Here is a 144,179-nt window from a genome sequence, read left to right as displayed (position 1 = left end):
AATAAAGTCCTGCAGTGAATGATTCTTCAGTTCCTTTGAAATTTCTTTTGAAAGAGTGAGAAGTCCTCAAAAATCACAATACTCATAAAATGGTTGAGGGGGAAAAAATCCTTTATTCTTTCCTCTAGACTTCAGTGACACTATGAAGTTTCACATAATTTGCAGACTGCATCTCATAAAATACTGGCAAAATTTATTCAATTCAAATTAAATAGATGTAGCACAGAGTAATCTTTCTCTATTAAATATGTCACTTTTTGCAATTGTTTCTTAATATCCCTCACAGCTTCCATCTAAGATTAGCACTTTCTTTGCTGCCACAGTTTCACTAACCTACTGAATTATTCACTGAAGCATAACCTTCAGATATCAGGTTAGAAAGACCTTGATTATGGCAGGAAGTGAACTGTATAAACCATTTTTCTTTAAAAGAAAATTTCTCAGTATAGAAAAGTCTAAAATGAGATAAGTATTAAATGTGTGTAAAAATTAACTTCATAATTGATAGGAATTTAGTCAACTGTGACATTCCTGTATTTTGTTTATAATAATGTACAATAACATTCCAGATACCATTTAATAGTGTAAAACCACGTGCATTTTTATGGTGCTTATTTAAACTTAAAGTACAAGCCAGGATACCCATGCTGGTTTCACTTCTAAAGTAGAGCTGTGGAATCTCTTGCTCAGATTTAACATACTGGACAAAGAATATTTACATCCAATTCCTGATTTTGTCCCATTTGCTGAAAATTACTTTTAAGGGTCTCTCAGCTCCGGAAACCATGGTGACAGAGTGGAAGGCTTCCCTACAGCAAAGCGCTGTTATTGACCATTACTTTGTGCCAATCCACTGCTGAAAGGTCATTTGAACACCTACCAAGGAGACAACAGCTTCGGGAACGCTTTCTTTGCGAGTGTTGAAATACAGACTCACCACTCACTTGTCTGCTTCTCATGACCTGTCCGATGGCACCCAGGAGCTGAAAAGTAATTGTGAAGTTTAACAGGCTTTTAGAGGTAGTATGATAGCAAAATGTCAGGGCAAACAACATTCTACAAATTATTCTGCTAGTCAAGCGTACAAATTTTCATAATGACTTGACCTAGAATAGGAACAAAATGTGTTTTCCTAACGTGGGTGATAACTGCATAATTATGCAACTGATTCTACTAATATTATCAGCCTTATGTTACTTTCCCAGATGTTAGAGAAATGGCACAGAAGGAGAACACAGGTGGTAAGATTGTGGGATGTTGCATATTAGTGCAGTTCACAACAGAATTTTCTGTCTAGATTTGTTGACCATAGTTTGAAGAACTATAATATAAAACATGCTGCACAAGGATTTAACGCTTCACATGTAGCAGGGGCTTCAGCAAAACAAATTTTGTGCTGTGCTGTGAAGTGTTCAGTTCCTAAGAGGTGTTTAAACCTCTTGCTTCCTGATCTCTGTCTCTCTTTCTCCTAGTGACGTTTGTGGTTTGTAGGGTTTTGCAAACAGGTGAAGGTGTCACTTTTGAGCAGCTAAATTTACATTTAAGTGATTATGTGAATTCACAAGTCAGACATCATTTTAAAAGACTTACAAGTATTGCAAAGGAAACTGTTGGTTTAATGAAATTCTAAAAAATTATATATGTATATTGTGTATATTGCTCTTCAAGAGACCTTACACAACAAGAAGTGTTTAAAAGCAGTGTGGGAAAAAAAATGGGTTCATGTTGTAGGTGTAGAGATTTTTTTCTTTATGTTTAGTATACATTAGGCATACATACATCATAAAGACAAATGCCATCATGTATCTTGTATACATTTAATGTAATAATTCAACTCTGTGTTTATTCTGTGTTTATTAGAGAATTATGCCTTTGACAAAAAGATCTGCAGCTGTGACATTTGAATTGCAGACCAAAGAAACGTGAAAGAATTAAACTTTCTATACGGGAAAGAGGCTAGAATTTTTATTTAAGGAAACTGATCATTTTGGACTTAGAAATATATGTAGGAAGTGACTGTGGGCATGACTTAGTGTATACTGTTCATTTCAGTTTAACTGCATCCACTGAAACTGCCTGGGAATTGCATCGAGAGGGTTTACAATTCTTTAGTTCCGGCATTTTTACCTTTTAGTAATGTTTGCTAGAAATCTTGTCAGGCTTAAAATAATTGGAAGCACCTACAATATCAGCACTGAAAATGGAAGTTGTAAAAGACAGAAAAGATTGTGGTAGTGGTTCCTCCAATAAAATAGACAAAATGAATGCTATTATGTGCCTGCAGATTGCATGATAATCTGAAACCCTGATTAAAAGGAAAGCTATTAAATTGATTTTCAACTTTTTTTTTCTCTTTTCCCAATTAATTGATCTGCCATCAGGCTACAAGAAAGGTTCTGTAATCTGAAGCAAGCCACAGTTTGATTTTTACCTTCCCTATGTTTTGAAGAAGAAGCTGTCTGTTCACACGTAGAAACTTTGCCTTTATTGGAGTGATAGGAGAACCCATAATACAGCAAAACCCAAAAATATGCTTGCTCTATTGTTTCTGAAGTGGCTTTATTAATTTCTGATTCTGCGTATGCACTTTTACAGAATGCTTTAGAGTTGGAATCAATAGAAAAAAGTCTGGTGAAAAATGGAAAAGTATCACATCAAAACTTGCTTTTCATGTCAGGACTTTGTGTAATTGATTCAAGCGTGGACTTCGAATGTTACACTTTCTTCAGATTTGTAGTCATTTGGAAGGTTAATAGCTGACATATGTGACTGTGGTTGCCAATGGCAATCCCTGTGATTTGGGTTGGGTTCAAACAGCCATTCAACCCCACTTGTCCCACTCCTTAACTCCTAAAGCTAGCCATGCAGATTGTTTTGGGGGATGACATTTTACATGTGTGTCTATCAGTCTTTTCTGTATGTATTTATCTAAACATTTATATTTATTCCATCACCACATTACTCAAGTGTGAATGAATCTTGGCTGACAAGTTAACTGTAAGGAATGGAAAAGGAGTATTACCTTTCCCATTTAACAGTGAGAGAGCTAAGATTTTAAGACTTACAGAAAGTTTCAAAGAAAATAAGTATCACTACTGGATATTGCTGTTGAAGTGTCTGAGCCTTTACCTACCTTTACCTTTTTTTCTCACGTCCATACAGAAACCTGTCTGAGTCATATGCTCCTTTGGATTGCTACCAGGGATATACTGGTTCTTGGAAGCAGCTTTGGGATTCTTAGCTTTATGTACAAAGGAATTCATACAAAATGAATTTTAGGCATATATGTGTGTGCCTGTATGTGCATATTTGTAATTCTTGGAATCATTAAATATTCACTGTCATCAGGTATGTATATACAGATATTTTTGGGGATAAACTGCATATACTATTTGATGATAGCCAAGCTACTTTGAGATCTAGCTGTAGTTACACTGTGGAAATGGAAGCTGTTCCAACAAAGGTCTGTTTTTTTTCTCCTTGAACAGCATAGATATATTCTGCAGTCACAGTGGGATTGGAAAGGAACTTGCGAAGCCATACTCCAAGGCAGGTGAACTGCATCTAGGGAGATCTAAAATATTATCCAGATGACATGAAATGGAAATGCTTTTTCAGATATTGCTGGGCAGCTTGGACAAGAAAAAGAAACCCCTGAATCACGCTTTGAGTTCACACTTAGTCCAGTCTTGGACTTAAGATCTATAGTGACCCCTTTCCCTCATGCCTACACTGCTTCTCCAAAGCTTAATTCTGTTGCTATGCTGTGCATTAGAGGGGAAGAAACAAATGTGAGACTTCATGCAAATCTGTTGACGGTAGTTTTCAAATCTTCTATCATGTTCTGTAGGGGACAACACACAGTCATTGCTAGACTACTTGAAACAGGTGCTGTTGTTCTGACTCATGTATTTATCCAGCACACTTTCATACATTTCCTTTTGATGGCTCATGCTTTCTGAGGCACATTCCTGAAAGTGCACAGTTAAGCCTGTTGGACAATCACATGCAAAAGCAATTCTTAGAAGTAATGAAGAATATAGAAAAATAGTTATAAATACAATCTGCTGTTATATGTCAAGACTTCCTCTCCTTAGTCCCCAGAGATCTGTTCAGTATAAGGATGATAAAATAGCTGAACAGAGACAGAGTCTAGATGCCCTCTTAAGAGTCCAGTGTGTAGGTGTTCCGGCAAAGGGGCTTCTGGTAAGCATCTCTAAGTTGTGAAATTGTTCAGAACCAGATAAAGGTAAATTGCAGATGTATTGGGGCTTTTGTGCAAGTAGATGTGCATGTTTCTAACGTAAACTGCTGTATTATTATTCTCAATGTAGCTTGAGGGGGTCAATAAGGAACCCCAGCTACTTTCACAGCCCAATGTATACCCAAACAGCACCCATTAAGAGTGTTAGTCTCTCCCTTCTCTTACAAAGCATAAGGTGTGAAGCGAACCCTCTGCTGTCAGGTATGAGCTGCTACTAGCATCCATCTCCTGCTTCCTCCCACCGCGTACTATCATGACTAATATACCTGCATTGCAGTTAGTTCTCCTGTTAGCAAGCTAAGAGGGCCCAACTTCAGATCAGGCAGCTGCTGTAAATATATTTGGTTGAGTTGTGCTGAAAGAAAAGCGGTGAAACTGTATCTCAGACACATGAAATGGAGATGATCATGAAAGAGTGGTGGAAAAAAAAGGTCTCAAGAACACTGAGGAGAGCTTAAAAAAAAAAGAAAATATTAGAATAATACATGTGGGAATAGATTTAAAGATTGCAAAAAAACCCACAACAGATGGAGGGAGATTCAATATTTACAAATGGGAGTGAAAAATTAATTTGGAAGGAAAACACAACAAAGGGGCTATGGAGAGGCAACTCGTAGGAAAGGAGGAAGGAGGGGGAGAGTAGGAAAAAGGACTGAGGGAAGAACAAAAGAAAGAACAAAGAAAAGAACAAAACCCTTCTCACTCTGCAGTTATTGTATTTTGGCGATAAATATTTGCAGGTGGTTACAGTAGTTATTTCCCCACTTCTCCTCCCCTTTTCCCTTTTAGAATCAGCTCACAAATCAGTAGAATCTCCAAAACAGATGAAACTCTGAAAAAAGTGAGTTCTGTGTCTAAAAGCACAGCAGTCACTCCACAACATCCACATCACCGTAATGATGTTTTCCTCTTTTTCAGAGTGCTGCAAGGCACATGGAACTGACCCATCCTCATATCACACTACCCTTGAAGCAGCCTCTCTCTTTTACAAACAAACATAATGGAAACAAGTTTATCTTTGAACTTCATTGACGGATCCTGGGCTTGTGCTCTTTGTGTGTTAATGTTTTCAGTTACACTTGGCATTTTTTTAGCATGTTTAGGCTTTTACTATTTCTGTCCATATTAGTAGTAACATACAAGTGTGAAATGTTTCTGGAAACTTGCCCCATTTCCGTCACTGGTGGAACTCTCAGTGCCCACAGGATGGTCCCGCTTCCCTCTTTCTCTGTCTGCTGGGGGCATTGTGGCTGTGAATCTCTTTCTCTTTTTGCTGTGCAGCTTCTGAAGGAAATCAGAAAATGTTTACAAGTGTGGCTGTAGCATATTTCTATAATTTTTCTGATAATCTTTGCTTGTGCTTGCGCTGCATTCTGTGTATGGTGGTAGCAGTTTCACCTGCCCACTTTCATGTGTCATTAATTGTCACTGTGCTACCACGTCTGTGTAGACACGTCTTTACCGAGTGCTGCTCCGACATCGTGTCTGGGCCTTGTAAATCCTGGCAACAATGCTACACACACTGCAGAGGCTTTGTGACAAAATATAGAAATGACAATTAATGATGCCTGAATTTGGGAAAGGGAGGAGAAACACACTTTGGTTGTGCGGAAAGATGTATTTAGAGGCTTTAGAGCACGAGACAACATTTTACAATTCAGGCTACAGTTTTAAAGCCTGATAGAGAAACCCTTTCGTCTGGCAGAGCTCAAAGCATGCATTAGTATCCACCATTTGCAGAGCCTCCGTACTTCAGCGAGGGCTAATTTTCTTCTGGTGGGAATGTCACTGGATGATTGAGGAATTATCACTTTGAAAAGAACCTTAATCGCGTGATCAGTCTATAAATTAGATTTTACTCAGTGCAAGCTGGGGTGGTGGGACTGGCCCCCTTGACTTCAGGGGAACCACTCACTTCAATAAGGTTTTACACGGTCTGGACTTTGGATTTAAGAACAAATATTTTATTTTCTGCCAAATATACAATAGGAATTAATTGCAATATATTATTCTGAGCTTTGCAAATGCTAAAAATACATGCTCATTTAATGTGCAAGATTTTTGTTTATAATGGGCATTAAACAGAGAGAATGTCAGTGTAAGAAGAGGTGGACTTAATGGGTTAAAAACTGTGTAAATGTTACTCTAGTTAAATTACAGCTTGTTGTTCAGATGAATACTCTCCACTTCTCATATAGCTTTAAATTATGGACAAATGCTTGCAATTGTGAACTACCTACATTGTGGCTGCCTGTTCCCAGGCTTCATCAACCCTAGCTGTCCAATGGGATTACTGTAAGCTTTCACGGCAGTCTGCCAGCCACTGATCAGAAATTCATATCCCTGGATGTTAGATTGCTCTCTTTATTCCATCCTTGTGATGGCTGTGATTGCTGTCATGGTGTTAGGTTAGAAATTAGCATTTTGTGGCCCAAATTTTGCCATCCAGAACATAATCAGAAAAAAGGGGGGGGGGGGATCAAAGAATAGTAATTTCATCTGTCAAAGAAAGGAAATGCAGTGTTACCATGATACAGATGTCTATGAAACTTAGGTCAGGAAATGTTGTGGTATTTATGGTCCTATTTGGTGAATGCTTAGGCAGGTGGTGTTTTTCTGTTACTACAGACCTCTGTTCATAGATTAATGCTTTTGCTCTGATAAAAATAAATAAATCAATAAATAAGTAGATAAGATGCATCGGTAAAACTCTAGGTGGGCTTCAGAAACTCTTAAATTAAAAAAAAAAAAAACAAACAAGGATCTCTAGCAGATACTTTCAAGGACATGCTGAATTAATCACAAGAGGCTGGTTAGCAGGAGGTCAGAGAAAGACTTCTTACCATCATTTTGGGTCATATGTCTAGAGGCGATGGCAGTATGTATGTGCTGTATTGTAATATCCCCTTTCTAGTTTTCTTGTCTCAGTCAGAAAAGCCTGAACACATATTGCATGGGGCTCTTGAAAGAAAAGAGACACTGGCAAAAATCAGTAGTTAGGAGTTTTTTCCTGTTCATTAAAAGTAAGTCATATCTGACTGGCTAATAAAAATATGTCATTGTTTTTTGTCAGGTTCGTACTATATTCAGCATATTGTATCGTCATATATTGTATCCCTTGCATTTTATTTTCTAAATGTGTTATATCTGGTGATTAAAAGGTGGGGATTAAACAGCCCAATAGTAGTCACTGATAGATTTAATGAACATTTATTATTGCTCTAAACAAAGATTTTTCTCTTAATCTATTTCAAAACAATTCATCAGGGTTTATTACAGAAAATTATGGAAAACGACTGTTTAAAATTTAGTGTAGAGATATGGTTAGGTCCTTAAAGGTAGCTTGTTATTCTTTTTAGGCAACTCACACACATGCTAATTTTTTCTGTCATTAGCACTGAACAAGCTGGAAGGATTCTGACATGCGAGGTGCACAGATTCTGCTAGGAGCCTTGATTTTTATCCACCCAAGCTTATCCGTCATCTTTAATCATGCAAAAAGCAGGATTACTTAATCATTTCATTTTATTGAAAAGAAAAAGAAAGATTTACATTAAAATGATGACATGCAAGAAAAAAATAAATTGAAAATGATTATAAAGAAAATGTAACATAGAGACTAAAGCTCCATTGGTTCTGTGATGCTCATTTAAAGCAATGATCTAGTAAAGTCAAGGTATAAAAGTAATGATGATGTTAGCTGTTGAAGTATAACCATCTCTACAGTTTTAATGTATATTCTGACATGAGGTGTGTAGCTTAATATTGCAGATAGCTAAGGAAGATACTTTTTTTCACCCATGTTGTATTTATTTCTTGCATTAAGTTGCACATTTGTTTGAAATAAGTATTTTAGCACACAGATGTTATGAGGCAAGGCATACTAGCATTTTCACGATCATTTCAGTATACATGTGCCTGCCTGTTTATCTCCCTATATAGGACAGGCAAAATTATACTGATTTTTAGCCTAGCTATGAAAAGTACTGGTTTACTGCAAGTGTGAAATTTATGTTGGAGATAAAATTAACAAGTTATTCGTGAGTGCCTTCTGTATCTTTTGGATTTTAGATATTGCATTGTATGCCCTACCTTTTCTAGTCTTCCTACACTTAATTTAATATATTCTTTCTTTTTTCTGTTGTTATTTTTAAGCATTTTGAATATTCTTTTAAGTTAATATAATTTTTGCCGATATAACCTTTATGTCCAGCTGTATCAGAATTTAGGTAGTAAAAGAGGTGGGGAAAAATACACCTGCAAACTTTTGATGTCACAAAGCATTTGTTCAGGAAACATTGCAGTTTCTAATAGAAAGTTAGTTGAAGGAGATAATGAGGACATATTTTTGTATGTGAATATATACAAGTGGTATATTTCATCAAGGAAAATTTATTAAAAGCACCAGACTTTTAGGTCTGATATTTACATAAAATGGTGCATTAAACAAGTAATTACATTACAAATCAATGTTTACCAATTAGATAATTAATAATTCATTCTACTGTACTGAGTGAATTTAAGGTTGAATACTCTGGTGCCAAATTGTTTTGAGTACATAAACATTTAATGAGATCTGAAAATTTTCCAACTTTTTCCTTTAATATAGAAATTTCTAGGTGTTGAATATTTGTTTTCTTTAAAGGAGTAATAAAAGAGAAAACAAAGTACATTTTTTTTCAGTTTTACCCCAGTACAAAAATCTTTTGTTGCTGTTGGAGCTGAGAGTGTAGAAATAAGAAATAAACCAGAAAAGATAAAAAAATAGGTGTACAGATGTCTATTTGTATTCAGTTATTCCCTTTCTGACATTACCTCTGGATACTGCTTGGCTGTGATAGCTGACTGTTTTGAGAGGTAACCTTCTAGTAGGAGGTAAATGGTTAAAAATGTCTTAGGGTAAAATTGTATGAGTGGGGAAAAGATTGGAAGTCCCTAACTGCAAAACCAAGTTTTGTTTCTATGTTGTTTCTGATTTTTGTTTTAGAAAGGATGTAGTTATTATTATAGAAAAAAAAATTGAGTCCATGAGAAATTTAACCTTCATATAGATTCCATCTGTTAGTATAAAACCTCCCTGAAACTCTCTCTACTACTTCATTTAGTTAAAAAAACCCAATCAACCAAACAACAAAAACAAGCAGAAAAAAAACCCAACAAAACAACCAACAAAAACCCCCAAATCAACTCACTTTTATTTTTTGAAATATTTTCTATTTTTGCTCTTCTTAAGAGAAGAGCATCTACCTTACAATTTCACAAATGTTAGAAGTACAACTGGACTCATAGTGAGATTTTAATACAGGCCAAATGTCACGCATTGTGCATAGTGACTCTGAACATTTTTGGGCACAAGAAAAATGGATTTGTAGTTTTTCTTATAATAATAGAAGAGAATATAAGGGATTTTATACAATATACAGTTACTTCCCAGTAGTGAAGTAGTAAAATCAACTTATTTTACACATGCAGACTGAATAATACACTGAGGATAGAAAAGAGCCTTTCAACAATAAATTGTCTTCCAAACTAAATAATCTTTCTATATTACTGTAAATTAATCTAGACAGTAGGTATAGTTTATATAACAGGTGTTACGTTATCTTCCTGATTGATTCATATTACTTTCCTTACTTAGTATAATTAAGTATATTTTTCTCAATTTTTATCTTTAAAAAGTAGAAGTAATTTTCTTTCTCTCACTTTTTTCCCCAAGCTGACAAAGGTTATTCTTATGGCATGATTCTTGATCAGATGTGGAATTAGTGATCTTTTGATGGTTGTCCTGAAAACAGAACTATTTACTAGAAAGAATTAGGTCTGATCTTAAAATTACTTATTTTCATGCTTTTAAAGACATGTCCCTAAAAGACCTGCAGATGCATGTTTACAGTTTGAATACTTGCCTATCCACTTGAAAAATGTTAGCAAGAATTATGTTACTTTGTATTATATAAAATAATTTTATTTAACCAATAAATTGAATTTTGTAATATTTGTCATGTTATAGCCTGAAGAATCTTCCTTTTGTTAATTTTCTGGGTGGATTTTGTGTTTGAAATTATTTTTTTTTAGCATTTTCTAGAAACTTAATTTCAGCAATATTGAAAGTTTCTTAAGTTTTTCATTAATTCCTGATAAACAGTAGCCATAGTACTGAAGGCAGATACTTATTATTTGTTATATGAAAGAAAATAAAAGTCTCACTCGCTTATTAGAAATAATGAAAGCATAATAGTCAAAACAAGCAACGACGAGTGACAAAAACCTACAGCAGATTTTAGTAACTATGACCTTTAAGCAATAGGTGGCAGTGTTACCTAAATACTCTTTGCTTTGAATTGGGAAAGAATGGAAGTACTTAAGAAGGAAGAGGACATTTGTTTTACTTGTACATAATTGCAGATTTGTACAAACAAATTTCACATCATTAGGGATTTTTCGAAAGGTTTTCCTAAAAAAAATTAAATTCAGTATCCATTATCACTTAAATGACCCACATTTTGTGTTTTGTGATTTATTAGTTAAAACATGATATTGGAATCTAAAATATTCAACCTGTGTCTGAAGAACAAGAACATTTTCCTATGACATCCTGTATTTGAAAATGTCTTTCATCTTAACTTCGTTACATATTTTAAGTGATAAACAACAAGCACAGTTTTAGAAAATATATTACAGAATATACTTTTCTGGTTTATTATAAATTTAAGACTTAGTTAATAAAGCTCATAGCACATAGTACTTCTGCAGAGGTTACAGAATAAACTTCATGAATTCTTTTAATATATACAGCATGATATCACAGAATAGACCTGTACTAATCTACAAATACTGTTTCTCTCTTTATGTACAAGTAGACACTCCTTTCCACACCTTCTGAAAAGCCTGCAATAACAAAACAAACAAGAAAATGGCATTGCATAGCAAAATTGATGCTTTAATATACATTTCTAAGCTGAGTATGTCAATATGCCTATTCACTTCAGTATAAAATTCTTCGCAAAATGCAATATCGCACGTTACAATAAAAACAATTAGTTTAAGTCATTTCTGTCTTCTGAGTGTTACTTATGTATATCTCATCATATAGTAATTAAAACACATACTGACCAATGCAGCAGCCATATTCCATAACATATGTTCTACCTCTAGGATACAGCTTTCATACAGTAGCAGTTCCAAGAGATGTGTTCATCACTCTGTGATAGAAACACTATGCAGTACTTTTTTGCAGTTTGAAGTGTGGCGGGGGGGGGGGAGAGAAGAGGGCTTGTACAGTATGTAGTGTTAGTTTGATAATTATATCTTAACTATTTACTATGTTGCATCTATCAATTTTTAATCTAAAATTAGGATGTTGCTTCTAAGGAGGAGAAAGGTAAATGATAATCACGCTAGTGAAAGAAGATAGTGATGGATAGAAGCAATGATGAAATGTGTCTGATAGGGTAGTTTTCTTCTGTACCACCATTTCGTTGCTGCTCTGGGATTACAGCAAAATGGTGGCTACTTATATTTTATGGAAAATGTAAATTTTATGGTAACCTTCCTATAGATTCCAAATTGCTTTTCCCCTCCACCCCTATTATATTGCTTTGTTAGAATGAGTGCGTGGTTTGCCTTCTGAATCTCTCAGTACTACAGGAAAGGGAAATGCTCAGTTGCAAAATTCTGCATCAACATTATAGAATTTACTTACATATGATTAAACCAAAGTGTAATCAAACTGTGTTCTTTTATAATTACAGATAAGATACTAAACAGTCATAGGTAAATAAATAAGATTTGGAGTGTATTCTTGTTTTGCACAGAACAGACTTACTGTAACTGAGGCAAACATTTGTGATGCCTTTTTGGTTTTTTAGGTAAAACTTAGTCTGTATTATCAAACAATGTTAATAAGTGGTAGATCTTAAGAAGGAGAAAAGAGATAAAGTCCTAAGGCTTTACTTTCTAGCCTCACTGTTTTTGTGTTCCCAATAGTTGACATGGCATGGAGTGACTAAACTGTCTTGTAAAAGATCCCCTTATCTACCTTCTTGGGCAGAGGTAAGGTACTGAAACAGTACCTTACTGAAACAGCTTTTTGTTTTTGTCACAGTTTTCAGAAGGATGTTACTTGTACTAATATGATTTTTCCCAAGTATCTAATTCTTAGAAATGAAAATAATTAGAAAACATGACTATAAATATGATTTTTTTAACTGCATCTGTTAAAATAGAGAGAATGAAGAAAAACAGGAAGTGAAGGGAAGTGAACAGAACCAAATTAAGAAAATGCAGATATGGAGGAATATTATAATAATGGATTTTCCTTAAATTCTGAAGGGAAGACAGTTTATAGAATGCTTTCTTTCTTCAATTACTCTATTACAGTTAAATTGTATTATTAAAATGTGGGGTATTTTTAAGATGTAATTTTATCTTTCTCCAAAGAGATTAGATAGATATTTAAAATTAAATGCATACAATATTATCTACAATTTCCTTGTCCAATTTTATGATGTTCTTGTTGTAAATTAGCTCAGTTCTGAAGTTGTGAGACTTTAAATAGTAGAAAAATAATCAAATATTTTAAAAAGTCAGTCTCCAGAGTCTTATTGCACCATTTGTTTATCTGATGGATATAAGTGAAGTGATAATATATTGAATTTAAAGCATGCTTTAATAGAGTACATACACTGATACTACTTATTTTTAAGGAAGCAGGTTGTTCAAGGAGTAAATTCTTCCTTAGAATGTTTGTATATCCTATTGAATTTGTCGTTGTAATGAAATGCCAAAATAATTTGGCATTTTATATATATACATCCATATAAAACATGCTCTATTTCTGGACATACTGGTTACCTATAAGCAGAAGGGATGAATGGTTATCAAAGTATATTTGGATGTGCACGAACACACTATTCTTATTAGCATGTCATGGCACCTAGAGACAGAAGAGGTACTATGCTTCAAGTGTATCTTTAGCTTCCACTTCACCCTCCACACTTTTTTACACACCTGAATCAGTTGATATCCCTCAGTGTAAGTGGTGAGTCACAGCATTATGTAAAAACAACATTGCTCTGAATCATTTCTGAAAAGTGCTTAAATTTAAACCTCAATATTAATTTTTTTTGGAATTATTTTGCCCTGAAATGCTCAGACATACTTGAATAGAGATTTTAAATGTAAAAATGGTAATGATTTACGTCTTTTTATGATGCAATCATAAGCTTTTAGTTGCAATATGACTATTTGTTTTGTTACTCCTGTTTCTTATTTATAACCCAAAAGCTGGCAACATTGCTAGGGAGGATCAGGTAAGGAAGTCATTCTATTTTATGCCAAACAAAAAAAATACACTGATCTCAAACTACATGACCTTATTTAAAGTTGGATTTATTTTTTTCTTTTGTAATTTATTTATTTTAGCTGTGTATTTACATGCAAAGCTTAGATTACTTTGAAGTTTTATACTAAATGAAATAATGCCCAGGAAGGTCTAAAAATCCATTTCTTAATTTTACATGTTTAAAGAGAACTGATGTGCACCATGTTTTTATTTTAATAAAAAACCCTGGAAATCTAAGCCCCCCTCTATCAATCAATGTATTAATCTTTTAGCAATATTAATCACACTATAAAACATAATTTTACATGGTTAAATATGCTATTTAAAACTTCTAAACAGTAGCATCAATATTTGTGTAATGTACTATAAGTATTTCTGTTTTATAGAGGAATTCTGTAGTCATTTGTTTTTAAAGTTCTCTGCTTTATGCATATTTTGATTCTTAAAAATAAAGGACAAATATATGATAAGCACAAGTTTTAATACAAGCACCTGCACTTACATAATAAGAAAAAAACATGTTCAAACCCCACCAAATTCATAATGTGCTCATAGCAAGCCCATACAACAGCAAAAGTAAACTGAAACTTATATAATTCTACAATGTCTTAGCTGTGCAGGTTAACATTGGTTTAGTCCGAGTTTGTCAGACTTGCTGTTGTGATTTCTGTTTTCACTGTAGATCAGACTGAAATCAGCTATGTGTCAGAAGATGTGGTTAAAAAAAATAACTAGATGCAAGGGTTTATGGCATGTTGTAAATTTGGGGGTAAAGATAGGTCTTTACATTTAAAGAAAATAAAAGATATATTTAAAATCCTGAATGAAGTATACACTGTTCATATATTATGACAATGTTTTAAAAAATCGTTGCAATGCTTTCACATGTAATGATGCTATAATCAAATCTGTTGATTATTTTATTTCTTTGTTTCAAAACATATGATAATTGTAAATATACAGAAACTATTCAGAGGATTTGTATTTTCTAGTTTCAATCACACATTCAATTAAATTGTTCTATGGAGTAATAAATAAGTTACCTGTTGTATTAATGCAGATATTGAATAACTTTAAGTTTTATGCTATCCAAAAAGGCCCAACACCAAGAGAACAGTTTCATCCTTTTTATTGAACAAGTATTGCAATTGGTATGGGATATCTTGCTTTATGTCTGCAGACTTGCTGTTCATCTAAAAAAATCAGTGTTTTTTCAGTAGGTTTAAAACAATTGTAAAATAATATTAAACCCCACAAACACATTTCTGTTTCCTCTATTACTTCTCTTGAATAAACACAATGTCTTACGTAATGTCTTGCAAAACAGAGTTTAGAAGGATGTTAATTTTGATTCTGAATTTTCAGAAATTATTGCATTTTGATATGACTGTGATATCTCTGTATAAGAGCATTTTGGCTTTTCTGCTTTATTTTACTCTTACAAATGATTGATTAAAAAAATTGCAACTTAGGTTATTGTTATGCAGCATTTTTAGTGTAAATAATTTTTTGTTCTCCTAATGTCAGTGAAGGAACAAATTATTACTAGATAACTCAACTATAACTAATCATTCAGACCAACAAAATGAATGTCAAGTAAAAAGAAAAAAACCCCACAAAATAAAACCCCAACACTTCTGCTTCCTTTTTTTTTTCCCGCTCATCTTCTGATGCTGGCAAAGATAAAAGCTGTGCAATTACATCTCAGCAGTGAGGATGCTGAATTTCACTAGATTTGTCAATCAGAAAGCTCAATTTACTTGCTCACTTTCATAAAATTTAGAAGCTGGGGACAGAATGGTAACCAAGTCTCCTGTGTCTACAGGTGCAAAATTATTTCCAGCCTGTATATTTACTTGGAAATGTTTTGCCCAGTTATTTTAAAATTGGCTAACAGTGGGCCACTCCTTGCTCTCTGGGGAGATTTTTCTATTGGTTAACTTACAGTCAGGTTTTGCTTTTTCCCCTACTGATATATTCCCTTTATTAATTTCCTCCCATTACTCCTAGTTATACCTCCTTTTACTATGTTAAATAATTCCTTTTATGCTAAATAATTCCTTTTTTCCATTTTTGAGTTATCACTGTGTAACATTGCTGTTCTCCTTTTTATGGAAACTGTCTCAAATTGGCAAGATCTAAAATATGCTGAGTTAAATCTGCTATAAAAGACTTTATTGACAATTACTATAACTTAAACACAGTCCTGCTTTAATAAGCCCAGCTAAAACTGAAGTTCGAATATTTTTTGTTAGCTGAAGCAAGAAATCTATTAAAAGGGCCCTCTATTTTGAACTGTTTTGTAGTGATGTAATGGGGCCAAAATGATTAGGCATAGTTTAGATAGCCAAAATCCTCTGGGTCAAATTACGCTGTCTGCTGAGAAGAACAACAGGGTTGAAAAAAACACAGATGCTGGACAAATGTTTCTGGTAAGAGGAGGAAAACTCTTACAAGACTGTCTCCTTTTCCCAAGGTTGAAGCTAATTTCGGTTGTTTCTCCTTCCCTCTCTGCATTTTCCTGAAGGCTAGAGACTACCTAGTGCTAAAACCCCTGGATACTCCCTCCCAAAACACTGCCTTCTCCTCATGCCTGAGGCAATCAGGACTTGGTGCTGCAAATTTGGCCTTATTCTGATCCCAGCTAGAGAAGAGCTGGGCAGGTTCATTAACTGCATGTGCCTGCGATGCAGCATGTTGGTGCAGGGCCCCTCTGCACCATCACCCTCATGTCCAGAGTCCTATAAAGGACTCTGAATGACTGAGTCATTGATAAGGGAACATGCTTCACAGTGAGTAGTATCTACAGACAATTTCTGATATGCTTTGATCAAACTTCATACATGGGCTGGCCCAGCTAGGGACAGGGGCAGCAATTCCAGGCTGGAAGCCACCATGAGGGGAAGTGATGAGGTAGGGTGAATGCATGAAAGCTCCTAGATTTTCAAAGAGGGTAACAGGCTCCCCTGTAAATCTCATGGTATGTTGGGAAAATTTGGAAGGTACACATAGATAAACCATGTCTAGTTTTCTAAACTCTCCTCTATCTCAGCTTCCTTTCCCTGGAGAGACCCCTAAATTTAGTTAGAGAGACTTTTACACCAGCAGCCTGACAAGGATTGAAAACCACTGCAATAATGCGCTGATGCATGCTACCACCATGGTTACAGTGAGAAGGTTTGCTGCTCTTTGACACTGTGCATATGACATTAGTAACTCTCCATTTGCATCAAGGCTTTTTTTGCAAAATAGCGAGCAGATTCTTCCCTGGCAGAAGCTAATAGAAACTGAGGGCTCATTTATAAACCAGACGTGTTTTAAGATACCTGTGTATGTTTAAACGGGGACTTGGGTTTTTTCCACTTCAGCTGGTTATCTTTGTAAAACTTTGATTTCTGCATCTGAAAGGACTGGGCCCTCCAATGTGCGCTGATAATTTTCTTTATTCTATTTAACTCTCTAAATGAATGTGAATTTGTACAAAGATTTCAGTGTTGTAGCTACGGCTGTCTTTATTACATTATATTTGCTGGTCAGCATATTGGTTCTGATAAAAATTAAGGTTACTGAGATACATATTATTTTGCAGTTTAAAGCTGGTTTTGGAATGTTTTGTCTAGTCTTGCAATATGATTGCTTACTGAGAATACCTAAAAAGTGACAGATAACGCAGGCAAAAATCCTACAAGTACTTGTAAATATTTTGTTTCACAATAACATTTAAAACCTTCATTTTTTTTTTATCTTGGTATAATATGTTTTAAACAATTCTGCAATCCCTTGGAGCATGTAAAAGTGCTCCATGTAAACAGGTCTCTCTGCCCTTGTTCTTTAGACTGTAGTGAGGCTGCTGAAAGATTTGAGTGATGGTGCAATGCTTTAAATTAAATATAGATTTGGGGTTCTGAGCCTGCTGAGTTGAGTGCTGTAAACACTGAAGGACCAATCAAAACAAACAGAAGTGACACAAGTGATCTTCATTGAATCATTTGGCATTTCTCTTGACTTGTTTAGAGACAAATGCTTTTGTTTCCTTTGGTGCAATATTGCTTCTAGATCTACTCTGAATTTTCATTTACAGAGAGTACATCACAAGATAAATAGTATGCTTTTACCTTAAGCAGCTAGTTAGAAAAATGCAGAGCATAAAGCAAGGGAGCTGTGGCATTTGGAGGCTCTGTTTTCCTGATGAGATGAATTGTGTTTCATTCCTGATCAAATGTTCTCTCTTTTTACAATATTCTAACTCCATCATGTGCTGTTTATGAGTAAAATTCCCAGCTTGAAATCGCTATGGCTGAGAAGTAAGAAGTATAATGTACACGTGTGCATGTGCATGTGTGTGTGTGCATATGTGTGTGTGTTCATTAACATTTGAGGTAGCAGGTGCTGAGAGCTCTTTTTCCTTGGTGTGAATATATTTTGCATCAGTGGAAGGCACTGAGACATCTTATGCTGCAATCTTTTCTGAGAGCAGCTTAACATTCTCTTTAGTGCTTCTCTAGAAGGGGATTGTGCAAGCCAAGGCTCTTCTCCAGTGCTAACATCTCCAGAATTAGACTCTAGGTTAGACTTGAGTTTGAAAGTTAAATGGTTGTGCAAGGATATGGGTTTTTTAGTTCTGTCATTAAAGAGCAGGAAGGCATAGAGGAGCAACCTGTGGAAGCATATTTATTTATCCTTTTTTCCTTGCTCTGTACAAGAGCTTGATCTTTCTAGTGGTGAGTTGATCTGGTTGTCCTCATTTTGGTCCTTTTAAAAGCCTTTTGCATATGCAGTCGTGTTCACTATTAAAAATGTGACTAACTATGGAGAATTTTCTCTTTTAACTGCAGCAGAAAAAATATACTCCTTTGTCATATAGGGAGACTGAGGGAGGTAAAACAAAGATTAGACTATTTCAACACCAATCACTTACTTATGTAGTATAGAACATCATCACAGAGAAACAAGGAAATAATCAACAACCCATGCAGAGAGAGGAGAGAGCAGAATGAGATGTTAAAAATAAACAAAACAAGTCGCTGATGAGAGCTAAGCTTAATACAAAATGCATCTTTCCTCTTTGAAGGGCAAAATCACACACCCAGAATGTCTCATACTGGCTGAGAAAAGAAAGACTAGTTAGTGGCCAAGAACACCCTGATGTTCTGTGCTACAAATTGAAAGTGAAGGTTACTTTATTGTAGACTTTATCTTAAAGCAGTAAAACGGGTAGCTGCAGCTACAACTGAAAGTATTGATTTTGTAATTTCAGCAAATTAAGAACAAGACAGGAAACCTATTAAACCTTTCCACTGATTGCCAGGGCACTTTTTGGTGATGCTGGTGCTGACATTAAAATTGCATGTGCTGTCTCTTTAAAGCCAAACATATACATTTTACAGAAGATAGTGCCAGCTAACATGCTGAAAAAGGATCTTTATAAATCTGTGTAATTTCACATTTCAGATGTGAAACTTTTGAAGCTTGATGACATGAATGTCAAGCAGTACATCTAAAATTTTCATAAATTATGGTTCATGTTAGATGTGCTTTCATTACATTTTAATAAATTAAAATTTTCACAAAGCCAGAAGATTTTTTATAATAATAGCAAAGATGGTAACGCTAGTAATAGCATTATCTGTCAGAACATTATGAGTAATGATTATGTAAAAATCTATGTAACAAAGGCTAAGAGAAGAAATGATCAAATTATATTCTTCTGTATCTTGTATAAAACAAGTTATTTTATTATGGTAGCAAAAAAAACAATTTCTCTTAAAGCAATATTTAAATTACTTTTAAAAATCAGTGTAATTCAATTCATGTGAATTACAATAGTTAAGATCACTTGTTTCATAAAGGATTGTTTTAAAACTTTGCTTTAATATTACTGAGTATAAATTAAAATGTTGTGTCTTTTACAAATGTAATATGTCTAATAGCTCTTAAGAAGAAAATTTTTCATTAAAACAGGGCAGGGCAAGGGAAATTATACCTGAATCCACTTGAGAAACTTATAAAGACGTAAATTTCCAATTTATCCAATTCATAAATATTTTGTTTCATCTGAGCTGGTCTTTGGCATCATTTCACTGTGTAAACAAGCATGGGTTTTATTCACACAAGTCTAATTTACAGGCAAGCCATTATCTACATTTACTGTAGTAGCCAGCAGTTTGTGATGTCGCCGTAACAGAAATGCACAGTGATAGAGGAGGCGGTGGGAATGTTAACTTAAAAAGAGATTGGATTTGTAACAACAAAGGTGTTCTTAAAAAGTGTGGGGGAGCACTGCTGAGAGACGGAGAGCCAAAAGTCTCCACCAGAATGGTCTTCAGGAACTTGTAGCGGGTGTCTACACCTAAACATGTGAATGAGAATGTGCAGATTATGATACCAGGGAAGCCACAAAATAGTGTATGAAAATAAGGTATCAGGTGTATCTAAAGATAAAGGTGAGGAAAGGTGAAGTGGATTTATTAGTCAGAAAAATCTGAAATAAGTAGGAGGGAAAACTAAGAGGAGTGCAGAGCTTCAAACGAATGAATTAATTCTTTTTTCTCTGCTGAAGGAGAAAGGCACATGGAGAATGCTGGAGAACTGTAACCACCCAACCAAAAACATCAGAAGCTGGGGTGGTAACAGTGACTCTTTGCAGCACCTCTCTTCAGTTTACCAGGAATGCACACACATGCCTGACTGTATAAACCTATATATTTTCCCTTTGTTTTTACAGCAGGCTATTGATGCCTGCCAAATCAGATACTGCAGGTTGCATATTACGAGTATATGCAGATAACACCTATAACTTCACAAAAACATTGGTGCTTTATTGCACTGAAGAGGCAGAAAATGAAAGAGACATCCATCTCCCCCATGCTTCATGATCCGGGGCTTCGCTGAGTCTGGAGCAATGACTATGAAGAGGAGAAAGATGCAATAACAGTAACTACAGGTGCACACAGAAGTTATTCACAGGGACATAAATACTTACAGGTGGCCACCAGAATAACCACTCCCAGATGGTTGTGATTTTTAGGGACAGAGGCAAAAGGTGGGTTTTTAAGAAGGAATTTAAACAGGTAAAGATCAGTAACTAACTCCTTGAGAGATGATACTTTATTTGATGTAGGATGGTTTCAATAACCTAAGAAGCTTTAACTTATGTTGCTGGAGTTCCTTCTGGCCATTTGACAATGCTGAGATTTTATTAAAACTACCGTGAGTTTGAGTATTTTCCTGAATTTTTTTCTTTCAAGGGACTTTCTTCCTTCTAAATGTTGATATTTCACTTGTCCATCACAGATACTTGCTACCTGCCACTCTCCTGTAGATCCATAATTTTGCCAGAGTTGTGATTGGTGGTATTTCCACTTGAATTTTATCAGAGGAGTTTCAATTTGTTTTGCAATTTTTGTTGTTCCAGATTCATCAGAACTTTTAATTGTATTTAGTTTTTAATGGAATGTTATAGATAAAAACTGGAACATAGACATGTATATGTTTTACTTATTCATGTGTGTACTTAAGTATATAAAAATAAATATATACCAAAATCTCCCACCTATTGGTTTCAGGAAGGTGGAAGAACAAAGAATGACTAGGTGGCAGAAGATGAACATAAGATATTCAAGGCCTTCCTCTGCTTGATATAAAGTGATGATTAGAACATCAGTTTTCTATATCCAGGGAGAAGACCTAAAATTTAAACTGAAATAATGCCTAGTAAGCTTTTTTGTGCAACACAAGAGACGGATGGAGGCATAAACAAGAAGAACCAGTAGCCAAGTAAAGCGTGACAGTTGCTGGAATATTGTACAAAACCCATAATTTAAAGTTGTGTGTACATCTCCCATAATCCTGGAAAGTGCCCTCATTAAAAGCTTTTTTATGATATTCTGCAGAACTTGCTTTCCATATGAAACACTTAGAGAATCTGGCTTATGACCCAAGACATAATGGAAAAAAACCTATTAAATATCCCAAAATACTGCAGTGTAGGAGAATCATGTCCTGCACACCTTTACACTGAGAGGATTACGAGGGTTTTTGACACAAGTGAACCTGTGGTCAAGAATGCACATATGCACACTGAAGAACACTGATCTTTATTAAAATTTGATTTTTGCCTTGAAGCCTGTCCAGAAGCACAGAAAGAGAACTGTCCAAAGGCCACTTGAAATTGAATCAACAAGTGACAAAAAGTTTGGCAGACAAATATTGATTCTGTAGAAGGTAATTGAGGATACCACTGCCTCCATTTCTTAGTGCATTGTAAATGAGAAGAACTAAATTCTTTTGCATGGTCAAGATAAGGTTATGCACCATTGCTAGAATTGTGAATTAGTTGGAAAATATGTCTACTGATGTCGAGATATTAACATGAAACTTTCAAGGGCTAATTTTCAGTAGACATACAGTGAAAATAAACTTGTATTTGAGGGTTAAGGAAGTCAATAAAGATTAAGCTAATAAGATCTTTGATACAGGACTGTGCTAAATGAAATAGTTGGAAACATTGGATACGCTTGTAATAAATGGCGTCATTTTAAACTTGGGTCTAAATGAAGTGTCTGCCTGAATTCCACAGAAATAGTGTAAAAATAGTATAAGAAAAATAAATTCCTAAAAGTGTATACTGAAGAGAAATAAAGAATTTAAACCATCTGAAATAAATTGCTGAACTGACTAAATCACCATTCTTGAATGATGTCCCCAAGTAGGTGAACACAGATCTATACAAAACATAATATCAGTAAATAGATTTTGCACTAGAATTAGTGGTATTTTTAGTAGAAATTGAAATAGAATGTAATTACAAATGGTGATGAGGAAAATAGGAAAAGAGAAAAAATATTTTCTCACAATTTATTTTCTTCTGCGTTCAGTGTACAATATTCACATATAGTAAATACACAAGGTGCATGCTTGTTGGAGTACACACAGGATTTTTATTTTAGAAGTTCTGATTTTCCTTGGTTTCTTCTTTCACCTAGGTAAGCAAACTGATAAGAAACAAGTGTTCCTTTGCGAAGAATTGACTTTTTCATTGAGAAATCATTGAGTGCTAAATACTCTTTGATGACCTGAAAAATGTTTCTAAGGATAACAGAAGGGAGAAATCTTTTGAAGTTTAAAGGCAATATTTTTTTTTCTTCCATTGTTTTCAAACAAGGAAAGAGGGAGAGAGATGAGTGAGAAGAGGGAAAACGTGTTTTCAGTTTATGGAATTCAGTGGTGTGTGCAATTCATAAAGAAATTTTGTTTTTATTTCCTTTGTTCCCTCAAGTTTTCCTTATTGTTTAATCAATGTTTCTACTGGGAAAAATATATTAAAGGCATGATTTTGTCTCATGATTGTGAGTCACAAAAATGTGGTTAAAGATAGAAATGGTAAATTATTGTCTTGAATCAAACTTGGAAATAGTCAAGAAAATATCAGATGTTTTCCAGAAATAATTAAGTGAAAATCAATAGCTCTGTTTGTCAGTTCCTTACTACTTTTTGTTTTTTTAACTTTTCTCTTAGAAGAAGGAAGTGGGTTGAATTTTGGTTTTGATTAAATCTCAGAACGTTTGTGTTTTTTTCTGAACTTACTGAAATTATTCCCTCTCTAGGTTTTTTTTTTTGGTTTGTTGTTGTTGTTGTTTTAACAGGGACAAGGTACTTTCTTAATCTACTTTCCTTTGTTATTAATACAAATCAATTAACATTTATGGAGGAAAAATGGCAAGAGTGGTGTTTCTCAATGGTTTTGCCCACTGTTCTATACAGTACCATTTGCACCTCTTTTCCTGCCAAGTACTCTTTCATACGCCATAAGTAGGATTGTGTTCACTGTTTCCGGTGGCTCTTTCTCTGCCCATGCCCCTCTTTTCTGTTTGTAAAATGCTTTCCAGATTGGGAAATATTGAGTCTATTGGTCAAAACACAACTGAGTGTGTACGCTCAGCAGGAATAATAAGTTTTCCATCTTCTGTTAATTAAGAGGACTTCCCTCCTAAGCTACCACTCTTCCAACTTGAGTGCCTGCTAGAATCACTTCTGGATCCTCCACTGGTCCTCCACTCTGATTCCAGTTTTCCCAGTAAATGCCTCTCAGAAGAGGAGGATCATCTTTCCCCACAGCCCCCACTTTTTCCATATTGAATGTGAAAGCCGAATGTGGCTTCATCCATCTCTGCTATATTCCCATTTCCTACTGAAATTAAAATCATCCCATAATTCAGGAGGAAAGATATTAGAACATTCTCCGTGCTTACTCTGACACCGTCCTTACCTTTGAGGGTCATCTTTTGCAGTGACACCTAAATGTGGAGCTACAGTAAACTGTAGAAATGGAAATGTTTTGTATTGTGATAGGGGAAATGGAATTCGTTTTATAATTCTTTTCTTAGGTTTTTGTTTTCCCTTTTCAAAAAGCCCCCTTTTCAGCATACTTTTAAAATGTGTTGTGTTGAAACAAATTGTTTGGTAACATTCCCCTGGAATGTGATGGAAAAGTGATATTCCTTCTATCTCTTCAGGGCATTTGCAACTGTAATGCATATTTACATTTTTTCCCCTGTTTTGCTTAATCAAATTAGGTTTTCTTGACTTCTTTGTTTCAGGAGTCACCTAAATGTGCTAGATAATTCAGTGGAAAAATGTGGCTTAAACATATTATTTGTTGAGCTCAACATCACACAGGGAAGAGGCTTAGATATTTTTGTATCATGCTTGCTTTGATTTCTTTGTTAGGATGACCAGAATTTGGATTAGAGTTGCAGCCTCAGCATCTCCGGAGAAAAGATTGTACTTACACTTCTGAATCTGAGGTATGATACCTTAACTGCTTTTTCACATGCTAAATGGATGATGATTAAACTAAGACAAGGCAATATTTGACGAATATGAAAGCAATTTTTTATAGTGAAGAATAGTTTCTAAGGGGAAATAATAGCAGCCTGCAGCTTCTGGGACACCTAAAACTGGTATGTTCATAGTCCCAAGAGGCTTATTCTTGCTATCTACTGTATACAGCTAGAGGATAAAGTAAGTCTTATATGCTTCCTTGAAACTTCATATTTTTTTCCAAAATCAGGAACAAAACCTTACCTATCTACTAAAAAAGATTGTCCAATGAGAAAAGGTGACCAATAGATAGCCAGGTTTACTATCCAGGCTGACTCTTGCAGTGTGTTCCTTTGGGGAAATCTCTCTCCAAGTGGAAAAACTTTGTTCTTATTAACAATATGGATGCAATTGGCTTCATCCCTTAGCCAGAGGAACCTGAGCTCAAACGTGAACACTGCTACCAAAGTCAAACATATGAACAGCCTAAGGTGGTCTGTAATATTTTGTGGCAGGAAAAAGAAGGTTTGAAGAGATTTTTTTTTTCCTTTTCTGCCTTAAGCAAATGAGTATTCACACATACACACAAAATTACACATTGCAAGTTCTTATTATGTGTCTTATCTTTCACACCACTAAAATACATGGATTTTTAATTTTGAAACATGACTACAAATGTGACAGCAAGAAAATTACTTTTTAAATATGAAACCAGAGTTTCATATTTTCAGAAGAAGGATATGAAGGTTAGAAACATGTTTCAACTGTAAATCCATCTATTTCTTCCGGAAATTATTTGGGCAAACTGAGAAGAGATGGTTTGAAGGATCTGCCAGTGAAGGAGGCAATATCTAAGCAGCAAGGGTGTTCTTCTAAAAAGAGCAGGCAATTTAATCACCTTTTTAATGAATTTAATAACTAAGCATTAGAGTAGATTGCTGAGGAAGATCATGGCATCTCCATTGTTGTTTTTAAAGAAAGGAATATTAGAAAAATATCCATCAAGATTGGCTCAGATGAGGCCTTGATATACAGGGTTGGAGTGTTGATTTATGAGCATTTTTTTCTGGCTCAATTTCACCTCCTCTGAAAGAACAAGTAGCTTTTTTAAGAGATGGTTCTGAGAGAATGGCAAACTTCCATGGTCACTTCAGTAAGTACTGGCAATGACAGAAGCAAATGAGTGTTGTCAGACACCTAAAAAATCAATGAGACTAAAACTGGGGACTGTGGTTTGCAAACCCAACAGTGTTCTGTTGAATGGAAGATGGACATGGTTGGACTGTGAGGCTGAAGAAAGATAGGCCTCAGAAAGGATCTTTCTTGGAGAGGGGCATTTTACAAGAGCATACAGTTATAGGACAAGGAGCAATGGATTTAAGCTGAAAGAGGGAGATTTTGATTAGATATTAGGAAGAAAATCTTTACCATGAGGGTGGTGAGACACTGGAACAGATTGCCCAGAATTGTGGATACCCCATTCCTGGAAGTGTTTGAGACCAGGCTGGCTGGTGCTCTGAACAACCTGGTCTAGTTGCACAGGGTATATGCCTGCTGCCTTCCAGCTACCAAGGTGCTGCTGGTGCCTGAACTCTATGCACGTGCTCTGCTCTAGCTCCTCGCCAGAGCTCTCTTGAGCCCTGTCCAGGACTTAGGCCAAACAGTTTCACACACCACCAGAGGACAAGAGCAATCATCCTGGTGGTCCCCAGAAGTGACTATCTCCGTCACTAACAGGGAGCAAGATGCAACAGTGTTGAGACTTTTCCTAACCTGGCTCTTCACCGCAGACATGAAAGGTGCCTCCCTTTTCTCACTGAAAACAATTCCCACAGTCTGTGACAGAGATGCAGGTGCAAACTGTGAGCGGGTCTACTCATAGACTTTTGACAGGTGCCCTCAAATTTTCTTTTGGTTTCTTTGAGTCTAGAAGAACAGCACTTTACACTAGACTTTAATTTCAGTGAACCTGCTGGCTGGGTTTAACAGGAGGAGGGCTTCCCTCACCCTCTTGGAAGCTGAGCAAAGACAGTATTTAGGGAAAAGAGGTGAAGAGACGAAGCACCTGAAGGACCATCAGACTGTCAATCTGGAACACAGAGCTGCTCATCACATGCATCTCTGCTGGTTTAGAGATGCCTCATACTGCATCTATTAAAAAAGGTAATAATCCGGGAATGACCATTCACAACTTAAATATACCTGCTGGAATGGGATGCAAAGTGTTCTCTACCCTTTTCGTATTTGTTATAGAACAGACATTGGATTTCTACTGGTTCAGAGCTGCAAACCTTTAGTGAACCACTTAAAGTGCATGAGGATGAGTGGTTTCCCTTTGGCATAGAGAACCAACCTTTCCTGAAGAGCTGGGAGAGGCAAGATAATTGGGAGAGAAAATGGGGTAGTACCTTGTACTTAAGTGCACTGTGTCCTATGGAATATAGGGCACATGAGCAATATCTTTCCTGAAACCAAAGATGCATATTTAGCGCACTGGATTCACATTTTTGTTCTCTGCACAAACAAAGGTGATACTACTGGAATTCTGATTAAGTCTAATGAGGGAAAGTGTAATGTATTCATTCCTTCCACTCTGGCTTCTTGAACAGATTAGCTGCAAAATTTGCCCTTCTTGATGCTCACAAAACATAAACATAGTTAGAAGGGAATCGTAATACTACTTGATGTAAACCCAGTGCTTAATTTTTTAATCTTTAAATAATAGATGTTAATGCATCAATAACAAATTAAGAAGATGACATCTTTGCCTATTTATATTAGTTGTTAATAATCAGTAGATTAACACTGCTGCATACCAAGAGCAGGTTTATACATGGACAGTAGGAGGTGATAACATCCTATTCAACCAAGATGTCTTTGAGTCTACCACAGGATTATGTGACAGAATCATATGATTCCTAAAGGAACTAGCAGACAGAAATCTTAGTTTAGAAAAAATTTTGTACAGAAATGTAATAAAAAAATAGAGAAAAACAAGCATGGGAACATTTTAAGAGAATATTTTAATTTGTAATTATTTTTGTGTCTATACATAGTATGATTTTCAAAGTTTATGAATACATACCTTGCATATACTACACCTATACTTGCATAAACATTCAGATAGGTTAGAGATAGCCATTATCACTTGTTAGGATAACTTAATTAAACTTGCTTATTAAAACCCTTTAATTAGTTAGTGATAAAATCTTGATTAGTACATTTTCCTGCTAGGTGACCTTCTAATGTAATAGAAAACGAATTTTTAAATGGAGAAAAATGCCTGTGGCAGAGATTTTGTGCAAGTGAATAGAGTTTGTAATACACATAGGGATATAATCGAGCCTAATTAGTGAGGGTGCAAATGAATTTTTATTTCATACACCAGAAGTGTCATTGATGAACCATGGTTCAGAGTTTGATATGCATTCAGGCTGGCAGTATGGGACTGAAGTCTGTGGGAAAATCACAAGCTAATTCATTGATTGCCCCTTGGAAATTACTGCTGTTAATTGTTAGGTAATTAACATGGAGCTACAATTATACTGGCCTTAGGGGGTGATTAATGTTTCAACATGTCACATTAGCAGTGGCTGGATTTTAAAAGCTTTTCTTTTCACATGGTTTAGAGACAGATGGTATATTGTCTATGGAAAATTGTTTTCTTTTACTAAAGTTTATACCAGAACTAAGTGAATGTTCTTCTTGTGCTACAGCCTATTTTTATGTAGTTGAATTGTAAGCATCTTGGCCTGATGCACCTTAAGAAATAATGTGTTTTTTTAAAAAAATTCCCCATTATACCAGCTATGAATAAATAAAATATCCATATTGAAATGACATTATTTCTGTTCTTACTTTATTATGTAGAAAATAAAAAATAGATAATGTAAGATTAGACCACTTCATGGCAGCTATTATATTATTTAGCACTGATACAGGAAAAAGAATTGCACAATACAATACTTATTACAATCAATATAATTTAAGCAGAAACCAAATAAAACATGTTGAACAAATGCATTTAGTAACAGTAATAAACAGTATATTAATACCTCCACACTTCAATATTATGCTTTGCTCTCTGTTTAGATTTTTTTCTCTTCTTACTGTTCCAGGAGTCAGAATAAGACTGGCATGGACTTTTTAGAATCCTACTGTGTTCTGCTTTGTCTTTTAATATACAGAATTAAATCCTTAAAATTTTCCTTCAAAGACATTAGTGTCTGTGTTAGGAGGATTGTTAATGTATCCTGGGATGACTAATAATATTTTATCTTTTTTTTTTTTTTTCACTCTGAATGCTGCTTCACTAGATAGACATTTTGCAAACTGGTAGGTTAATGGTATTCGCTGTGTAAATATTTTCTTGGTAATATTCCTAAAACATGGCAAATGTACATTCCTGTTTGCAGTAGTTTTGAAAGCATTTCAATTCCTTCTCATTATTGGTAATTAGAGTAAGTCTGGTGAAGAGTTATGTTTAATGTCACACTTGGAATAGTTTCTGTAAATTTATAAGATTACTTTTTTTTTTGTAGTCAATGAAGTCCCATAGTCCAAAAGATGTAATGGTAAGTGAAAGGATCGGTTTCTATGACAGCATCTATCTTTCTCTTGTTTCATTTTTTGTCTTCCTGTGATACTTCAAGTTGCAGTCTTTCTTAGTAGTCTCATACCATAGTCTTTGTCATGGCTCCAGTTGCTTGCATTTGTATTGATTGGTACACTGTAATATATCACAGAAATATTCATTATTTTCAGCCATGTCTGCTAATAACTTAATTTCTGTTAAGGCATCTAAATCTGGAGGATAGGTTTCTACTTTAGAAATAGTCCTTTTAGAATAAAAACAAAATCTCCAAAAAGCCTCCCAAAAAACCCAAAACCCAACCCCCCAAGAAATGTATCAGAAAGACTTGCAAATTTTGTAAATATCCTTTTGTCTTTATGATTTTACTTTCTACAGAATTGTATGAATTAAAAATTAATATGCACCTAGGTTTAGTTTATATGATTTTTCTCATTTTCTTAGAGGATCCTGGGTGTTACCTAAACATGCAAAGTAGAAGTGACTGAACTGGAAGAGTTGGATTTTATGAAGAACTTAATGGAATGGAATGACTAAGAATAATTATACAGCAGGGGAATTATACAGCATTTGGTTAGTCATGCAGACCTTCACTTGAATGATCAGGAGCCAGAAAATCTCAGTACATGGCTAGGTTTAACCAGAGATTCTGACCACTGCTTTTAAAGAGCAGTAGTAGTAAGTTGATACAATGCTTGGTCAGCACAACCCTTAAGCATATGGTTAGCTTTAAGCACATGAGTAGCTCTGTTGACATTAGAATTAAGTCTCTACTTACATGTTTTGTTAGATTAGGGTCACTGCCCTGGAAGGACTCGATAGGGGAAGAACACTCGAATTGGCAGCCTTATGAAATTACTCCTGGCCCCGTGTCTATGGAATAGTACATTCATCTGCCGAAAAACCTCAAATCAAAGTCTCTGTGCTCATATATCCTAGAACAGATCCTAATTTACACTAGGGCCATTTTGGACTTAGTATGTAAGAGATATGCAGCTATTATTTATTCTTCCTTTAGGAACCGTCTGCATTGCCAGTGCATTAATAAGGGTGAGCATCAGATTCTATATGATTATTTGATCACTAGTAAAAGTTTGAGGCCATAGCATTCCTCAAAAGTATGTTATACATATTTATGTTAGCTTATTAGATTATTGTCTTCTGAATTTCCATTTGATTTCTATTTATGGGGGAGGGGAAGTTTTGTGCTAGTTTCTATATTTTATGAAAGCACTGTCTGTACTACTAGCTTATTTTAAATTTAGGATTTTATGCTAGTTGGCTGTTACATAAATGCTAAGACCGTGGTGAAAAAATAGAAGGAAACTGCATAGGTTGATTTCTTTTCTTCCTTTTCTAAAGTGACTGTAACCATCCTACTAATAATACTTATTGGGAGATTATTTCAAGTCTCAGGATTTCCAGGTCTGACTCATAAATTCTGAAGGCTCTCTAGCCCATTATACTTCAGAGGACACAATAAAGAAGTTGTCTGTCCCTTGCTTAGAAAAGGTCTCAAACAGGCACTGTAGTTCTGCCAGGGTTTGCAGAAGAAGTTGCCCGAAAAGCTTGGATGTTTTATGGAAACAATGTATCGTGGTTTAAGAATGGTACTCCCCAATTTAGTGTTTCCACTAAAACACTCCAAACCCTGTGCCGCTCTTTCACTCCCCCTAACCCCCTCTTCCCCATATGGGGTAATGGAAAGGGGAATTGGAGCACAAAACATAAAGATCACAGGTTGAGATAAGAAGAATTTACTGGAAATAGCAATGAGATAAGAAAATGAACAGTAACAGCAACAATACTAATAATAGAGTGTACAAGAAAAAAATGATTTGCATGCCAGTGCTCATCCGTGACAATACCTGGCTGTTCCCTCCGTCACGCCAACTAGCCTGGAAGGGACCCCTTCCACCCCTAACCCTCCTAGCAGTGATGTGAGGTGGTATAGAATAACCTCTGGGTCCTAGCCATGCCCCTCCTGGCTACTGCAAAAATTAACTCTCTCCTGGCCAGAACCAGGACAGGATGCTTGAGGAGAAGGCCACCAGGAGTATGTAAAACATCTGAGGAATGGGCTTGTTTGAAGGAGAATGAGGAGGTGAAATAGAGGAATTTCCTCTTTCTTTGTCAAAATTTAAAACATTTTCTATACTTTGCAGCAAGTTACCTCTCTCTCTCCCCTGTGTTTTTTGTTCTAGCTGTTTTCTCATACTGAATTAGAAGACAGAATTGGAGGTGGATTTGTATGTGTAAAAAGTGGCATTGAAGACCATTGCACCTCTTGTTATATGTGTGAATATGCATCTGGCACAGGATATAATGTTCTAGATGAATGGACCTCCTGACGGGAGCCTTCTGCAAAATATCTGAAGTGTGAACTTCACCCTTTGAGTGAAGTTTATGGATACTTTTTGGCTCTTCTGCCATTGACTCTGCCAAGGTTCCATACAAGGTTCCTTGTGTGAGCAGACCAACTTTCATTCATTCCCTTGTTCCTCCTCACCATATCACTCAGTGTGTTTGTTTTTCTACCAGCTACAAGAGCATATTCACCCCTCTCCCAGTGACATTGCAGGCAATTTGTGGGCAATATGTACGCATTCATATTTAAAATATTAATAATGATTGGAAAATTACTCTAGATCTCTAATGGTTAAAAAAAAAAAAAGAAAGAAGTAAAAAAACCTCCCCTTTATACTTTTTCTCCAGATTTATACTTATGTAGGAGACACCTGTCTTAAAGAAAGATATATCTGACAGATATGACTAGAAGGTACATATCTCAACCAGAACACGCATTCAAAGATGTATGTTTATTTAGAAGAAAAAAAAAGTTCAGGAAATAGAGAAAAAGTGTACGTATGGAAAGATAAAGACATGAAAGCTCCTTCCTTTCTGAAATTTCACACCAATCAGCTGCTTAGTTTGTAGGGAGAATACTGGAATGTATGCTTATTTTAAGCCCATCTGAGAACACATTCCACTGTTGGAGCCACTACCAGGAACCTCCATATCTGTGTGTGCCTATGCTTGTATGCATAAGAATCAAATTTCAATCCAATTACTTCTGGAAGGAAAAATGTGAAGGTTTATTAAACCAAAAAAACCTTGAAAATGAAAGTACTGTCAAGGTTGGTCAATTTTTAGGAAAAACAACTTTTAAAATCCTTTATTTGACCTCTTTTCATGTTTTTCCACTGATTTGTTTGCAGTCTTCTAAATAAGTTTTCGCTTCTCTGCACAGCCATTCAGAAATTAAATACTCCTTCTTGTTTTTTACTTTTTAACTATTTCTTCTGATCCTTCACTTCATTTCCTGGTCGTGCAGTTGGCAATATACCTGTATTTCTTACTGTTGTGTTTTGTTGTCTATTCTGGAACCCACCTATTTGAAATAAATCCTCTGACCTTCCCTTTCTAATGTCTAATGACCACAACAGGCTCCTCACAGCTTTGCTCGTAATCTTATCTTTTCTGTCATTGACTGTGTAAATCTGTTTCTGTCGCAGATGAACTGACTTCAGTCCTGCTCTTTGAAAGCTTGCTCAAAGCTGGCTGGCTTTGCATCATCCTATGGAGTTCCAGCCTAAAATTGCTCACTTTCTGCATTCTCTTGCTCAGTTCAAACTTCACAGTATCATGGTCTTATGAGAAAGCAAAATAATTTGTCTCTCCGCTTTTGCAACTGTACCTATTTTTGACTAATTTATTTTTTGTTTGGTTTGTGGGGTTTTTTTTTCCCATTTTGCTGATGATTGCTAATATTACTCCATGGAGGTGGCTATGTATATATCTTGATCAGGTTATCTGAATGCTTAGAGATGAGCTGACATGTTGGTTCCTGGCTGAATCCAGAATCCAAAGAGGCGAATTTTCTAGGGGACTGCTATAGATATTGCATTCACTCTTGCCAAGTATCTCTGCTTTCTGCATATTCATCTGTCCTCCTGCATGTATTCTCATAAATTTTGTCATTATCACTCTGAGTAACTTGAGTTTACTGCATGTAATTTAAGTGTTTAAACCCATTTGTCCAGGTATGTGGCCCCTAAAGAAATCTATAGAGAGACTGAGTGCTCCAAATCAGCTGGTCTACAGTGCTCTGTCTAGGCAGAGTGTTTCTTCATATAACTCACACAATGACTGTTCCAACAAAGGTGTGCTAGCCAAACTAGGCAAAACTCACTTAACTCTTTTCTGTGGCAAGTTTTATACCCAGCATGTGCATAATGACCTAATTTAAAGTACTGGATATTCAATGTCTTTTTAGGGAGACATACAACATTCTTTGCTAACATCTGTTGCACAGTAACAGCTCTTCATCAAGCTTTATGTGACAGGATTTGACTCTCTTTTCATGAGCTCGTATATTCAAATTTGTTTGAGACCCAGGGGCCACTCACTTTGTTCGATTTTCTAATATTCATTACTGCCAGTTGAACAGCGCCACTGAAAAACCTTGCCAGGCCCTCCTCATAGTGGAAAACAATAGAAAAATCCTTGAATTATTTCCAGAAAGTCCTAGAACCTTATGATAACAGAAAGGTGAGGAAATAATGTCAAATTTCTATACAAGCTGAGACAAGATGACAATATATATATTGTATATGTAGTGCAGTACAGTCAGAAAGTAATCTTTACTCTCTCTATATATTAATCTTCTACAGCCTTCAAAGATTTTAATTTCAGTCCTTCAAACAAATGGCATTAAGCCACACTTGATTTTTAAATGTGCCTTTCTGCACTAAGTGCAACATCTGGCATTCCCAAAATCTTTTTCACAATTTCATGTACATTTAAAATGTTATTCTATAATCATTTTGTTTTTAAAAAGGATTTTAATATGGTCTAGTTCTAAAAAAATTAAGAATAAATCAAAATATGTAGTAGGGATTAATACAAATGTGTATTAGAAGAGCAAAGAAATCACTGAGACAAGACTAATCATCATTTAGATTATCAGTAGAAGATGATTAAAAAACAAAGGATTGAATGACAAGTTATGTTGATGCCATGTTTGTGTAGCCAAATGTTTCAGTTTTATAAATGAAAAAGCCTAAGCAGCTTACAGTGAGACAAAGTAATCATTCAAATTACAAACTTAAGAATTTCAAATTACATACTTCATCAAGTTGAGTCTATTGTAACTTAAAATACACAGGGAATGATTCACCCTAGTTGAAATACAGCATGTAATATTTCAGCCATTATGAAATTGCTGTTTGGTTTTACAAAAGTGTTAATGCCATTAAACCATCTCTTTTTAGGACGAATGCTCCAAACTCATACTGTTTATAATCCAACAGCTAGGAAGAACATTTTCTTGTATTCAAATAGAGATTTGTTTGGGGTATTTTTTTGGTTTATATAAAAGCAGAGTTGATCTATCTGACCATGCACTCTTGCTCTAATAATTAGATATTTTTGATCAAGACCTCAATCCTAGCAGAAAGTAAAGTATTTGCTATTCTTGTTGCTCTCATTGTCAATGGGAGTTTTTCTACTGCAAAGACTGAATAGCAATTTTGGGCAAACTATATGCCTAACATTAGAACTTGTTTTTCTAGAATATTATTGCAAAAAATAGAGTGGTGTAGATTTCACCTTTGCAATGATTATCTCATTAAAGAACAGGGCTTGGGCTGTAATCACAATTCTTTTTCCATTCTTTCAGTTTGGGAATTTTCAGTGAAGCAATTTCAGGTGAATGTGATAGTGGATTTATTCTTACTGAAGGGTTCCTTCAAATGTCTGGCTCATGTTCATCTTCTTTATCAATGGTATTGATGAGAGCATTAATTTGTTCTTAGTTTTAGTGGATATTTCTGCTTCTGTCCTCCAATTGCTTTACTAACTGTGCTATATCTCACACTAAAATATTATGTATTAAAATATTGTACTAAAATGTTGTAATTCTAAGTGTTTTTTTTTTTTCTAGAATGTTGGTAAAACCCAATCACAATATTGTAATAGAACCTTTTCTCACTTCTCTGATTTAGTTTTTCAGAGAGGACACTGTGTGTGTGGTACATGGATATCTGAAGTGCTTATATATACCTGTTTCTCTGCTTTGTCTAGCAGTAAATCACAGTATTGATGTTAGTGTGATACCGTGAATGCCTTAACAGTTTTGTTCTATCCTAGTTTAATTATAATAGCACAAACTTTGTTCAATATTAATTTAAATTAATGATATTGAATATATTTCTTGTGGTCTGCTGTGAATGAATAAGCTTTGAGGAAAATGTAGATGAGTTTTGTTTCCTCTTTATTTTTTTTTTTGTTGTTTGTTTGGTTTTTGGTTTTTCTTTAGTTTTTTTTTTTCAAAAATTCTACTAAAATCAAATCTGTATGTCATACCCAATAAATTAAAGCATATAAAAATAAAAAAGTATTAAAAACTGAAACAAATGTATATCCTTGTAGCTCCTTCTCTCCTCTAGGAGTAATCAAATTAAAAATGCAATCCAAAGTCTGACTCACTTGGAAAATCTTAGTGTCACGTTTCTATTCTGGCTGTCTCGGGTGATCGGTGGAGGTAAAATTTGTAAATGTGGATTTTCAGCTGAGAACTAATCTGGGGTAAAAATACTAGAGCCACATTCTGGTGAAGGTGCAAATTTGAGCTGAAGTAAGAGGAAAAAAAATGGTTCCCTATTTTAGAAGTAAAATTGTCATGAAACATAGGGTCTGCTTGAAGTCCTGTGTAGACTTCTGTTATATAACTTCTATCAGAGAGAGACCAGTATGTTCCTATCATCTGGAGTTTCTTTACTCCTTGAGAACACCTTCAACTACATCTGTGCCACTTGGATAAAACAAGATTCCTCAGGAGCAACCTTTCTGCTTCCTTGATACCTTGCATGCCCACTGGTATGCCAAATCCTGTGGCAATCAGGGACTTAAAATCCAGTCAAAAGCACCTGCAAGCAATATTATCAGCCAGGCTCTGAGTCTTATCCTATCGTACAGGCAGATGTGTTAGCAGCCTGTGACTTAATTTTATGATAAAAATTTTCATTCTAGATGTAAAAACCATTCATGAACTAGATCCCGTGACTGCTTTGTGTTGAAATGACTGATATCAAATAACCAAACAATATTATTATTATGTGACTTAGCTGCCTGTAAGAGCTGGAAGAACATAAGATTTGATAGTCTCTTCCAGGGACACATTTGGTGTTACATATTTCAGCTATGTGCAGTGTAACATATCACTGTAGTGTTGCATACATAGTGGTACTCCTATTAAGTGACTTGTCAAGTGCACTATATCAGTCAGCTCTCTTGGTTTCCCAGTAGATCAGCACCTCTTTCAGTTGTACCTCTCATTTCTTTCCTCTCTTATGTACATACAAGCAAAGCCCTGTATAAGTTACAAACATGGTTTTCTGTTAGAGGTTTTATGGTCTTCTCTTTTTTTTCTGTCACTGAAGAGGTGACTGCCTCTAAATTTGAAAATACAGTGTAGTTAAAGTGTAGATAAAGATTAAAGAAAAAAAAACACTTGGTCTAATAATGCCTCTATCATAATACTGAAGAAAAGCAATGTCACGTTAACAATAGAGGCCTCGTTTGTTATTAAAGAATTATTTTACTCTAATTAATCAGATTTAATTTAATTTAAGAAGGTGTAATTTTGTATGATGGAAATATATGCTGTAACCTGATATATGATCATTAGTCTGATAAACAAAGACTGCCTTCTGATTAACTTTTGGGTTTTTTCCCTTTTAATTTTCTTTTACTTTCCTTTTTTTTCCCCCCAAACCCAAAACCAACAACTACAAGGTGACACTTTTTGTAGATATTTTATCAGTCATTAATCGTGCATTTTAAAAATTTTAACAGGAATGATTAGCCAGAAGGCTGATTTTTGTTTAAATATTTGTTATGTTATACATGAGTTTGTTTTTAGCATGATTTATTTCATTTGGGATATCTTTGAAGTTGCAACAATTAGGGAATAAAAAATTTTAAAAAAGAGTTTTATGTAGTGCCTAAGATCTCCTCTGCTATTCAATCAATGGATTAATTATTAAACTGCTTGTATAAATGCACCAAATTTGCTGTTGGCCTAATATTCCTTTTTCTTTCTCTAATGTTTACCCTACTGCTATACCTACAGATTTGTATTTGACTGTCACAATATTTTTGCTTGAATGAAAAAGACAAGCTCTTTTAGTCTGATAATAATTCTAAGTATTCTTCTCTGCTCCTATTTGTGTTCTGGAAATTTGCTTTCTCTGAATATCTGACTGAGGACTGACAGGGTATTCATATTAGGACAGCAGAGTCTAAGGAGAATATTTTGCCAATGGTAGCAGGCCTTGTCCATTTAGGATAAATTAAGTTACTGCCTAAAGCATTGACTTGTGGAGTGTGTATATATGCATCCATTCTGATCTGTCATTATCTAATGAAATTTATTGTTTCCGTTTACTTGTCTTCAGCAGATTTCTCCTTAAGAGTCAGTAAGCAGATCAGCATGGGTTCTCTGGGACCTTTGAAATCCAGGTGGAGTCCTTTTGTCCGTTCCATTCTTCCTCAGTGATCTCCTGTTTGCTTTTAATGAAGTCTTTCTTCCTTTTTTTTGTCAGTATATCTCCAGTTTTGCATAAAATTATTAACAAAATATTACTAAAGATCTTTCCCAACGCAGAAAACTGGACAAACTCACTTAACAATGTCTAAACTATCCTGTCAAATTGTTGTAAGTCTTTTGGAAAATGTCTTACTGTAGTGGTTTGAATTTTGTTTTCCCCCAGAGGCTAAGAAAAGTGGTAGACCCCAAGGGGTGGAAACCCCTGGAAGTTTTGGAGTTCTGCCCAATGGGCGCTCCTGCAAAAATGTAAACATATCCACAAGCTCACTGGAAGAGATGAGTTGTAGTTTGGGTTGTTGAGGAGAGGTGGCCATGTTGTAGAGCCACAAGGAAGGGGCTCTGAGCCCCTTGGGCCCTCTGGGCCTCCCAGCCCCTGGCTGGTGGGGGACTGCAAAGACTTGGAACAGTGTTAGACTGGGCTTAGTGTTTGTGGTTAAGCTGGGAGATGTTTCTCTCTATCCTGGGCAGCGGAGACAGAGCAGAAAGCAGAGACGCAATGTCCGGAGACTCTAGCTAAGAGCCAGGACAGATAAGAATTGAACTGAAGCAGCACAGGCATTACAGCCAAGCCAGAGAGACACAGTGTTGTCCGAAGAAAGAGAGCTAGCAGCAGAGGGACAGAGTTCTTGGGGGAAGAACTGATACCAGACCCCCCAAAACTCCTTTGAGATCCCTCTGAGAAAAGAGGGAGATGGACTCCTATTTTGGAGAAGAGTTTTAGACATGCAGCACCGGAGAGAGAGAGAGAGGAGCTAAGAAGCTCAAAAGACGTCCCAGAGCTGGACTGGGACGGCCAGATGGAATGCAGGGGGGTTGACCTTGGCCCCCCTCGTTGCTGCTGGCAAGCCTGGCAGCCTGAGACAGAGCACAGGAGCTCTGGTAGAACTCTGAGGCAAAGGCTTGCAACTGAATGCTGCCCAAGATGTTCTGACTCAGGGGTGAATCCCCTGAGGAAGGGACTTTCACGAAGATGCCCCTGCATTTCGTGATATACCTGTGGTGATGCAAGTCTTGTCCTGGCAGTCCTTGTCCTTGATGCTGGCAGTCCACAAGTGAGGCCTTCGCTTGGACCGAAGGAGAGCCGAGGGGCTTGGAGACCCCCTTGTGTATGTTGAACAGAGATCCAGCTACAACAATCCAGTTGCAACTGCTGCGTGGAAGACAAAAAGAATCTGCTGCCTTAGAAGAGACTCTTGCTTAGTGACTGGAAGGGATGTGTCCTTCTTTCCCTCCTGGACTTTTATTTGGAGGGAAGAAGAGATCTGATCCATTGTAAATACTATATGTCATGGTAGAGATAGTTGTGATGGTGTGTATAATGTGTTGTAGTATTTATTTGTACAGTCATTGTAATATATTCCCTTTCCCCCACTTTGAGTCTGGTGTGTTTTGTCTGGAAAGACCATTTCACATTAGGTTGAGATGTGGGAGGGGGCTTAGACTAGGGGATTGGATTTTGGGGCTATCTCAAACCATGACAGTTACTAACAGAAGAATTCTTCTAAAGCCTATCTTCTATGGTTTAATTTGCAGTTGAACCATACAAACAGTTTTGCTGAAGTCTAGAAGGACATCAACCTGCTGGAGCAAGTTCAGAGAAGGCCACAAAAATGATAAGGGGCTGAAGCCCCTCTCTTAGGACAGCAGGCTGAAATAGTTGGGATTGTTCAGCCTAGAGAAGAGGAGGTTTCAGGGTGACTTAATTGCGGCCTTCCACTGCCTAATGGGGACCTACAGGAAAGCTGGAGATGGACTTTTGACAAAGGCATGTAGTGATAAAACAAGGGGCAAGATTCTTAAACTGAAAAGGGGTAGGTTTAGATGAGATATTAGCAAGAAATTCTGTACTCTGAGGGTGGTGAGGCAGTGGTACAGGTAGCCCAGAGAAGTTGTGGATGCCCCATCCCTGGAGGTGTTCAAGGCCAAGTTGGGTGGGGCTCTGAGCAACCTGGTCTAGTGAAAGGTGCCCCTGCCCATGGCAGGGGATTTGGAACAAGATTATCTGTTATGTGTCTTCCAACCCAAACCATTCTATGATTGTATGGTAGATTACATCTGCTGCATTTTCCAGAGTTTGTTTATCAAAGAAAATAATCCAGTTAATGTGAGGTGATTTACCTTAATTGCACCACTGTTTCATTAAATCTCATTTACTTTTTACCTGTATGATTCTAATTCTATTTTTCCACATGTGTTCCCCTGCTGTACATACAGTTTAAGTTCTATTACAGGTTTTATAGCTCCAAGATGCCTTTGCTTCCTCCTTACACTAAACATCCCGTTTCCTATTACTGGTCAAAGGTACTGAATGAGGTAGATTTATTAAACATTCTTGCTTCTTAAGTTGCAATTTCTTGTGCTAAGTCCTTCACTGTTCTTGGATGGGGATTATCCAGTCCCATAAACATGTGTAGGTCAAGATTTTCCTACTCAGATGGAAGGACATATTAATTTATCTGCATCTTTTCTTATTCCTTATGTCCACCTTTTCTACATTATCACCCAAATTGGAAACAGAGTAAAGTGTTCATTTAGTTGAAGACTCTACTCAGATTATCATTCATGTCTATTCTTTTGTCCTTGCAGAGCAATCCCACTTCTATTCTCATTCTCTTTGTTATTAATACGACTACAAAACTTTCTGGTTTAATTTCCTTTGGAAGTTTTAACTCATTATTTGAAAATTCTCACTTTTTGTCTATAATTTCTGACTTCCAAGAAATATCTGTCATTGCTGGCCAGTCACTTTTTCCTTTTCCCAGTGCTTTTTAGTTTTACCCGAAAACAGAAGAAAAAAGAAAATCATATGTCAAGGAACTTTTTTTTCCACAACTTTCCCAATAAATCTTATCCAAAATATTTGGGCATTCTTCATTATCTCTGCAATATGTTTAAACCTTCACATACACAAAAAGAAATATATTTTCTACCATTATTTTTAATAAATATTTCTGTGAATGTGAATGAAACTATCTGTCATAATACATGACATGCAGTGACCATATATACATATAACAAATATTGTGATGTTAGAAACAATCTACTAGATGAAAAGCCAGTAATATAAAGCAACTGAGAAAAAAGAACAAGTGTGAGAAGAATACTGAACACAGAAAGTTAGGAACTACCTCACTGCTTAAAAAGGATTTCATGTCTTCTTGCGACACTAGATAAAGAAATCTGTGTGTGTCTTAGGTTGGAAAATGTCTTGGAATCATTATACAGACTCAAGTAATACAGCTAGAATAAACACTTACACCTTTTCATTATCCCAGATGTACTCTTGCAGATCATTTGTCTGGGTCTTGTTAAAGTTCTCTTGTGAAGAAATCCTGCAAGAAATTCCCATTAGTCAAAAAATTAAAACAAATATCCACTTTATCATGAATAACCCATCCATGTATTAATAATGATAAAAGAATAACACAACTTTGATTTTTGTGAGTATGGAATAACATGTCCTGGCAAAGAAAGAATGGTTTTGATTTCTAAGTCTACTGAAAACTGTGTTGTTTAGACTTCAACATGCTGACCATTTTCATTTGTGGTTTGATGGCAGGAATAGTGAGCATTATATTCTGTGAACAACTGAAAGAACTCCTCCTTTTAGGAAGCTTTCTCATGTATGAGATCAAGCATTCACATCCCTTTCCAAATGACAAATCTAAGCGGGCTGCAGCTGTGATTCCATCTGAGGAAAGGCTCGTCCTGCCAGGTGCCTCAACATACGTTACAGTCGAAGGAGTCAGTGGACTCAGTGTAACTGGTAAAGCCTGGAGTGGGAGTGCACTGAATGGATGCACATACAATTGAATCCTGTGCTAGTCTGAGTACCTTGTGCCATTAGACTTCTGTAGAGCAGGACACATACACAGAACTGACAGATATTTAGTGTCTTCTTTGGAGGTTTGGGGGTTTGGGAGTTGCAGCTAGAAGCCAGAAAGAATACTGTAGGTGCTAAACAGCTTTGTTGAGGTCAAATGAATTACATCACCAAAGGTAATGTAGAATTGAAGCCTACCTCATGTGAAGGGTAACCCTAACAAATAATTTCTTAACATGTTTTAGAGATCTTAATACTAGGCTATTCAGTTAATATATTTTTAAACTAGTTCTGAATTATTGTCAGTACTCTTTTTTTTTCTGAACAGGAAAAGGTGTCTTCACATTAATGGAAGAAGTAAAATATATAGCATGTAAAGAAACAAAAGTACTAGACTTCCTAAGATGTAAACCACAGCTTCTTTTTACTATGTGACCAAATTGCTAGCAGGTGAAAGAATTGGGAAATTGAAGTAAGTGGGGCAATGATGAGAAACAGTAGATGTTGATAGTATTTCCCCTTTTTCATTCATCCAGCTGTCTAACCTGCATATACAACCCCACTGCAACACTGAACATATATCACCTAAATATCTTTCTGTGTAGAGACTTCTCCTAATATATTCATTAAAAACATAAATAGGTCAGTTGTATCAATACATTACAGACATTCAGGCAGCTTGTTGCTTTCATGCTATTTTAATCTTATAATCCAGCAATTAAACTTAGTATTTAAGGGTGTTTGAAATTGGTAACACAACAATTTAGGCGTTTTCTGAAAAATTCAAGTTATTTTTCCAGAATGAACTATTCTTGGTTAGATCAGCTGGAAAAAAAAAATATGCACAAGATTCAAATCACCCTGTTCTGAAGCACTGCTTCATTTCTTTTTGGTGAGATGCACCACCATTACAAATACTAAGGACAAGCAAATAAGACCCAGTGGTAAGGAGAGGTCAGAGTGGCCCTTAAGGTGTAAAGGATCAGTGGAGGGGAATAGAGAGTTGAAAGAGAAAGAATTACAAAAGTTCAAAACCACTGGTGTATAAAAGGCAGAAGGATGTCATAATTTCTTGATATACATGGGTAAATCTGCTGGAGTCAGCTCACTGGAACAAAATTAAGATTGCCTAGTGTTTAAAAAAAAATAAATTTCCAAGGCCTAGTCAATTCTATAAATTTAGTTTTCCAGAATTTTTTCTTCTATTTACTTTCTACATGAATATTTTCCTGCTGGTTCAGAGGAACTGGAACATAAGAACCTAGGAACAGTTAAGAAATGGGTACTCAGTAGGATCTGGAGTAATTTGAAATGAAGAAATGATTGATTGCAATTTTCATAAATTGCACATTGCCTCTTCTGGTTTCAGATAAAGTTAGATATATAGAAGAAAAAAAATGCAACCCCTGCAATGAGTTTGTGTCAGTTCATATTTTCAGGATGAATGTGTCAAAGCAGAAAAGATGAAAAATTTTATGTAAAAGCTAGAATTCACATTTGTTTAAGTCTTTATTCCTGGTCTTTAGGCATCAGAAAGAAAAAACAAATAATTTAATTTTTCGTGTTTTCCAATTCTATGGGTGCTTTGAGAAAGAAAGGCAAATACATTACAAAATGTTGGAAATATTCACAGGTCTACCTTGGTATTTGTGTTTTAGCATCCCACCAATTACTTGTGACTACTTTCTGGTGTTAAATCCCTTCTAAAGGAATTCCTTGTTTTGGTAAAGGTACCAGGACAAGATTATTGTTATTTCTTTTTCTCTGGTCATGTTAAATCATTTTTCCATGCTATTTCAGAAAACATATGAAAAAGGAAAGTGGAATTCCTCAGCTGGATGAAGCAGCTGTTTGGTGTTTACTCTTAATCAGTTGGTATATTTCTTCATTCACTGTCCTTGTCAGTGCAGTCTCCTGAAAGGTAATGGGGTTCTTTTTTCTTTCAGCCACAAATTTCTAACATATTATAGAAATTCATAGCAAATAAAGATATTAATCAGATTTTTGTAAAGTCTTTAGTATTACGGAAGTTAACAATAATGAGAGTACTTACAAATTGATTATATATCTATATTATAAAATACATTTTTGTCCTTGACCTTAATAGTGTTTTCTGGGCTCTATGCCATAAAAAAGTAATTAACAAGAGGTTATATATAAATATATATATGTATATATATGTGTATATATATATAATGGTATTTTTAATCTCATCCCTACAGATGCAGAACTAGTTGCATTAGTTTCCGACATATACAATAAGTGTTTCTTAAATTTAACAAGTTAGTTTATAATTATATGTTGGATTATCTAAATTTTGGATTTATTTACCTCTTCCTGTTTCCAGATATTAAAATGTTACTTCCAAAAAGCTTTTTGTAATACTAGCAAAATCTTTCTCCTATCTACTTTGAGATTTCTCAGCATCTCATTTATTTTCAGAGTTTGATCAAACTTGATGACTTATTTATAGTAGGCTGTTATTGTGCTTAGTGCTGTAAAAACCATGGACTCTATTCCAAAACCCCATACTTTAAATCAGATCCAGGCAGTCCAGTTGAACACACTGTACAATTGCTTCATCAGTTTCCATTGAATGATAAAATTTCTTTCATTATTTTCTCTTTATAACCCAAGAAATGCAAAATGTATGACTGTTTTCTAGTATTCATTCCATATCCTCCTTTCTGAAAATTGATATGAAGATTTGTTTAAACTGATAGCAGTAACTACCTCTTCTGTGAATAAATTACACTTCCCATTTCTGAGAGGTCCTACTCTTTTCCTCCTTGCTGACCTCTTCTTCTCCATGTACTTTAAAAAATTCTGATTTATCTCAAACCCTCATGCAATCTGCTTTTCATTTTCTACCCTTAATTTTCTTATCATTTTTTGCACTCTCTCTTAACTTCATTCTCTAATCTTCTCAGTACTGCTGTGTAGCTGATGTTTTATGCCTCATATTTCCTTTTTCCTTACTTTTGATTACATTTTGGACTTTACAGCTCATCCTCAATGACTTTTTACTCCTTGTATATGTATTGCAAGATTGCACATGCAACCTTTGGGTATGCATTCATTTACCTCTTCACGTTTTCCTTTTTTTTTTCTTCAGCTGTCAATATTTTCCTTTAATGTTTTCATCATGTTAATTTTTCATCTGACATGTTACATTTCTCTAAAGTGACTAATCCTAAATGTTTTGAATTTTTTAACTAGTACCCGTTTGATTTGTCTCTCTAGTTTTGAAAGCAACTCTGGTATTTTTAATTCTTTTATGAATAGGTTTTTATGCCTCTAGTTAAATTATAATCTCAGAATTTCTTACAATTCCTGCTTTTAAAGTATGCATAAAAAAGATAGAAAACCTCTCTGGGAATAGGAACAGTCTTCATTTTGTATAACAACAATTGCATTGCTAAAGATAAACAAATTAATCCTAAAGAAGTGTTTTTGCATTTTCTGTGCCAGTTGAGGATTCCACTAAGCCAGAGGACCCTTAGATATCACATTAAGGCAACTCTGCTGCCCATTCCTGTCTGCAGTTTCTAAAGTTAGCGAATGGGTTTGTTCCATTGAAAGGTCTACATCTGAACTGGTAATAAGATACTAGTGGTGGCTGTGGAGATCAGTGGCCATAGATCTTACAAAGAAGTGTTTATGATGCCTAGGAGTGACAGATGCTATGAATCAAGCTCTATTATGAACAATCAAAAGTAAAGATGCTAGAGGGTTAGGCAGAAATTCTTAAGTGCTATACACAGTTAATTGGTATTTCTGTTTCTATAAAAAATTCATTTGCTGCACAGGGCTTTGATATACATATGCATTTATGTATGTGCACACATACATGTATGTATATATAATAATTAATATACATATCATCTTGGCAAGATGTTAATTTGACAAGGCTGAACATAGCTGTGATTTTTTAAGGTGTTGTCTTCTGTCGTAATGAAAAACCATTAGATTAACAGAAAGTAAGTTGCACACTGAATTCATGAATATTTCAAGCTAGTTAAAAAAGGTGGTGTAGCCAGGCCTTTGGTCCCCCTCCACTCCTTCTGAGGCTGAAGACTTTATCAAGGTTAAGGAAAAGTAGAGGTGAGCAGCGATTATATGGAATAATTGAAGCATCAGATAATGCAGGGGTCACGTTAAGGATTTCTTGTTTAGGCTTCAATCAAATAAAAGGTGATCCAAAATCTCCCTCTTGTGTGAGATGTGCACTCAGAGTAGATTCTAGCCCTAAGTATTTATCAGATTTTCAGCAAATTGATTTGAGTTCTGAACTGTACAAAATAAATGAGGTTTAAGAGTTCTGGATTAAATTCGTACTTGTATTACAGCTGCAAGTGGCTTCAATATATAAAATTATAATTTTACAAGTGGTAAATGTACCAAGATTTTATTGCACAAAAATTAAAATCGAGAGACATCAAATACTGAAATGGATGTCATATGTGATTTATAGCTAGCTTTAAAAAATAACATGTTAAGCAGATATATTTCTGATTTAACATTGTTTCAGAAATTCATTAACATCAAAAAGTTATGTAGTATCAGTAAGACATTCAACCTGAGAGAAATACTGAGGAATCAAGAGTTGAACATTAACTTTACATGAAAATATATACCCAAACTAAGATGGCAGTGTGAAAGCTTTTTTTGATACACTGTGCTGGGTGGGGGAAGGGAGAACTGAAAATGAGGAAAGGAACAAACTGGACCCTTAGTGCCAAGCAGCACAAATTAGAGTTAAGATGAATAAGAAGAATCCAAGAGCTATTAATCGAAGCTCAGCACCTCCAGGGATAAATGATTCTTATGCCTGAAATAGATTTAACTCTCCCCAAACAGTAATCTCACTCCTGAACAGGAAATGAAAATAAAAGCGAGTTACCTACCAGGCAAGAGCAGTCTTTACCTTCTGAATATTGCGGTCACTCAAGAGCTGCTAAATGTCTCTCTCTCAGTCCCCTACTATAAAAAGTGTGAATGTGAATGCCTGTGAGTTCTTTAACTATAGAGGGATTTTAAAAAGGGACCCTCATATCTGAACCCTCAGTTCTTCCTTGTATCAGTGCACTGTCATTAATATGTTATCTACATATTGCACCATCTGCACTGTACTTTCACAAACTGTAGTACTTCCTCTGCCAACTCTGCCAACCTGAGAATCATTGCTTCAATTTTGAAATGGAGGAATTCTTAGAAGTTATTATTCCAGAGTTCTGATGAATGATTTACTTTTTAAAAAATGTTAGATATGCTGTTACTAACTTCAGGTTTAGCTGAGTACTATTAGTTTTCAGATACATTTAATTTAGTTCACATGGTTTCCTCCTATTTTCTGATTTAAGCAACACCAAACATATGTTTAAAAGATGTAATACTCATTTTGGAATTTTTTTAAGAAGCTTTTGGCTTAGAAGACAATGGATTGTTTCCAATAGGAGCAGGGTTAGATGAATGCTGTGACATTCTACAAGTCTGGCCCTGAAAGACTGTCTTTATTTAGCTGCTGAATAGGGCAGGGAGGAAGCAAGCATCTACTACTACAATTTTCTTTTATTCCAGAATTCTTTTCTGGAAAGGCTTCTTCAACCTTTCCTCAAAAGCTTGTAATTCATTTTTAGCTGTAATTCATATTATAGACATCTTTTCCTGATTTGTCTGTTTCCACTGGGATTTCATTGCTTTGGATAAATCTAGCTGCAGTGGAGTCAGTGGCAAATTTTTTACTTCATTGGCATGAGGATTTCATCTTCCAGTTCCTGCTCCCTAAGCCAGTTCAGGTGCAGCTACTTTAGTAAAGTTGTTGTAGTACACAGTAGCCTGATTTTTCATTTTTCCTTTTCACTGGACGTGGAAAACTATACTTTTATTCATTTGGTAGTTCATTCATGAATTAGTATTATACAGAGAGCCTCTGACTGACCCTGAGTTGGAATATCCAAGAGTCTCCCATTTTGTGTTTTAGAGTATGTCGGATATATGACAGGAAGGGAAATTTCTCTTATCTCTGTGGGTTAGACAAGTTTCTAATGACCTTAGAAGCAGATCTTAATTATTAAATTTTCTGGTCGTGCTAGATTGAAAATCAAGGGTTTCCCAACTTTTAACACTTGTTTTCAATCATACATGTATCTCAATCTGGAGAAAAATTACTTCATATCATCTTCAGTTTTCTTTCTCTGAACTTGCTTCTTTTTTTTCTGTATTAGGAGAAAATACTTGACTTTCTAGAGAAAATCCTTAAGTTAGTGTACACTAGAATGTGTATGCATAGGCTGTTCAGAATGCAGAAGCACTGCAAAAGTGACGCTTTTTGTTTTGATTGTCTTGGTTTTGTAACAGTTTCTAGCATTGTTGGTGCTTTTATTTTTTTTTAATACTGTGTCTGATACTTGAAATTATGTTTTGTAGAAATATCTGGTTAAAGGACGTGAGGTTTTGTTCCTGAGCAGCATAATCAGATCAGATGTCCTCATTACATGGAAAGTTATGGGGTCTTTTCACATGCTTCATCCATTTGACTGCACTGAATTTCACCTCCTTTGATATTGGAAGGACTCTACATTCTGAAACTATTGCTTTTTCATTTCCTTAAATAGTATCTTAAGCAAACTTCACTCCCGCAGTCTATCCATCCCTATTTCCAGATAATTTCTGAATATATTGAGCTATCTACTCCTCTGCCCAGGAATTATTTGACCTTTATTTTCATTTACCATGAAAGTGATTTTTTTAAAATTTTTTAAAAAATATTTATTCATATGAGGACAGACTTTCTTATCCTGTGACAGACATGGCTGATTTGGACTTTTTGTTGAGAGTAACAGTAAAATGGTTTTTGAATGTCAAATGCTTTTTTAAAGTGGATCTACCCTTTCCACAGCCTGTTTACCCGTCTTCAGAGGTTTATTTAAGTAATCTGAGATATTTCAGTAGGCATGTGAGTTTCTAATATGCGGTATTAGTGTAGAGGGCTTGTTCCTACAGATCTAGTCCCTGCTCTCCACTATGTGAATACTCCCTTAAGTTCTCGCTAGCAGATTTTTTTTAAAAAAGAAATAATATAACAGGTATGTTATGTGCAGTAATCAGGATAGAAAAGTGAGGTAGAGTGTGGTAGTGTTTGAAGGACTGTGGCAGCAGGACATGACTCAGCAGTGGTTGCTCCTGGGGCAGTGCGGAGGAGAAGGCTTTGTGGAGAACGAGCAGTGAGCAGAGGGAATCTCAGAGGTTAAAACATGGCTAGAGAGGTGTAATGAGAACTAGAAGTTCTGTATTATTAAGTTCAGTAAACTCTCCCAGTGAACCCACAAGAAAAAGCCATGAAAATATCCCATAGCAACCAATATTCACTCCTGCCATACTCATTCACCACCTTTCAATAAAGCACTAATGCTCCCTCTAAGACATAGAATCACACAATCACAGAATCATAGAATCAGCCAGGTTGGAAAAGACCTCCAAGATCATCAAGTCCAACCCTTCACCCACTACTGCCGTGGTTACCAGACCATGGCACTAAGTGCCACATCCAGTCTCATCTCAAAAACCTCCAGGGATGGTGAATCCACCACCTCCCTGGGCAGCCCATTCCAATGGCTGATTACTCTCTATGTAAAAAATTTCTTCCTAATATCCAACCTAAACCTCCCCTGGCAGAGCTTAAGACCATGTCCTCTTGTCCTACTACTGGTTGGTTGGGAGAAGAGACCAAATCCCCACCTGGCTACAGCCTCCTTTCAGGTAGTTGGAGAGAGTGATGAGGTCTCCCCTGAGCCTCCTCTTCTCCAGGCTAAACAATCCCAGCTCCCTCAGCCTCTCCTCATAGGACTTGTGCTTGAGTCCCTTCATCAGCCTCATTGCTCTTCTCTGGACCTGCTCCAGCACCTCAATATCCTTCCTGAACTGAGGGGCCCGGAGCTGGACACAGAACTCCAGGTGTGGCCTCACCAGCAATTAGATACCTTATTTGCTAAACAGTGATCATGTTTCAAGGCAGTCTTACCTCTGATAGGAGATGTCATGTTTTCTGTTAGGATATAATAGCAGAGCAGCACATCTCTGATGCTGTATGCAGATGAAGCTGAAGCACAGTTCGGAAGTCTCATGTCCTTTCAGGCAAAGCTGAGCAGTTTTCTGTATCTTGTGAGATTTAAATGCATATGCAAGTTTGTCTTTGTATATCACTTATTTTTACAATGAATGTGAAATTTGTACTGAATATCAAGAGATCCCCATTCATTTTAGATCTACCCATTGACTCCAACAACATACTTAGAAGAATGAATTTCAATGTATGTTTAACTCATTCCCATGTAATGCTTTAAAAAGTGCTGGATTATTATTTTAGGTTAAGAAGTCCATAAGAAAAAATTAAATCTGCGTAAAACACATTGCTTCTTAATCTCAGTATGGTGTAAGGACTTCAAGCATCTACTTCTATTAATAAGTTAATATCTTATTTTTTTCAACATAAAGCCAAAAATAAAGATGAATTTTAATTTAAATGGGAGTGAAACCCTTTTGGAAACAGTAAAGACAGAAAATTAGATGGCAAAGGCTACTGGAGAGTGTGCAGCAAGCTCTTCAAGTATGTATTAGAAGGCCAACATCTTCCCAGACTGTTTGTTAGAAGGAGTAGTGTGCTTACTACAATTAGTATCCTGAACAACTCTGAGATGATCATAGACACAGCTGTTGTTGTTTAAGGTAGCAGGCACATCAATGGCAAGGCAGTAGGTATTGATTTGTGCAGTGACATCCTTCTAGCTATTTCATCTGAGTGAAAGAAGCCCCCAAATTAACCAATAATAAAGTATTAGAAGATGTAGTAGTTGCCTCTTGGGACTTGTTCTGGTTAAGGATAGATACCTCTCCTCTTCCCACAGCCATCAATCCTCTTTGAAGGATTGCACACAGGTCTTCACTGGTCAAAAACAAAATGTGAAGTCCAAAAGGACAAAGTAGCAGACTGCTGGATTTTATATATATTGAAAATTTCCTCATGGGATACGGAAATTCTATCTAACTCTTGATATGCAATTTAAAAAATATTACAAACTCTGAATAAATTTTCCTCTTTAGTATTTGAATACAGATGATTTAAATGTATAGTCCTATTTCCATCAAAATCAGATGTCAAAAATTGTTAGTTATATCAACTTGATTTTCTTACTGTTCTGATTGTACAGTCCATTTTTGTCATGGACCAGTGGCTATATAGTACATCAGCTGACTGTATGTAATAAAGGGTAACAGGCCTGGACATTGTTGATGTTAGAGCAGTAAAAAGCAGTGACCATAAATACTTAATCAACAGGAACATCAATGAGAAAGTCTGTATGTAAGTAATAATCATATAACATATAAAATGTTACTCAAAGAACTTAAGCTCTAATTTGGACTTAATCTGTCCCATACTATGGTGAGATTTCTGTTTATTTAGTAATATAAAACCTACTTGTAATCAAACTTTTTACAGTTCTTGAATTACCTTTTTATAAAGGTTATGTATTATATAAGCATTATATGACTAAATTCATTCTCTTGCTCTTTTCAAGTAGATGGGCAAAAAATTCTGTTGATACATAAGTTTTAGTCAAGCAAGTATTCAATTAAATTTGAAAAAGTGGATTTATATTACTGATTTTGAGATCCAGATGCAATTATAGATCAAGCTTTAATTTAAAAACTGAAAGTATCTTTTTATATATGAATTACACTACAACTCCATATAGATTCATATTTCCAAAAACTCATAACTGCAAGTATGGCTGAAGTAAAACAAATCTTTGACAGTATATATTGTCTGAAAAATAACGAAATAGTTGTTTGCATTAGTTATTTTCTATAAATATTCACTCCACAGAATGAAAGTTTACTTTTTTTTCTTCTTTTTTTTTCTTGCATCTAGAAGAAAAATTAGTATCTAAGCCATGGCTCTCAACATGATGCACAAATAATCCTGAACAGGAGAAAGAGTTAAAAAAAGTCTTCTACAATTATTAAAAAAAAAATCCAAAGCTCTTACAACATGGAGAGAGGTATGTAATCTTACACTTGCTTCTAATTCTGCTGCAATCAAGGTATTCTCTGAGTGAAACCATGTTTTAAGTCTTAAGGATTTTAGAAAATGCAACTGGTCCCTATTAACACAATATAACAATTTTAAAGAAGTGCAACTGCCAAACATGATCATTTTTTGTTTACATAGTGCTCATTTCTAAACTATGGGAGAATGCCGAGGGAGGCTTTCTTTACCTCTCATTTTCTGTACACTTATTCTTACTAAAAGTTTATACCAACTCTTTAAAGGTTGCTGTTGTAAAACTACAAGGAACTCATAAAGAGGTTTAGGAATTTCAGATTTAAAATCTTATTGGTATCTTCATTATGTTAAAAGACTTTGAATATGAAAGTTAATTTTGCACATTTGATATTCCTCTTACAATTAAACATTCAAATTAGAGTAGTTTTCCAGTTTTTCTCTTATACAGCGAGGATTTTATGCATTTATATTAAAAGAGAAATTCCTTGGATGAGAATTGAAATGCATGTTTATCCTATTGGAGTCTATTTTAGAAAAAGCAAACAGGATTTCAGTATGCCTAAGGTAGTTTTGGTTTTGTATTTCAGGGGGGTGGTGGGCGAGGGGTGCGGGCAAGGCTTTGGTTAGTGTTTTATTCTTGTCTCACATTCCATAGTATGAATCTTTGACCAACATTGTAATTATTAAAAGTTTATATCTGTTATACAAGCCCAGTATTTGACTCAGTGCCTTGTAGCAGCATATACAGAAAATAAGAAATTTTCATCTCAAATCAAGTTCTCTAAGCTTTCAGAACTTTGTTCATTCTTTATGAGATCCTTTTAATCTCTTTACAAAGCTTGTTAGGAGGTAACACAGCACATCTACCATCTTACTGATTCAGTTTAGAAGGGCAGGAACCATGTTCCATAGGTGTTACTATTGATGCTGAGTAATTCGAAATGTTTAAATTAATTCGTGTGTACGGCATTATTTGGTCATCTTTCAGGTGCAGTTGTGGTTTTGAAACCAGGACATGGAGTAGGCCAGGATCGGGCAGCTGATGCTCACAGGTTACTTAGAAGATAACTGAGCTCAGTGTAGCTTTGCAGTAGATTACTTGGGTTTCTGATAGCTACAACACAATCTTGAAAGTTGAAAATATGGATGGGGTTAGTTGGTACTGTTAACAGAAAGCCACTGTAATTGAGGGGAAAGAACAGCTACTTTAGTCTTGTCTATCTTACATAAAAATACCCCAAAACAGTTTTAGTAGAACAGTAGTTGAGAAATTTGAACTTTTAGCTTTTGAGTGATTTTTTTTTTTTATGCAAATAAGATTTTTTTCGATTTCTTGTAATGTCCTACTTATTTTTGTGATTCAGGGCTGCAGTCTTTTTATGTAGGCTGCAAACATCAGCACATAGAGCTAATATTAGGTAAAATCAATTAAAAAATGCAGTTAAGACCACACTTGAGTCTTGTTTAATTTGTTAATCATAGTAGGGTCTCTATCTTGAAAATTATTTTCTTATAGTAAGGTAGACATTTGATTTTATGCGGAATAAAAACTAGCCTGTACTTTCTTTTTAAATTTGTTGCTGCCTGTTTTTGCTCCATGCCCTGTTGCATGCAGAAAGTGAAATCCACAGGCCTGTAGTGGAGGAAGCTAATATTGTCTGTGTCTTTCACTGCTGGCTGTTACAAAAATCAATACAAAAAACTTATGAGCATTCTCTGTACCCAATTCAATAGAAAATATGTCCCATTTCTGCAGCTTTTGCAGCATTGTTTGAGGTTCCAGGGCATGAAGGTCTGGACATACATTTTATTGAATCAGATCCTCAGTAATGTCTTCATATATATTTAAAGAAAACTCAGAAGGTACACAGTGAAATAAACAGTGATAATCATACAAGTTGGTGGTTACACCAGAAAGCTTGAGTCAGGATGTGAAGACTGAAATCTGTTTGGCTAGCAGCAGTTTCTCCTGCAAAAATATTTTATTTCTAACATAAAGTCTACTATATCTGGTTGTATCATCTTCAAAGAACACAAACATAGTGCCTTTGGCACTGCCTAATTTTAAAAATATATACCCACCAATAAACCAGTAAGAGATGCTTTAATAAAAGTCAGCATGGTTAGAAGTTTTATCTTGCCAACTTTACCAGAACATGTTCCTCCTTCCTTCCCTCCCCCCCCCCTTTCTGTTTGATGCATTCCTTAAATATTTAAAAATATATTTTAAAGTATTCTTATTTCTAAAAGTCTGATTTTTGTCAGTTCCATAACTATATGGAAGTGCCTGGAAGATATATATGCAGTCTGAGAGAAAGCAGTTGGCTTATGATAAACATAAGATGAAAGTGATGCTTCTAGGCAGAGATTCAAGGAAATTTCTGGAAGGCCATCCTCCCTGTCAGCTGAAGACATCAAAACATTCAGCTGGGAAGGAAGTTCTTATTTCTTTTCATTGTCTTTATACATACTTAATGTATTCAGCAGCAGTATTTTGTGGAAAATTGTCTTCTGCATCCTCATCTGCATGGACTGAGGCAAAAATTTGTAACACTTTTAATGGTTGAGTAGGAATAATGACTTCAAAGATGTTCTCATTGGCAAACATTGGGAAATTGATACCAAGTCTAGTCATAGCCACAACTGATGTGAGAGATATACTGTTGTGATTTGTTCACATAAAATCTGGTGACTATATTAAAAAACCTGTAAATTTGTCTTGCCTTTGCAATAGCCAAGTAGAAGTTCTGAAGAAGCAGACATTGTAACTTCAGACAAGCTGAGAATCCCAATTCTATCACCACTTGCCATGGATCTTCATTTTCGGGATGCTTCATTAGGTCATATTGCTGATGTATAAAAGTACAGTTCAGCTTCAAGAACTAAAGAAATTTGTTGACATCTTCTAGATTTATTTTAATAGTACTACCAATACTGTCAATAATTATGTGTATTTGAAGTTAACTTCCCAAGAGAGATCTATTTGACAGTATTAAAAAAACTCATAGAATGTAAATGTTTTAGAGCTAGCGAGGTCCCCTTGCTAAGGGCTAATAAAATATTCAGGCATTCAGTAGTGAAGTAAAAATGCTTTATTTTTTGATATATTTTTCAACATATTTAAGGAATTTTAAAAACATAAACGTTGTTTACAGGTGTGGTTTTTTGTATGTGGATTATTTTTATTTCTTGGTGCGCTATTTTTTCCTTTTGTCCTGTTGAAATACTTGATCACTAATGCAAAGGCAACGTTTCACAGAATCACAGAACATGTCAAGTTGGAAGGGACCCACAAGGATCATTGAGACCAACTCTCAAATCTGCACAGGACCATCCCCAAGAGTCACACCATGTGCCTGAGAGTATTGTCCAAATGGTTCTTGAACTCTGGCAGGCTTGGTGCTGTGACCACTTCCCTGGGCAGCCTGTTCCAGTGCCCAACAATGCTCTGGGGGAAGAACCTCTTTCTGATGTCCAACCTAAACCTCCCCTGACACAACTTCAGGCCATTTCCTTGGGTCCTGTCGCTGGTTACCTCACAGAAGAGATCAGTGCCTGCCCCTCCTCTTCCTATCATGAGGAAGTTGCAGACTGCCATGAGGCTTCACTTCAGTCTTCTCTTCTCCAGGCTGAACAGACCAAGGGATCTCAGCCACTCCTCATATGACTTCCCCTCAAGGACATTCACCATCTTCATTGCCCTCCTTTGGACACTCTCTAGTGGCTTAATATCTTATTGTGGTGCCCCAAAACTGCACACAATATTCAAAGTGAGGCCACACCAGCGCAGAGCAGAGTGGGACAATCCCCTCCCTCAACAGGCTGGCAATGCTGTGCCTGATGCACCCTGGTCAGCAGCAGGGTGGTCAAACAGCCAAACAGGCTGCCCAGAGAGGTTGTTGAGTCTCCTCCTAACTGGAGAGGGTTCTGGGCAATCTGCTATAGCTGAAACTATGTGAGCAGGGGGATTGACACTTGGTGATCTCCAGAGAGATCACCAACTTCCAACTTCCACTATTTCATGATTTTTCTACTCAGTTACTATAAACATCCAAACATAATTCATGCTAAAATTTATCAGATATTTAGTAACTGTGATTTAAGGAGAGTGCATGTAAAGATGTCATACCATCTGGTCTATGTGTTTTGGAAGTAAGTTAAATAGGAATTTTTTTGCGTTCTACATAAAATGAACTCTGATTACTTTACCTGTAGCTAATGAAGAAAAACAGGTTGCTATTTTTAGGAGATTTTTTTAAACAATCTTGGTGTCCATCTGGAATTTCTGAAGAAGTATACAAGTAGTTAACTTCATACATATGAAAAATTTTTCAGATAAAGTTTTTGTCTACAAAATTATGTGACTTAACCCAGGCAATTAGCAAAAGTATCAGTATTAACAGTTGTTCCAGTAGGGATAATATAGTGGAGACATCCCTCTTTGAAGAATTCATTCATTCTTCCTGGATTGGGGTCCTTAGATACACAGACTGTTTCTTTAGTTACAGTTGGAATCACACAAATAGAAAGGATCTCTTTAAAAACCATTACTGTTTTTTTGCCTATTACCATTGCCGCCAATCATTCTCTATTATTCTTTCTCAGGGCTATCCTTTCTAGAGCTTTTCTTGTCCCTGGCAATCCCTGTGTTTTATTTTCTCAGTTCAGCACAATGTCACAGAATTTCATGTTGTCCCTTGTCAGTCCCCAGAAAATCTTTGCAAATGCTCCAAGACTGACATATGTCTGTCTTCTGGGTGGTGGTTGTTATTGTTTTGCCAATTCTCAATAAAATGGAAGATAATTGTCTCATTTAAGTTCTTCATTAGTGTCCACTCTAAGAAACCTGTGGTGTCTAATGGCATCACAAAAAATGTGAATGTATATAATACAGGACTATTTCTTATTCATAGTATGTTTATAATGTAATATATTTCAAGTGCAGTAGGCGAAGTACTCTGTGATAAATTTAGCCTTCTTTTGTTATGTGATTTTTTTTTAGAGTTATTCAACCAAATTTTATGTGACTATATTGCAACCACAGGATTGTTTGTGATCTGATTATGGGGATTATCATATTGTAAGTATAGGAAACTTCAGCTATTTTGATTGGTTACATATGCCATAACTTTTGTTTCCATCCGCAGATCGCATAAACAACACTTGCAGAAACTTGAAATTATTTTGGTTTCGAACACTCTTCATTATAATTTTAAATATTATATTCAAAGACAAACATCATGAATATAGTTTTGAAAATATTAAATTTTAATTTGAATTTTTACAGTAGACTTCCGAAAAAGTTTCATTATGGGCTTTAATAGAAATCGTTCATTAAGTAAACTGTAACTTTTTTGTAAACATATATATTTTGATTTTTCTGTACAGACATATTTTTATTTGTATTCTATACAAGAATTTAAATGAAGAAATTTTTATTGAGTTTAATTATTATTATTGCTCAGCCAGCACAATGTTTCCACAGCTGAAACATTGCATCAATTTATCCAGACATTAATTCTAGAAAGCAAATTTTAGTAGTCAAAAAACCATTTTTTCTAAAACAGGCAATCTAATACAGGAAAAGAACATCTGAAAGTACTTATCTGTGTGAATTATGCTATTTATTCTTCATATAGACACTGTGTGAATTCATTGTTTCCCATAACTGTATGATGTGCATTATCTGCAATAATAGAAAATAGGTGAAAAACAACAGCTAAACATCTATACATTTCAGAAGCTATCTAGATATGCTACACTTTGTATTTTACTTGTACATTATTTATATATTTATGAGAGTCTTGTTCACATTGTAGTTGTGTACTGGACAGATATTTCTGCCTTCTGGTAATAATATGATACCATTTCCAATAGTAAAAAATAGAAAAAAAAATCCAGGCACATCTGAAGCTTGCCTGGTAGATGTGTATGTCCTCTAACTATGGGAGTGCACACATTGAAGTAACACTTTATGAAACCACACTTCAGAGTGCAACCTGAAAAATCAAATGTTGCGGTGTGCCAGAAGAAGCAAGTGTGAACAAATTGACTAGTGTATCTCCTCTTTACCAGTTTAGAAGTCCACTCCTAAGAGATTATTTTGTTTGGAACTATTTGTTTGCACTTTCTATGGCAAAGTATTGTTTTTGCTGTGATTGATGATTCTTTTGTTTTATCACCTTTTTGGTTTTACACCTTATCACTTACCACTGTGTCTTTCCTCTTGTAGTTAATGTAAAATTAAAATGGCTAAGGTGCCTCTAACATTGAAAATAATACTAAATACCAAAAGGTAGTAGCAACTTTCATATGATCTTCTGCATTAATCCCCAGTTTTTGTCAAAGAAAAGCAATATGTTTTTTAAAGAATAATTTTCAAGAGCAGACTATGCAGTCAAGTTACCTAATTGATTGGAGAATTTTTCATTTCAATTATGCCCTTGAAGTCAGTGATGCCTGGAATGCCCCTCAGACCATGTCATGGGTGCTCTAGTAAAGATCTATCGTTAGATCAATTACTAAAAGCAATGGAACATCTGATCCTACCCTTGAAATTAACCAGGAAAAGTAGGTCAGCACACCTTCAGCTGACACAATGAAGTATTATGCTCTCAATGACCCAGGAAGGAAAGCACTAATGATTGATGGGAAGAGATATTTAAATGAGAAAGTTGAAGCACACTAGAATTAAGAACGTCAGAATGATCAAGCAACTCTAGACACCCAAGTGCCTTCAGATAACAGCAATTTTAGCTAAATCTTATGTGAGTTTATTCCCCTTAAAACAGCAGTCATATTTATAAAGAAATTACAAAGGATTTAGGCTTCAAAGATCCAACAGTCTTTCCAGATGGTAGCCTTTTCTTTCCTTATTGTTCTATGTTTTCTAATAACACTTTTACCTTTCATTAGTTATCATAATCTCTATATGTGATAAAAAGGCTGTTACCATCTCTTCTGAGCAGTTAAAACCACTAAAAAAATGTGTCAGAAAGAATTATGCAGGCTATCGCTGACATAAGATTTAAGAAAACCTTTTTGAGTGTGCTTCGGAGGTATTCTTTGAGTAAAAAAACTAATTGAGAAAATTAACAAAAAAATTGTGGTAATGCAAGAATATCAGAATGATATGTAAGTAACTTTAAATTATTCCATGGTCAAGAGCTCAGCATTTATTTATAAACCACTTAGAACAACTTTTTTGGTTGCATGTAGGTAGCAGTGCAGCCTAACAGTACTCTTGGGAAGGCATCATAGATGAGCTATATAGTTTCTCTCTTTAATTTCCATTGTAAATTAAAATGGACCATACTCGCAAGAAATAGACTTTGAGGGAAGACATTACACGTGTTCAAATGTGTGATTCAAATGTGAGTTGATGCCAGTCAGGCTCACCCCAATCCCTGGAAAGGCGATGGAGTGCCTTATTCTGGAGGCCATCTCTATCCATGTGGATGACAAAAAGGTTACGAGGAGTAGTCAGCAGGGATGCACTAAATGTAAATCATGATTGACGAAACTGATTTCCTTCTATGGTGAACCAATTACCTGAATAGATGAGGGGAGAACAGTGGATATTGACTACTTCAAATGCAGCCAGACTTTTGACATGGTCTCTCAGAGCATCTTCATAGGCAAACTCAGCAAATGTGGACTGGATGAGTGGACAGTGAGGTGGATTGAGAACTGGCTGAATGGCGGATCCCAGAGGGTTATAATGAGTGGCACAAGGTCCAGCTGGAGTTCTGTCACTAGTGGTGTCCCCCAAGGTTCAATATTGGGCCCAATAAGGTTTAACTTATTAATGAAGTTGAGGGGGTGTGTGGATCTGTTGGAAGGCAGGAGGGCTCTGCAGAGGGACCTGGACAGGCTGGAGAGTTGCACTGATTCCAATAGGATGAGGTTCAACAAGGCCAAGGGCCGGATCCTGCACTTTGGCCACAACAATCCCCTGCAGCACTACAGGCTGGGCACAGAGTGGCTGGAGAGCAGCCAGACAGAGAGGGACCTGGGAGTTTGGATTGACAAGAAGCTGAACATGAGCCAGCAGTGTGCCCAGGTGGCCAAGAAGGCCAATGGCATCCTGGCCTGGATCAGGAACAGTGAGGCCAACAGGTCCAAGGAAGTGATTCTTCCCCTGTACTCAGCACTGGTGAGGCCACACCTTGAGTGCTGTGTCTGGTTCTGGGCCTCTCAGTTCAGGAAGGATATTGAGGTGCTGGAGCAGAGAAGAGTAACAAGGCTGGTGAAGGGACAAGTCCTATGAGGAGAGGCTGAGGGAGCTGGGATTGTTTAGCCTGGAGAAGAGGAGGCTCGGGGAGACCTCATCCCTCTCTCCAACTACCTGAAAGGAGGTTGTAGCCAGGTGGGGGTTGGTCTCTTCTCTGACTCAACCAGCAGTAGGACAAGAGAGCTGCGCCAGGGGAGGTTTAGGTTGGATATTAAGAAATATTTTACAGGGAGAGTAATCAGCCATTGGAATGGGCTGCCAGGGAGGTGGTGGATTCACCGTCCCTGGAGGTTTTTGAGATGAGACTGGATGTGGCACTTAGTGCCATGGTCTAGTAACCATGGCACTAGGGTGGATCAAGGGTTGAACTTGATCTCAGAGGTCTTTTCCAACGTGGTTGATTCTATGATTTTATGTTTCTATGAATGACTTGGATGAAGGGGTAGGGTGCCTCCTCAGGAGGCTCATTGATGACGCAAAGCTGGGAGGGTTGGCTGATAGACCAAAATGTTGTGCAGCCCTTCAGAAGGACCTCAATAGGTTGGAGAGATGGGCAGAGAAGAACTGTCTGAAATTCAAGAAAGTTAAATGCAGGGTCCTGCACCTGGGGGAGAAGAACCCCATGCACCAGTACAGGCTGGGGGATGACCTGCTGGAAAGCAGCTCTGCAGAGAAAGAACTGGGGGTCCTGGTGGACAACAAGCTGTCCATGAGCCAGCAGCATGTTTTTGTCACCAGGAAAGCCAATGGTATCCTGGGGTGTATTAGGAAGAGCATGGCCAGTAGGTTGAGGGAGGTGATCCTGCCCCTCTACTCAGCCCTGATGAGACCATATCCGGGCCTCACATCAGGCCCAGCTGTGTCCTGTTTTGGGCTTCTCAGTAAAAGAGAAGCATGGAGCTCCTGGAGCAGCAGAGGGAAAAAAAGGTTGATCAAGGGACTCTTACAAGGAAAGGCTAGAGAGTTGAATCTGTTTGGCCTTCAGAAGAGATTGACTGAGAGGGGATCTCATTAATATCCATAAGTATCTGAAGGGAGGGTGTTAAGAGCATGGACTCAGGCTCTTCTCAGTGGTGCCAAGCAATAAGACAAGAGTCAATGGGCAGAAACTGAGGCACAGGATGTTCCATCAGAATGTGAGGAAGAACTTACTGTGAAGGTGACTGTACAGTGGAACAGGTTGCCCAGAGTGGTTGTGGAGTCTCCTTCATTGGAGATATTCAAGCACAGTCTGGATGCAATCCTGTGCAATGTGCTCTAAGATGAACCTGGTTGAGCAGGGAGGTTGGACCAGATGACCCATTGTAGCCCCTTCCAACATGACCCATTCTGTGATACTGTGAAATCATTGTTTAAAGTCTGTGGAAATCTTTGTCTATAAAGACAGAAGGGTTTCATGATTGCTTTCTAGATCAATAGTGTTACAGATTATGGAATGCCTTTCCCAAGATTTCTGGGATAAACACCCGAAAAAAAGGAAAGGTGAAGGATCTTGTCAGTCTCTTAACAGACAGACAGATTTTTTCTTGCTGAATCTGAAAAGGAAACTATACTTGCACTTACCTTTTCTATAATTCATTCAAAGACTCAGAAAACAGTACCTTGAGTAGCCAGGGATTTTAGTTAGTTAATGTTGAATTTGCAAATTTGGGGCTCAATTGTTTTCAGTTAAAGTGACCTAGTTTTTGTGTTCGGCAATTAAAGGCACACCTGTCACAGGATATTTATAATTTAGAACTAGAAGTTTATTTACTGCATCAACTCTTTCTTGGACTACTAAAAAGAGAATTTACAATGTGCTGCTTTTCTAAATAATCTTCTATTGAGGGAAACATTACTTCCTTCACTGAACATTTCAAATGGGTATATAAGAAATATGAAACACCTGCACAGAAGATTAAACTGAACGTCCTAGAGCTTGAATGACTCTTGGAGCTGAATGTACCTTTTTTTTTTAATGAAAATGTGTAACTTTGATGCTAGTCATTACAAGAATCTGCTGTGAAATTGTTCAAGTTTATGGTGTTACACTGACTGGAGTAGAGTGGACAGGGAGTCCAGAGCACGAGCAATGAGAGTGCTTCAATGTACTTCAATGTTCAGTGTAGACAAAAGTGATTGTGAGCGTAACTACCTGTTCCTTATTGCATTTTCATCTATGCTTTAAGTTTTATCTAAAGGCAAATCTTCAGTTTGAGAAATAGCTGGGGCAACTGATTTATTTTCTCTGTCAAGCCCTATTAACTGCAACCTAAAGAATAATTGTTTTCTCAGGCTATGATTTTAGTTCTGCTGGATATAACTGAAAAAATTTTACACTGGGGTGTTTCCACCATTTTACTTCTCCTTAGGTCCTTGGCCCTTAATAAGGCAAATCATGTGTTAGTGGACTTATTTTCTGTATCCACAAAAGATGTCAAAACTTGGAAAATAATTCCAATTCACAATGGCAAAAATTCTGAAATCTCTTATAATTTTTTTTTCATATCTGGTGTACTATGATTTAATTTCTCTTTTACTAGACTTCTATGCTCACATACTTTCCTCTTCCTCACATACTGATGAAAACTAGCAAAGCTTTCTGTACCTGAACTTAAATAAAGAACAAAAAATCACAGTGGTGCTGCTGCATGTTTGTGAACATACTGTGGTGATAAGCCACAGTTATTTTACGTAGGCCACATGGAACTCCTTATTCTATTTGAAGAACACCCTGTGAAATTAGCTTTGCTTGACGCGCTTAAAACATTCAGTGTCAGCCTATTAATTTATATTACTAAATAAAACACATTAGAGTGATCAAGGTAACAACTCTACCTGCTCATCACTGAGGTAAGCAGGAATATCCCTATATTAAACCAGGTTTAAGCCTCTCCCCTGAAAGGAAATTTGCCTATTTAAGGTGTAAAAAGCTCTTAGCTTTCACAGTTGGTATCTTCTTAAAAAGCACAAGACACTGTTGTTTTAAGATAAGTATTTAGGCAACCTCAGTCTGTAATATTATTAATAAGGGGGAGAAATTGACTTCAAAAATAGCATACAGAAAAAGAGCCTTCCTGAAGAAGGTATATTTTGGGATTAGAAAGGAATATTTCTGGATCGTTTGGTTTTTTGTTTTGTTTGGGTTTTTTTTAACAAATTAATTTTTAAACAAATTTCAAGCAAAACATATCTTTCTAGTGAAATTTTTGTGTTCGGATTATTTGCCTGATTATTTGCCACAAAATTGTCATCTAGAAATTATGATTTGGTTTGAGGTTTGTTGGGTCATGTTTAAAAACATCAACAAAATGTGTAAGAAGCACTACAAAGATCAGTTTGTAATTAGGAATGGTGTGCTTGGAGTGCTGATTAATTTCAGGCAATTATTTCTGAGTACACTGGATATAGCAGAGTTTTTTAGTATAATTAGATTTTGAATGCCAAGGCTGTGATCAATAAGAATTAAAAGATCATTTTCTAAAGCTATATTTATACAATTTATACAATCACTTTTTCTTTCCTTTAAATATCTCAAAGCCTAAGGCATAAAAATTGTCAGGATTCTATGCTAGTACTATCATATACTCTACTTTTCTGCGTACTTTATATAATAGTTACTTAATCTTTTTAATTTTCCATGTAAAATAAAGTTTGTTGGTATTTAGTTCATTTGTATTTAGTTTAGCAGGTGTCAATTTAATTAATAATCATCCAAATGACATTCTAGATTTGCTTTGGATAGCAGTTCAATGCATTCTATTGATTTTTGTATTATTGGACTCAATGTTGTCATCATTATTACTGTGTGCCATGTTTCAGGCAGGATTTGAATTAACCAGCAGTATTTCAGGATAGGGAGTTTTTGTCTTTCAGCGTGGAAATTGTATTACTGTTCAGCAAGAAACTATTTTCTATATCCTTTTGGGGTATTTTGTAGCTTTTAAAAAAAACAACATTATGTATTAAAAGTACTCAAAACAAAATGCTTCAAAATGTTTTTGGCTTATTTATGTACCAGGATTTTATTTTTTTTAAAGCCCTACTACATTTTTTTCAGACTATAGTAATAATGTGATGCTACCTAGGATTTTAACATGAGGACTGAGGTTGGACAGTTGTTGTGTGGATTAAACTTTATTTTCTCTACAGTAAAAGCAGCACACTATTCACAGTTATGTCAGTCAAAGGAAGATGTGCTGCACCAATGAGCCATGGGAACTGCTCTGGAAGGAAACCAGTCTTGACATGGACACAGGTGACAATGGAGGAATCCTTAAGTATGTTCAAAACCTCTATAATTCCAAGAAACTGGACATGTTGTATTATATTTTACCTACCTGGGAGAGAGGCTTTTCTTGCGGGAGAGACAGAATACGAGCACAATGTAGACTTCTCTCTCTGCTTTCTATCCTGAAGGATTCACTCCTGTTAAAACTAGAACCTCTTATGAGTTTAGAAAGTCTTTTAAGGAGTACTGCAGTCTTAAACCTGTATAACTACTTGGCAAAATGAAAAGGCCACAGATACTCAGGTCTGAACAGTGGTCTGTTCCATATCAGTCTGACTATTCTTATAAGGAATGATGTATTGGGAGTATGGAAGCGGGATATCAGCTACATCTGTTTTTGCAAGGGAGTTCAGATTAGAATCAGCTCTTTCAAATGTTTACAAAGGTTTTAGAAAACAGATGGAAACTCAAAGCTAAAGCTAGAGTTTTTCACAGAATTATGGAATGGTTGAGGTTGGAGGTGACCTCTGGCAGTCATCTTGTCTAATGCCGTGCTCAAAAAGGTCACTTACAGCACTATTCTAGAAGTGTTAGTCATTAGCAGATTTTTGAGACACTGGGAAAAAAAAAAAGGTTAAAAAACTACTGTGCAGATACAAAAAAAAGGATGAGAAATTGTGGAAAGAAAAGGACTTTCCTTTCCCATACTGTTGTGGATAATATGTTTATTGTGAGAGGATGTTCTCTGGTCAGGTGGCCATGCAAATGTAAACTCTAATTCAAAAATGTGTGGCTAAATTAAGGGAAGACATTTTAAACGCAAGTCCAAAGAGGTACTAATATAGAAAGACCTGCTTTTAGAAATGGAGCAAAATATGTAATTAAAGTAATAACATGTAGTCCCTTTTGAGGACTTTTTCCAAACTTTGCTTAATTTGAATTTCACGTACTTGACATCTTGTTTTGACAATTCATCTGATTATATCAATATGTCACATTATGCAATAATAGTGAAACATGATGTATTTCAGCACAATGAGTCATCCTGATGGCATGTCAGATCCAACATATTCCAAATCAAAGTTCCTTAAATCATGATGATTGAAATCTCTATTATAAAGAGCTTCCACTGCTCAGATTATTTGTATTTTCTATTGCTTCTGTTAAGTTAAACTAGGTCTTTTACAGTCTGCCTTTCTTGACTCAATTTTCTTTCACTTTAAGTCAACACACAAGAGAAAACAGAGATGTGCAAAATCTCAGAGGCAAAATGGATAACAAAACATTTTTTACTTGTACCTTTGGCCATGTTTGAAAATACACATCCAGAGGCTTAAAGTACATTTCATTCCAACAGTAATTGCATTCCTATACCTCTCTTAATAATCAATATATTCTACTCTTAAAAGCTGGAGCCAGAAAAAGGAAGTTGGATACGTTTTATGAGTGAATATTCTAGTACAAACTTTGGACAAAGATCTCATTATTGAATCATGTCAAGAATTCCTGGAATAAAGACTCATTTTTTCTTGCTCCAAGAAGGCAGAGCTAAAGAGAAAACATATATTTCTACTGCTGCATAGTAAGAAAGAGCAATAAATAATTTTTTTTAAAAGAAAGAAGTTGTATTCTCTTTCCAGTTTTGTTACCTGAAGAAAAATTCCTAAGCTTTTTATGAATTTTTTTCCATGCCAGAATATTTGGATATCAATTTAGTAAAAGAATTACTTGCTATCATTTTCTGCTTGTTCATATGAGGGATCATATGAATTGTTTTATTCCTTCTTTACAAGCCACTATTGTTAAAAAATGCGGGAGATGTGCTGTTTATGGGAGATGATAAATTTTCTCAGATACAAGAGTTCTGTTGAAGTCTGGATAATTCATCCAGTTTGATGATTAGTCTTTTTGCTGAAGTAGCTTAGGAGGGCCTCTGTTTGATGTCAGTGTCTTCCCTTGCTTCTTTGAGAAGGAAATTCTGACCTAGTTGTGGAAAAGTTTAGAAAAAAGGTGCTTGAAGGGTAACATACTTTATTAGCTGCTTTTCCACTGCTGAACATTACTACCCTTAATCCTAATAGAAGTTATATACACACTTTAGCAGACAAGTGGGTCACCCTGCTGAGTGGATTTCAGGCTCTTCAGAAAGTGATGCAACAGCAGAACCATTGCATTAACCAAAATATCTGCCAATGATCATAATAGCTCCTGGCACTGACTGGAAAGGGCAGGAATCCTGGCAACATCTCTGTTTTCTCTACTTCTTCAGTAGATTGTCTTTTCCCAAGCCACTTCTTTACAGTGAGAGGAACCTCCTGTCCACGGCCAGACTTCAACTAAATATTAATTGGGAACTTAATGAAAAATGCAACAGTGAGTCTGTGAACCCTCTAATTTAAAATCCTGCTGTATGTGTGCAGAAGGTGGAAGGTAAAGGCAAGTATAAAGGAGGACAATGAATGTTGAATGTGAGATTATTTTTTGCAAAATATGTTTCTGAGTGTGTATGGGAACCCACTGAAATAGGAGCTGACAAACACTGCTGAAATTCCTACTATAGGGTGTCATTTTCTGTATAGGTTATGAACATAAATAAGGCAACCTGTACAGAAGCCTCACTTTCCCATATATAGGTGGGCAAACCTGGTAGCTATTATCTTTATCCCCAAAATTTTGTGCATAATTAATTAAAATCCAAGCCCTTCCAGAATAGTAAACCATCTACAAAATTTCAATAGATAAAAATACTTTTTCAGTAAACCAGCATATTGTTGAGTAGAAATGCTGGCAGAAATAAAACATATTTTTCATTATTATCCATAGTATAAGTGACAATATTCCTGTCTGATTTTATTATATGAAAAAATTACCCAGAAAAAAATCCAAAGACCACAGATTAAAGTGAGACATGTTTAAGTACCTTACACATTGACAAGATGATCAAATAGTATTCATTACAGATATTCACAAAATATATCTGTAAAGGCTATTGGACATATGAATAATTATAACTCTCCTGGAAACAATACAGTGTTTGATTTATTGTACTTTCTGTATATTTCAATATGTTAGCTGTTTCTGTACATGTAGTTTGTGACTGAAATTTCTGGCAGATCTTTTCTTCTTTGCTTGCAAATGGGGTTTCAGGATATGTTTTCCTTTTCATTGTACTGCCTGAGTTTTGATTTTTGTGGGGGGCATAAGCATGTTCTCTGAATCATTTTTTAATATTATATTATATTTTTACATGGCTATATTTGCTAGCCAACAGCTATATTTCAGTTTATCACCAGAATTCCTTGCAAATGGAAGCACTTTATAAAACAAGTGAAATCACAATACCCAATCATTCAGAAATATTGGGCTACTTCAAATTTTTATAAGCTCTTAAATTTTGAGGTGATCAGAGTTCTGAGCTTGCATTGCACAGAATAATTTAAAATTATTGGAGCACTTCACATATTTTTAAAACCACTTCAGCTAGGAAATGACGGGGTTCCAGAAATATGTGGCCTATAAGGGTGTAAAATTATCAGAGAGCTTAAGTGCTTCATTGTGAAAGTGATCAAGGTTCCTTGCTTGCACATTGCAAAGCAATTGAAAATTACTGAAGTGCTTCAAGTGGTTCATGTTTTTAGAAGAGTTTTAGTCTCTCCCACTCAAATACTCTTTACAATTATGAATGTCTACAATAATTTCGAATGTTGAGTATGCACCTGTTATCCTGATTTTCCTTATTTTGGGCTGTTGGGATTTTTTAGGTCTAAATATTTGTCTTTCGGAGGTCTCAGAGTTAACTAAGTGTTGAAATCCTTTAGTTTCAGATGCATAGGAGCTTTGAGGAACTTAACCGTTCATCAGCTCTTGCTTGTGAAGAAAACAATTTACGGAATAGTTTTAATAATATTTATTGAAAGTTGACACCTGAAGTCATCCTTCATTATTTATAGAATACTTTCCATAGACATCTTATTTAATTTAAAATTTTGTAAGGTGTACACTTTTTGATTTAGATTTAATTAATTTAAAATTATTTAATATTACTTCCAATACTATTGTGTTTTTTAAAAATAACCTTTAAAATATTTTTTTCTTTGTGTGTCCTTCTTTCTCTTCCATTCCTTTCTGTCTTCAATACACATGCTGCACGAACCACTGGTATATCATAATTCATTCTCTCACAGCTCATTCTCAGCACTATGTTTTGGTAGAACTCACAGTGGGTAGAATTTTGAGCTGGATTTATCATCCACACAAGAGAATCATAATAGTTCTATATTTTAAGAAGGGAAGAAAAAAGCCCTATAAAGTGCATCATTCTGCAATGCATTGTTTCTGTACATTGAATTTATGACTGTAAGAAGAAAATCACTTGCGGTATACAGGTATTCTATTGTGTGCGTTTAAAAATTTAATTCAGTCCCTACTGTGCTATTCGTTTTACTTAACTGTTTTCATGAACTTTGCTTATTTCAGGTCTATATTTCCTTACCTTATCTCTATTATGAACTGTTCACTTCAGCCATTTGCCTCTTTCAAAAGTGTAAAGAAAAAAAATCTATGCACCTTGGCTTTTTTTTTTTTTTCAGTCTAAGTATAGCTGGGTAGCAAATTATTTAAACTAAAAATTGTGTGCTTATTTTTATCTCCATGCTGTACATATGAGCTATATTAGTAATAACTACTGTTTTCTGAAAAATGAAATGCTTTCTTTAGAGAGGATTTAAAAATCTTTGTACAATAGGATGACATTTTCTTTAACTGGAATAGTACAGTTATAGCCTTAAGATGAAGCAACTAGAAAATACTTGAAATCAATAGATCAGGTTTTTTGACAATCAAAATGGAAATACTACATTGTTTCACATAATACTGCATTCATTTTCATCTTACTGTTTTCACTTTTAAGATATCTAGAACAGTATAATTCCTAGGAACTGATGTTGCATGCTGATTTGAATTGGCAGTTTTTAAACTTTACTTATAATGCTTTTTATCATTCCTTTGTAAGAATTTTAAATTCTGATCTGCCAAAAAGTGCTTACAATGTAAGAAAGATTTGGAATTAAAAAATTATCATCTTGTATATGCTATATGCTTTCTGTCATGAATACTGCCCTTTCAACCTTTGTATGAGCCATGGAAAATTAAAATAAATTATTTTTATCTTAGAAAATCACAATAATATTGGTTACAGATATATCCTTGTCAATAGCCACTGTTAAAACAATGTTTTTGCAATTTTTGAAAATGAAATTACTATTACAGTTACAATTGTTGGAATAAAGAAGATAGATATCTATAGAGATTGAAAAGACTGAAATCTGTAAACATTAATATAGAAATTGTTTTCAGTGTTAACATTTATCACAGACTGAATTTTCGGTGTGTTACAATAAATCATGTCTTATTGGGCAAGTGCCTGGCCTCTATTTTTCAAGTTGGTATTTTCAAGTATTAAATGTGATCACAAGGAAAATGATGTTTGTACCTGTAGTTTATTTTAATTAAACTGATTTTAAAAAAGCAATACAAGAAGCCTTAATAGGCAAAAAACCCTCTTCCCTGACATTCCTCTCACAGTTTTTGGTAATAGTAGGGAAGAATTTCTACAAGTTTTGGGAGAGATTTTCAGGGCAAACATTACCTAAAAATGGATACCGACATTGTACCTTTCTAGTGTACTACTGTTGTCTTTTCATAGCAGATATATATTGACACAAGAAACTGCTATATGAAGGAAAAAAATATTTGGGTTCATTGGGACTGTGTCCTGTGTAACTGCAGTGTTAATACTGCACCATGGGCGGCAGAGGTCAAAGGAATGAGGTAGCTACCAAAGGGGTTCAAAATGGCTGCCCAAGTAATGCAGAAGAAATCCACCAGTACTACTGAGTTCAGGTTGGCTGAATTCTCATTGCAGAAGCTGGAAAATAGCTTTGTGTTGTTCCCCTCCCTTTAAAAAAAAAAAAAAAATTCTATGTAAGTTTTTACTGGTATCTACCATCAAAGTAAGGATACTTCTCAAGGTAGACTTTTGATCTTGGTGAGGATGACCACTGTCAGGCAGTACTAACCAGCAAAATGAATAGTGCATAATATGGGCCTAAGGCTGTTCCTTAGAACTTACTAATAATTTTGGATTATTATAAATTTGCTGCTAAAAACAATCTCCATTTTGCACATGTAGGCATGTCTTTATTTAATTTTCATATTCATCTCAAAGTCTTTAGATAGTGCAACCTAATTATTTTTTGCACTTTTGCTGTCCTTCTCTTACACTGATAATTTTAGAACAGCTTGGAGGGTCTAAAAGAGTATTTCTATAACAGTATTTCTAGGAAGAAAAAAGGAATTATTTATTAAATACAGTCCACACGACCTGTTTTTGGGAAAGAGGGATAAATAGATTTTCACTCAACTGGCACATATGCTTACCATAGCTGATGCGTATATTGGTTTATGAGAATTTTGTGTACAAATCCTCATAAATTCTTCTGATAGGGGAACCATATGTGTGTTGAGCATTTCCATTTCTGTATTTTAGATTTTGGTTTACTTCTTTCTTATTTTTAATAAAAAAATGGTCGCAGGTCTGATTTTTTTTCCCTCAGGTACTTTTCTTATGGCCATTCCTCCATGTTGTAACTGAGGGGCTTTTAACAAGGGGATCAAACTATTTTAGCATTTTGCCTTGAGGATGATGAACAGTTATGCATAGAGACAGCCTCCCAGAGAAGAGGAATAAAAAGACATCTTGCCACAATTAAAATATTGTTTCCCTTACTTTCTGTAGTAAATTCAATTAATTTGCCAACTGAACACTATCATGAAAAAACAAGGAGTGAGAAATAGAAGTGTCTGTTAAACGGGAGCTTATGACAAAATTAGAGGGTTCAGAAACGTTGATAGCTTTTCCAGTTTACTGAAATCCTAAAGCAGTTATTTCATGACTAATCACAGATGTCTTCTGGAGCCCTCCCTAGAACACCAGGCAGTGCTATGTTGACATTACACCTGTGAAATAGTAAAAAAAAAAAGCTAACAAAGCACAATGGTTTGTGTATATATTTCCTATTGTGTTTGATTTTGGATACTGAAGTTAGAGCAAAGCCTTTGACATTGTCTCCTACAGCATACACTTGAAAAAGCTGGCAGCCCACAGCTTGGACAGGGGCACTCTGTGCTGGGTTAGGAACTGGCTGGAGGGCTGAGCCCAGAGAGTGGTGGTGAACGGAGCTGCATCCAGTTGGCAGCCGGTCACTAGTGGTGTCCCCCAGGGATCAGTGTTGGGCTCAGTTCTGTTTAATATCTTTATCGATGACTTAGATAAGGGGATTGAGTCCATCATCAGTAAATTTGCAGATGACACTAAGCTGGGGGGGAATGTTGATCAGCTGGAAGGCAGGAGGGCTCTGCAGAGGGACCTGGACAGGCTGGAGAGTTGCGCTGATTCCAATAGGATGAGGTTCAACAAGGCCAAGGGCCGGATCCTGCACTTTGGCCACAACAACCCCCTGCAGCACTACAGGCTGGGGACAGAGTGGCTGGAGAGCAGCCAGACAGAGAGGGACCTGGGAGTTTGGATTGACAAGAAGCTGAACATGAGCCAGCAGTGTGCCCAGGTGGCCAAGAAGGCCAATGGCATCCTGGCCTGGATCAGGAACAGTGTGGCCAACAGGTCCAAGGAAGTGATTCTTCCCCTGTACTCAGCGCTGGTGAGGCCACACCTGGAGTACTGTGTCCAGTTCTGGGCCCCTCAGTTCAGGAAGGATATTGAGGTGCTGGAGCGGGTCCAGACAAGAGCAACGAGGCTGGTGAAGGGACTGGAGCACAAGTCCTATGAGGAGAGGCTGAGAGAGCTGGAGTTGTTTAGCCTGGAGAAGAGGAGGCTCAGAGGAGACCTCATCACTCTCTCCAACTACCTGAAAGGAGGTTGTAGCCAGGTGGGGGTTGGTCTCTTTTCCCAGGCAACTACCAGCAAGACAAGAGGGCATGGTCTCAAGTTGTGCCAGGGGAGGTTTAGGTTAGATATTAGAAAGAATTTCTTTACAGAGAAGGTAATCAGACGTTGGAATGGGCTGCCCAGGGAAGTAGTGGATTCTCCGTCCCTGGAGGTTTTTAAGATAAGACTGGATGTGGCACTTAGTGCCATGGTCTAGCAACCGCAGTGGTAGTGGATGAAGGATTGGACTTGATGATCTCTGAGGTCCCTTCCAACCCAGCTGATTCTATGATTCTATGATTCTATGAATGCTTTTTTCCACAAATTAATGGGTTTGTTTACTTCTGAACACAACATATGAGGGAGCAGACGCATTTCCCCAAATATGTTACTATATGCAGCTTCCCAAAGGCTGAATACTGGCTAGTTGTGGTTGTTCAAAAGCAGCCATTCTGACTCCCTGATTAGACAGAAAAATTCACAAAAATTCTTGAAATCTTGATTTTCTCTGAGAAATAAATAGCTGTAATATTTTAACCTTGTTAGTCTGATCGAGAGCATGTATTCAAGTGGGCTAAACTTCTAATAACTTCCAGAATTCCCAAAGAATGGGGAAGTAAATATATAGTCAAGGTTAGAGTCTCTAGTCCAAGTAATAATAAATTTGGTAAAAACTGGATCTGTAACTTCTGAAAATTATGTTGGCTGGTAAGTATTATTGGCTCATAGGTTCTCTTTCTGACTGGTATATAAAATGTAGAGATGGAACTTTTTAATAGAAATTTTCCTTAGAAATACTGAAAGCTGTAGTAACACAGTTCCAATATTCAAAATTCTCTATAAATTTAACTCTATTTACTCAATTGGTTTTTTTTTTTCACTCATATATTTTCCAACACAGAGTTGTTATTATTATAGCATATTCATGGCAGTGTTTTAGGAAACAAAAAAATTTTTCCCATGAATTTATGTATTAGTCATTTTTCTTAATTCATATATTTTCCAATATTATAGCATATTCATGGCAGTGTTTTAGGAAACAAAAAATTTTTTCCCATGAATTTATGTATTAGTCATTTTTCTTAATTCCAAATCTTCATGATTAAAGCATTGTAGAAAATGCCTTTTAGAACTGGAAGAAAATGGCAAAATTTTGGACATTAATAAAGTGCTTCTGATCAAACATCTGTAAGCACACTCGTATTAATCACTATATTTTCTTTTGTAACATTGATATGATTAATAATATATTATATTTTAGCTGGATTTGGTATTTTTTTAAAGGAATAAGAGACTTGAATTAAACCAGGAAGGAAATTTTGAGGAATGAAAAAAAGTCTATTCATTTTATTTGTGTTTATCCAGGAAAATGCAATTCATACTTGGTGCAAACTTCTCCATGAAAATGCAATTAAAAAAAATAATTTAAGAATAATTTTGTTAAAATAGTATCTCTGTGGAAGGTTATAATTGTGAGATTTAGTAAAGGATGGACCATTTTTCTTTTTACAGAGTGAGTGTGTATACCATAAATTTAGTCCAATAACTAATGCTAATAATTTTACTCTTTGAGAAAGTATTAGAAATGTGGTCTGGAAATTTAAAAGTTGTGTTTGGTTAGTTTTTTGGGGGGTTAAGCAGTTAGAGAATATGTTTATTCTTATTGCAAAAGGAAAAGAAATTGGTCTCTTCCAGCTAATGCTATATTTAACAAATTATCACAGGAATAAAATGATTGCCCCCTTAAATTAAATAAATCTTATATAACGGGTTGTTTTTCATGGGTCGTTTGGTTTTTTTTTTGGAGGAGGTTGGGTTACATTTTGGGTTTGAGGTTTTTGGTGGAGTGATTCTTTTTGTTTGTTTTTTTTGTTAGTTGGGGTTTTTTTTCAATTTCCTTGGGTTTTTTGTTTTTCCTTTTAAAATTAAGGCAGTTTATTCTTTCCTAAACTTTTGGTAAATGTGATGGGATGTTTGGACTGTAATGAAGAAAACATAAAAGATGAGTTCTATTGCTCTTTCAATCTAACATTGCTTCCTATGAAAATAAGGTTCATGCAGTGGTTCTCAGTCACTTACTCCCCCACACACCACACATCCAAATCAATGCAGTGCTGGATAAACTATTGTGAGCTTCATTTGAAGGAGAAGGCCAGAGAAACATCAGGTTTTACCTCCTGTGTGGCAGCACCAGGAACTGGTCAAGCAATATACACACAATTTTTTCCCATGCCACAACACAGCTGTACCATGACAGGGTTCTGTGGACACTGTGAGGATGCCCACCAAAGTGGTGGGGCTATCCTCCATGTTTGTTTAGTTGTTTTTTGTTTTTTGGTTTTTTTTCTGTAATCAATTAATTAATTAAGAAAAGTTACACTTTATATCCATGTAGCTCTTGATGGTTTTCTAGTCTATATGAATGGACAGCAGGGTTTGCAGCCCTGCTATGGGAGAGATATTAGTCATCTCATAAATCGGCTGGCTGGGAGGAAACCCATTGGTGTTCATATCAAAGTAAATACAGGGAAAGATGTTTTTCTCGTATCAAACTCAAGTGAGATTCATGGCTAGTTGGTCTGATGCAACTTGGCCAAATACCTTCGTGAAAGCCCATGTTTTAAAGGACTCTGCTTTAAAGAAAGGACTTTGACTGTGTTATTTCCAGACTGGTTCTGTGGTCTGCTTTCTGATTTTCAGTCAGCTCAGAGGAAATTTCAGCAGCTTGAGTCTGGAGGTGCCAGATCCTGCCTGCTGCCATGTGGGAGGAAGGGCAGATGACATGTCAGTTCCCCAATTACTTGGGCCCCTGTCCTGAGAAACGACAGGGTCAGTGGTCAGGCTGGCAACTGTCTGTTTCAAAAGGGCAGCTTTCAAGCTTAACCTTGAAAAGGAGTCTTCTGGGATTTGCATTTCCTCTTTAAAGCCTATGGAATCCCAATTTCAGCTTCCTAAAGATGATCCCTCCCGGCCCAGGAGCCAGTACCTCCAATATGAAGTATTGCAGGGCCCTACCAGTCAGAGACTTCAGTTATTTATTTGTAACTTTTCTATTTACTGCTAAGTGGCTTCTTAGTTTTATTTGAAAAGGAAATTGACTTCTCTCTCTCTTTGTCATTGCCTTGTTAACAAGGAGGAGGAAAAGCTGCCTAATCTCGACATTATGAGAGTTGTTAGAATTGATCCCAAGTGAACTCTGGAGAGCAGAAAGTCAGATCACCTCTTTGTTTTGTTCCAGGGGGTTACCGAAAGGGAATGACAGCCTTCAAGGGACCTATTTTCCACTAGCTGAAAGACTGCATTAAGCAAGCATGTTTAGTGAAGGGTAAAGAGAGTACCAGTGGGAACGAATGCATGCACCACCATAGCAGGCACGGGGCTCAGAGCAGAGGAGGCAGATGTCTGCTGTGCAGAGCTCTCTAAAGAGGCCACGTGGGCCTTTCTGTGTAATTCAGTAATTTGGCATTGCAGACTGAATCCTCTGTGGTATCCTCTGGAGTTCTTGGTAGAGAATGGCTACCGGCAGTTTCTTCTAGCCTCTCCTTACCTACCAGGCAGAAGAAGTACGACTTGTTAATCCTCCTTGCTCAACACAGGAGGCGTTGGGGAAAGGAGATTTCTGTTATGGTGATTAGGTTTCTCCATCCAAACTTGTGCAGAAAATGTAATCTGAAAAATTTTGCCATACCGTTTTTTTGGGTGAGTTTTTAACATTTCATTCCTGTTCATTTAAATAAGGCCAATAAATACATTCCTTCCAGTATCAGTATATTTGACAGTATCACAGGAAAACATTTATTGATCTTTACACTATCTTTTTCCTTTCTGAGATTTGTCCCATGTATATAAACAAAGAATCTTGTTAGACAATGCCACATTTCCATGCCAATGAGAATTTAGCATGCAGAGCTAGAGGAGCAGATAATACAATACAAGGTGCAAAACAGTAATATCAGACTTTTCACAGATACAAGGAGAACTGCAATAAGGCTAATTTGGGTCAGTGCTATAGACCAAAAAATAATTGAAACTCCTATATTTGTTTCAGAGCAATATGTAATATATTTGTTTCCATACAGTGGTTTCAGAGTGCACTCTCATTAGGTAGAGAAATTTCTTACAAGACTGGGAAAGCAGATCTCATATATTTGGGCTCACAGAAAATTAAAAAAGGTAACTTTTTCCCATGAGATTTAGTATCCTGATGAGATGTGCCACCAGTGAACCTTGTGCCCTACCTTATTTACCTGCATCCTCGCCAGGTGGACCTGGAGGGAAGGAGCCTTCCTGCAAGGAGATATCCAATGACTCCTAGGAGTCACTGTAGCCTGGATGAAGTTTACTTCGTAAGCCAGACAAGGAAAAACTACCTTCTTTTCTTCAGTGCCTGAAATTCTAAGGGCAATCAGAAGCAAGTGCTATTGGTATTTTGTCTTTACCAGAGAATATGCTAGTCATGCTCACAAATGTAGAGCATGTGTTTGGCTTTTCAGCACTACTACGTAGGGAGAGTTTTTCTGGGAGAGGATCGTAAGACATGCACTCTTTCCCCCTTGTTCTTAGAACTATATTGAGCAGGCCTTTGGCATAGTATTCTCTGACATCTAGAGGAACAGATGGTGTGGAAATAAAAAGAGAAATGTGCAGGAAGTGCAGCCAGTTATTTCTTCAGTGTAGTATTTAGGGACTGCTCCAAAACTTGTTGGTCAACCTGGATTTATTTCTGATTTATTCTGTTTGTTGCATCTTCAAATGGAAACAAAGAGTATTGAGGTTTTTATTCCATAAGATTTTCAAATGACTTCTGAGAGATCCAAGTCTGGCCCATCTGTCACTGATTTAGCTCCTTTTTGCTCTGTCCTTGCTTATCAGGGAAATAGTTAAGGGGATGATGCAGGAAACAGGTTTGTGTCTGGCAGAACAAGAGTGCTTGATGGTGAGAAGACAAATCTTTTATATAAGAACGTTATTTTCAGCCATCTCCAAATTTAGTCTTCATTTTTTTTTCTGTTTTCTTCCATTTCTCTTTTTTTTTTTTTTTTTTTCCTATTTCAGAGATGATCCAAAATACTTCAGACACTGGGCAATAGTATGCACTCCGGTTTAGTGTCATTCAGAATTTGTAACAAGAAAGGCAGGTAGTTTACCCTATTCAAGGAGATGTCATGGGAAAGCTATGGTAAGCAGCAGGAAAGAGTTGATAAGATGGTGATTGTTTTAAAAAAAAAGTATAAAATTTTTTAAATTCTAACCATTTATTACTATTATGATTGTTTATAACTGTTGCTCATAAGCATCAACAACTGTTTAAGCCGTAAGCTGTAGCCAACTTTTCTGCCAAATGGTTTAGAATAATTATGTAGCTGCTTAAATAGTTAAAAACTGTTTTTGAAGCAACCAGTAGTGTCTTTTTCAGGTACAGCTTGTATCTACAACAAAGAGAATACTATGAAGGGGAACTTATTCTAAGACAGGATTTTTATCATGTTGGGACATTTCTTACCAGCATTATTTAAAAGCTTTTTAAAAAACTGCTCTCTCACAACTTTGTTCTTTCTGTGCCAGGAAATGTTGCTACATATTTAATACCATATTTTAAATGTTTCATATGTTTATGACATGAAATACATGTACAATATAATCAAGGCTTTTCAAATTCTGCTATACTTATATCACTCCACACAGCAACCTGAGAGTTTCTGTGAGGAAATGGTTCTGACCACAAATGCTGTAAATTGAGAAATACATTTTATAACTATTTTTTTATAGTTTTCATTTCATTCCATTACAAGACCAAGTCACAATGTGGGTCTGCTGGGAAGAATGTTGCTTCTTTTATTCTCTCTCTTAAATTTATTCTGCTTATTCTGAAGGTTTTGGACCTAACTCTTTGTAAATTTGCTTGAATTTGAGGAACCTATTAAAAAGGGACAGAGTGAGGTTCATTCATCATCATAAACTGGATCAATACCATCGCCTATTTCTCATAGAAACCTCCAAATAACACCAATGGTGGTAAATTCACACCACTGAGACAAGACCCAGACAAGAAATCATGAATGAAAGGCTCCTCATTTCTCAAACAGGATTAAGTTCTGATTTTACTTTCATGGATCTGACATGCACATCTAGATGTAGAATTTTTAGAAATCTAATTCCTGCAGGTGATATAGATTAGAATTTTCTTTTATCTCAAGGTGTTTGGGCATGGATGTGAGCAAAACAATGATTTACTTTTTTTAGCAATAAATTTTTTGTTGTAGTGTTTATTTGATAGTGAGGATAAAAAGAAAATTACCTTATGGAACACTTAATCTGCTTTATGACTTCTAAATTAAAACATTGCAGGTAGTCTTCCCTCATAAAGAGTGATCTGTCCAAAAGTATTTTTGTTGTTTATTTTTTTTTATTTATTTATTTGGTTTTGGCTTGTTTTTTTTAGTAAGAACTTTCAGTAAGAAAATAATATTTTTTTTCATTTGTTCTGACATTTCTCTAGATCATTCATGGGATCTCTAGAGTGTCAATTATTGATCACCAGCTTTATACAGATCTCCTGACCTCTGCTGCTAATGGGTCAACTATTCTGCACTCTAAATAAGTGAATCATAGAACTTAAAACACTCAGGCCTAATGTAAGACAAAGCGACTTTGAGAAAAACCTAAAACTTTTAGTGCAATCTGTAGAGTAGAATGAGGAAAGAATTAAGTTTTTAACAGGGGGTTTGAGTCTGGTTTGTTTTTCATTAGATGATGCTCTAGTTACTAATACTTCAGCTCGTGGTTTTCACCATAGTAGCAGGAACAGATTCTTTTAAGTCTTCATAAAATAATGTAGCATACTTTACAACACTAACTTACTCTTCTTATAAGTGTCAATGTACTGTGTGGTATAACATAAAGGCTGACTAATGTTTCAATTTCCGTCCTGTTCTCTTTCTGTTGTTGTTTGTTTACTTGGGTTTCATCATATAAATATTTGTGCACATACTGGTTTATCGTGCTGCTCTAAACACATGTGAATCTAATTACCAATGTGTTTAATTTGAATGTAGTGTTACATGGTTTTTAATCATGTTCCAAGTCACTTTTAATGGTTACAAGAAAAGTATTTCTGGAACACAGACTATAAGGAAGTACTGTTCCCAGAAATAGTTGAGATTATTTAATTTATTAGCAAATGAATGTTGTGCAAATACTTTTGGATTGGATCCCAATGTTAATTAACAGAAAGAAAAGTCAAGAGGTTAAAAATTAAACTTGAATTTTATTAGGTTTTGTGGATTTTTTTAACATGTCTTAGCAAATCATACATCTTCCCCTCCTCAAAAGCACACCCCTAGTATGTATATTGCAAACTTTATTTTGAGATGCATGGAAATTATATTTTGTGTATATTGATTTTTTAGAACCAGTCTGTTAGTAACAGTGTTTTGGTTTATTTTTCAAAAACTTATAAATGTTGGAAAAGTGCCAGTGATGGAGTTATAGAAATGCAATGACTTCTACTCTTTGTTGCAGCAGAGATAATGACAATAAAATTTTCCCATAGTACTTTTTCAGTCTATTTTGCATTTGCTGTTGAAGGACTGAAAAATGGTCATCTAATCTACATACTGTTTTGACATCTTTACTATATTTCAGTTAAGATGTAGAATATTTTGGTGCTTACAGTAGTGAGAATTCTTGAAGTGGTAATTTTATCCAGGGCATTCTTGTGGGTCCCTTCCAACTCAGACTATTCTATGAAATCTCTGCAAAACCACCATTGAGTGATGTGGTACTGAACAAAGGTAGGATCTGTGAAAAAAATAAGCCCCTTGGATGCGCGAATAGAGATTTAGGTGTGAAATATATTCTGATTAATGTTTTGTGCTTTTTGTAGTTTGGACCTAAACAGATGTTGAACAATCAGTTATGTATTTATAATTGCTAATTATTTTGCTTCCACATAAAAGGAAGAGACATAGGAAGTTACTTATTCCCTCTAAAATATTTTTAAATTTATTAAACTATTCTAATATCCTTATAAATTCTACTAAATTCTACTAAAGCAATGAGAAAGTGTGAGTCAGTGAATCAAAGAAGAAAAGAAAAGATTAGTATCTGGAATAATTGCAGCTAGTAGCAAATGTAAAACTAATTTTGGTTTGTGATGTTATCAGTTTCTTACACGTGATTCCATTGGTATGTCACTTCCATCACAGTGTTCTTAGAGTGTGATTCAACATTGTTATCATTCAGTGTCTCATTGTTTGTTGTGTGGAATTTATTTAGCTGTTCATGCTGCTGTCTGATTTTCTGTGTTTTCTTTCAAGTCATTGCTTCCCTTTTCTTACATGAGGTGGATTTGCAAGTCATTCTTTACCTGTGTAGGCTACAGCTTGGCTGAAATGCTTGATGTTGACATCTTGCTTTTTTTCCTCTGTCAGCTTCCTCTTGTTTCTGCTGGAGCAATACCTGGGACCTGAAGTTATATTTGAACGCGTAAGCAGGTAAATATGTATTCCACAAATAGACTATGTTACACATTCTTCTAAGATATTCATCCCATACATTATTTTCATGCTGATTTTTACAATTAGTGATTGTATATGCTTGCCATTTTGCAAAACATTACAATCATTGACTTTTGCTGGAGTCTCAGAACAGTTGCTCTGTGCCAGTTTCCCATTTGACAGAGGCTGGTAGCAAATACTTCACAAGTAGGAGAGAGATGGAGAGTATGGAGTTGGTTTCTTTCTAGTGCCAGCAGTTAGTCCCCTAGTGTCATCCTGGGTCAGCCTTTGAATCCTATCCAGTGTTTATACTTTTGGATAGTCCCCTTTTCTATAAATTAGTACTTTTTTTAGCCCATTTATTACATCTGCCTTAAAAATATTCTGAGGAAGTGATTCTGCCTTTTAAAGACACATTACATTTAAAAAAAATTAATTTTGTTTGTTTTAAATCTCATTTCTCCTAGTTTTAATCAGCTGGTTTCTCATTCTTTTAGAGAGTTAATTGCTCCCTATATACTTTCTCTGAACAGACCTTTCTTATATTTTACTTCAGATTTGTTTCCCCAAATTAAGTTTACTTATACAAAGGATGTTCCTTGATTTTGAGAGTTCTTAGTATCTCTCTCTCTCCCTCCTTTTCTATTTCTACGTTCTCCTTTCTCCTTCACAAGATTTCATTATAAATATTATTCAATCAATAAGAAACAAAGGGATTCAGTGGCACTTTTTATAAAGATGCTGTAAAGATGCTTTTGGAGTTTTCTGTTGTGGAGAATTTATCTCTGACGTAATGTCATTTCTAGCTTAAACTGAACACTATATCCTTCTTCAGTGAATTATCTCTGGCCATTACCACATTCTCTCTCCATAGACTGCTTGTCAGGTCAGGCATCAAACTCCCTCTGAGATACCTGTGCGTGCAGAACACCTCTGAAGTATTTATTTTGTAGGTGATCTTCTTCCAATTTTATCTACCTCTGCTCTTCAGAGTAGGCAACAGGTCTGATTCTCTTCTCATTCAGCACATGTGAATCTTGAACTGGGGATAACTAGTGCTGCACTCTAGTTCTTTTGTAAAACAAGTGCTAGTGACATCTTTGTAAATATTGATGATCAATGTTGGTTTTTAGATTTGTTGTTATGCATATCCAACCTTTTGCTTGTGAGTTTGATGCAGAACTTGGTATCTAAAGGAAGAGAGCTGTGTTTAAATGTCTAAGATTTACTGAAAGCTGTGATTTACACCATCTAAACATCTGGCCTGAAACATGGGTTTGGAGGTTTCTGTAAATAAAAGACATATTGATGAGAGCACAACGGGTTTTTTTCCCCTCCATTAATTGTCATAAATATTGATTTTAAAAGCATTCACTCTAATGTATTTTTGTGTTACTATTGACATGAAAGTGTTACCTGTGATATGTTTGTTTTTCCATATCAGAAACAGTAGTGAGAACAGTGTTATCCCTACACTGTTAAAAATATTACTAAGGCTTTTTAAAAAATATACTTCAAATATACAACTTTAAATGCTAGAACAGGATGTAGTATTTTTATAGAGCTGTTCAAAAGCAAGAGTAGCTGTTTGTAATTGTTCACACCAAGGCATTTGGCCTTGCAATATCATTGCTTACCACTGTCATAGAAAACATTAGATATGATTAGCTGCAGGTATCCATGCCAGATGATATCCTGGTAAAGTCCTTTATATATTTTCATCTTATAATTGTATTTGCAAGTTAATGTTTGAAGTGTCAGTCTTTGTAAAATTAGCTCATCTTGTTATGATTTAGAGCTTTGATGTGAGTGAAAGGCTTCAATTGCAATGCACAGTCACATCTGAGAGTAAACTGCATAGACAAAGAGCCTTACAAGACTAGTAAATCAAATACTCTGAACTGTCTATGTGGATTACGAGGTACTATTTGCATAACTTTGAAGTATTTATACTGATGAAATTACAATAATTAAAATCATTGCTGTGTCAATTGCTAGATGCCACAAGGCATAGCAATTACTAGCATGCAAATCAGACTTTGTGTAAGCATTTTAAAGAATAATTACCTTATTTGATTCAGATGTGCCTGAAAGGCATTAAGAATCATTTGAGCTATTTTGCCTTCAACAATTTTTAGGTCTCAGATAATATTGTTTTTATTATTGTTGTTGACGATAATACCTTTGTGTGGGCATATGTCTTTTTGTTTCTGGTTTAGATTTAAAGTGAAGCCTAGTGGTAAAACTTGCTGAAGCAGTTAGGAAGTATTTATTTTATATTAGCTTATTCTCAATCTCTGTCTACAAATTATTTTATTTTGCACAAGAACCAATACAAGCACACAGACTCTTAGGTTTTTTGTTACAGCTTGTTAAATCCTGTATTATGGGAGAAATATATAAATTATTTCTTAGGAAAAAATAATTTTTTTTTCTTTAGATTTCTGTCAGACAACTTGGATTTCCACAACATGTGATTTTGAAATACATATTCTGAAGAAAAACAGACAGTAAAGAGCTACTCATTCACATTATTGCAGTTATATAATGTATAGGAGAAATGTAACGCCAATGATAAAATTAATTCAAGTTTACCCAAATTTCAGAGACATTTCTTCTCACAAATTCTGCATGGTGAAGGTGTACTCTGCTGTGAACAGTAGTTGACATTAGACAGACACACATGGCAGAGAGTGAAATAGGGTCTCTTTCTGCAAAAACGGCCATAGCTGCAGTGCAAAGTCACTCAAGAAGCACTGCCAAATCATTCAGGGGATTTGAGTTTCCCTAGAAAAGGCCCTGTCTAACAGTGCATATCCCCAAATACAGGACACTCCCCGATATATAAAGTTTTGAATATGAAAATCAAGAAGGAATTACGTAGTCCTCTCTCCTGGCTTTGTTTTACAAGTAACTCCATTTCCCATGTACTTGTTAAACACCCAACTGCTGCTAAAACACCCAACTGCTTAGGTAACAGTAGCTAAGAATTTGTCATGTGTGCAGATGCATAGAAGAGGATGGACTGTTGTTTTATAACTTTTATCCTGAATTTTTCAAGGCTTAGGTGGACCAAACATTTCAAGGAATTTATTCTATGGTTAAGAACCAGGGGGAAGGCCAAGAAGGCCAGCATCCTGGTGGGAGTCTGTTATAGACCACACAACCTGGATGAAGAGGTAGATGAATTATTCTATGAACAGTTGGCAGATGTTTCAAGATCAACAACCATTGTCATTGTGGGAGACTTTAACCTTCCAGATGCCTGCTGGGAACTCGACACAGCAGAGAAGAGGTGATCTAGGAGGTTCTTGGAGTGTATGGAGGATAGCTTCTGGTCACAGCTAGTGAGTGAGCCTACAAGGTTTGGGGTCCTGCTGGACCTGCTATTTGCAAACAGAGAAAGGCCAGTGGGAGATGTGGTGGTCAGAGGTCATCTAGGGTCCAGTGACCGTGAAATTATGGAATTTTCAATACTCAGTGAAGCAAGGAGGGGCACCAACAAAACCACTACCTTGGACTTCCAGAGGGCAGACTTCAGCCTATTCAGGATGCTGATTTCGAGAGTACCTTGGAAAAGAGCCCTAAAAAACAAAGGGGTCCAGGAAGGATGGACATACTTCAAGAAAGAAATCTTGAAGACACAGGAGCAGGTTGTCTCCACTTGTCAAAAGACAAGCCAGTGGGAAAAATGACTGGCCTGGCTGGGCAGGGAGCTTTTGCCAGAACTCAGAGAAAAAAAGAGGGTTTATCACTTTTGGAAAAAGGATGTCATTAAGTCATGCAGAAAGAAAATTAGAAAGCCAAAAGAACAATTTGAACTTAATCTGGTCACTTTTGTAAAGGATAATAAAAAGTGTTTTTATAAAGACATCAATAGCAAAAGGAGGAGCAAGGAAAACCTCCATTCTTTATTGGACATGGAGGGAATATAACTACTAAAGATGAGGAAAAGGCTGAGGTACTTAACACCTTCTTTACCTCAGTTTTGAAGAATAAGACAGGTCGTCCTGACCTAGCAGACAAGGATGGAGAGCCGAATAGCCCCCTTATAATCCAGGAGGAAGAAGTTAGGGACCTGTTGAGTCACTTAGATGCTCATAGGTCTATGAGACCAGATGGAATCCATCCTAGGGTGATAAGGGAGCTGGTGGAAGAGCTCTCCATCATTACCGTCAGTCCTGGTTCTCTGGGGAGATCCCATATGACTGGAAGTTGGCCAACGTGACACCCATCCACAAGAAGGGCTGGAAGAAGGATCTGGGAAACTACAGACTGGTCAGCCTGACCTCGGTGCCTGGCAAGGTTATGGAAAAATCTTCCTTGGCTACTCCACCTCTGTCTCTGTGTGGCAGTTTATTTGGTTATTTTCCCCCTTCCTTGTCTTGTAAAGTTTCAAGTGTGCTCCTCATCACTTTGTTGCCAGTAAAATATACACTGTCCTCTCACCTGACAAGATGTTTGTGACACCTATGAACGTCCAGAACCATGTGAACTTTTCAGAGGCACTAACTTCAGAGCTCAGCTTTTTTAGTGACAGAAGAAGATAAGCCTCTGCATTCTGATGGTCCTCCTTACCTCTGTAAATGCAAATGAAGGTCCTGGCCATCTGCAGGACATGTTTCTGGGGACCTTGTACCTTCTTGTCTGGCGTGCAAAGGGCAGGTATGTTCTGTTGTTGGACATACCCAAAAGATGAATATATTCCTCCTCACAAAGGTAAGCAGATGTGGATTTTGTAGACAGTTCGAGAATACATATTTAAGTCTTACATTGTATGTTGTATGTCGTATTCTATTGTATTATTCTTTCACGTATTATCTCTTATTTCTCATGTATGTAAACCCCGTTTTCCTATTGGTCATTATTTAATACATTGCAGCAGTTATCCATATATGGTTATGTTTTCCCTTTATGGTTATAATTTACATGCTCCACCTTAACTCCTCCTTTTGTTCCAGCACCTTCCCTACCCTACGACATATAAGGCGGAAGCCATTTTATATTGATGCCTCTTTGCTTGCTTTTAACCTGTTCTTTTACTTTTCGCCATAATAAAGCTGTCTCGCCACTCTCACCTACGACGTTGCAGACCTGCTTAGTCCTAGCACACGCTGCATTCTCTTGGTAGCAATCTGACTCTATGGCTTGACTGACTGACAGTGAAAGCACCTATCAATAGAAGAGGACATATCTCATACCTGATACTCCACAACTCTGCAGCAGGGTTGTGACACTCCAGGCTATGTCACAGCTGGATCTTTTCCTTGAAAGTCTTTTCAGTATTAAGATAGGATCGTTCTTTTCTCTAAAGTACAAAGATCAGTGTTTACAGAGCCATTGTGCTGTCTACTCTTTTATATGATCCAAATCCTGGGTCATCTACCACCACCACCTGCGACTCCTAGAACGCTTCCATCAACGCTGTCTCTGTACAATCCTAAACATCCACTGATCAGATTATGTGACCAACACATCTGTTCTAGAACAAGCAGCAGTCACAAGTATTGAGGCCATGTTGATGAGAACACAGTTGCGTTGGGCAGAGCACGTCTCCAGGATGAAGGACCACCGCCTCCCTAAGATCCTGCTTTATGGTGAACTTGCCACTGGCTGCCGCAAGAGAGGAGCCCCGAAGAGAAGATACAAGGACTCCCTGAAACAACATCTCAGACTTGGCCATATTGATCAACATAATTGGTCTAATCTGGCCTCCAATCAGGAGGTCTGGAGACACACCATCTTTAACGCTGCTAGTGCTTTTGAGAACGCACGCAGGATCACTCTTAAGGAGAAAAGACAATGCAGAAAAAATCATGTCTTGCAGAATATTCCACATAAGGAGTCCTTCTGCTGTGCCTTTTGCAACCGGACGTGTCTATCTCGTATTGACCTTTTTAGCCACCAGCGCGCTTGTAACAAACGTGGGAGAGCCCTTCCCAAATCTTTGTTCGCGAGGCCCAGCCATGATGATCTTTTCTCTAGGGTCCTTAGGAAGAAATAACCTTATATATTTTTCTTTTAATTATTCCTCACTAATACACCTGTGCAGGCAAAATTCATATCCAGCCTGTAACCTCAAGGATATGAAAAGGAACCATTATTTTATGAACATTTTTTATTGTGCTTAGGTTCATTAAGTTCCACCAAGCTCCAGGAAGACAATCAAATTCCAACATGTATTTTAGTTTAAACAATAATTAAAATACCCTGTTAAAAATACTCTATTTTCCCCCATCTTTCCTGCATTATTTTTTATGCATACCTATATTATATCATCCTCTGAATAGAAAGCAAAACTTATGTAGTTAAAACCTATAATTCAAATAGCCTTATGTTTTTTTCCACTTGTTGTTCCACAAATTTGTTGTTATTACAGCCATCCAACAGGCTTATCTATCCACACTGATTATCTATGAAGCAGTGGGTAGTACTGTGTTAATTTTTTGCCTAAATAACAGCATAGTTCCCACCTAGGCACAAGATCTGGGTTTCTGCCTTATACTTATTTGTGTTCAAATATCATCCACTGTTCAGTAAGTCCAAGGTCAGGCTTAAAGACTATGGACAACTGACATTTCTGAAGTGGTTGGCTCATTTTTGGAGCTACTTCCTGTTCAACGTTTCATTTAGTATTTCCTCACTTTTGTTCACTTTTTTTTTCTTTTAATCCTGAAATTGTATGTTTTGGTTTGAGGACTTTTTCTGCTTTATATTTAAACTACTTTGACTGGTTTTGGAGACATCTATTAATTGTGGTGGTTTTTCAAGTGTTTATACCTGAATGTACCCAGATATACCTATGCATGAGGTACTCCCTTTATTTTTTATAAAGGCAATTCTTTCACCTTCTAGCTCCAGTTCCCTCCCATATGAGTCTAGTGCCATCATCATTCATCATGTTCACATAATGGGTTGGAAGAAGAGATGTACTTGCTCTCCTTAAATGAACTGCTACTGTTATTACAGAGGTGTGATTGCTGCTGATATAATGTATTGTAACCATCCAATGTGAAATGCATTTTGTGATGGCTAATAAGTACATTAACAGCCTTTATGTTTGCATTATTAGGATTTAGTTGGAAACCTACTACTTTCAAAAGAGACAGTCACCTAAGCTAACTCATTTCCAGTCTGACCCTTATGTGCAAGGGCGTGAGCATAACTCATCCTAGTTTTTCTCTATCAGGATCATAAATGGTCATGCTTTAGCTGTCATTAACATAGTCCGAACTGGCTATTGAAAGTGGCCAGTACTGGCAGCAGTTGTTGCACTGCAATTCTAGAGTTTTTTTCAGGTTTTCAAATTCTGGTTATTGTTCATCTGAGCCACCACTGCATCCACGAAGACCACTGTTGTCTTCATCTCTTTCCAGTTCACTTCTTTTTGATTTTGTTGGAGATTCAAACAATTAAAAAACAAACTCTGCAAGTTTTTCATGGACATTTGAAATTCTTCTCTTTCATTCTTACTCCTTTGTTTACAGTCTGTTTTATCCACTTTGGAAGATTTCAGTGGATGCATTGAATCCTCACAGACATCTTGGTGTTTCATTTGTTTGGCTTATCAGAAGAGGCATTTTTTAGGAAATTCAGGCTCTTTATGATGCCTAAAAAGAAGCCATTGTGTAAACATTTGGAAATCTTATTCCTTATTAATTGTTAAATTTTAGGAAAAGTATGTGACTGTTTAATTTTTTTTTAAAAAATAATTTTATTCATTTTTTTTTTCAAAGAAAAAACAGTAGTTCTTTACTTATTAGTGGTGAATATTATCTATTATACCTGTGTTACTGAGACTTCTAAACTATCTGGAGAAAAGAAATTAATAGGAAAACTGAAAAACAGTGGAGGTCAAATTTTTATACAGATAATATACTTATTCTTCATTTTTTAATGTATTGGTATGCAGCATTTGGTCCCACCTAGAAGGAGGATATAAGACTGGGTGATCTAGTACAGTCATGAAGCCTTAAAGTAGAAAATACTACATATGATTGTTCATTGGTCCAGATGTCCCACCAAAGACCTGTATAGGGTCTTGCATTGCATTGGTCAATGCTACATGTCATGTACAGAGGTAAATCTTGAAGTCTGAGGGTAACAATCCTTTTGTCTTATTGTTATGTTATTAAACCACATTGTGGTGGAGGAAAAAGAGAGGAGAGAGAGAATAAGCATAGTGGTTGTCTGACACTATGCTTTGAGAAGTTCCTCCCTCAAAATAAAAAATATGTGAAATTATGGGAATGGGTTGATCCAACTTCAGACAGACAAACCTTTGGCATGTGTTTTGAAATGTGTTGATCTTGGGGGTTGCTTTTGAAACTGACAAAATCTGTGGTTACTCCCTCTCTCTCTGATTGGATGGAACTTTTGAATGTCTTCTTTATTCTTAAAGTTCAGTATCAGGAACTTTGTTGTAAAAAGAATGTAAAAAATACAGGCCAATGGAGATTGCTTAACATACAGCAATCTCAAAAATCTTGTGTTGTACAGTTTCCACGCTGCTTCTGTCATGGCAGGACTGGTTTTTTATATTTATTGGTGTTTCTTTTTCAATTTTAGGAGCACGCTACCTGATATTTTTTTCTGTTAAATTGACTATGTATTCCCTTTGAAATCTTAATACTGCCAGTTCAGTTTTGCTGAACTTGGGGAAAAAGGAAAAGCTTTTAACTAGTAGCTTAGGTTTCACTAGAGCTGAAGAAAGACATTCATGTTAGCATAAAGTTCATGAAAAAAATTAAGAAGGTTTTTCCTTGGAGATTTTGGAATGATTCTAGGTGTTCGGGGGGAAAGGCTTTCATTGCTTTTCTCTTTTTTTCCCCCACCTATGCTTTCAGATTTTACTTACAGTGCTCTCACTGACTTAAGCTGCATTAAGTAAACGAATACATTGTGGTGAACTATTCTCAAATGCTGGGACCTAACCAAAGTCAATGGGGCCCTGCTGCTTCCCTCAGATCAGAAGAGAAAGATATGTTGTCATCTTTCCATCATAACTGAACTAAAGAGAGGTAGATATTGTATTTATGTCATAGCCAGGGTTATTTCATTTATTGTTAGTAATATTTTTTACATGGAAGAGCTTCCCATTGTCATAAGTAACTACTGACTTACTGGTGGAGATTTTCTTTTTGTTTTATACTTTTTTATTTTAAAACTTTCTTAAATAAAGAATACACACACAGGAAACTTCTACAAGCTCAGAGTACAAAGAGTAAAAGTCTCACTACTTTCTCGTTACATTTAAATGGAAAAATGGCTCAAATCCAGCTGTTTCACCGCTGGATTGCTGGAGGTTTCTGTAGTTCATACAGTTGATTGTTGTATTTGGCCCCTCTGCAAATACATTGAGTTTCATAAGTGGCTAAAACTGGCTCTACTCCCTTATGTAGCACATACAGTAGCTGGAGGGATAGTTCTTGGAAAATTGTGAGTGTTGGCTCTAACTCTTTTTTAAAAATATGTGGAACAGAAGGATTTACACCTCCTAATTAGAACTTTTCTCCCTTTAAGCTAAAAAATCTACATTCCTTCTGGGTGTGCTGCATTTTAAAATGGGATATCCAGGAACCACATGAAAATCAACATACAGCAGAAGAGGAGGTGATGAATACAAGTTGAGATAAATACAAGACTTTATGCTGTAACTAGAAGTACTCCTTTAAAACTATGTATCAGATGAAAAAGTTGAGAGCTGGCAGGTACAGTGTAGTGGAAAGCTGTATTTATTCATTTACTAGACCTACAGCATAGAGTATTAGCCTGAGGTGACCACTTATTCTGGAAACTTAAGAACCAGATCTGAATTAACAATGTAGCTACAGCTCATAAAATTAAGCAAATATTTCCTCAAACAGAAACATTTCCAGCTCATGTGTGGAATGGATGTTTCCATTGTCCATCCTGTGTATGGGGAAAAAATGTTTAGGTCACTGTAGCTTGTATATAATACTCCCTAAAGAACTCCTGTGATACAATATTCAAGAATAATTTCAGGAAAACCTCAGCAGAAGAAAAAATTGTTTTGAGAATAAATTTTTAGAAAAGCAACCATGTTCACCAATATGTAGATTTCCTTCCTTTTTCTTTTTTTTTCCCTCCTGCATCACGGTATTGCAAGTTCCATATTTATCCTGTCTCCTAACAGCCAAATTGCTCAGGAGAGCATCTCTGAAGTGTATACTCTGTATGAATGTATCCATGGGTTTTTTTTCTGTGGATAGAGACTTTCTTTATCATAACATGATGCTTAAATAACTTTACTTATGCATTACTTCAAATATATGTAGTTTAAATCAGTGTCTGTTGTATTAAACACTGGACTTGCACACAATCACGTAAACCTCTATCTACAAAAATGGAAGAGCATAGGAAGACAGGAAATCTCAAATATCTTCTACTATTTATGCAACTAAATAATAAAGTTTTTCTGGAACTTGGTTGGAATTTTCTATTAAATGTCTCAGTGAATAGTGGAGCGTATAAAGGAATCCGCTTTCCATGATATGTGAGTAAGAAATGAGGAAAAGGACCTTCACTGACACCTCAGTCCATCATGCAGTCTTTCCTGTGCTCCCTTGGCAGACGAGAGAAGACATGAGAAAGACTGTCCTGGTTAGAGCAAAGAGACTAGACCTATGTGGTTTCCCCTCTACATAGATCTGGCTTAAATGAAAGATGTTGGTGTATTATCATCTCCAATAAAAAATGGAAAATATATTTAAGGAGTAAATTTTGGCTATGAGTAGGTTATTCTCTTATAATGAGGTCTCCAGAAGGACTAGGTTTTGATTTGAGGGAATTGAAAGAGTAATTAGTATATAACGTATCGTAGTACATTACTGTTAATATGTTAAAGTGCTATGTGAAGATAAAAACACTGGGAGAAAGCCTGATTATGAGACATATATACTGAAAGGAAGAACTCTGCTGCCAAAACATTCCTTCAAGAAGAAGGAGGAGCTGGAAGCCTTGAGGACAGATAGATTAAATTTTACAGGAAGGTTGAGACTGGCATGGAAAAAGAAAAGAATTTAAGATTAAAGAGTCAGTTTAAAGGATGTAGTGAACCTGTTATTTGTGTTTTTCAGGGTCTTGATTTTAGTAAATATTTTGATTTATGTCAGCAAAAAACTGTGCTGAGGAAGTTTGTGGGTTGTTCAATGTTGGCTGGCCATGCCAATGGAAAGGCACAGCGTATCATGGAGAACTGCATGATATTAGCACTGCAACTAGTAGAAGCAGGATAAAAGTTATTAAGTACCAAGTACAAAATCATACACATGAGGATGAAAGCAAAATAGTAAATTAAATTATGAAGAAGTGAGAATTTCAGACAGAGAAACTGGCTATGGATGTTGAACACCGGATGATAGAAACCTTCACAATTTTGAAAAAGGCACATAAAATGACTCAGGTGCTGCATTTTTAGTAAAGAAAAACTAATTTTTCCAAAATAATAAAAAGAAGGAAGAAATGTGGCTTTAGTAAGGGAACAGTCTTCAGAGAAATCAACATACACATGTATGCTGCTATCACGGTAGCCTAAAGCTTTACTGTGTTCTGAATGGGATATTTGTGTTAAGCAACAGAGAGAGGGCTTAAAGTGTGCTGTGAAACCTCCTCCACCAATTTGCTGATGTCAATGTCACTTCTGGGTTTGTTAGTTAAGTTTGCATGTTAGTGTCGTTTACTGACTTTCATAGAAGTCTACAGGACTGCATCACAGAGTATAATTTGGCCCAGAATGTATATAATTGCAAACTTAACTCTTTATTTAAATAGATAAACAAAATTCTTTTTGTTAAATATTCAGAGATTTTTCTATTGTCTTTTACTGACAATATGTGAGATTTGTAATTTAGGAATTCTATCCCCTTTGCTCAGCAGTTATGCAGGATTAATGCCTAATCTCTTCGTTCTAAGAAAGTCTCTTTCTCCTCTTCCATTTCTAGTCTTTATTCCTCTGCAGTAGCAATAATTTTTATATCCTTTCTCAGAAGATAATGCTTACAGAAAAAGAAAGTCAAAATTAATAGAATTAAAATTATATTTACCGAAAATGGTATAAAAAGAGAAGAGAGAGTTTGTATGGCATGACATGTACTACAGGGAAATTTATAGTATGGGTTAGATTTTCTTTCTCAAATGTGGGCATGCAGTAATCTGAACATTACTCTTGGGAGGAAGAAATCAGGAAGAGAAAGCTAATTCCTAAGAAGAGAAGAAACATCATATATATGTAACATGAATCCCTCTAGGAGAAATGGAAATGAAAAATTTACTTTATTCATTTACTTTTTGTAATTTTAATTTTATTTGCTTGCTTAGGATAGATTGAGGGCAGCTAGAAGGACCAAAGGCTGTATCAGCAAAGAGAATGCCATTCTTCAAACTCCAGGAGTGAGAATTACAAATTTTGTTGGAAAAGATTGTGATTTTCTTTGGCAAGTGTTTTGATGAACAGTTTGTATAATGCACCTGGTACTCTTTGACCATATAGTGATACTATTTTTCTTGCTTTACATGTTAGATTGTCTCTATTGATTGAATATTGAAAGCCTTTAAGCATTTTAATCTTTTATAAAGGAAGAGTAGAGGTGTTTGATTTTCCTCCACTGAGCTGATGAGGACAAACTTAAAAGACAATTTTACAGTTCACAGCTTAGTCTGGATCCCTTTTAGCTAGATAATTGCCCTGTGGGTGTGCATGTAAATAGCTACTGGTTAAAATGTCCGCAGGTGTGGCTAAAGAATCTGTAATACAGTTCCTTCCTATTTAGTGTACTGGTATGTAGCACAAGTGGGTTTCTTGGCAGTGCATAACAGTAAAGATCCATCAAAACCAAATCTGGAGCTGAAAAGCAATAAAAATGAAAGCTGAAAATCAAAAGAAAGGAATAGTAGCCTTGTAAATAAGCTTAGCTCTGCCATGAAGTGAAACTTTATGATAAAGCTCTTCACTGCTGGTGTTTAACAGCTTTAAACTGTACCATACAAGCAGAAAAACACTGAAGTATCTTGAAAAATGAGGTTCAGCCACTCTTCCAGGTTGGAGTCAGTTAAGCCTACTTGTGAAGGGTAATACTCTAAAGATCTCAGCACTTGTTGAAGACAAGTCCTCCAACTTGTAACTATATGGTAACAGACTGCTACAACTTACTAATTGATATGAGGAAAGGGCATAAAGTATTCTTCTTTGAACATTTTTTTTTCCCATCTCTAGATGGAGAGTTTTAATTACAATACCTTAACTTTTTTATATAGGAATAATATTATTCTTGCTTCTGATACAAAGTCAAAAGAACTGGATCTTCAGTAACATAAATGAAGTTTTGTCATAAACAAAAACTTGAAAACTGTACAGGTGTTGGGCTGAATTCCACCACCTGAAGAGAGAGTAGGGACTGTTCCTTGTATAGCAAAGGTGTAGTGTAGCCTGTAAAGTAAAATGCTGTGAATATTGATAGTATATGATGGGGATATGATAGCACAGGTATAGCTTTGCTGCTAATGACTGTAACATAGAGAATGATTTTTAGATTAAGGGTTATGTTGACAATAGCACAGCTCCATGCTTAATGGAAGATGGAAAGAGCCTTCACTGTGACCTCCTGCTTTCAAGCATTTTCGCAACTACTAAATAGTGACCAGAATATGACAAATTTAAAATAGTAGAAGGAAAGAGATATCCACATATCCAATGGATATTTGTATTATCGTACCAGAACACTAAGGTACCTGACTAATACTGAAAATACATACAATTCACATGGGTGCATTTTATTAGGCTTGTATATATATATTTTATTATGTTAGTTATGCTTTCACATCAAAGAATCTTAGAATGGTTTGGGTTGGAAGGGACCTGAAGATCACCTAGTTCCAACCCCCTCTTGCCATGGGTAGGGAACCCTCTACTACACTGGGTTTCTCAGGTCCCTGTCAAACCTGGTCTTGAACACTGGGGGATGTGGCATCCACAACTTCTTTAGGCAACCTGTTCCAGTGTCTCAACTCGTTCCACCCTCTGAGTAAAGAATTTCTTCTTAATAGCTAATTTAAACTTACCCTCATTCAGTTTAAATCCATTTTCCCTTGTCCTACACCTTCATGCCCTTGTAAAACTGTATTTTATGCCAGGACTGTCCATAGGACACCCCTGAGCCGGGTTTGATCTAAGAATTCTTTATGCTTTATGTTTGCTCTCCAACAACTTTTAACTTAAGGGTCATTTTGCTATCCAGCTACTGGGTATAATGTGATGTAACTTGCCTACTTCACAGGAAGTTGGATATTTCTGCTTTGTATATAAATTCAGTTTTTACGTGATGAAAAGAAATTTTACTTCCAAAGATCACTAGGAAAGTTTTGGGGTTTTTTTACCCATGTTTGGACATGATGGCCTGAAGCCAGACTTTTCTGATTCCTGAAGGAACTCATAGACATCTCAGCTTAGTCCCTGCTGTTGCCAACAGCCTCTGACAGATGTTTACACTCTCTGAAGCTCAATTAATGAACCTCAGGTTTGTTCATATGGAAAGACATAAATTAAATATGCTATTCCAGAAAAAAGTGTTCAAATTGAGAAATCTGTATTTTGATGAGAGGGAAATAAGCCTAATCTTCTCAAATAAAATATTCTTGTGTTGAAAATTTCTGAAAGAAAATTCAGAGAAACAATGGTCCATAATGACACAGCTGTTTTAGTAAGAATGATCAAAGGTACAAAAGCTTTTAAATTGCACCTCCCTCTGTTTAACTAAAGCAGTGACAGGATCACATACAGAAACTGATGAGTTCTTTTTTTGAAAGAAGTTAGGTTTTAACTTGCTTGTGCCATTGTGAAGAAAAAAGATTTTCCAACAGTCTCCTTCTCTGATTTAAATGTGTGTGTGTGTGTGTGCATATATGTGGTGTCATGTTTGATGCTGAGGATTAATGATTGAGTGCAGGAGATTTAGGCTCAAGTTTCCATCCAGAAAACTACTGGTTACTGTACATTGTGGGGGCATTTTAAGTATTATGTTCTTCATTAGCCTGAAAACCCCTACCAAAGATTTTGGCACTGGTTTCCCAGGAGCTGTACTGGATCAGGAGAACCCTCTCAGCATTTGAGCATTGCAGTCTATCTCTTCTCAATAAGAGTTTGTGATCTAGAGTACTATTCTGAATATTACCTTGAAGATATCTTTGCACAACATTATTGATCATGATCTGTCCTTGGCACAACATAATTGATCATGATCTTTTTGCCTTATTAAATGATATCGAAAACTGCTGTTGAAACAATCTGGGAACGTATATCTGTGCAACTTTTGTCAGGTAATTCCCTATATATTATATTTAATAAGATCCCTTCTTCAGCTTCAGCTAAACTGATCCAAATTAGGAGGGCCTGTGGGCTTCATCAAAGACAGTAAGGCTTATGTACATGAACAGTTCTGTATTGCAGTTAGGATATGACAAAGGCAGCAAGGGCATGTGAGAGGAAATAATTTCTGTGTGGCTCTTCTACTCGTGTCTGAAAAGTCAAGACAACAAATCCTAAAAAGCTAGTCTTCCTGTGTGAAAAATGGTGTTTGTGTTATATATGTAGAAAAACAGGGGATTTTAAAGCCATTTGGAGATCTAGGACAACTTCTGATTACACTTGAGTATAATTTATTGTAAATTTAATTAAGCATTGTACTTTTAAAATGGTACGTAAATGTTGTACATATATGAAATGCTTTTAGTATTAGCAAAACCTGTCCAATATCATACACTGCATACTTAGTTTTATTTATTTCACGTCAAATTGTGCATTTTCCTGTATCAAAGAACAAGTTCTTATTCTTTTAACTGAAATATTTATGACTATATAGTGATATTTGCTTGCTAGGTCCATGATCAGTTTTGTATTCACATTGAAACTTATAGCAGCTTCTTGACTATTTTCAGTATGACCCGTGTATTCAATTAGCTTCAAAAGGCTACCATAAAAGAAATAACTGAAGAAATCTAGTTTAAATAAATATGGTGTGTTTTTCTGTTACAGAAAGTCCTAAACATCCACTGGTCAGATTTTGTGACCAATACATCGGTTCTAGAGCAAGCAGCAGTCACAAGTATTGAGGCCATGTTGCTGAGAACTCAGCTGCGATAGGCAGAACACGTCTCCAGGATGAAGGACCACCACCTCCCTAAGATCTTGCTTTATGGTGAACTTGCCACCGGCTGCCACAAGAGAAGAACCCTGAAGAGAAGATACAAGGACTCCCTGAAACAACATCTCAGACTTGGCCATATTGATCAACATAATTGGTCTTCTCTGGCCTCCAATCAGGAGGTCTGGAGACACACCATCTATAACGCAGCTGTCTCCTTTGAGAACACACGCAGGATCACTCTCGAGGAGAAAAGGCAATGCAGAAAGAACCGTGTCTTGCAGAATACACCATCTAAGGAGTCTTTCTGCTGTGCCTTTTGCAATCGGATATGTCTGTCTTGTATTGGCCTCGTTAGCCACCAGCGTGCCTGTAACAAATGTGGATGGAGCCTTCCCAAATCTTCGTTCGCGAAGCCTAGCCATGATGATGGTGTGTTTTTCTGTTACAGAAAGTAGAACAATTTCTCAAGAAGTTTTTGATATTCCATTTAAAGTTTTAAGCTTTTCAAGCATAGAAAAGAGATTTTTGAGAGTTCGTGTTTGGTGGAAGGGCTCCACTTATTAAATTGATGGAACAAGCATCATTAGTACAACATGAGCATGTGCTCTCTGTCTGGCCTTTGAAATCACTGGTGTCACACACTATGAATTTGTAGAAAACTATTTGTCCTGGCTACTGTCTGCAGAGGAAAAATACAGCCAAGAGTAAAACTTGGTATGGTTTCAGACACAGAAATATTTGAGGCAGTCTACCTTTTCATGGGCCAACTTCTAAGATATTATTGTTTGTCCTACATTTAACCTTCTTTGACAAAAGACTATTTAAGTCACATAAACAAAATCATTGTCGAGCTGAAATTTACTTGCCTTGTATGAAAAGTACATTTCTTCTTAAATGTATTGTATCTACTTGCAGGTTCATGGGAAAGATAATTTCTACCCATTTATGTTATTTTTGGTATTCTCCTGTGATTATGTAGTTGTTCTTTTTGAAGAATCCCTTTCTCCTTTTGTGATAATTTTTACAATGATTTTAAGTATGTACAGCTATTAAGGATTAACAGTTAAATAGTTAGCAACTTTAATGTCTTAAATCTTTATTTTTCTCTTTAGCAGTGTTAGTGGTATTTTCCATGGTACTTTCCATGCAAACTAGATGCATGTAGTATTTTATTGTCAAAATAATGTTTCAAGTAGTAAAATGGCAAGGGAATACTGACTGAGCTATTAATAAAACACACCAGCTTTTAGCTGGCAAAGCAGCCTTCTTTCCATCAAATATGTCTCAGCCTTTAATAAAGAAACTCAAGTGGTGTAGGTGAAAAATTACTTTTCTCACCCGGTCATCTGTCTGTCATGTATTATTCAGGTCACCAATGTTTGTCCTGAACTGTATCATTCTGTAGTTGTGTCAGGTATGAAATATGTTCAGTGTAATTCCATCAGACTTCACGAAGTTGATTAGAACAGATCACCTTTCGGCTTGGGCACAAGTTATCTCAGCAGATTGAGTGAAAAAGACTTATTTATCTTTGCCTGATAATAAAGAAAGAGATGAGCAAATTTATCCATTAACTAGAAAAGAGTCTCATATTTTGTGTGAAAACAAACTGAAGGCAGTAATTCTATTGAAAATACTTTAATTCATGGATGTTTCTTTGAAAATATGTTTGAGTTTGAAACTAGAAAATATAAACCTTGATCCACATGCATTAAATCCACAAGTTTTAAAATGATTCTTTTTTTTCCCTGAGAGCACAATCCTCAGAAAGAATTAAATTGGCATTGTTTTATTTTTGATAAGTTGTTAAGGTTGTAATGATGCTTTATTTCCTTAAAACTTAAATGCTGGTGAAGGTCGAAATATAATGGTGTGTGATATATTTTTTTTTCCAATTAGTAAGGATAAAAAAACAGATATGAAATACTTGTCAGAAATATCTATTAAAGTAGATGACTCTTTTTTTTCTCAAGAATAATGCCTGAACCTCCACTCTGCAATAATTTGGTGAAGCAATTTATTAATTATTTTTATCATTGTGTATTTCCTTTTATGGAGAATAACTCTGTGGCTATTGAGAGGGCATGAATGATCTAAGCAATCTTTTTAAAGTCTATGATAATTCAACGCAACCACCCCTTCTAATAAAAAATATTCATGCCTTGTGTACACGTCCTGTAGATGTTCAGTGCTATTGTTGTGTCCTAAAGCGCTGCATCTCAGCAAAAAAAAAATCAGGATTCATACAGACCAGAACTAGCCTGTTTTCCTGTGAACTTTTATACTGCTTGAAATGTAGATCTTCACCTGTGGAATATGCAATTTCATGGTATTTATTTCGTTCTTCATTAATGGAAATGTAGTATAACAGAGATAGAAAAACAAGCTAGCTGGGATTTAAAACCCAGCAACTCCTGTAGGGTCACTGAGTCTCCATTGCAGGTTCACCTTTTTCCTGGCAAGGAGTGGACATGTTCCTCACTGCTGGGTTGCTTATCCTGCCCGAGCACTGTTTTAGTTTAGCGGTGGGCACTAAAGCAAAGTTCAGCCTCAGTGCTTTCTGCTCCATGTCCCTTTGGTGAGAAAATGTAGCCTGAGGTGCCTGCCTCTGGAAAAGTGTGGGGGACATTGAATCCTGAGAGAGCAGAGCTTAAGACATAAACCCAAACTCTGTGATTCTGATAGGGTCCCAAGTTTGCTGGTTTTTGTGCTTTCCCTTTTTGACTATCCAGTAGGATGAGCAGGGACTCATTTTTAGGTCAAGACTGAAGTAATTCACTGTGTCATAATATTAATATACAATTTAATTTATTGGTCCAAGCTTTACTTGTTTAAGGTCTTGACCCAGGAAGGGGTGAGAAGGAAGTTTTTGAAGCATTTTCCCACAAATGCCTGTTTCTCTCCCTGGTGACCCAGGAAGGATCAAACCATCTAACTTCAGTCCTCAAAAGTGTACATCTGAGGTTTAAACAGTTTGTCTGAATGTTCCTCTTGAACACCTTCAGAATTTTCAGTCTGGATTCATGATTGTAACCAGTTCTCTAGATTTTACAGTACTAAGTGCTTCAGAAGAGTAAAGTATATAAAGCATGCTGTCATTCTTTTAATGTTTTATTAGGGCACTCTCTTTGCAAGAAACTGCTCTAAACTATCCCATATTGTACTGAATATAACTCACACTTCTGTTAGAACCTGGATCTATTAATCTACCTATTTTTTGTCAAAATCTCGTGTTAAAGTTTAAGATATTTTTATTTTATATGAAACAATTAAACTCATCTTTGAAATTTAATTTTGAATCCTTACAGGGTTTAATAACTTGAGGTTTAAATTTAATGAGGTTTAAATTTTATTTAAATAATTAAGACTGTATGATCAACCTCAACTAGGTGATCTTTAAATTCCATTCCAACCCAAGCCATCCTGAAACAAAACTTTATATTTTGTCCAAAAAAACCCCCTAGCCTCATTGTAATTTTCCTTCTGAGTTGAAATAAAAGAAAGGTAATTTTAATATTATAATATAGTAGTAATAAAATAAAACCATTATTTTTGTATTTCAAAGTGTTGACAATGAGAAATATTTTAATAACCTTTTAAATATTTGAGCATTTTTCTGCATTTTTTTCAAGCTGTTGTTGTGTTCAGTCTCTCAGCTCCTCAGAAACCTAAAAGAACCTTGTTTTTTTCACTCTTTCTTTCTCTGTTCATTAATCTGTGTCCTTCCTCTCCCTGTTGAAAAAGAGTTATACAGACTCAGGCCAGCTAATGGATGCAATGGGTCACATTCTGCCCTCAGATACAAATCTGAGATCAGCTCCCATTGAATCTACTAAGACTGCAACTAATGAAAGTTTTGATTGTGTATTTGAAAGTGCAATTTGGCCTAGCTCTTTTAAGGAGGTCATGTAATTCATTAATGGCTGCACAGTTTGTGTTATGGAAAAGAACACTAAAGCTGCGTATAAATAGGACAATGTGCTTGCCACTGTGAAGGTGCAGGCAGAATATACGGCATACTAACAATTAGTTTAAAGACCAAGGCTGCAACTTTTATTGAAAAAAGAATAGCTTAAATTGCAATGTTACTTGACAGATAATAGTCTCTGCAGACGTAAGTAACCATAAAACCCGAGGGCACCAATCACGTGCTTCAGATCCCATGAAGATGTGATCTCCGAGCTGCACCAATACCAGGGAGGAATATGATTTCTCAAGGGTGCCAGTGAGCGCTGTGACATTATGTGGTTTGTTAAAGTCAGATGCTGCAGTAAAGAGGTCATATGAGTAATTTTCCTTTTCCTTTTTTTTTTTAAGGGGAAAAAAGAAAAAGCTGCTTCGATGTTTATGGAGAAAATGTGTTTTACATACAAACATTAGACAATACAAAGATTCAATCAAGACACCAAATGAAGGATCCTGTTATTTTTATTTAAACTTTGAATAAATTTTCTCTTGTTTTTTTGCAGTCATTATGCTTAGGAGTAGCCACACTGACGAAAGAAAGTGAAAGGCTTTATTAGGCAGGTGACCCAAAGACATGCAATTGAAAAGTTCCTAGGGACTTCATGGTCTGTTAGTGTGATTAGAGTTTCTCTGCTTCCCAAACAGTATTTCACATGGATTTGGGAACAGGTTATATGATCTTATATCGCAATAGGGTATGGTAGCAATTTCTGCCTCATAGCTTTCATGCCAGACAAATATCAACTAAATATAAACCGTGCCTCATAATAAAAACCTATTTAATGAAATACAGAGATTATACTGTTTTGAGGCTCTATAGCCAGATTGATTCCCTGTGTATTTTGCTAGATTTTCCTGCAATTTTTTATATCTGTAGTGGAATTCAAACACAGATTAAGACATGTAAATTCAAGTGTTTTAGTGTGAAATATTCTTCAAGAAGGTGAAAAGGAAGATTTGAGGAACCACAGGCCAGTCAACCTCTGCTCAGTCCCTGAGAACATGATAGAACAACTAATCCTTGAAACCATCTCCAAACACACAAAGGACATGACGATAATTGGTCATCATCATCATGGCTGGGCTTCGCGAATGAAGATTTGGGAAGGCTGTAACCACATTTGTTACAGGCACGTTGGTGACTTATGAGGCCAATACGAGACAGACATAACGGATTGCAAAAGGCACAGTAGAAAGACTCTTTGAGGCATCTTGACAGGATGAAGAATTGAGCTGATGGGAATCTCATGATGTTCAACAAGGGGAAATGCAAAGTCCTGCACCTGAAGTATCATAGTCCAGGCACCCACAGAAGACCAGCTGGAAAGTAGCTCTTCAGAGAAAGATCTTGACATCCTGGTTAACAGCAAGCTGACCAAAAGACAGCAGTGTACCCTTGCAGCACAGAAGGCTAACAGTGTACTAGGCTGCATTTTGAAGAACATTGCCCGCAGGTCAAAGAAGTTGAACCTTCTCCTCTACTCAGCAGTGGTGAGATATGTCCTGAGTGCTGTGTTCAGTTCTGGGCTCTTCAAGAGACTGAAGCTTTTTTCACATGAGAAAAAGCTGAGAGAACTGGGATTATTCGGCCTGGGGAAGAGATGTCTCAGGAGGATCTTATTGATATATACAGATATCTGATAGAAGAGAATGAAGAAGAGAGAGTCAGACCCTTATTAGTAAACAGGACTAGAGGCAATGGCCACAACTGAGAATACAGAAAATTTCACTTAAATGTCATAAAAAGCTTTCTATTCTGTGGGTGGTCAAACACTAGAGCATGTTGCCATGATAGACTGTGAAATTTACATTCGTGGAGATATTCAAAACCAACCTGGATATGATTCTGGGCAACCTGCTCTAGATCACCCTGCTTGAGCAGAAGGGTTGGATTAACTGATCTCACAAGGCACCTTCCAACCTCGACAATTTTGTAATTCTGTGATATTCTTTATTATTTGAACTATTTAGGCCTCAGTAAAGCACATCTGAGATGCTGAATTGCTATTTGAACTCAATTGAACTTAATTAGGTTTCCCATATGGTTCCAGTTTACATGTATGACAGTATTTCTGATAGACAGGGCTGACTAATGTGGCAAAGGATATATGCAAATCTTACACTATTATGGAGCTCTATCTGAAGTCTTGTTGTGTAACTTTAGGGCACATTTGGTAACCAAATTAACCACTACAACTAAGTGTTGACTAGATCTCTGTTGACCATAACATAAGCTTGGATACGTCATTCAATGCAGACCTCTTAGGTGTCTCAGATTGTGATGGCTCAGACAATCCCTGTTGTGAAAGCAAGAGCAGGATTTATGTTCATTAGATATATATTTAGTATATTAGATATATATTTAGTATATTTAAACACTGTAACTCTCTCTTTACACTGAGATTTACAAGAGATTGTTTCCCATTCAGCTCTAGGTCTTCCAGTTAAAAAATTAACTATGTATAAAATCCACCCTTCTTCCTGAGAAGGAAGTGCATTAGATAGTTCCCTCTTCAGCTGAACTAAACCAAAATTATATGAATAAACTGGTACATGTTTTTTGGTGACAAACTGGGAATTAACCTGTGTTGATAACTGATGTTGAATTTCTATTTCTGTTGTCCCAAAACTACTTAATACAGTAAATAAGCTAAGGAGGATTTGATCATTATCTTTGTGTGTTGTGGGTCTAGAGATAATGTAACTATAGATATCTTTGATCAAGATTTCTGAACATATGTCTCTCTTGCAATGGTGCAACCTTCTGTGTTGGGCATGTTAGATTCTGGTTTTCAAAATAAGACTCAGACTATATTTCAAATTCATGTTATGAAAGATAGTCTATCATATTTGGTTAGGGTTTTTTATGTAAAGAGGAGCCAAAGTGTTTGTTGTACAAGAGAAATTGTAGAAATATTTGTCACCATTTTTTAAAACGTGTTTGTTGCTAATGTAGCTCAAAGCAATTTGTTGTCAGTTCTTTAGGCATAAGTGCATTAAAACTATTGTTGAGAACATAGTAGCTGTTTTCACAATGTAATGAACAGATCAAAAAAAAAATCTAACTCTATTGATTCTAATGAGCTAAGATGATGATTAAAAATAGTTGGTTAAATAAAGCTGTTCACACTGTGAGGAAAACCTTAAGCTGACAATGCTGCTAAATTCAGACCTTATGAGCTCAAGAGGTTAGTTTACTCTTGTTAAATTTCCACTCCTTTGATGAGGACATATTTATATTAAGTGCAGACAGCATCTTGCTAGTGATCTTGCAAACATTTAAAAATGTTGATCCTTCCATTTAAACATGCCTGCTCAATGAGAATTCCATCTGCATTCATGTGACTCCGCCAGATATGTCAGCAGGCTCTTCAAGGGTAGACATCTTTAAAAAGAGTCAGCTTTGAAAAAAACATGAATCAACATTTAGCTTCAAACAGAATTAGAGTGGAGTTAAACTGAAATCAAAGAAGTTAGGAAGTTTGCCTTGTCATGATGTGAAAGATAGTCATACAGTTTGTTTCAGCAAGCAAGTTTGCAGGTAGCATTTTAAAAATCAGTGCACTGTGTGTGGATTATTTTGTTGTTTATATAATCATAATTAATTTGACATATATGTATTTAAAATATAACTTTTACCTTGATGTTTTTCAGTGCCTTATGTTTATAGTGTTGTATACTTCACCTTTCATAAACTCCGTTTTCATTCTTAAGAGACAGAGCTTGGATGGCATTCCTCTTTCCAATGTTTTCTTAATTAATAAATGTACCACTGGCTACAAATTAAATTTAACATGAAGAGATTTTTTTTAGCCAAGAAATAATTATTACTTATGATATTGAGAAATAATTTTCTATAGGTAGGATGTTGTACTGAATTTAAATGATTACTTTGGACAAAAATACAGGCCTTGTGTCCAGTTCCCATTCTTTGCATCTGTGAGCATTGATTTGTAGAATTAAGGTGATCTAGACAGAATTCAAGTTAATATGGTACAACTTGGCAAAATAAGTCTCAATCAAATGTCATATATTTTTAGACTGCTTTGAAGTTGTCCCAAGCCCAAAAACTATACAAGATTTCTTATCGCGCAAACTCTGAAAGTCACACAGAGATACTAAATCAGGAAAGTATTTGCCCTCAGTAACTTTTAGTCATGTTTTAAGAGTTTGCTCTAATAATAAGTATCTGGTGTTGTAGGGAAAAAAAAAAAAAAGAAGCCTTGAGAGTTTCTCAACAAAACAGTTGTTGGCACACATTTTGAAAGTTTGAAGAAGAGGACATGGACTGGTTCAGTGAGAATGTGCAGCTCATAATTTTACAGAAATAACACTGCACAAATCATTACGCTGTCACATTTAATACATGAGAAACACCATGCGGAGAATATGCTTTGTTACTTTATAATGGAATACTTCTATCTGTGAGACTTCAAATTTGTGTACTTGTTAATGGTCAGAATACAGCATATTGTCTGGAACATTCTTCATTAGAGGTCTTATCCACCAAGAATTTGCAGCCCCCACTGAGATCAAAGAATTCCAAATTTGCTTAATTCCTTTCAAGCTGTTCCCTTGAGTTCAACACATTAAGCTGACCTTTAGTGTACTAAAGGATGACTTCCTTGTTTGTTTGGGTTTTTTAAGGAAGTTGTTTTTTCAAGCTTTTCCTGAACAGGTCTGTGGGGACCCAGTTTAATTTTCTTTGAGGAATGTCAGTGACTAGTTTTTATATTTATTTGGTATTACTAAAACATATTGTGGTAAAATGCATAATACAAAATGAATTTCAAGGATGTAAAACCTGATGCCATCTGGGTTTTTTTAGCACCCCACGGAACTTACAAAATAATTATTTTGTCCCATGTGGCTACAATATTTTAAGTAATAATGTTGCAGATGAGTTTTTTTCTAAGCATATTTAGAAGCAGGATTTCTCTTTTAGAAATTTGATCCTGTCATCTTTTTACTGGATAAAATTCTGTCTTTTGAATTACATTAATAAAAGAAACTTCAGAATGGTATGAGGAGAAAACAGATCTCTCCTTTTATTTTGAAAGATGCAACATTTCATCAGGAAACAGGTCAAATCTAGAATTCACCAGGTCCATAACACAATTTTAAAATCTCTTTTATGAGACTTTTCTAAGTAGTGGAGCTGCTTTATATAATTTCATACTTCTTATAAAATGAACAAATAAGCAATACTCTTTCCATATTACTTCATTTTGTGCAATTTTCCATCTTCATTGGGTTTTAGTTTAACTATTCTTCTGTCATTTTACATGTATAACAGCATTATATAATAATATTGATGAAGTGTTAGGTACTAAGACTGTGGTGTTTACCTTTTGAAAAAACAATGTCTCTAATACTACCCACTGTATCAAGTTTACTTTGAAGAAGTATTTTCAAGGTGATTTCACAAGCTTTTATTTCTGTCCTGGACACTGCATACCATGATTTGGTGTCTGTATATTTTCAGAACTGATACGGTTGATTGTAGTTATAGTAATGTTAAACTGAAATAAGATATGCACATAGTATAGTTATGAAAATACCTGTCTAGTAAATAGTGAGCTTATTGAGTCCCTAAATGAGTGTATGGTTTTCAGTGTTATGGTTGTATAAGATAGCTTGAGCGTGTCCCATTTTCACCCCATAAATTAAAGCTGGCCAGGGTCAACTGTAAGTTATGTTTATTTTTTTGTCATTGAAAGTATTTGCTTTTTACATTTATTTAACTTTTTCTTTTTTTTTTTTTTTTTTATGTTTTTCTCTTGGAACTACCTCTCCTTTATGTATTTCTCCCTTTCTTTGAGAGATGCACACCCTCTGTCACGTAACTGGAAACATTCCTGCAATGCAGGCAATTTCATATGCATGTGTTACCACAGTCCACATTCTTTTAAAATAACCACGTCTCAAATTAAGCAAACTTTTGATATCTCAGGCAGTACTGGAGTGTATGCACACCACCGCAGATATGTGTGTCACCACAAGCCAGGAATGGGTTATTAATGAGTAGGCAGAAAAGAGAGAGAGAGGACACATCCCAGGCTGGCAAAATTTTCTGGGAATGGCACTGCACAAAAAGATCTCTGTCTCTTAACCTTACAGAAAAAAACGTAATTGTGTGCTTTTTAGCTTGATATCTGTTTTCTCTTAGCTTATAAGCGAATAGAAACTGAGATGTAGCTTAAAAAAAACCAAACCAAACCAAAGCAAACAGAATTGATTTCAGCAAAAAAAATTTATGTGTATCTATTTTATTTCTTCATCTAGTGGTACTGAAATGTATCACCTGTGCTTTGCTTCTGAGGATTTTTTAGTGTCATTTGTAATAGGAAAGTATCTTTTTACTTGTTTAAGGGTCTGAATTTTGTTAGAAATTAAATCCAACTATGAAAAAACTGAGCACAGTGACTTTTCATTATATTTATTTGATGTCTGCTAAAATTCAATGCTATGATAAAAGTAAGGCACACAACTTTGCCACATTTGTATTTTAAATATTTTACTCTGAAGGGACTGGAACTCTCTTTTCCAAAACTTACCTTTTCAGCACGTGCATGCTTCCTTTGCAAAGCAGCTGTTGGAAGCACTGACAGACTTTTCTTTTAACAATTAATCTGAGGAAAAGATGCTACAGCCTCACCCCATTTCTCGTCGCATGTAATGAAGACTCTGAAATACCAGAGTATTTAGACTATAAATAGAGAGAGAGAGAGAGAGAGAGAGAGAGAGAGAGAGAGCCTTTATATAGACTCTCTACAACCAGTATTACTGTAAAATTTCTCTATTCAGTTATCATCATGCAGAGTCAAAAAATATGTTGTGCCTTCTACACAGCTGTAGCCTTAATGGAAATAGAGATTTTAGATCATGGGCTGTGGTACTGCTACACTGCCTATGATCTTTATCTTATATTCACAATACAGACAGCAAGAAAATTTTGCATTTGCTAGGATTGAATCCAAAATTCATGCGAGAGGTAGTACTGAAAATTGAAATAGATGCATTTCAATGGTACTGCAAAATACTGCAGATTACTGCTTGTAGCACTTTCAAATATATTGCAGTGTAAACCCAGGATAATTTGCTAACAAATCTGCATGTGTCACAGGACAGTACCTGAAAACTGGGGGGGGGGGCTACAGCTTGGTGGGAAAAAAATAAAAAGGAATGGCTATGAATTTTCTATGAAATTCCATACTCTTGTTAATTTTTGCCCAGCAAATCAGTTTTTATATTATGTGCCAATTATTGGTCTTGCAGAATTCTATTTTAGTGAATTTTCATGAGGTAGAAAAAAAATGCAATGCAGATGGAAATGAAAGCATCTACAAAAGCAGTTGATGTTCATAAATAAATTAAGCAGTTTGGCATACAATGACTGCACTCAGGAAGAATACATATTAGCAATTCTCTATTGTATTGATCCTTTAAACTAAGTCATGTGTGCCACAGTTAAACACTTTTGTGTATTTTAAAGCTGTCATTTGTAAGTTTGAGCAGAGTACAATAGTCTTTAAGGGAAGCTACCTAACAGGCAAACTTACAGTCAGAGTTCAGTGTATTTTCTTCATCTTTAATTCAGTAGGAAGCCTTTCGAGGTAGGAAATGAGGATCCTATTTGTACTTGCCACTGGACAGCTGCAGTTCATAGACTGGGCTTCGTTGTTTGGACCAGCCATGCACAGCTGGTGTGTTGCTATGAAGCCCTTTTTCCTGAGTATTGGCTGAATCACTGTCAGGTGAGAGGAAGTCCAAGTTGATATAGGACCTTGACAATCCGATTTTGCCTGTTGTGATCTATTAAACTTTATTTCATAGCATCTGGTCCATAAAATATTTCCTGTCCATGTTATCCTTACCTCAGATTGTCCAGAAAGCACAAGTTTGTTTCATGCTTACTTTCTGTGTGAAAGACACGTGTGGGAATGCACGTGTCTGCATGGATTCAAGATTTATTAGTTTCTTGACTACTTTGAAGGAGTCTTTACTAAAAGCAACTGACTACAATTACTTTATCAAGGATGTTAGCAAGAAAAAACTGTGTATAAATAAAAAGTAATAATTTAAGAGAATACGGAAAAACGTGGCAGTTGTGAGATGATTCTGTTGGTTTTTGGTGCAGTGTTGAAAACAAAACACTGAAGAAAACCCTGCCAAAAATATACCATACAATGTTGTCATGGTTTGAGAGCCCCAAAATCCAATTCCCAAGTCAAGCCCCGCCCTCCTACATCTCAGCCCAGTGTGACATGGGTTTTCCAGACACCACACAAGACTCAAAATGGGGGAAGAGATTATATATTACAATGACTGTACAGATAAAATATTACAATACATTACACACACAATCTCGACTATCTCCTATGATAAAACAGTATTTACAATGGATCAAATCCCTTCTCTCTCCAAATAAAAGTCCAGGAGGGAAGAAGGAAGAGATCCTTTCCACTTTCAGAGCAGCAGTGTATCTAGGGCAGCAGGCTCTCTTCTTTCATGCAGCAGTTGTGGCTGGATCTCTGCCAGTACACACGAGGGGGGCCTCCAAGCCCCTCTCGGCCCTTCGGTTCCAAACGAGGGTCTTCTCCTCCGTGGGCTGCGTAGCAGGGACAAAACTCGCTTCACCACGTCATATCATGGGGTGTAAGACCCCCATGAAGGTCCCTTCCTCAGGGGATTCACCCCTGAGTCAGAACATCTCGGGCAGCTCTCAGTTGAAGGCCTTTGCCTCAAGAGTTCTATCAGAGCTTCTGTGCTCTGATCTCAGGCTGCTAGCTTAGTTTGGCAGCAGCAGCAAGGGGGGCCAAGGTCACCCCCTCCACATTCTGTCTGGCCGTCCCGGTCCAGCTTTCCAGGATGCCTTGAGCTTCTCAGCTCCTCTCTGCAGTGCCGTAGCACTCCAAGACTCTTCTCAAGAGTCCATCATCCTCTTAGGAGGTCTCAGAGGGGTTTGGGGAGTTTGTTTCAGTTCTTAACCAAACTCTCTCTCTCTCTCTCTCTCTGTAGAGCTTAATCCTGCTCTGTGCCGGCTCTCTTTCTCCTTCTCTCTCTCCTTGCAGGAGTTCTCTCTGTGTTGCTGCATGCCTGTCATTGCTGCTTGTTCTTATCTCTTCTGGCTCTCTGCCTCTTTCTCCGTCCACTGCTGCTCTGCCGCGGCTTTTCAGTATCTCTTGCTGCTGCTTACAGTGGAGAAACTCCTTCAGCTCTCAGCTACAGAACCTGCCCTAGTTTAACACTGTTGCAAGTTCTTGTAGCCCCACAGCTGGGGCTCCTGCCCTTCAGCTCCTGGCTTTCACAACATAGCCACTTCAACAACAACAACAACTGCTACCTTCTTTTCTGGTCTGCTTGTGATATGTTTATATTTCACAGAGCAAGGGGGTGGAGTGTTGTGGGGGGGGGAAAAACAGTTTTCCCCCTGAAGTTATGAAATGGTAAACCCCCCAGGGGGTGGTGACCCTTGAGACTGAACCAATGAGCACTTCTGCAAAATATAAACATATCATCCAGACCGGAAGAGTTGTTGTTGTAGTTGTAGTAGGTGTGGTTTTTGGAGAAGTGGCCATGTTGTGAAAGCCACGAGCTGAGGGGCAGGAGCCCTGGCTAGGGGGCTCTGGCCCCCCCCAGCCCCCGGCTGGGGGGCTGCAGGGACTTGGAACAGTGTTAAGCTGGACTAAGTATCTGTAGCTAAGAGTTGGGGGATGTGAGCAGCAGCAAGAAATACTGAAAGCAGCGGCAGACCTGCACTGACTGGAGAAACAGTGGCAGAGAGCCAGCAGAAGATAAGGAGCAGCAAACAGGCATTGCAGCCAAGGAAGAGAGACAGAGTTGTCTGAAGAGAAAGAGAGCCAGCAGCAGAGAGAGCAGAACTAAGCTCTACAGAGAGAGAGAAAGAGTTTGGGTAAGAACTGAAACAAAGTCCTCAAACCCCTCTGAGACCTCCTAGAGAGAGGAGGATGATGGACTCTTACTTGAGAGATAGTTAAGATTGTATATGATGTATTATACTATTTATTTTGTACAGTCATTGTAATATATTCCCTTCCCCCCATTTTGAGTCTTGTGTGGTGTCTGGAAAACCCATCTCACACTGAGCTGAGTTTGGGAGGGGGGCTTGGACTAGGGTATTGGATTTTAGGGTTCTCAAACCATGACAAATGTCATGTGAGATTTAATGGAAATTCATAGAATCATAGAAAGATTTTGGTTGTAAAGGACCTTTCAAGATCATCTAGCTCCCACCCCACCCTGGTCCCTGACATGGCCAGGGGCATCTTTTGCTAGATCAGGTGGCTTAAGGCCTCATCTCACCTGATCTTTGCCACCTCCAAGTAAGGGGCATCCACAGCTTCTCTGGGAAACATGTTCTGGTGTCTCACCACCCTCAATGTGTAAAATTTCTTCCTTATATCTAATCTAAATTTACTCTTGGTTTAAAAAATATCTACTAATATCCCCAGTTCCTTGTCTGTAGGACTCTTTTCAATCCATTTGTCACCCAATACATACATTAGATTTACATAGCCTTTACCTATGCACAGACCTTGCACTTAGCCTTGTTGAACTTCTTAAGGTTCACACAGGCCCAATTCTCAAGCCTGTCAGGGTCTCTTGGGATGGCATCACTTCCCTCCAGCGTATCAACATACTACTCAGCTTGGCGTCATCCCGATACTTGTTGTGGTTGCTCAATCCCAACCTTTGCCTTTAATAGAGATATTGAACACTAACAGGCCAAATATGGATGGACTTCTGAGGAACACCACGTTTTACTGATCCCCATTTGGAGATTAAGCCATTGTAGAAGGCCACCAGATTATTCAAGTAGAATTTTCAACTCATGAAGCCACATGTCGTTCACATGCCTTGACACAGCTCAGGAGGATTTTTTTCATGATCTCACTGGTCACAGAGGCTGACTGGTCAGTAGATCCCAGGGTTTCATTTTTACCCTTTTTAAAAATGGGTGTGATGTTTCCCTTTTAGCAGTCACTGGGGGCTTCACCTGACCGATTCTTAGGTTCCTCAGAATCTTAAGGGGAAACAGTATCATAGATAAATGAGAAAACAAACAGAACAAAACAGTTACTTTTATATATAATGGTTAAATTAAAATAAAGCATGGTGGAAAATTAGGACAAAATTTATTGAGATTCACTACAAATATCTCACTCTAATAGGTGAAATACACTATCAGGTTTGGCATGTGATAATGATGGTGCTTTGGAAAATGTAGTTATATATTGGTGTTTGAGAGGAAAAAGATGTCTTGCAGAACACAATTTGTGTGGAGCAAAAAAATTGTATGTATCATAACTGGTTTGCTGTCTTCAGCTAAAGGAAAATAATTGCTGATTAAACAACTTGTTTATCCATAGACTTGATTACATGGTATTTCTATATAGAATTTTGCTTACATTCAACTGCAGAGCACTGCTGTAGACAGAATGTTTATATCATTTGAAAAGTATTTTACATATCTTTTTCATTATTTCAGAAATCTTGTTAGTGGTTTTTTTTATGGTGTGTCTGCATGTGCCTTGTGATGAGCTTTACAGTAGGTTTCTTTACATTCCATGTTATAATATGCAGATTATTAATACAACGTAGCAGACTAATTTTTAATTGGCATCCCAGCTGATAACTGAAATTTGCTACCTCTTGATTATTATAAACATATAGGAATAGAAAAATTTCATCATTTTCCTTCAAAAATAATAATAATAAAAAATACCCCCCAGTAGATGTCATTAAAACTTCTATTTAAATAAAACTGTGTAATTGTTGTGATTTAACCTTGGTAGACAGCTCAGCACCATGCAGTTGGTCATTCACTCCCTTCCCAGTGGAATATGGGAGAGGATTGGAAGGCTAAAAGTGAGAATAGTCATGGGTTGAGATAAAGACAGGCTTCACACACAAGCAAAGCAAAATAAAGGATTAATTATCTACTTCCCAGATGTTTAGCCATTTCAAGGAAAGCAGGACTTCATCATGTGTAATGGTTCCTTTGGAAGAAAAATGCTCTTTCCCGGATGTCTCTCCCTTCCTCCTTCTTCCCCTGGCTCTTACTGTTGAGCACAGCGTCGCATGGTTTGAAATATCCCTTTGGTCAGTTGAGATCAGTTTTTCCTGCTATGTCCGCTCCCAAGTTGTTGTGCACTCACAGCCTACTTGCTGGTGGGGTAGAATGAGCTGCAAAAAAGGCCTTGATGCTGTGCAAGCTCAGCATTAGCTAAAACATCTCTGTGTTACTGAGCTGGTTTTGGCTCAATAGAGTTGGAGTAGAGTTAATTTTCTTCACAGTAGTTAGTATGGGGTTCCATTTTAAATTTGTGCTGGAAACTGTTGCTAATTAAGGGATGTTTTCATTTTGTTTTTGACTACAACTGACCAAAGGGATATTCCACACCATATGGTGCCATGCTCAGCATATAAAACAAGAGGAAGAAGGAGGAAGCGGGGGATGTTCATAGTGATACTGTCTGTCTTCCCAAGTCTCTGCTATGCATGATGAAGCCCTGCTTTCCTGGAGGTGGCTGAACACCTGCCTGCTCATGGGAAGTGGTGAATGAATTCCTTGTTCTGCTTTGCTTGTGTGTGTGGCTTTTGCTTTCCCTATTCAACTTTTTTTATATCAACCCATGAGTCTTCTTACTTTTACTCTTTCAATTCTTTCCCCTGCCCCACTGGGAGGGAAGTTAGCCAGTGACTGTGTGGTACTTAGTGGCCATCTTGGTTTAAACCATGAGAGCTATCAACACTTGGTCACAAATCCAAAACCCAGCACCCTACAAGGTGCTGTGAAGAAAATGAACTCTGTTCCAGCCAAAACTGGTACAATTATGAAGGTAATTTATGCAGCAGATAAAATAAAAAGGAAGCACCATTAAGTAACTACCTGAACACAAAACACAGGTCTACTGCTAGGGGTTGTAATCCAGCAGAGAGCTTGAGCGCAATTAACTTCATGGCAACTAGGCACACCTTTAAAAGCAAAAGAGCAGAAATGGCTGCCATCAACAGCAAGGCTTCCAAGGCAACTCACCCTACTGCTACTTATGGGTTGCTTCAGACAGACAAAATGATAAACTACAAGCATGCTAAATCTAATTCAGGGATCAGAATACTACAAAAGAAATTTGGGAAAAGTTGAAGACTTCTCAAATTAGAATTTGTATCTAGCTATTGGCAGTTACCAGTTCCCTTTCTGGTAAGCTCTCTGACACCTGCCATGATAGAATATTAGGACGTTCATCCATGATTATTTTTGCCTTCGTGCTCTTGTAATGAATGCACTGGAAAGGATTCCCAAGCAATAATAAGATATATTGTTTAAGTGATAATTTTTACTTCTACTACTTTAAAAACCTTTTTTTTCCCCCTAGTTATTCTTTATTTATTGAAGGGTGATAAGGTTTTTTAGTTTTTTAGTTTCTGATTTTTTTTTCTGTCTCCAGAAAGGGAAGCAATACCAAAGTATTTCTACAGTTTCAGTGCCTTTGGTTTTTTATTGTGCCTCCAGGTAGAATTTTCCTAAGATTCTAAGTCCAGGCTATTCAAGTGTCTGATTGACTGCAATGCACAGAGGTGGAGGAATTTCTGGCAGCAAGTCAACTTGCAGCAATAAAAGATTTTTTTTCTCAAGACCATTAGTTCCCGTTACATGGACACCACAAAGGCCCAAAAGACAAAATCAGCAAGAAAAAAGTATTCACACTTTTCACTTATTCTGGAAGTCAATTTTGCAAACAATTTTTTCCAACTGCTTTTCCAGAAATAATGCTGAATCTAGAACTGGAACATTATCCTTGACTTCCTTCCCTTCAACTTTCAATCCCCATTGAGCTCATTCATACAGAGATTGCTCAAAGCAAATCATGAGCAATAAAGAAAGTACACGAGTTAAATTGCTGCAGGAAGATATTGCAGTAGAGAGTATCCCTTGCAAAGGAAGCATTAAAGGGAGTAAAAGAGAGAATTTGCATGCCAGTTTGAAGGAAAGCTTTCCTTTTGCTCTGAGGCATTCTTACCTCCAAATAGATTTGCATGATGTTGTTTTCCCCTTTCCAAACTTGAAGAATATTTACACTTAAAGATAAAAATGAGGGCAAAAACTCATTAGTTTTTGACATACCCACTCTCTTTAGAAGTCATAACTGTCTCTTATTAGTGAAAATAAACAAATGTACTTTTATAAATGAGCATCTTCAAAACACATATGGGACCTAGGAAGGCCAAGTCAAACTATTGGTAATAATATTACCTTTTAAAAAATAAACAAGACAATTTCTAAGTCAAAGTTTCTTCAAAGAGTTTTTTGTGGAGTTAATTTCAACAATTGAGTATTATTACTGAATTATCAGTTTGTCCTATTACATTTTAGATATACTCCATAAACATATATATTCCATTTACACTATGATTTTTAAGGCCTGCAAAAGATTACTAATGTAACATTCCTGGCATGTGTGGTATTTTGCATTAGTTAATTTTATAGTAAATAAAATGTCAGTATTGGAAATACTTTCTGTCACTGCAAGCCTTAAACCATCTCTTGTTACTCTTAGAAGGTAAGAACTGCCATTCTGGTCCAAGCAAAGGTATCATGGATATTGGTCTGTAGCACATGCTCACAGAAAAAACAAGATGAGTACAGAACTATGTTTTTCCTGGTAGAGCCTCCTCACTTCCAGTGACCATGCATTTAGTGGTGGAATTTTCAGAGCTGTAGATTTAACTGCACTATTTCATTTACTCTTCATCCATGTATCCATTTATCATCTCCATGGCTTTGTAAAAGATTTGACTATATCTAATTATATTGATTTCTTCAAGTTTCAGTGATAAGGCTTTCCACTACTTATTTATGGACAATGTGAAAATGTATTAATTTTGGCTGATTGTAGGCCCATGACCTAATTCTAACTCTATTTTCTTTATGTGATATTTGATAATAGTTAGTACATTTCAGTCAGGAGTTATGAAACACGTAAGAAAAGGTGTTTTCTCTGCTTTTGTGCTTGCCAGTCAGGTATAAAATGAGAGATAATAAGTCATCTCTTTGGCAGATACAACCAATGAACTGAGTCTGGTAGTTAATCTGCAAATGATATTATTTGGAATTTGTGAAAGGAAAAACAGTGGATGGTAGGGGGAAGATGATAACTTTTCTGCAAAATTTCAGTTAGTTTACACACAAAAATTTGGAAACAAAAGGTAAATTCCCAATGTGATTCACCATTTCCTAAATTCAGAAGGAAAAGAGGTTGAAGAGTACTGAGATATGTTCTCCTTTATAGGCAGATTTAGTGTATGTTATGTGTGAGTGAAAGGGTATGTTTGGGAGAACCAGAATCTCCCACATCTCAGTTACTTCAATATGTAGAGTACTTCATTGGTTGTCAATGGGTATTAGAACAGAGGAAAGGAAAGATGAAAAAAACCGCTGCTATCTTCTTAAGTTGCTGAAAGAGCAGAACATTAGGTACAGAAATATTGAAATTTGCTTTTACCTCTTTTTCTGTGTAACAGATAATATCACTTTTTATTTAGGAAAGATTTTGCAGGAAAGGATCACAGATTTCAATTTTTTATAAATTTCTCACTGTTAATATGAAATGCTCTGATACAAATATGTTAAAATTTGAACATGCATAAAGAGAAGGTGTTAGAGTTTATCCTATACCCTCTATGATATCAGCTGTCCAAACAAACAGTTATTATGCCAAAATATTAGGCACCAAAAAAACCTGAAAATAAAATTAAAGTTTAAAGATAAAATATGGTGCATCACATTTTTTAAAATTTCTTAATTTGCAAAGATTAAAAGTCTGTATGATTAAAAAAATAAAAAAACGTTTCTGTTTACAGAAATGTAAATAATACTACTCTCTGCAATTTTGAGGTACAGGAAGCATCTCAGAGTGTTGATACATCTGGGAAACTAAGTTTAAACTTAGTGAGATTCATTAGATTTATTAGAAACATTTAGGCAGGGATCTGACACATGGTGTAATTTCGGGTGTTTGGTGCAGAACTAGGATATGGATTTGATGATTCTTGTGGGTCCCTTTCAACTCATGTGCCCAGAGTATGTGGGCAGCTTTTGGCTCAAAGGCCACAGAAATCTTCAGTACTACTACATAAAAATTCCTATTTCATTTCTTATCTTTCCACCTTTTTATTTAATTTTATTTTTATTTATTTTTAATATACATAAATTTGAAATGAAATCTTGAGTGCGATAGCCTTCAGTGTGTATCCCGGTATTTGACTCTACTGAACGGAAGTTTAATCATGAAATCAAAAAAGTGGCTTTAGTACATTAATGATTTCAGATTCTGCTCTATTTCTTGAGAGATTCTGAAAAAAAAGTATAGAAGTAATTTTTAGTCATAGATGCTATTTATAGTCCTCTCTGTGGAACCTAAAATAATTGAAAAAATGGTTATTATGAAAATATATATCCTTGGTCTTTGGGTACAAGTGCATTCAATAAATGACTGGACATGTGGAGTTTCCTTGAGAGATCAGTTTCAAGTATAATCACATCAACTTAGTTAATGCAAGTTAAGATTTAAAGATTTAATGAAGGCTTAGAAATCCCATAATTGGGGATTATATTCCTTTTCTGTCAGTGCATTTATCCTGTCCATTGATTATTTTCTTATTTCTGTTGTGCTTTTAGAAGTTTGTAAAAATGAGTATTTACTTGCATAGTAGTTTTTCAATGTATTTTATTTTCAGATTAAAGCTTTTTATTATAAGAATTGAACACAATGTGCACCAAGTCAAGCTCTGTCATTATCAACTTATTTAAATAAATTCTGGAATATTAAATTACACCATACAAAATGGCATATGATCTTAAGTTGCTGTATTCTCTCTCACACATTTATCAGCTCTGTTGTGCAGTCATTAGTCTATGCAACACTCCCATTACTTACCATGGGACTACTCAAATAAGCAAGGATTATTCATATCGTAGAGTTAATGGTATTTTTCAAACTGTTGCAAAACCTTTCAGCCATTTTGAAGTTTCTAAGAAGTGTTTTGACTGCTGTTTGTATATTTTAAGATATATAAAGCCACCCATGTCCAGATTGTAGTACTGAAAAATCTGACTAATTGTAATTCTGTAAAGTATAATTTAAAATATTTAAGCTTTTAGACATGCCTGAATGTAAACAAGATCAGAATCTGGCACTTCTTTTTTTTCTGTATAACCACTGTCTGGTGCTTTTAGGGAGTGGTTGATGTGTTTTCGAAGAAAATAGAAGCGATTTAATCTTTAGTTTATGTTGTAGAAAGTTCTCAGACTCCCAGGAACGCTGTCACACATCCACATACCTGCAGCTGGACTGTCTGAAAAGTTTTACTGCCTCATCAGCTATGTCAGCTGAAATGTTTTATGACTTCTTCCTAATCCATTTTGAACCAAATTTGATGGGCAAGCACAGAGTCACTATTTAAACTCTCCGAGCTAAACCACGTTACTTTAATTGAAAGGGTTCAGGAAGAAATCACATGCACAGCTCAGCTAGCAGACATCAGACTGTGGTAATCTCCAGAGGGAACATATGCTACCGAAGTGTCAAGGGGAGAGTAGGGTATCAGGAACTTTCTCATCTGACATAGTTGTTATCAGAAAAGACACATCTACATTCCATGTGTATTTAGAATGCATATAATAACAAATAATAAGAAAGTATAACTAATCTAGATTGTTGTATAAATCACAGTTAACTCAAAATTAGAATGTTTCCTAAGAACGTTTATCTTTAAAGGATGTAACTAGCAGGAAGATAGTATGTTCAAAATGTGAGCAATATGACATAGACATAGAATGACCAGACAAGATGAGTCAGTGGGTACAAAAACAAATAAAGTAACCAATAGTACCTTTCTGCCCGTGTTTCAAAAAAACATAGTTGTGTTAAAGAACAAACATATAGTACTTACTCTACTGATCAAGGTAGGTAAAAATAAAGAATTCTGGGACGATTTTATTTTTAGCGTGGGATGAAAACTTTAGATAAGGTGGTAGCTTCTTGTTATTTAGTACCGATGAGTATTGAGTAGTTGTGGTAGATGAGTCACATTTAAAATAACCTTTTCTAGGTCATATAAAAATTAAAAGTGAGATTGGCCAGTAAAGTCAAAGAACTGTTTTTGCCTCCACCTGTCTCCATAAGGTGCATGAATCTATAAGGACCTCAAGTTGACACTAATACTGGCATCTTATATCTCTTTGTTGTTAAAATGTATTTGATTGGATTGAATATCTCTGCCCAACAATTTAAAATGTTTTTTCAAAGAAACTGATCCATTAGGAAACTTAATACACTATAGGAATTATAAGTGTCAGATACTTCCTTTATTTCATATTTAGAACTATGAACAAAATTGTTCATGGTTGCTAGTTGTTTTGAACTGGGGGGCCTTGAGGTATTTCGGATGTGAGTCCACAAACCAAAACCAGAAGGAAAAAGAATGTCTATTTTCTAGGTGATATTTATCAGCTTGGTTAAAACAATTTTAAGTACTTTTATTTCCTGTTTTCTTATTTCTTCTGTTTACACAATAGCACTTTTCCAGATGATGCTGGTTAGGGAAATGATTTTTGTTTACAGTTTAACATAAACATGTATAAATGTAACTGAAGCACGGAGCTAGCCTTGAGACTGTTTCTGTATTCTTTCTATTTTGTCTCTGACTTACACTGTAATATAACAGCTGAGGCATTCTGTCTTAATTTTAAACTCTATGTCTTTAGAAATAATACATACTAATATAAGCTACAAGGTCTCATCAACTCTTTTAGGCAAAGACTGGCAGCAAATACAACATAAAAAAGCAACAAATTTTTTTAAATTTTTTTCTATATATTTTTAATTAGTTGTAGTTGTTGAAATTTGGTTTGTATTCTGCAGTGTTTAGAATCCTATAACATTTATTCAGTGTGAATTAAATCTCCTGGCCTTATAAAGTACCTGAAGGCTGGGAGACAATGATCAATCATAGAATTTTGGTTTATTCTGACTATTCTGATCTAGCCCAGTAATTTGAGTTCTCTTTTTACTTCATACTTCTCTTTAACAGATATGTACAGATATGTTTACAAATTGCTAACCTAAGAAAACAATTTCCTCCTAAAATTAAGTCAGCTATTATTGTAAAAGATAAAAATTTCTGTTTACTATTTGATTTGGGGGATAATTTTTGTTGTTGTTTCTGTTAACTTGCTGTTAAAGTGAAAAACTGAATAGATAGTTCTGTGGATATGCTGTAAATATTGTTGATTGTTGTGAAAATTCACCCTTAGAGAAAGAGACAATATGCATGAGCATTTCAGAAAATAACAATGGATGTCCACAGCCCGGGGATCTGGTGACAGCCCATAGAATAGATTGAGCTTTACCCAAGGTGTGACATCGAAGTATTGTCATTGTGGACTGTGAAGTTACTATACTGAAGTTCTTATTAAACATTTCTTAGTGTTTTCAAATTGTAGTATTTTTTGATGGATCCTGTCTCTAAAAAGTTATAGTCTTTTCTGTGGGGGTAGTTTTATGGGGACTAACTAAGAATTTAATGCTGAGGATTTACCTCTGATTTCTTGCATTAATTTTATAAGTGTTTTTATTTAATTTAGTAAGGATAAAGGTCTGAGTTCTTGGCTTCTCCATCACACCTGTTAGACACACAGCCTTTTAACGTAAAAGATTTTAGCTACTGATTTCCTTGGGATATTTGGTGTGGAGAAGTGGCTAGCTGATCAGTGGCACTCAACATTTTTACTAGAAGTGCACAACACACTGCGGAGGAAGAGAAAAATGGTTGCATGATTCTACCCCCACCCCCCCCAAGATTCTCCCTCTCGCCCACAACAGGAAATAGCCAATTAATGCATTTTTAAATGCCAGCCAGTGAGTGCAGTACTTGTCGGGTTTTGAACGGTTGCCGTTGCCAATTTAAGTAGCAGCTGATTTATATTTATGAACTGTGCTTCGAAGAAACACTGACTGAGGGCAGTGGTAAGGTTGCTTCTGAGCCCCTGGCCTAGAAATGTTCCAAAGGTTCTGAAAAAGCAGTGATCTTCAGCCAGCTGCTCAGTGCCCCATGAACTATTCTTGGCAGTATTCCTGCTGGCTCGTAAGTCTATAATGCTTGCTTTCACAGCTTATTTCACCTTTATTGGATCATGGATAACAAAGCTGTTCTCATTCTTGATCTTTTATTTTGAACCTTCATCTATTATACTACTCTATTGAGGCATGGATGTCACAATATTAAGAATCACTTTTTCTCCTACTGATGTCTCAGATACACTTTTAAATTCACAATTGCAATAAAGTTGTGAGTGATATTAAAAGTGCTTTTCGACTTCTATGTTTATAAATTGTGTTTACTGTTAGAAAAAATACTCAGACTTAGAGGTAGATAATGTGAAGTATTTGATAAAATCAAACTGAATTAGGAAATACAAATAACGTTTAAAAACAATTATGAACACAACCCTCAGAAAGTTGTTTTTCAATTATGTCAGGTACCATAGTTTACACAACCAATGAGTGTATAGCAAAAAAATTCTTCTCTGGGGATTATAATTTCCCTAATCAAAGTATTATCTTACAACAGAGACACTACTTAAATATTTATATGGAAGAGAAGTGTTTAAACTATTCATTTTACATTTTTTTCCTTGCAGCTTTACTGCCTTTTGGTTCACCTCAAAGTCCCCATTGTACTAGACCCATTAAATGAAGTTAGAAGGAGATAGTCTTTATTCTAGAAGTCTAATATATACTGCAGAAAAAGTGCATGAGGACAATGATAGAGTTGTAGTGGAAATTCAGACTGATATGCTTGGGATCTTTTACTGGGGTTACTTTTTTTATTTATTTGTTTTGACAAATCTTACATTTTTTTTTTTCAAATAAGTTTTATCATATAATGTATAGCCCCAGCTATATTTACAGAGTTTACTGTGGCACCTTAGCTGTATTATGGAATCAACATTGCATTGGGAATCTTCACAAAATTTCATCTAATTCCTATGCTGCATAACCAATTGATTATGCATTTTCCTACTGATTCCAAACTCAACTAGCACCAGAAAAATATGCATTGGAATGCAAGTTCCTTAAAGAACAGCATAGATTCCTTTCTAAGAAATATGAACATGAGAAAATTGCCCCATCTTAAACATAAAAGGAGTTTTACATAGGTCTTATGAGGGATTTGTGCAGTTTCCTTATGTTCAAACAGATAATGTGGTCACATTTCTCAAGTCAAAATCTAATTTAATTCAGAAAGAAACTGAAAGGAGAAGATCTTTCATAGCTTGGCGTCTGGACCCTGTGATTACCTTCCAAAGACGAGCAGAAGCGGAATGAAGTCATGTGTAAATTGAACTCTGCTTCAAAAAAAAAGTATAAGCCATATTTTGTCAAATAGAAATAAAACATTCTTAAAAGGAATTTTTGGGCCTGTCTTGGTGTTTTGTGAGTTCCTTTTCATGGTAACAGTCTCAAAAAAAAAAAAAAAAAGCAAAGTTATTTTTATTATATGTTTGACCAAGCAGAAAGTAATGGAATATGAATTGTGGAATATAACTATTTTGTGTGCTTACGTTTATAATGACTTGCAGTGATGAGTTGTACTGTTCAGCACATACTCCTTTGTAATGTCAGGTCGAATTTTAGAAGATTTATAAATTTAGGTTTAATAATCAGAATTGGAGAATAAAGATATTCAAATTTAATTGTTTGACTAGTTCTAACTCGGAAGCAGGAGGTAGAAACTGTGGAAAGCTGTTTTGGAAAGGATTGTTCATATTTACTGGGGCATGACCATACAGCTTTTTGATTATATGTACTTATACATGTACACGTGAGGAATCCAGCCAGCACAAAATAATTGCACACATTGTTTGTGTTATCCATTATTGGGTGCATATGTATCCTGTTAGTACCTGCACATTTATCCTACTGATCTAAAGTACAGTAAGTCCAATGAGTTACCTTTCATTGTTGATTTTGTCCACAGAAGCAGTTACTTGCTTTTTCTGAAATTGCTGTCCTTGTTCCTTTTTTTACTCTCTCTTGCCTAATACTAAAAAAGAAATGTTCAGATCAAACTAATTGGATGTGATTGCTGATTTTTGAAGTCAGATTTCCAAGGTTCAAAATTCTTCCAGAAACTTATCTTTTGTGTTTTATTTAGTCGTGTTCTATGTACAATTCAGTGGCTATTTGCAGAATAAACTTACTGCTCAAATGAAGTCCTTATAATGGCAAATTTTTGTGAAGGTGTCCAATCTGGTTCAGAACTGATCTAGATGAGGAGGGTTCCCACCTCTTTACATAAACATCGAGTTTACAAAAGATGTCACTGCAGGTTCTCCAAGTTTGGAAAAACCGCATTTATCATTTAATTCTTGCATGTCCGAGTGGAAGGGAACAGGTAAGTAATGTCTTTTTGCAGAATAGTCTAACTTTCAACTGACTTTCCATGTGTCTCACTTCACTGAGGCATTCTTTGAAAAGATAATGAATAAACAGAGTATGAATGCTCCTTCATGTTTTACAATGGAGCTACAAATACTCTATTTTATATTTTTATATTCCAAATGCAATTAGATTTAGCATTTTAAATCACATTTTAAAAATATTCTTTTCAGAACAGTGTCTACTGTAATTAAAGTTGTTAGTAGTTATACTTCTATTCCAAGTGTATCTTCTAGACTGAAGAACAAATGGTGGTTTGCAGATGATCTTAATACTGCATGGCTGACTAGAAAATGAACAGCCTCTTCACATTTCTTCTCTGATGCATCTGATTTACAGATGCTAAAGAAAAGCTCCTAAAATAATGTTTACAAATTTTAGCTTGAAAAATTTGAAGCCTAAGTGATTAACTAGCAACTCCTATTTTAACTGATAAATTCTTCCTTTTTCTTCTTAATTTTTTAAAATCATCTATCATTTTCTTGCATGTATTTGCTTGAATTATTCTGATCAAGACACAGAAAGGCATAAAAGATGAAAATGTAAAGAAATTTTTGTCATTCTATGTCTTTCCTTAGCTTGTCTTCATTTGGCCCATTTCTTTGATAAGAAATAAAGTCCTTCACTCTGCTTCCTTCATCCCAACATGCTAAGTATCTAGAGGTGGCCACCAGCTATTTGTTTTGTAAGGGAGATAGACAGAAGGAGAGACCAGGGTAGGAAGGATATAAAAGTATTTTACTCAAAAGAATGTTTCATCCCAAAGGTGTGGAAAATGACAGTTGTGTTTCTGTGCTCCTGCCAGAGTAATACAGACGTAGGAGATCCATAATGCGATTCTCAGCTATAAGTTGCCTAACTCTCCTGGCACTAGTAGAAAGATATCTGTTTGTCTGTTGTTCTCTTGTTTCACCTGTGCAGGACAGAGGCTTTCCAGAACATCATCCTCACACTAATCTTGAAATAGGAGATGAGGCTTCACTTGATCCATTAGTTAACATATGCTTGAGTATACTTGAGTATCACTTTGATTCTCTAAATGTACACAATGAGTAGGTCTGCTGTATATGGCAGCACTTGGTATTTATATAAAAGGTAGTTCTGGTAAGGCCGTTGTTGTGCTTCCATAGATGATGGAGTGACTGAATTTGAATGCAACAGTGAATGCTGCTATCTGTAACCACAACAGTAAGTTGCAGCTCACTTTTTAGGTAACTACTCCTGGAAAACTGGGATATTCTTTAAAAGCATGAATGTGATCACATCAGAGCACATTCATTATAAATTTAATGAAAATCTACTGATTATTTATGACAATAGGTGAAAAGTTCAAATGGTTTTCCAATATTTAGTGTGAAGATGATTCATAATATTCTCTGGAATCCCTGTGGAAATGCATGTGTAGCTATTCTTTTCTGTTACACAAGGGTGTCTTTGTATAAGGTGTTCAATACCAGTGTTCACAGTAAGAAGTGTTATCCCATATATCTACGGCACGCTTCCCTTGGTAGTAGATTTCAGTAATGTTCGTCATTATGCACCAATTTTATATGTTGCCTTAATGGTCAAGGCTGCTCAAACTTGGGTGCTCTCTCTTTTGCTACTTCCACCCAGGAAAATGAGGACTGATTCTTTGCTGTGTGCTCCAGAATTGAAACCCTCATTGGGTTAACAGGGTTACTGGTCCCAGCCCAACTGTCAATCTCAGTCCCTTGGAACATCAGGTTTCACAGGTCAACCCATAGCTTGTTAAGCCATTTCAACCATCCTGAAGTAGTAGATGTTTAGTTAAAATCTTTAAAATCTTTATGCTGTGCAACTTTCATTTCATTTTATCTGTTTCCCTACATTCCTTCTTAATATCACTGCCCTCTAGCAGAATACATTGCTCTAAGAATGATTAGAAATACCCTTTACTCTCCCCACTGCAACCAATTGACCTCCAAACAGCAACAAGAGAGATCTGGAAAATAACCTCTCTCAAATTTAAACTCTTATTGTAAGTCTGAGTTCTTCCTGGAGCTAGGAGTCACAGTAAAAGGTCAGTGCATTGATATAGGGTATATTAGTGAACTATACCTCACGTTAGCCCAAACCTGTACTGCTTGAGGTAAAAGGGGTGATAAAACAGCTATGAAAACTTTCCTATCAGTATACTCGTTATGTGGTAAGGATGCTTTTGTGATGATACAGAGAATCAAAGTAGTTATTCACAGATTCATTTTTGGTCTAACAATCAATTAATGACCTCAGGTCACAGAACTCTATTTTTTAATACCTCCTTATCTCTAAGCAGCTTAGGATAGTGATGGCCTCTTGCTCTTTTTTCTACCTTCTTTTTTTTTTTTTTAACATGTCAAGTGTCAAGAAAATTTATATTTGGTATTTGAAAAAGCTCTACATTTTCTACAAGAAGGGGAATACTCTGATTAATTTCTATATGTTTTCATTGATAACAGTATAAAAATTATTTTTTATAATAACATGTCTAAAATGCTTTCAGCAACCTGGTAACTGGGCAAGTAATTTACCACACAACTATTATTTAGAGGTGAAGTCCTTCAGAAGATGTCAGCAAAACAACACTTTGTGTTTACATGAGGTGTGAATTTTGGTTTTGGTTTGGCATTAGGCATTTGTGCACTTGCAAAATACTATCAACAACATCTGCTTCTATTTCCATCTTATGACACTTATGTTTGTTGAATTCTGAAGATATACAGGTGATTAATGATAATAACATAAAAATGAAAGGTTTGGTTTGGCTAATAAGAAATCCAGTAGAAATCCAGATTCAAGCTCACTCTGCTTGATTGTACAGAATGAATAAAATCCATTAAATGAATGAGCAAATATCTTTTTTAAGTCAATTTTGCTTTTAGATTTCCATTGGTCTTGATAAGATGCTTGCAAAATATTATCCATAGATTCCCAGTGTGCTATTTAGTATCTAAATTTATTGTTATATATCCATTTTCAATTTTAAGGGTTAGTTTTGATGTTTTGGGGGTTTTTTGGGTCAGATTTTCCATGTGGGTTTTTTGTAGCAATGCATTTTTTTCCCTAAGGTGAAGGCAACATATAATCCTTGTAAGGGACAGCCAGGTAAAGATTTCTCTTTCCCTATCGGTTTTCTTTTGGAGATCATTGTGGATATATTTCTCCTTCTCTGAATGGATAAAATTCATTACTTCCAAATGCTTTAATTGAGAAGCTTCCTCTTAACATAAATATCATGTTCAGATTCATAAAGCTGCAAAAAAATCCCTAAGTACTGATACTGTAATTAAAATTAATTCCTGAAAGAGGGTACAATCTCCAGTTTTAGTACAATTTGCTTGTATGTTTTATGGAATTATATGTATTGGCTTTGCTCCTAGTACTACCAACTGATATATTAAAGTTCAGATCAGAACACATATGACCAAACAAGAATTTTTACTGGATTTTGCAGTTCTTCTTCTTCCAGACTTCCATTTGACACAATGGTAGGTAGCCTTATTTGAATATGACCTATAATGTATCAATTTGAATATAACCTATAATGTATCAATTGCACTGGCTGAATCAGATCTTAATTTTACTTTATCTAATAGAATCAGATAATTATGTCTGTGTAGTGTCATTTTATTTGATAACAGCTTCATTGACTAGAATTTTAAAAGCTTTACCTTAAGAAGTGAACAACAGCTGGAGAACATCACTGTTTTGAATGATAATATAAAACATTTCAACTGCAATTTTATGTTCCTCTTTTCTAACTTTGTATGTTGGCATCTCACAAGTATCTAGATTACTTTATTCTTTGTTGCTGAACTTCTACTGGGTTAAAATACTTCTACTACACTGATTAACCCTTAAAGTTCTTCTACAAGATGTTATCCAGGATAGGTAAAAAGTCACTAAATATTTCTAGTATAGAGTTCACAGTTCCCTTTCCAAAGTAGAAAGCATGAATTTTTACCAATTTTCATCTGAACTTAGACATTCAAAAAAACCATCAACATTTCCAGACACTGCATGCCAACTCCATCTTTAGCAAAAATTGGTCAGAAGAATGGCCAGAAGAGGCACTTGCTGCATTTAAATTGTCATGCAGCTGCACAGAGTCTGTTGCTTCTACCTCATGAAAATACCTATATTCCCATTCTTCTACAATTTAGAGCAATATTCTCAAGGATTACACAAAATGTTGTTGTATCTACTACTTTAGATTTGCCATATCTACTGTGTATCATTTCTCTAGGAATTCTTTCAGCTTCAAATTATTTTCTTTCAAAATATTGCTTATTTACATTGCTGACTATGAGTAGCTGTAGTCGCTAACTCAGTGATTCTTATTGCTGACACGTTTTAATTTGGTGAATAAAACTTGTGAGTTGTGATATGGCTGGAGTGCTGGAAGAAGTACTCAAGATAGATAGGCCAAAGACCTTTGAAAATGAGAACCGAACTATGAACTGAGGCTGATATTTCATGGGCCACTTGTACACTAAGTAAAGGACAGATGTCTCTTATCCTGCCTTGTTTAGCTTTGAAGATACACAGCCAGCCAAACGATTTTACAGTCAGTTAACACTGCCTCTTAATTGACTGTATCTCTACTGCATACTTGGTGTAGGGTAGATAGCTATATACATTTGATCTGATGTGTCACAGTTGTTTCAGTGGCATTGAGGATCAACTTGCACGATGACAGTTGCTGATAGGTGATACAACCCTTTAAATATAAAGTTATGTTTGACAATAATTCTAAATTTAAAGCAATTGAATTTACAAAGTGAGAGGAACAGCACATCGATAATTTTTTTTATTAACTTCTTTATGATCATTATTTTTTTCTCTGTTCCCTTGAGTAATGCCTGCTTAATCCTACATCTATTGAGGCTCTTCACCCTGCTGGCAACTGCCACAAAGACAGACAAATAACAGTTACATGCGAAATGACTGGATATATCCTTTTCAGGAAAAAAATCTTCCAAAGCAAATTGTGCTGTGGATAATAAGATGAAATGTTTTTCTCTTTCCTTATGATTTTTTGAATTCAGTAAAAAGTTTTTAGAAGGACTTAGCCTAGTATTTTTAACCTTTTAATGTGGAAATTCTTTTATATAATGAATGAGTAAAAAAACTTTCATGTTTATGTGTATATTGCAGCTTCTGTATATAGGCTGATTATTTAGAGCCCTAAAAACATTTCATGATTAAAAAACACACCAAATGTGCAATTGCTATAAAAATACTAAAGTACTCACAGGAAATGTATTATAAAAAGACAGGCCTATCTAAAAATCTATGCAAAGCACTAAAAAGTATTCATCAGTAAAATATGTTAAAAGTTCAGACTTACTGACATGGTCCATCTGAATTCCTCACTTCATTGCCTAATAAAATGCAGGATGTCAGCTATCTAGCATATCTGACATGTGACTGATGATATATAGAACATATTTCTTGGAACAAAGCTTTCAGATGCTTTTCTAATTTCTAAATAAGATGTATTTATTATATATATATACATATTGTATCTATACATATATTTATTTTTTTAAAATTCTGAAAACTTCTCAATCTCCAGCTGCTGAGAAGCTCTGAATGTCAAGTACTGAAATTACAACTTAATTTGAATCTTCACCACATAAAAAAAAAACAGTGGGAGATTTAAAAGAGGTAAATATTTTGATATTTAAAAAAAACCTGGTGGTATTTCATTTTACTGTTATAGCTCACAAATCCTTGGCAAGACTAGTTATGTTGGAATTAGCACTCCTTTACTTATGTGTATGTCAATTCAAACCATTTAGGGTCTTAATTAGAGATGAGTAGAACATAAAAATAACTGGAAAAGACTTTTGAAAATCCTTAATAAAGGTTTCAATATTTTAGGACATATGAACTACACAAACTTTGTTAAGATGGGGAACAGAAAAATAGAACTGTAGCAAATTATTTGCCTTTCAAAGACTGAAAATTATACCATGAATGAATTATCCTGTAGGAAATGAGTATGTATTTCAAAATACATGATGAGGTCCCTTTTGTCTCATCCTCATGATTTATAAACACCAAAGAAAATGTTCCCTCATGTTACTATGGGACAGCCTGTCTCTTTCAGTCTACTTTGAGCTTTGAGCCATATTTAAATAACAAATCTGAACTTGCCTGACATGTAATTCTACCTTAAATAGGATATAATATTTTAAACACAGTTTCCAAAAGTCTTTGTTACATATCATTGCAGCTCAAATACTATGCCTGAAAAGAGTTTTGGAAACTTTGACATTGTCATATGACCAACCAAACCATGTTTGAAATTGTTATCACTGCTGCATTTGTAAGTGAGCTCAAAGCTCAGTGCAGACAACCTGACAGGCAGCTTCTTGGAAGTATTGTGTCTTAGTAACCTTAAACATGGCTTTTCCTTTCGAACACTTTAGTAGTTGAGATAAAGTGGAAGTGTTTTGGCAGCCCTACAGCCTTTGATCCACTCTGTGGGAAAAATAGTGCTGAAATGCCCGAAGTCAGGAATTATATAAACCATGCTAGGATGATAGTTATCTGTCCTTTCCCCCTTTCCCCCTTCCACTGTTGGTACAAGGATTCTATTTAAAATGCAAACTTCATGAGGCAAAGAAAAACACTAATTTAGATGTCTTTAAAAATCTGACAGTGCTACAGAGGCTACCACAGAGATAAAAGAATAGTCCATTTTGTCTTAGACTTCCTATGATTGTTACAGCTTACTCATACTTCTTGAAAAGATGATATATCCAATTCAGCAAATTCTGTGAAATTTTCCTGAAAATACTTCAATACAGTCACACTTCAGAGTCTGCATCAATATTGTGAAATTAATACTAACTTTAAAATCTTTCCCTCTCTCTTGGTTTTTGGAGAGTATGAAGGGCTAATGTGTTTTTACTTTAGGGATATCATTTGAGTCTTATTTTGTTTGTTTCTGATGTTGTCTACGTGATTTCAGAGAGTTAAGGATGTTGAAAGAAGAGGAAGACTTAGGATTAATGAAGCGTTACTGTAATGAATAAATTGCAAAATTGTGAGGAAGTTACAGATTGATGCTAAGACTTCAGCTATTATAGCTTTGTTCTCAAAGTACCAGGATAAAAAGATGGTAGTCAAAAGAACTTGGGTCTATGAAAAGCTTGGCATTATGAGTGGATAACATGAAGCTGAAACCAAGTTCATGAAAGATGACAAGGACTTGAAGGGTGCATACTACTAAATTACAAGTAAACCAGCTTTTTTTTTCTTTAGCCAGTTATAGGCTAGGATATCAGAATTGAGATGTCAGATTCTTCTGATAGCTCATGGAGAAAGCAATCTGAAAGTTAACAACTGAAATTTGATCTCTTGATTGGAAAACAGGAGACTAGAACCTAAAGATCTGGTGAGAGCTAGGGAAGTCTGATTTAGCATGTCACATCTTTCACCTCAGTGGGATCATGAAAAGAAATTAAAAGAAATCTAAGATGCAAATCACTTGGTAACAGTGATTGCATTAAAATTTTTAATGCAGTCTTGCCATAGAAATTGACTGACTTTATTGATGATGAACTCAAATTCCATGGGACAACAAGCTGAATGTGAGTTAGCAGAATGCCCTCTCAGCAGTGAAGACAAACCATATCCTGGGCTTCAAGGCGTGTGATTATTCCACTATACTTAGCACTTCTTAGGATCCTTAGAATATTATGTCCAGTTCGGGTTTGCCCATGCTTCAAAAGAAACAAAATGTAAAAGGTCCACTAGAGAGCCATCAAGGTGGTTATACTGTTGGATAACTTGACACATGAGGAAAGAATGAATTATTAGGATTTGTTCAGAAGACTCGGGGAAAATCAGACTGGCAATAGTTCAAAGTCGAAGTAGAGAGGAGATGGGGGTTCTCTTTCCACAAGGATGCATGGGATACAAGGCAATGAACACAGATGGCATCACTCCTAATAAAATTCTAAAAATCCTAAGCATATTCTCAACAAAGTAATTAGGATTTAGGATGATTAATCCGTAAACTAGATAACCTATTATGGATAGCTGAAAGTTGATGTTTCTCGAAAAAAGACTAATTTTTTTTCAGGAAATATTAATAAGATTTCCATCAAGCACATGTATATCAGTTGATATGGATGAACTGGCAGTAGTTGTTAACATGTGAATAGACCTGTGTTCTGATTACAGGATGTGCAAAGACTCCTGACCAAGAAGGCTCTTCAGTGTGAGTAGATGGTTATCATGTGACCATAGCCTTCTCTCCCTTAAGCCTAAGCAGAAAGTATGCAAATAAAAAGTGTGGCTTCAACTGAAGCTAAAAGGTCAGACATTTACTAGAAATGGAAGTGAGAAATCCAGCCAAGAAATCTTACTCAGAGGGGAGAAAACTGACATCCAGCTGAGTACTTTTTTCTCCCAGGCAACAGAGGGGAATCCCCTATTATTAATCCCAGACAGGCACAGTCTAAAAGGTTAGGAAAGCATTATGCATTTATGTTTGTCTTTATAACATATTCTTAATTTTTAGGTTTATTGTTTTTAATTACAATGTAAATTATAACATTTAAAAATATATCTGTGTATCTCAACAAACAACATCCTCAAATTACATTTTATTTATTATAAGGAAAGAACTGTAATATTAAATTATCCCCACTATAGCAATCTATGGTATAGATCTTCAAACTCTTAATTTTGCTATCCATTGTTCCAGCTACTAGCCTGAAATATCTGATTTGCACAAGCAATGGGAAGCAACTCTCCCTCGTGTTATATATTTGCTTCATGATTACCATTAAAGCTATGTAAAAAAAGTAAAATAAAATAAAGCTCAGTTATTAACATCAATATGTGTTCTTCTGATTTTGACAACAAATAGAGATGCTGAGTCTTCATCTGTGAAAACGAGGCTAAAAGAGAAGTACCACTTCAATTTATGGCTAGACTGGACAGGTACAATACGTGAATTTTTAAGTTTTTTGGCCATAATAGATTTCATGTTTGGAGTTGATTCAATGAAAACTCTGCTGTCATGAATAATGATCTTATGGAAGTCTAGTCATCCAAAAGTTCATTTAAAAACAACTTTAGAAAGATATTTGAACTAACGGTGCCTGAGATCACAGCACTAAGTTGCTTTCCAAGGAATATTGTGTTAAATTCAGAGCTTCCATGCTTTGTGAGATTGACTGAAATTTCCTGAGAGACCGCTTCTCCCTACGTGGTCATAAGCATTTGTACAGCTGCTAAAGGTTTTTGGCAGCTGCCCACAACTGTGGAACCACATCTGGAGTAGATCTAAGTGGCCATAAATTTCAATACTTTCAGAACAATGCAGTGAAGCCTACTTCTCTCACCTACCAGTACCAAAACCAAAAAATAAGCCAATCAATTCCTGCTGTCAGGAGGGATGGAAAGAGAAAAACAGGACTTTTTGTTTTCTCTTTAGCAGATTTGTAAGATGCTTTAATAATCTGATAAAGTGACAGAATATAAACTTAGATAGCTAAAGCCAAATCTGGGAAATACGAGCCAAAACCAAAGGAGTTAATTCCATTTCAGAGATTCAGAAGATAAAACCTTACTTGATTTAACTCTTAAGGGCAAAATTTGAAATTAGAGTCTTCTTTTACTGACTTTATTTACAATGGACAGCATGCTTTCTTGAGTAGAATATTGTCTCTTAAAAAAAGTCCTAGATGATGATCATATTTTTAATTTTACAGATAAACAAACTCAGTCAATAATAGAATGGTTTGCTGTGCAGTTTGCTGTTGAATAACTCAAAATTTAGGGGATAATTAAAATTTAAACTTCTAAGGAGAATTTGAATCCTGTATCTATGAAATATATAATTTTATATATTTCATGAGGCTTTTTTGATTAGGTTGACGTTATACTATTGTTTGAAATGGGCCTCATAAGGTGAAATTGAGATGTTGAGAATGAGAGGAAATGTATAATTTATAAACTCTACTTAATAAAGCATACGTTAAGTACAGCTCTGTGTGGATAAGTCCTTTAAGGTTATTTATAGTTTGATTTATTATATTAGAGTTCTTCTTAATAATAGAGTTATCTTACCATTGTAATTGAGCCTATTCGTCAAGATTACAGAGGACATTTTACATATCTGAAGGAAGATGGCAAGGCAGAGCTATGAATCTGCAGCAAGTACCAAAGTTAGGAAGGAAACCTTTCTATTGAAACTCACTATTATGTTTGAAACACAGTATTATCTTAACTGAATTTCCAAATCATTTGAGTCTGGAGATATGTTTTACATTTGTCCAAATCAGAGTCAGTTGCTGGTCAGATTGCGGTGACCAGCAACCTCTATTGCTTGGGGTTTTTAATACAGATTTCACAATGAAGCTCTTGAGTCACCCAAGAGAAGATGACAGAAAGAACCCACTTCTCATGGACAGCTACATATGGAGAACAGGAATATAAAGAACAATCTCTCTGCATAAATGATCTCTGTGTTATTCAGACTGAAGCAAAGAATGAGGTCATATGACCTGCTGATCTGTAGCAGAAGTGTTTTCAGCCAGGCCCTGAGATAGCCTCTCTTAGCTCCCAATAAAGTAACTGTAGATGCCATGCTTCAGGTTGTATTTCTTTGTCAAAAGTTTGTATCCCTACACAGTAGTGCCATCTCCTCCCTATTTCAACTACTGCAGGAAACATTTTAGAGTTAGGAAGTTGAGATGCAAAGAACTTAAAAATCAGACTTTCAAAGTATTTAGTCACTAACTCTCTTTTAATCCACAGAAATCAGACTTTAATGTCTTCATATGTATATGTATTTCTTCAAATATTACATTTAAAGTTTCTGGCAGGTCAAACTTCATGTTGTCATGTAAGCATTATACTCAGTTATGATGAAATACTTCCCCACTAGTAAAATGAAAAAAAAAAATATTAGTGTAAAAAAACTTAAGGGGTGTAATAGAGAGAAAATAGAGAGAAAAAGACAAGTAAACTTGTCGAAGAAAGAGGTAAACGAGGTATATTTATTTCTCACTTCACTGTCTGTTCTAAAGCGATATAATAACCTATAAAAGTATTGGAATGAAAAGAAAGTGAGGTGATGGAATGCAAAAAGTAGTCCAGAACTTTGTTCAGATTTTGGAGAACATACAAGAAGAATTGCAGTTGCCAGGAAATCCACTGCAAGCTTCTGTCTTCCAGTTCTTTTGTTTTGAAGTAAATATCAGGTAATTTCATTTCAGGAGGTAGAGTAATGCTGTAGGAACAACAGGAAAGCTGAAGACAGAATATTCTTTTTGATTGATTCATTGATTGTATAAGAAAAGAGAGGGTCTGCCGCTGGTTTGGAAGATTTGGGTTTTTTTGATGTGGGGGGTTTTTCATGGTTTACTTCTGAAATTAGTTATTATCCAGCAGGAATAACTATAGGGAAATCTGAGTGTAGTCTTCAATGGTTTGTCAATTGCAAAGAAAATTCCATTTATATGAATTTATATTTATTAATCAGAATTATTTTTCATCTACATTGCTTTCAGTCAGTTAAGGTATTTAGGGCTAGTCTGTATTTACAGTTTTCCCCGGGGCATTAACATTACACCATCCTCATTACCCTCCTTCATATTCATTTTGTGTTTTTTTTTTTTTTTTCTCTTTGACTAGACCTCAGTACTGCTTCTGGAATTAAAGTCAGGAATATATATTTATGCAGAAGGCTTCAGGTATGAAAGATCTTTCTGGACTAGGACTTAGCAATCCAAAATTAGTTGGAGACCTATTTTTTTAATAACTTATCTTTAAGAAACTTTTCCTTATGGAATCAGTACTTTTTAGCTTTTACAGTCTTGCAGTCTTTAATTCCACTAATGTTGAGTTGTCTAGATACACCTGCATTATCTTATTAATATCTTCAGTGTGGTATACGTGGATACACAGATAGATAGATAGATAGATACATACATACATACATACATATATAATCATTCCATTATGGTTTTGTCTACATCTTACCACCACCTCACAAAAGTCAGAAATCAAGCTCCAGGCCAGTACCTATAGTTAAAGCTCTCAGACTCTATTTGCAGTATTAATAATGTTAGTATTAATAATGTTAGTTGAACATAACATTCAGATAATTTTCATTTTGTGGTTCTTTCAATAACCATTCTCAGAATTGCTTAATCAATTCAATAGGCAAAATTATTCAATATGTATCAGAAGTGAATTAAAAAAATCTATGGGCTATATATATGAGATATTAGTTTCTGAAGTCACTAAAAAATCAATACATGTATTTGATGCTTTCTTTCCCAGCAATAAATTCGTCTTGCACTAGTCCCCGTAATCCGAACCAACAATATTTTCTATTCTGCAAAACTATGTTTTGCCCACTTAACCTTTTCTTCAGTTTTAATTGAATGAAATGTCACATTGTGTGTAATACTTCTGAAAGCAGTTAAAGCATTACTATTTTTTAATGCTAGTACTGAAATAATTTCAGATAAATGTTTGCAAGGATTTTTATTAAAAAGTAGTTTCATGAAGATATGTTATCTCATGAATCAGTAGTATAAGTCATTGAAAATTTGTGAGAAAACAAATTTGTATTATTAGTGACATTTTGGATTATATTTTTACTCCAGGTTATAGGATCACTCAATCTTTTGCTCTTTGCAATTTACTGACTTCCCTTAACAACACTACTACTACTTAATACATAATACATGATTTAAATGAACTATTTGGGAAGTGAGTTACGACTTCGCATATCTTATCTAAATCTTATTGAAATTGAAAAGCTATGGAAAAGACTTATGTGAAAAAGATTTGTAGAAGTCAGTGTCAAATTTTTTTCATTTTTCTTCTTGAGGCTGGCACAAATTAATTTCATTAGAAAGAATTTTTTAGATTTTCTGTAAGATGCATTCTAATCCTTTTAACATTTTTAAATTGTTGGCAGAGAGTTTAAATTGTATGTTTCTATAAGTAACTGTCTAGAGGTAGAATGAAAAAAAAATAGCTTTTTTTACTTAATTCTGTAAAAATGTATTGTATTTTTAATGTATATCTATTTAGATGAGTTTTCTGAAATAGCACACAAGGTTCATTTACTCTACTTCATGTATACACTGCGGCATCAATTTTTCATACGTCCACGTAGTTCCATTAAAATAAATAAATAGTTGATTCCTGACTGGAAATTTAGATATACCAGACAGATTTAGCTGAGCATATTCAACCTCTGGCAATGAAGAGGTTAGCTGTATTTTTATTTACTGTAGGTGCAATTAAGCTTCAAAATTAACACTTTAAAGTTAACACCTCATTAATATCAGTGGACAACATTTACACCTCTCTTCTAATTTTACATTGTTTTGGCCTGCTCTTTCATTTAATGAATGATATACATTGAGGAGTTTACTTTAAAATATGAGGAGCCAGAAATAGAAAATAACACCTTGAAGTCAATGAGCAAATTCTTGAAAGCCATCCTTGGTCAGTCTTTATCCGTATTCATGGCAATGTGACTTATATTGTTTATGGTAAGATGCATTTATTTAATAAATATTAAAGACTTTAAGTTTGGTTGCTTGCTTTGTTTGTTTGGGGTGGTTTTGTTTTGTTTTTGTTTTCCCCTGCAGTGAAGAAAGGGGAATACAGTTTTAAAATGTGATGGGGAAGGAGGAAAAGGTCTTAATATGAAGTCCTTTTGTGACTGTGGTAAGTCTTAGATCCTAAATGCCAGACTTCCCTTTGGACTTCTTTTAACTTATAGTGTTTGATTAGGAGTTTTTGGATAAATATGAATGATGACAATCATCTTTTAATAAAATGAATATGCTGTTTTAAAAGGTTATTTGGAGACTATAACTGCTGCTTCCAAATGAACATATATTTCTCTCATGTAACTAAAGAAGTAATTGTGTTGTCGCAGAGCAGTGGAGTACTATAATTTTGATAGGTTATTTGTTCATTTTTTCCCTAAAAATCATTTAAGCAAGATTTCATCCCTGAGATTACGAAATTGTCATAATTTTGAGATCCAGAATTACGGTGACAATGCTGTTTATAAAAGTTTTGTGCTAAAATCTTGGGATAAAAGATCTGAAAGAAAACGAATGGCTAGAAATGTCATCCACCGTAGTACTATGAAATAGAACTGAAGTTAAAGCAGAGAGGTTACAAAAACCTCAAGAATTGTAACTTAATGCATGATAAATTCCATTATATAATAGTTGATCAACATTTTGTCAGTATCTGTTTATAGGGTGAAAACTGAGGAACTTGGAGATACTGGAATGACAATAATCACATAAAGGAACCATAGAAAAAGGGAGATTCCAAGAGTGTAATAACATTACTGGAAAAATGCCAGAGATGGATTTATAAACTTTTTATCTACTGACCGGACAAATTATTCCAAGGAGCCTTAGGTAGCAATGTATGTATTTGATCATATTTAACTATGTAATTTTCTTGTGGGTAAATGTTTTCATGAGTTCTATTCTAATGTTTTAGAAGTAAAGTAAATGTATGACGGTAGTGTAATTTATTTTCTAATGAAGGATCAAGTAGTTTATTTCTATTGTACATGTTATTACAGTGACTGTAACATGCTGTGGGAGAGCAGAATGATGAGCAGTCACATCTTGCTAACACATCTTAGATGATAAACAGATGGAGACTGTGGAGATATTCCATGTTAGGACATGCAGAAAAAAAATATTGCACACACATAATTAGCATAAATTATTATTTAAAGATTTTGGGGTTTTGTTTTGATTTGTTTGTTTTTTTTCCAATAGTCTCCTCCTCTGACCCTTAATAGCCATGACCTTGGCAGTTTGAGTAAAGATCAGTTAGAATTATGATGGGTGGATGAGGCTCTTAAGGTTAGAAGTTTAGTTTGGAGAAGTACCAAGAAGTTTGAATACTAGTCTTATATTTATCCAAACTAATCCTTGGAGGTCTCTCTCCTTCCTCTTCCACATCTTTCCTCCTCCTCCCCCTAAGACTAACTATGCCTTTTTTCAGGTTTCGTGCTTGCACTGACACTGTCCTTTCACGCTCATCTTGGAAACTTCACATCTGGTATTGCTTTATACTTCCTGTTATTTTAAAATCACATATAGTGGGATCTCTCTGAGTCAGCAATTTCTCACAAACATTTAGCTAAGTGTCCTAGTGAAGTCTCAGGACTGGTGAGATTTGAAATGGTGAAAAGTGAAACAGAATTTAATTTGATACAAAATTTCTGTACAATTTAGGGTCAAAAAAGGGGATGATGAGACCTCTAGTCTGGTCCCCTGTGCAAAGTAAGCAACAGATTTTTAGCTCCTGATTGCCGCATTGAACCCAATAATTTGAGTTTGACTGAAGTATATCTTCCAGTGAAGTGTATTATCTTCACCCAAATACAGCACGAGGTGAAGATACCTCACCCTCTCTGATAACTAATCATGATTTGTTTTTTCTAATTTGAGTTTGTTCCTTTTCAGCCTCTAAAATATTCATCCTTAGCCTTTTTTTACCAGATTACAGATCCTTTAGGAGCCTACTCTTTCTTCCCAGGAAGGTATTTCCTTACAGTTATAAGTCTTTTTTTTTTTTTTTTTTTTTTTTTTTGTGATCTGTGCAAAATTTCTTAAGTCTCCCATGCTTGAACTTTTTTCTCCAGACTCTGAATCATCTTATCTGAATCCTTCCAAAGTTTTCAGTAATCTTTTGAAAATGCAGACTAGAAAAAAGAAAAATAAAGCGACCTTCCTAATCCTACTCAATATTCCTCTTTAAGATATCAACAGATCAGACTATCTCTTTTTGCTATGGCATTTTACTGGAGGTTCATATTGAATTACTTGACAATGGTTTGTGAGGACAGTTTATGATACTCTAGAAATGGGACTCAAACTTGGTGAAGTCTTGAGATGGAACTGTATTCACATTCCCCTAATGACAGTAAAGCCAGAAACATGAATGTAAATAAAAGACAAATATGTAAATAAAAGGGTCAGAAGCCAGTCAATGCTTAGAAGGAAGTTGTGAGAGTCAGGACAAAAGACAGAAGCAAGATTTTATTCTTTTTTCTCTCCTATAGAATGTATATGACCATCTTTAACAGGACATATACTATGCACCAAAATGGAATGACCAACTTTAACTTTTCTAATGTCTCAATTTTAGCTTCTTATTCTTGCAAAGTCATAGCTGTGACTTTAGCTGTATTAAAACATACATGATTTGAATCCGTTCAGTCATCAAGTGATACAGATCACTTCCCATGACTGCCTGTCTTCATTATTTACCACTGTGCCAATCTTTGTGTCATCCCATAAATTTTATCATCTCTGATTTTATCTTTTCTTTTTAGAGAATTGATAAATATTGAAGGGTGTCAAACCTAATATGAAACCCTACCAGAACTCTTAGAAGCAGCCTCAGTTGACAAGGATCCCCCACTGCCTGCTCTTTACTAAAATGTCAACCTATTCTAAACCTACTTAATTTCAATTTAGATTGGTGAAATGGTATTGTGTTAAGTTTCATTGGAACTAAATAGTGAGAGATGTATTCAGATCATTTTTAGATACACTCAGTGTTTGGGAAAGTGAAGGGCTAATCTGTCTTGGTCTGAAACAGCACTCATAGGCTAGTCCTGAACCAGTGTCACCTACATATCATGGAGGCACAAACATCAAATACAGGACATGCCTTCAGCCTGTAGAGAGTAAAAGAAACCACTTTTTCAGCTCTGGCAGTTGGCCTAAGATGGAATATATGTCCTGTTTTTTGGTAGTAAGGATAACCTTTTGGATAACTAAATGGTCTCACAGCTTCTCATCTAAACAAATCACACCAAAAGCAAACTTTTTTTTCCCAGCTGAATTACCTAAAACAATTACCTAATAAAAGTGAGGAACTCAAAATTCTAGGACTAAGTACTTGTTTTATTACCCGCCCATGGATTCCAGGTAAAGATGGTATATTGGATAACAAATATCACTACATTATGTATAAGATTATTCCAGAAAATTCCTGAGGGAAAAAAAAAAGATCATAAAAAGAAGGACATGCCAAATAATCTATTTCAAAACATCTGATTTTTTTAATGCTGTTGAGAGTTTATAGACTTGCTATTATCTTAACTTTTGTTTTACAGGATCACTGTATTGATCCAAAAATCATATTAAATGTTCATATAAGACCTATCTAAATGATATAGCCTGTTAGAAAAGTACAAAATAACTTCTCCAAGTGGGGATTTGGTAGCCACAAAGTGATTTGGACTTTGGCCAGAGTATTAGAGCTAATAGCCCTTCTCTTGTGAAAAGTGTCATGGGAGTTTTAATGACAAGCCAGTCAAGAAGGGTTGAATTTTACATTTCTTCCAAAGACAGCTTTATGAAACTGGTAAAAGGTTTTATTTACTCTTACTGAAGGAATTTGTAGAAATGTGGCTCACTGGCACCTCTAAATTATATACAATATTTTTAGAAAAATAAACAACAAATTATCTTTGCAATTTTCTCTTTTATCTGTCTATATTTTCATAAAAACATAGACATTTAATATGTTGATTCAAACATATATTAGCAACAATCTTGTGTAATTATAGACCTATGTACCTGTCTAAGACAAATTCAACACAGAGCAATTCACCTTCTAAAAATGGTTTGTGATTTTTTCTATTATGTGCAAAAATATGTTATTTGTAATGCTATTTAGATAAGTAATATGAAAATCAAATCCATATGCTACAGCTTATGAGCTCATAGATGAATAGTTTTGTTTTGGATGTGAAGTTCTTATGTAGATAACAAGTTTTCCTTGTGACTATAGAACAGCTCTTGTGGTCTGCACTAGAGCATAAAGCTATTCCTTTATCCCTGAAATACTCTAAGCAATATCAGTTTTCTCAGTTGTTGTAAAAGGGATCCATAGTTTGTCCTTTATGTTCCTCATCTTTGTAGATTGTCCATAGACTTCCTTCAGGCTATGAATATGGTAGGAAGTCAAGTGTTATTCCCACTCCCCTCTTTTTAGCTTCACTGTTTTTCAGAATCCTTTGGTTTAGGGAAAAGTTTTGGTCTTATGCATGCTCCCTGCCACTTGAAGCCACTACCTTCTGTTCTTCTTTTCTGTGTAGTTTCTCTTCCTCCCTCTCCTGGTTTGTTCCACTTCCCTAGGTGAGGAGCAAAAGTGGAAAAAGCAGAGGTTTCCACTCTGTTGTAAGACAGGATGCACTCTGTGCACTAAGCAGAGAGATTTTCAACCACAGCTACACAGGGCCATCTTTAGAGCTTCAGGTGCCCCAAGCAAGACTAGGTAATCGTGCCCTGGGATGAGGTCAAAGTTGGTTTAACAGAGGGTTTCAGATCCAAAAATGAAAGCTTTTGTGTCTCAGTTCAGAGGCAAGACAACCATTAGAAGTACATCTCAGTGTCACATTGTTAGGCAGAGGTGTTATTAACATCACTGATGTACATGTGTAGCAAGCCAGAGGCACAAAAATGCTTCTGTGTGGTTAAAATGTACACACTTGGGCAATGCCAGTGGACATTTTACATTTAAAGGGACAGAAGTGACTTTCTGTGGTAGACAAATGAGCTCAAAGAATACTTGCCCCTATCAGTGCCCCTTCCACTTTGGTATCCCATGTGGACACTTGTTTAGAGTTCCCCTAAGGCTGACCCTGCAGCTAGAGTGTGTACAGAACAAGATTGCCTACTGTATGAGAAGGAGGAGCAGAGGGTTCAGGCCCCTAATCAGCAGTGACATTTCTGTTTCCTGACACTGCAGAACAAGGAACAAGGGGTCATTCTACGTAGGAAACTCAAATGCAAACCTGCCAATTAAGGGAAACTTATAGTTAGAAGGAACGTCACAAGCAAAGAAACAGAAATGCAGGAAGAACAAAGGCATTTTTAAAGATAAGTGAAGGAAATAATCAAGAACCAATGCTCTAGGGAATTAAAAAAAACCCCACCAAAACATAGAAAAAAAAGCAAACTACCACCAAATCTAAAGCATTTCTGCATACTCTGACAAAACAATTTTAAAATATATCAAATACCCTAAGAGAAAGCAAGAAAAATGAGCTGCTGGGTATTAGGATGAACATACCAGAGATCAGAGATTATATATGCTATCATATGTAAAATTCTGTTATAGATGGTAGAGACTAAAGGACATAAAGGTTGCTGAGAATTCACTTTCCACTGTTAACCCTGTAAGACTGTATAAAACACATGAACTCTTTACTCTAAGACCTTAACATTTCAGAATTTTTTATAAACATATTCAAATCCACACTTGGAGAATTTAAAAAGGGGGAAAGGTATAAAATTTACTTTTTTTCTTTTTTTTTTAAATTTATTTTATAATTTCCTAATCTCTCCTACTCCTTTTCCCTTTCTGGATTATTTCAATATAGTGGTACAAGTTGTTTCCTTTTATGAATATAATCAAAATTAGAAGAAACACTTGGTCAGTTCACTTATCCGAATTATTCTTAAAATTTGATAATGGAACAAAGATTATGTAAAACACAACTTGAAGTAGGTGGTAGTAGAAACTTACCAGCTGTGGAAATAATTGCAAAATTGATTTTGTGCCTCAATACTCCCAATTGTAATTATATTTAAATTTTAATAATGTAATTTTCAAATAAAAAATACTCTTTTTTTTAAAGACATTTTTGTACTGTTTCTCTTAAAGAATATTCAAAAGCATACTTTAAAATTGAAAATAATTAGATTTACATCAGTTTAATACTAAAAAAATCTATCATATATGAAATATACACTTGAAGAACTCAGTAGAATTGATTGAAAATAGAAAATGTGCTTTTATAAGAATTAGAAATATAAGTTTAATAGGTTTCAGTGTTTCAGTTTGCAATCCTATTCTGTGTCTTGCATTAGAGGTGTCCTAAAGCCCTATTGGTTTTAAAGTCATACACTGATTTCAGAGCTCTGTCCCACAAAAACAGCAGTAATGTATTACTTGAGTTTTCTTCTTCCCAGTGGGAAGCCTCCATGAATAAGGTTTGATACCAATGCCAGAAGAAGATCCAACGCTAGATTGGTGATCTATGCATATACTATAATACAACTTTCAAAGACTAAACTGAAGAAATATAGCATCTTTAATTAAGAATAGACAGCTGTTGTTAACAATTAGTCCCATTATTTCTTGCAGCTGTGTATACATAATGCCAGTGGCCTCGTGGGGAACTTTCTGGGTTGTATAAAGAGATATTGAAGGAATGAAAACTGGTACAGCTGAGTCACTGAGTCTCTTTCTTTTCTAGGAGACCCAATTATGTGAAGACAGCAGAGATGACTCCACATATATTAAGATGACATGGTCAGCTCTTTAAAGCTATACTGAGTGTATAAGTTTTGGGCTCCTTGCCTGAGCTCAGTCAAGTGTATTATTCAAATATTTTGCTTAGTAACAACTGCCTATATTTCTAGAAAATAATGTCATTTTCCTACTATCAAACATGACTGGTACTGATTTTTGTTGTTAGAAAAGGTAAAGATGTGTCACCTAAGCTGAACCCTACAATAAAAAATCCAGAAGATATTTCTCCTATCATTCATATCCCTTCCAAGATATTACAATGCTATATTTACTCTTGTATAAGGACAAAGCATTCAGGTAGATCAGCTGGAAGAACTCCTAGCTGTTGTCCTCCTGAAAACAGACTTTCTGAGAAATTGTTGCCCCTTCTACTTAAAGTATGTACGCATAATGGTATTAAAAAAACTAAAGATTTAATTCAATTACATTTTCTTAAGATTTCTATGTGTTACTATGGAGATAATGAAGCTATTCCGATTTGTATTGAACTGATTTTATTTTCTCCTGCTTTCGTGTAAACTTTTTTTCTCATTAATGACTGAATATAAATAACTTATTACATTTTAGACAACAGTTACAGAAAATCCTTCATTTTACTTTTAAAGTGAATGAGTTCATAAAATACTAAACATATTTTGTCTCCTATTACAGAATCAAAAATGGTATACGTTAGTATTAAAGAAATGAGCTAGAATTTTTTTTGAAAAGGAAAAATTAAAAATTAAATAGTGTTTTCAACATGGCAATAT

General features: G+C 35.7%; 2 long non-coding RNA genes across 3 annotated transcripts in view; one reads left to right on the top strand and one right to left on the bottom strand.

Moving 5' to 3' along the window:
* LOC135412066 (uncharacterized) overlaps positions 1-11,509 on the bottom strand; it is a 33,669-nt gene extending 22,160 nt beyond the window's left edge. Inside the window, exons 1-2 of one of the 2 annotated variants that reach the window (XR_010429490.1) lie at positions 11,378-11,509; positions 881-983 (exon numbers count right to left, since the gene is read on the bottom strand). This is a non-coding gene — a long non-coding RNA (uncharacterized LOC135412066). The remainder of the gene's footprint in view (positions 1-880; positions 984-11,377) is intronic. The other variant, XR_010429488.1, reaches the window with a different exon arrangement.
* Positions 11,510-51,388: 39,879 nt separating this feature from the next.
* Positions 51,389-96,517, top strand: LOC135416597 (uncharacterized). Its single transcript, XR_010431627.1, has 3 exons — positions 51,389-51,514; positions 80,340-80,402; positions 96,454-96,517. It is a non-coding gene; the product is annotated as an uncharacterized LOC135416597 (long non-coding RNA).
* Positions 96,518-144,179: the final 47,662 nt, after the last annotated feature.

The sequence above is a fragment of the Pseudopipra pipra genome, chromosome 1, assembly GCF_036250125.1.
Source record: "Pseudopipra pipra isolate bDixPip1 chromosome 1, bDixPip1.hap1, whole genome shotgun sequence".
In the NCBI taxonomy this organism is placed as follows: Eukaryota; Metazoa; Chordata; class Aves; order Passeriformes; family Pipridae; genus Pseudopipra; species Pseudopipra pipra.
This window is presented reverse-complemented; position numbering and strand designations above follow the sequence as displayed.